This window comes from Ammospiza caudacuta, chromosome 3 (genome assembly GCF_027887145.1).
Source record: "Ammospiza caudacuta isolate bAmmCau1 chromosome 3, bAmmCau1.pri, whole genome shotgun sequence".
Taxonomy (NCBI): Eukaryota; Metazoa; Chordata; class Aves; order Passeriformes; family Passerellidae; genus Ammospiza; species Ammospiza caudacuta.
Window position 1 is genome coordinate 2,556,088 of NC_080595.1, and position 141,907 is coordinate 2,697,994.

At 48.7% G+C, this 141,907-nt stretch overlaps 1 protein-coding gene across 2 annotated transcripts; it reads left to right on the top strand.

Moving 5' to 3' along the window:
• Positions 1 to 18,205: 18,205 nt before the first annotated feature.
• BCL11A (BCL11 transcription factor A) lies at positions 18,206 to 80,282 on the top strand. 2 transcript variants are annotated; one of them, XM_058801450.1, is made up of 3 exons: positions 18,206 to 18,438; positions 24,046 to 24,375; positions 78,258 to 80,282. In XM_058801450.1, exons 1-3 carry the CDS (start codon positions 18,384 to 18,386, stop codon positions 80,261 to 80,263), a joined length of 2,391 nt encoding a protein of 796 aa, XP_058657433.1. In that variant the 5' UTR covers positions 18,206 to 18,383; the 3' UTR covers positions 80,264 to 80,282. The 2 variants fall into 2 exon arrangements, with proteins under 2 accessions (XP_058657433.1, XP_058657434.1); XM_058801451.1 differs by lacking the exons at positions 18,206 to 18,438; positions 24,046 to 24,375 and adding an exon at positions 39,758 to 39,912.
• Positions 80,283 to 141,907: the final 61,625 nt, after the last annotated feature.

Here is a 141,907-nt window from a genome sequence, read left to right on the forward strand (position 1 = left end):
TAAAAAGAGGGCAGCGATGCATTAAAGATGCATTATTTGGGGGTCTATGGATATAATTTAGGCTTCACAACAAGGTCAGACTGATTTAATTCTCTCTGCAAAGGTCAGTCCAAGGCCTGGCTGTACTAACCCCCGTGCTCTCCATCTGTCTGCACTCCAAGCCAGACACTTTGAATAGGTGATTGTGTGCTCATGACTGGATGGGAACACATTGAAATTACCTCCAGGTCCGGCCCTCCTCGGAGCCGGCGCTGACCCTGCAGGAGCTGGCACCTCCGGAACTTTGCACTCGGCTGCAGCTTTGAAGTGTGCAGGGGAACATCTGATATTGGTGTTTTCCTAATGCTCTAAGTGCCCACGAGTGCTCGCCCCCATAAATGCCTCGCTGCAGTGCCATAAATGCTTTATGCAGGTTTATTCTGTGACCCTTGAAACGTGAGCTCTCCTCAGCACCGGCAAAAGTGTGATAATACAGAGTGAAAAACCCCAAACCACTCCACTGCTCACTTTCTCCAAAATGAGGAAAAATGAAGAAACTGGTGTTTGTGGACATCTTTATTTAATAGTCCAGGTTTTTAAAAAATCTTCCTCCATAAGCAAGGGATTCTTTAAAAATAATTGACAGGACAAAATAAATATGCCATGTCCCGGTATCTGTTAGTCATTTTCTTGCTGCTTTTTTCACTTGATGCTAAACGTTTCTGAATTCTCTTTTCATTTTAAGTAGGAAACAGGTTGATTAATCTGAATGCAGCAACTAGAGAAAATGAGGCCAGTGAATGATTTGAGTTTTCAATAGATATTTAGCTCACTGAAACAGTCACACACAGCAAACAGCACTTGCTTTCATGAAAGAAAAAAGAAGACATATAAGATTAGTGGAAGGTACACTTAATTTTTAAAAATGTGAGACATCTTATTTTTACATGTAGGGATATGAGAATATGAACAGATACTGGTTTTATTGTATGCCAAAGCATAAAGGTAAAATGATATAAAATAGCACAAAATAATTGATGTACTATGCTAACAACCAAACTAAACAAAAAAACCCTTCACACAGTGCTCCTTCTCAGGTACTGTAAATATTCCTTGGGTACAATACAATGTACATCTGGTTTCAGTGCTTATTTTACATTTGTGAAGTAGTCCATTTCAAAAGGGAAAAAATGGGTGAATCTGGTTGGGAAGCAACAAAATTAAAATCAGGAATTCAGACCTTAGGATTCAACTCTCCACAAAGTAGCTCATCCTGTGTTGCTCAAGCCTGTGTACAGTAAAATCACCTAAAAAGAGAACTGCAAGAACAATAATACAGATCATAACAGAGTGAATTAAAGGCAGATTTTCAGATTTCTGCCTGTCTTCCTTAGGTTAAATAATGTCCCTGGTAAACAAATTCTGATCTAAAATGATAAAGACTTTTTGTTCCAGGTATCTTACGAAACCTCTTGCTCTTGTGCACGATGTGTGCTGATGAATCAGAGATAGCATTTGGCTCTTGAGGCTGTTCCAGTGGCCCTGCTTTTCTAAGTTTGAAGAGGGCAGGGAGAGAATCTGTGCAGAGATCACACACAAACAAAACAAAACAACCACAAAAAAGTGGTAAATTATAGAATCTTTTTTGAGTTTTTTTTTTAAGAACATGTGATGCCTGACCCCATGGCCCCATGCACACACACCCGTTTCTGGCGGCCAGCTCACCTTTTCATTAGGTCCAAGGGTTGCAGGAACACCTTTTGTGCTGGAAGGTGTGCAGGTGTGCTTGGATTAGCCACGGGGAATGACTGGAGAGTGAGTGGCAGAGGAAGTGACCCTCCTGTGACATAAACTCAGCCCCTGTGGGTGCTGTCTCCTGCTCTCTGAGGGAGCTGGGCTCTCAGCCTGGGTTCTCTTCACTGAGTGGGTATTTTATAGTAGCTGCTCTTTGTGGTATTGTATTAGGAGTACTGAGGTATTCATTACAGCAACTGTTTGCTTTGAAATGCTTTGTGGGTGAGCTTTTATTGCTCAGGAATGGCGCCAGATGGACAGTCCCGAGGAGCAAAGTCCTCACGCTATCTGCAGATCATGGCACAAGCAGTGCCACACTCACTCCTTCCTCCTCTGCCTTCCTCCACCAGCAGCCTGACAGTTCAGCAGGACAAGGGCACTCCAGAGAAACCAGCACCACGGTCACCTCTTGAGGGGACAGATTTGAGACACATTGGTGTAACTCCATAGGGCCTTTCCCAGAGGGTGCCGGGGATTTGGCTGTTCACAGCCTCTCAAAGCATTCCTTCTGGGACAATTTTTGAAGCCACACTGAACAGGCTTTACAATATTTCTATCTCCAGCACCTGGAGCTGTGATTTACCTCTTTGAATTGGTTTTATCCCCTCAGTCAGGGAAGGGACACAATTTCCAATAGGGATTGAACTGGTAATGTCCATCCTTGTGTCAATAATGGAAGCCATTCACACAGAACAAAATAACCTGTTGTGCCTGGAAGTCCCTGTCCTTTGTTTGCATCTCATTTGGGGCACTGCTTATCACTTTCCACCCTAAAATCTCTCTGGCTTCTTGCTTTCCTGAAAAACTGAGCCCAGGGTGGGCTGAAAAAGCTACCAGCCATGTCAGCTCTCTGGAGATGTGCTCATCTACCTGGCTGGCTGTTTTCCAAAACCCTTTGCAGGATCTGGATCTTAGGCTAGGATGGCTTAGACTTACAGTGGAAACCCTGGCAAACCTGAAACATGACAGTATTGACAACTCCCACCCCAGGGTGGTGTTCTGCTGTGGCAGGGGAAGGAGACTCAAAGCACAGCTCTGCTTCTCGAGCTCTGCTGATGTTCTGCACACTCAAGAAGAGAGCAAAAAGCAAATCTGGATGTCTCATAAAAACATAGATTTTGTTCCTTGTAGCAGTGAGTGCTGATCTGACCTCGCACTGCACTCTCAGGGGCTGCAGGGGTTTAAGGTTTCGGGCTCTCCTGGTCTCCAAGCACACATTTTGCTCTCTGAAACAGAAAAATCCCGTGCCACAAAAATGGGAGCTGCTCTTTGATTGTGCCTTGTCGTGGTTTTCCACGTGTGAGACACGACATGCTGTCAGGCCACCGTATTCAAACTTCCCCTAATATATTTCATTTTTATTAGCGGCAGAGGACAGGTGACTGGAATCCTAATCCTGGGGGTGATGTGTGTGTGAGGTGTAGCACACCTAGGCGTGTGCTGTGGTGCAGCTATTGCAAGCAGCTCACACGCTTTGCATTTCAATCTCGAGGCTTTTGCTGTGCCCAGCTCTTCTTGGGGCATTTGGTGGAAATTAAATTGTGAGGGCTGCAGGCCACTTTACACCATTGTATTTCCCTTTCCTGTTAAGTTTTGGATTCCTCTTTTCCCTTACTGCGTATTTCTGCTCCTGCCAAGTTCCAAGGGAGCAGAAAAGCTGCTCCTTGGATTATTATTATTAAGTGATGCTTTCGACAAGCCAGGCTTTCAGAGAGAAGAAAGCACCAGGCAGGCAGGTGAAGACAATTTCTGCATTGCAGAGTTACTGTCTTACATGTGCTCCTCCTTTGGGATGGAACTTAACAATTCGCAGCTCTCTTGTCCTCATGCTCCTTGGGAAAGTCACTCCAAGCCAAGACCTTCCGGCCTGCCTCCCTTTGGCTGGAGTGGCTCAGGCCTCAGGCTGGCCCTGTATCAGGGCAGAGGCATCAAACTTTTAATCCCTAAATTTAAAAATGCCTTCTTAACTAACAGGGGGAAAAAAATACCTTGGGACATGTGCAGGGAGTGAAAAGAAACAGCGTGTAACAGTGTGGACAAAGTCCTGACCTGAAGCACAAAGAACTGCACCAACGCCTTCGGTGCAGCTACAAGTTTATAGTGTTCTGGAGTGTTGTTTATGTTACTATAAAAAAAGGTGAGAAAATATATTCAGTTACTTTCTGTTTCTCCCCATTGAGCAGATGGCAATTCATAGCTCAAACTGTTTTTTAAGCCATTTCGCATTTTACTAATAAGTACAATATGCTTTTCAACAACAAGCCGTGCTCAGGCGCTTCTGCAGAGGTTATGTGGGTGCTCAGGTAGCTCAGAAATCAGAGACTTCAGGAATCCTGTTGCATTGTAGGGGCAAAAATTTTCCAGTCACGTCTCACTGTGGTGGAAAACACAAACTGAAACCTCTCCTACTTCTTGTTTTAAATTATTTCTAATTTTGCAGGCCACAAATAATAAAAATAGTGCGCTCACCTGAACCGCCTTGGTCTGAGATTGTTTGTACCAACTATGTTCTTGTAGAACAAGCCCCACTTTTTAAGGAGCTGAATAGTCTTTGCATTTTAGGTGTATAATAATAGGTAGAGATGGCCATCGGGAAAGGTGAGAAAACACTGAGCAGTTCTGTTCCAGGAAGTTTTGGTGCTTTAGAATGAAAGCTGTTAATATTGCACACACTGGAAAATTCTCACCATTACATCTGTGGTTTTCTCAAAACCTGTTAAATTATATGCGTGCAGGAATAAGGAAGAGTGAGTTTTATTATTAATTGACACTCATTTTTAGCTGGCATGTGGTGGCAGGTCCTCCAAAGAAACCCGAGGCACGGATTAGAGCTGAAAGTTTTGGAAATGTTCTAAATCTTTGTAGTATTGCAGAGAGGAAGTGTAATATTAAACTGACAAATTGAATATATATTTTTTTTTCAATGTAATTCACAGTTTCTTCCTATTATTTTTTACTACCCGTGGAGATAAAGCAAAACAAATTCCTCAAAACAGAGAGGAATACATTTCCAGATACCTTTTCCTATTAAGTAAGGCATCTCCCTCATACATATGTACTGTCAAATATCCATCCATTCCCTTTCCACACCGCGTCTCCAGCCAGAAGTGTTGGCTATGCAAATATTGCAGAACCGACTCTTAACATATGTGCTGTGCGCCTGGCTACAGCTACACGGGAAACTGTAGGTAATAATTAGAGTCTGCATACATTATCCCGCAATTATAATTTTACATAATCGGTTATGTAATCTCGGGGCTGGTATGCGGTGAGAAACTGGGGTTACGTCAGAATTCTTCGGAAGAAAAATAAAATTACTGATCGTAAGTGCGAGGAAGAGGAGCAGGGGGAGGAGGGATGGAGCAGCTCGGAGCATCCCGGAGCGGCGAGAGCCACGCTGGCTCTGCTGGGAGGGACTCAGGAGCGAGCAGGGCATCCCGGCGGCTCCGGGGGCACCGGGAGAGCGGCGAGAGAACGGAGCAGGAGTGGGAAGGTGACGAAGTGGCGGGCGCTGGTTTACAGCGGGGCCCCGGCTCGTTCCCAGCTCCCGAAGCGCTCCGGAGAGCAGCGCGATGCGGGGCTGGAGCCGAGCCCGCCCGCCCCTTCCTTCCCGTCCGCCAGCCCGTCCGAGCCGCTGCCGCCGCCCCGAGGGGCCGGGGGAGAGCGGGCAAAGCCCCCGGAAAGAAATAAAGTACCCCGCGCACGCAGGGAAAACAACGGAGTGGTAATAAATAAACCACCGAGCGAATCGGATGAAATTGCCAGGCGTTCGCTCCCGATAAACAGCAAGCTTTGTAATATCCAGGTGTTGGGGAAAGCTGTTGTCTTATAGTTTATAAATCCCTGCTGGTGGGAGGGAGGGTGAGAATCTTTGGAGGTGAATGAAATATCAAATCACGAGGCTGTATGTAGATTTATGATTGCATAAGAGGTTCGATCATTTCCATATATTGAAATGTGCTGTCCTTTCCACGACTGCCCAGCCCTTGGAGGGAGAGAGAGACGCTCGATTCCGCCTTGATCAATGCTGACTGTGAAGCAAGGAGGAGGAGAAGGGGGGGACCAGGCTGGCACCAGATGGAGCAGGGTCTAGGGAAAGGTCAAGGTTAGCTCAGGCTGCTATTGAATCGGTTGCAGCCTCACAGATAGATCTCTGCCTCCGAGGCACCCACTGGGGCTTCTCAGAATCAAATCTAATAGAAAAGGCAGTCACAGAATGAAATCGCTTCATCTGAATGCTAAAATTGTTATTAGGCTACATTAGAGAGATACCGGGCACATGATTACCAAAAAAGGAAGCATGCCTAGCAGTTTGCGACTGAAATAAAAGCTGTGAATATGTTGATACCATCGTGGATGTGCAAAGATAATAGATAACAGGAGAGCAGGGCAGGGAGAGACGCGTGTGTGTAACGAACAGATTAACATATTGATGCGGATGGATGTGTCCCTATGAAATTGCCGGGCTGGGTCTGTCCGTGCGCGGGCAGGAACGCGCGCATTCCCGCCTGTCCTGCCCTGGCCGTGCTCCTCGCACTCCCAGGACATTTGTTCATTGCTTGGGACAGCAGCTACGAGAAGTGGGAGAGCTTTGGTGGCAGCTCCTCGCAGGACCCACCCTCAGCTCGTGCTGCAGTGTTGCCGTCACTTTGATTTTTGATTTTAACTCCTCCTGCAGGCACAGGGTTCAAACTTTGTTTGAGGCCGCTCATTTTCTGGCTCATCTCAGGCAAAACTCCCAGGTAATGCCATTAGGTCCACACACGTGCAGCTCCGCCATCCCGGACACGGGAGCACGACATGAGCACACACATTCGTGTTTGGAGCAGTGGTGCTGGCAGCTGGCTTCCAGAGATCAAAGGGGGGCTGTTCCCACTTACCAGCCCCGCCACGTTACCAATTCCTTAACCTACAGCACAGCCATGTCTTAAGGAAGGATTTGGTCTTGTAAAATAAATGCTGGCTACACTAGATTAAACATGATGACTGCACTCTAAGGGTTAATAAATTTAGAATTAACAGATCATCCCAGCTTGATACAGCTACTATAGATGATTTAATATGCAGCCTAAGCAGGTTGACAGTCAGCTCACAGATGCAGATAAGATCAAACAGTCTCTTGATTCAATAGATTGAATGGCTGTACTGAGTGTCTGGAAGGTGAGCGACAGTACGTATATGGCAGGGGTTCTGGTAAAGAAGGGCTTCGATTCCCCACTGCTGTGCACTGCACTGGTTTTCCTTTTCTAGCAGTCAACCTTTTTCAGCAATCAAACCTGGAGTTAACATGAAAAAAAATGTCTCAAATATAGTTCAGGAGAGTTATTTGAAGTTTTCAGTAATGAAAAGCTCCACGCTTTCATGGTAATCACCATTACTATCGCCAGTCTGCACTTCAGATTCCTTTTTCACGAACAAGGCCATCGCCACCCACTCCATCCCACGGGGAGTCTCGGCTGTCCACAGGCTCTGTCCGTCTGTCCACATCAGTCCCCTTCCCTGGCAGACCTGAATCCACAGGAAGGAGCTATTTTGGAGGCCAAACAAGGACACCTTGCCCCAGACAGCTGCTGGGACTTAGTGAGTGCAGCCTTATCCTCATTCGCCGTCCAGAGGCTTTGGCTGCAGGAAACCTCGGTGGATGCAGAGTGACAAAGACAATTCCCCCGGAATGGAGCTTCTTTCTCAGCTCTTTTGCTTTTCTGGCTTAAAAGTTAATGTCTGTAGTAACTCTTCTGTGGTTTATGTTTTCCTTTTTTGCTCTCCTGTCCTATTTAAACGGGAATGTAAAACAGTCCTCACGGAGGCTGGTGAGCAATGGGATGACAGAGTGGTCTCTAACAATTTTATTATTTGATCAAGAGTAAAAGCTCCACCTGAACCATTAGATTTTACAATATGAATATGTTTCCAGGCAATTTTAAAAACGCATATTATGCATTCAATAGACAGTCACAGGTCTGAATTGTGTCTTATTGTATTATATGGGGCCACCACCATACTGATAGGGATATTTGTGCTAGAGTTACTGCACATCTGAATGCTTATAAATTAGCTGTATGGTTTACTTTGGTGGGGTTTTAAAAATACTCCCATGGTTTTGATGAATGCCCTGCAGAAGGCTGGTGTGATGAGCAGTGCTGCTTTGAATCCGCCAGCAGAGCAAACCCAGAACCCACCTGAGATCTGTTTCTTTGTGATTTTTAAAAACGGGCTCATGTACTTTTGCAAAGTGAATTATAGTTTCATTTTAGTTTAGAAACCAGTGGCTTCCTTCCCACCCCTAAGTTGGAAAAGAGAGGACCTGGATGTGCGCTTTGGATGCGGACCCACATGGGAGCATCCACAGATTTTCCTGAGCAAGTCTGCCGTGCCACTCAGGGCCGTGGGGCTGGGGATGCCGTGTGGGGCTGGGGATTCCATGAGGTTTGGGATGCCGTGGGGTTTGGGATGCCGTGTGGGGCTGGGGATTCCATGAGGTTTGGGATGCCGTGGGGTTTGGGATGCTGTGTGGTGCTGGGGATGCTGTGTGGTGCTGGGGATGCCGTGGGGTTTGGGATGCTGTGGGGCTGGGGATGCCGTGGGGTTTGGGATGCCGTGGGGCTGGGGATGCCGTGTGGGGCTGGGGATTCCATGAGGTTTGGGATGCCGTGGGGTTTGGGATGCCGTGGGGTTTGGGATGCCGTGTGGGGTTTGGGATGCCGTGGGGTTTGGGATGCCGTGGGGTTTGGGATGCCGTATGGGGCTGGGGATGCCGTGGGGTTTGGGATGCCGTGGGGTTGGGGATGCCGTGGGGCTGGGGATGCCGTGGGGCTGGGGATGCCGTGGGGTTTGGGATGCCGTGGGGTTTGGGATGCCGTGGGGTTGGGGATGCCGTGTGGGGCTGGGGATTCCATGAGGTTTGGGATGCCGTGGGGTTTGGGATGCCGTGGGGTTGGGGATGCCGTGGGGTTTGGGATGCCGTGGGGTTGGGGATGCCGTGTGGGGCTGGGGATGCCGTGGGGTTTGGGATGCCGTGGGGTTGGGGATGCCGTGTGGGGCTGGGGATGCCGTGGGGTTTGGGATGCCGTGGGGTTGGGGATGCCGTGTGGGGCTGGGGATGCCGTGGGGTTTGGGATGCCGTGGGGTTGGGGATGCCGTGTGGGGCTGGGGATGCCGTGGGGTTTAGGATGCCACGGGGTTTAGGATGCCGGTGCTGCCCCCGGTGCCCCCGCGGCGGCGGCGGAGCCGCTTCCCGAGGCGGAACCAGCGGATCCAGGGATCTGGCAGCAATCTGCATATTGATGGAGCCTCCTGCCGCTCTCCCTGATTGCTTCGCAGGAAGGAAAGGTGACAGGAAAATACCGAGCCCCCTCTCCAAAGTGGCGAAGAGGCTTCTACGTGCACGGGCTCTTTGATGGAAGAGTAAAGCCTGGTAAAGCCCGTGGCGGGGAATTTGTTTGCCAAACTGATTTTTGTCTTAGGATTTGAAAGCAGTTGTGTGTTTCTTTTCTGTTATTTTAAGTTCTGAGGCTGAAAATGTGAGGTCCGTGCTAGAGAAGAGCAGTAGTCACTTCAGGGAAAAGTAATTAGCCTCGTCATATTCGCTGAATGCGTGAGTCTAAGGAGGAGGCAATCCTTGGAGATTGGGAAAGGCATTGAACAGACACTTTAAAAGTACAGTGCCATGGTACAGGTATTTTTGAGTCCCTCTCATAAGCAATGTACAGTATGCCATTGAATGTAAGAGCTAATAGAGATTAGTTTCACTTTTATTGGCTCTGAGTGCAGTGGCTGCCTAGGACACACCTATTGTGAGGCACTTGCCTGGCACACACCTCTTGTGAGGCACTTGCCTGGGACACACACATTGTGTGGCACTTTTGGCCTTCCTCGTGGGAATGGCCATGGCTGTGTCCTTGTATGTCCCTAAGTGTTCAGATCCCTTCATTTCTGGGCGGCGCCAAGCAGGGTGCCAGGAGCCCCCAGCCCATCTCAGCCCCGTGCTGAGGGGATGCTCGGCACTGTTCAGCAGGAGATGCCCGTGGATCCCATCTGCTCTGTGCCATTGCTCCAGCCACACCTGGACCAAGCTTCTCCCCACAGCCCGGGGCTCTGTATGGCCTGGGTTTACCCGGTGGATAGCCATGGCACCCAAATGTCTGAGGGAGGTGTGTGTGTCAGCACAGACAGAGCATGGAGCTCTCTCTCCTTGTGTTTACATCTACTTGTCTCTCTCTCTCTCTGCCGGCTCTCAGATGCTGTGAAACTAAATAGGATAGGGCAAATTACAGTCTAAATTGTGAATACATTAATTTCAGTATGGTAATATCAAACATTGTACTTATTTCTGATTTCTGTATTTAATTTCCCCCGCTTTTTTAAATGCTGGGGAATAGTTGCTCAGTGAACAATAGCATTAGTACAATAACTCCCCCCAACCCCAGCATTCATACCTAATGCACATCAGCTTTCTATGTAATGCCATACAATATACTTGCACGTTATTTTAATTGAGTGAAATCTCATTCACACTGGTGGGAGAAGGCATTCTTTTCACTGCAGCCAGGATTCACACTGCACTGACAGAATTATGCGTGCTGACAATAACAAATGGTGGCAAAACTATCCAAACTGCTCAAAGAAGTGGGCTCTTATCACAGGTTATTCACCACCACTCCTGCTCCCCCTCGGTGCTGGGTCTTTCTGTGCAGCTTTGGGCTGTATAATAATTTATTCTTCTGACTACACAGAGTTGCATTAAAATATTATTGTAAGCATTTTAACAATTAAGCTGAAATTTTGCGTAGAATAAATATGGCAAAGGAGAAAACCCACGGCAAAGTTGTCCTTATTTTTAAGCACAGAGAAAGGACTCTGCTCTCTCAACTATTAATTATTTTTCATCCAGAAAAGATCCTCACACAAACTATGTCATGTTCTGCAAAGCAGGCACATTTCTTCTTGGCTGGAGCTAAAAGCTAAACCTAAATGTCACCTGAAATAGTAATATAAAATGAATATAGAGAATGATGATTGTGTATGTTACATTTCAGTTCAATGCATTCTGTGTGACTAAAAGTTGAAGCTCTAAAAAGCACTGTGAGTTATTTACAGAAGATGTTAAGGCACCAATCTAACAGCATGCTTGAGTACATGCTTACTTTGAGCATGTAAGTACAGCTGATGTGCCCAAAGATAAATATGTGCTTAAGAATTTTGCAGTACCCAAGGCCAAGTAGATTCCTCTGGCAGGGGCTATATCAAGCAGAGTTAGGGGAGGAAAATCCTTTTTTATTGCACTGTCCTTTCTACTGTCCCTCACACCAAGTGTGCTAGGAAGGAGGGACTGTGTTCAGCAGCAGATAAGTAAACAACTAAATCTTTCTTCATCTTGTGTAGCAAAATTAATTTCTCAATAGAAATAATTTCTTTTTGATTGCTGATGTCGGGTTTCTCAGATTAGTGAGTTATTTTTGTTATTCTACTTTTGAAAACTGGTTTGAGGTATAGCTGGATTTATTTTTGAAGACAAAATGTTTGCCTTTCCCTGCTGCCACATGCAGAGTAGGGCTTTCCAGATTTCCTCATCGGGAGAGTTTGATCCCCTTGGATCTAAGCTTGCACAGAAGTGCACTTAGCAGCTCAAGTCAGAACAGGAATTGAAGAAGCTGTTTGTGTCAATGGCCTGCCTTCCTACTGCTCACAGGCTTGGACACAGTGACCTAGCTTGGGATCTCAGCAGCGTCTCAAAAGGACCAACCTGAGCCTGAGAGGAACACAGGTGGGGGATTTGGATGTGTGGGACATCTTGCCCAGGAGCACCTGGCTTCTCACAGAGCTCTGACACAGCCCTGCAGTGTGACAGCCCCAGGCTGCAGCCAGGCTGGGTCAAAACTCTTCCTGAAACAATGGAGATGCTGCTCTTGAGTTCAGGTGTCCCTGCTCCTTAACTCTGTGGGGAAGGGGCATGGAAACTCTGAGATCCAGCTCTGGGAGAGCAATCCACCCACAGCTCATGGCTCTTCTTTCTGGCCCTGGGCTGGGCTTTGTTTGCTGTAGGGTCAAGGAAGATCTCGAGTCTGCATCTAAACTAAACATGCACTCTTTGTCTTAGTGTGATTTGAGGCGATAAAAACTGACTTTTGCAAGTTTAAAGCTAGGGAAAAGTAGGGGGCATTTATCAGCCAAATCCTTTGTAACACAAACCAATATTTAAACTCGGGCTCAATATGCAAAGCTTGAGTGGCTCATCCCTTTCTAAGTGATGCCAGCACACAGGCAGGATTCATTTCCACACATTTCTGGGGGAAAGATAAAGCCCAGGAAGATTAAAAGATTCCAAGAAACTGTTAGCAAAGATATTTATTTATGTTCTCTTTATCTTACACATTTAGGACCCTCTTTGGAGATGACTAAGGTGTCATTTCTTATTCCTGGCCTCTTCCCAGTGTGTAGGAACAGGCAGGTGGGTCAGGGTGGCAGGTGTGCCCTGTGAAATCCTCAGGGTAGCTGAGATTTACCTGGGGTATCCATACATATTCCATTGAGTAGGGAGCTTCACAAGAGCTAGAAGTACCAAATTCATACCCTAGATGTCAGTAAAAGAAAAAAACATTAAAACCCATTAAAAAATCATTTTATGAAGGTCTGTGAATCAAGCAATGGGTTAGCCAATTATTCATAAGATAATTCCCTATATGGACTGACAGTTGGAGTCCCAAGTTTCAGCTCAATCAAATTTACATAGCCCAAGTTATAACCTCTTCAAGATGGGGATTGTAGCAGGAGCACTGACAGACCAGAACTACTGTGCCTCTCCAGTAACAAAAGCTCAGCCACCTCACCCGTGCCGTGGCTGCTGGGGCTGCAATAATTAAGACTGTATGGATTTGCATTATAGGTCAGGTTCTGGGAGGTTTTAAATGCACATAGTTTAATCACGTTGGCCTGAAATGTAGCATAGAAACGCTCAGGGCAGGTCACATGTTTACTTATAAAAAGACACATAAATATTAAACCTAGAATATGACAACTAAGTAAGTAGTGCAAACTAAACCCATATAGGCTGAAATCAAACATTTGATTGAAAGTGAGATTTTTAGTAATACCTTCCTCTGCCTGCCCCCACGCAAGCAAAACTCTGTGTGCTTCAAGGGAGGGTTTTTGCCACTTCAAAGTCAGTTCCCTGAGCACTTGGTGCCATTTATTTCACAGTGATCCCCAGAAAGCGCAGTCAAGGTTCAGGGCTCCATCATGCTAGGTGCTGTGCAAGCAGAGGCAGGCTGAAATCCCAGGCCTTGCTGAACAACCCATGGAAAAAAAGTCTCCCCAAGTTGAGGGTTTTATTCCAGGTCCTGCCTAGGGCGAGCCGATAACGAAATCTTTCTGTCACCTGGCGCTCAGATGTCTGTGATCCTGCACGGACTCGCTGCTCTGCGTGCTGTGCCTGCTAGTAAGAGCTTGCAAAATCAGAGTTTATTTTGAGCCTTTATTAAAAAGGGGAAAGAGAGAAAAAAAAAAAAAAAGAAAAAGGAGAGGAGAAAAGGAGGCAAAGCAGCGCGCCCAAGTTTCTCCTGCGGGAATACCAATGCACGCACTATTTCTAGAACGTGCAAGTGCTCTCTCTGCTCATCCAGGGGAGTCGGGCTGGTGTGATAAGAGTTCCACCCACGGTGCCTCTGCCCGGTGGAGGCTATCGAGGCGGTGTGGGAAAGCACCCGTGCGATCTGCCGCCCTTACATAACGCAGCCCCGCGCCGGGAGCCGCCACAGCTCTGCAATTGCGCTTGGTCCTAATGTTCTGTGGTGTTGGCAAGTGAGACTCCTGCTCCGAGCGAGTGAGTGACAGCTGGAGCTTCGAAGCAGGAACATTTGCCCACCAAAGTTGCTGAACTCAGGCACTGCCAAGTCTGTCACTGAGGCAGCAGACAGGCAGGGACAGCAGAACGTGGCATGAGCTGTGCCACGCTCTTTTGCACCTTCAGCTCCCAGCCCTGGGAGCCTGCCTGTGACATGGAGGAAGGCTACACTTCTCAGTGTTGGTTTTATGTCCCTTCCTACAGAATTGTCCCTCCCAACCTCTAAGAATCTCAGGTGCTTGGATGTAGGGAGGACCACGGTGTTTCTCAGGCAGAGAGCTGAGGTATGAGGAAAGGGATGGATACATTTTGGCAGATTTAAATCTTTGATTCTTACAGCGTGAATGTTCTCACCTGGGCACTGTGTCCTGCTGCTGCAGGTTCCAGCCCACCCCCGCTCTCAGCTGCTCCAGGGCAGAGCTGGTGTCTCAGGGCTCTGGTTCACGTGGGACAGCGTGGGGCGGGACGGGCACTCAGCTAGTGAGACAGACCCTTCTCTAAGGATAGCTTCCCCTTGGAGGCAGCCTGAGACCCACCGTGGCTCTGATTTCAGCGTGTACCTCAGAACTTGCTGAGGTGTAGGGCCACATTTCCCCAGCTGACTTTGCTCTGGGGCTGGGAGCCCGCAGCCAAGGAGCAGCCGATGCCATGGCCAGGGTGACAGCAGCTCCCAACGCTGCAGCACCATGCGAGGCATGCCCTGCTTGGACAAAGGGTGTGCAGGGCAGGAGGTGACACAGGTTTGTGTCAGCGCACAGAACACCATCACTGGGTCATCTCTTGTGCTGGCCTGGGTTTGCTTCACCTGCCCTCCCAATCTGCCAGGGTTTCTAGGTGTTAACAGCCAGCACTTGGGCATTTCTCTCTGTGTTCACCAGCCACTTGCAGTGGGTTCGATAGCACAGCCCAGCCAGGGGAGAGCGAGCAGGAGGTGCAGACAGGGCTGGGGATGCTCGGTGTGTCAGGGGGGTGCTGGGGGGTGGAAGCAGCGATGCAGGAGGTGCAGACAGGGCTGGGGATGCTCGGTGTGTCAGGGGAGTGCTGGGGGTGGAAGCAGCGATGCAGGAGGTGCAGACAGGGCTGGGGATGCTCGGTGTGTCAGGGGGGTGCTGGGGGTGGAAGCAGCGATGCAGGAGGTGCAGACAGGGCTGGGGATGCTCGGTGTGTCAGGGGGGTGCTGGGGGTGGAAGCAGCGATGCAGGAGGTGCAGACAGGGCTGGGGATGCTCGGTGTGTCAGGGGGGTGCTGGGGGTGGAAGCAGCGATGCAGGAGGCGCAGCCTGTGGGTTGCAGCGATGGGATGCATCGCCCTTGCTCCACAGCTCTCCAGCCCCGGCTGTGCCCCCGGGGCCGGCCCCGCTGCCATCCCCAGCCTCTCCGGAGCCTCCCAGCCCCTTCCCGCGGTGTCCGAGCCCAGGGCACCGGCGGGGTGCCGTGTCCGGGGGATGCTCAGCCCGCATCCCTCCCCGCAGCGCCCGGCGCAGGCTGTAGCAAGCTCCCTGGCTAGAGCTGTTTGTTGACCACATTCACGTTCAGAGCCCTGAAGCTAAAAGCACTTTACACCATAAAATAAAAGCACTGTCTTTTTTTCTAAAAGGTTACGTCTGGAGGCCACGCTGCTCATACTTCATACAGAAAACTACTGAAAGGGCTATGAAATCCTCTATGATTTACACTCCCTCTCAGTGCATTAGGATATAGATCTACTCGACTCTAAAAATACTGTGGAGTTTCTAACCGACGTGAATATATGTGCATTATTGCAGAAAGTCTGTTAGAAAACTTGTCAACACATTATAAAGCATAAACCAGGACTTGGCCATTAAATACAGAGATCAGAGACAAAATGTATACGGCAGGAAGTACCGGGAAAAGTCCCTCCATTCAAAAAAAAGTCTATTAGCTAAAAGTTTACACACACTATACACCAAAAGGTTTAGAGCGAGACCGTGGACCGCAATTACAAGGCATAAATGGAATCAGTAGGGGCTTTACGGTCCCCAGAGCAGTTAACTGGGCTGCCAGAAAATAATTTTAATATTGTCATAATTTATTACTCACCGAAAGCCACATCAAGGATTGTAAATACAGTCACTTTGTGTCCACGGCTGCTCGTTAAACAGCCTCGTTCCCTTCCCCTAAAAATACAATGAAATAAAAACCCACCTGCATTATTAATCTGCGGTCATGCCGTGTTAAAAATGTCTTCTCACTCCTTTTCTTTCTTGAGATTTGTTATCTCCCTCCAATCACATGACAATGCGAAGCGCTGTGGGGTGGGGTGGGGGGGTACAAGAACGAGGGGGAGCCAGCACTTTTGCGATCAAATGCTAATATTAATAATTATCCAGCCAGGATGAAATATTATTTTTAAGGCAGCGAGTTTCCATTTAAATCGAGGCATTTTTACGGCGCTGGAATTAAGGGCATGCTGATGGTAAGAACATCCTCGCTGCCATTCATGAAAGCATCTGTAAAATTAGCTCCTGACTGTAGGTTTTGAGATGCGATCTGGGAAGTCACCTCTGGAATCTCAAACACGGCACGATAATGAAACAGATTTAGTTGTCACCAAGTGCTTAATTTGCTATGATTTTTAGAAAAGAAAATCAATGAACGATGCCTGTGATTGGGAATAAGCACAGGTAGGTGTTCTGATGCAGGTTGGCTTTGGAGAGCGTAATGAATTGTAATTCAGAGGAGCGTTAACTGCGAACCGCAGAACCTTTCAGGGGTAATAAAGTCATTACTTTTTACATTGCAGCCACCTTCAAAAGCTTTATACGTGCCATTAGATATAAATCAAGCCCCATATATATATCTACATCTCCGGTTCAGGCACACGCGCCCGTGTGCACGCCTGGCAGGGACATGTGCACGCCTGGCACGGCCAGCCCTGCCTGCGAGCGGCGTGAGCGCGGAGCGGCCGCTGGTGCCACCTGCGCCGGGTCCCGCAGCGCTGCCCGGGCGCATCCCCGCGCGGGCGGACACCGGAGGGGAGCGGGGGCCGAGCGGCGGCGGGCGGGGCCGGGGGCGGCTGGCGGGAAGCTGAAACCATCGCTCGGCGGAGCGGCTCGGCCCCGGCAGCTCCGCCAACAGGTCCCGCCGAGCCCCGGCCCCGCTGCCCTAATGCCGAGTGTCCCTAAGGGCGGCGGGCAGCTCCTCGTCCCCCCGGGCTCCGCTCGGGCTGTCCGCCGCCGTGCCGAGCACGCTGCGCCCCTCGCAGTCCCTTGGCAGCCGCACTTTGCTCCGCACACCCGCTCGCCTCCAGAGCTTATTTCTACCGCAACCTGACCCCTCCCGGCGCCGGCAGCGTCCGCCCCGCTCCGGGTCCTTTCGGCGAAGTTGCAGCCGCTGCCGCCGCCGCATCCTCCCAACTCCAGCCACTTCTCGGTGCCTGCCGTCGCCTCGCCTCCCCCCTTCTCCCGCCCTCCCCCGTTGCCAGCCCGCTGCCCGCGCCGCCCCGCCGCCGGCAGCCCCGCGTTTCGCTTTCGTTCGGAGCCTGCGGCTGCGGGCAGGGCTCGGAGGGGGGCTCCGGGGCTGCCAGCCCGCGGCAAAGCCGCGAGGTCCCGCCGCCCTCCGCCCCCCCCGCGCCCGGCTCCCGCGGCTTCTCCTCCCCTGCCCGCCAAACTCCGCTCGCCGCTCCCCCGCCCGCCCCGGGGCAAGGGCCGCCGCTCGCCGCCGAAGTTTCCCCCGGCCCGGCCCGGCCCGAGCCCCCGCCGCCCCCCGGCTCCCCGCGGGGCCGCCGCCGCCGCCGTCCCCCGGGGCCGGGCCGCAGCTCCCGGGAGGAGGGGACTCGGCGGCTTCGAGGAGGATGGGGGGGGGCGAGCGGGGAAGCCGGGAGCCGGATGCCCCCCCCCCCCCCGCTTGCTTTTTGGGTGGTCTCCGGTCCTACCTGGCTTCCCCCAGCTCCCCCACCTCCTCGGCACAGCCCGCGGCCAGCCTGCCCCGCAGCCCTCTCTGCCCGGCTCTGCCTTCACCGATGTGTTTGCTTTTCCAGCGGGGGTGTGCGTGCGAGAGCTGCCGCTGCCTGCCTGCCTGCCTGCTCGCTTTCTCCCGCTCCTTTTCCTCCCTTCCCTCTCCCCGTGTGCGTGTTCAATTTCCCCCCCTCGCCCCTCTCCGGGGTCCCCTGTCGCTCCCGCGGCTCGGCGGCCACTCGCGGCCGCCGCCCCCTCCGCCCCCGGCCCCCCGGCTCCATTGGGCAGCGTGCGCCGGGCGGCCGGTGCGCCCCCCCCGCCGCGCCCCCTCCCCTCTCCCCCCTGCGATCACTGTCCATTGGCTTGTCCTGCTCTCTTTTTCATGTCCAGCCCCTGATGAGTGTCCATTGGTGTTGCCTTCGCCTTCCCTCCTCCCCTCTCCCCGGCTTGCCCTGCCCATGTTTTGTATGTCTCTGTCCATCCAGGCTCCTGACGTTCAAGTTCGCAGGGACGTCACGTCCGCACTTGAACTTGCAGCTCAGGGGGGCTTTTGCCATTTTTTTCATCTCTCTCTCTCCTTCTCTCTCTCTCCCTCTCTCTCTCTCCCTCTCCCTCTCTCTCTTTTTTTTTCCTTGCACAAAAAAAAAAAAAAAAAAAAAAAAAAAAAAAAAAAAAAAGCCATGACTGCTATCCCACAATTCATCTTCCCTGCGCCATCTTTGTATTATTTCTAATTTATTTTGGATGTCAAAAGACATTGATGAAGATATTTTCTCTGGAGTCTCCTTCCTCTCTAACCCGTCTCTCCCGATGTGAACCGAGCGACTCACAAGCCACCGAAGCCACCAACCCACCATGTCGCGCCGCAAGCAAGGCAAACCCCAGCACTTAAGCAAACGGGAATTTTCACGTAAGTAACCCGGAGAGCAATTTATTTAATTTCCTCTTCACGGATTTAATTTTTAATTCGAGGGAGAGCAGGGGAAAAAAAAAATTAAAAGTGAGCGGGAGTGAGCGAGTCGGGGAAAAAATGAACTCAGCGCCGGCTCGGGATTCTCGGCATTCCGGGTAATTTCTCCCTCTCTAATTTAATCACCTTGATGACTTTTCTTCTCTTTCTGCCCGTGCCCCTCGCCCTCCGGCGCGCACTCCGCTGCCCCGCTCCGCGCTCGCCTCTCGCCTCCCGCTCTCCGCGCTCTTTGGCGGCAAGAGCGGCAGCTCTCGCCCGGCACCGGGAGAGGCGCGGGCGAGGTGCAGGGCTGCCGGGGGCACAGCCGGCCGAAAGTGGGAAGAAATTCCTGCGGGAACGGCGGGCTGCACGCCGGACACGGCGGCGGCGGGGCGGGCGGGATGCGCGGGCGAGCGGAGCGCGGAGAAAGTCCGGCGGCCGGAGCCCCCCGCGCTGCCGGCGGGCTCGCCCCCTCGCCCCGCGGCGCCCTCCGGGGGGGCCGCAGCCGAGCCCGGCCGGGCCGCCTCCCTTTTGTTTCCGCCGCGGGGCGCGGGGTGGCCGTCCCGCCGCTCCCCGCCGCCCCGGGCCGGCGCCGTGCGGGGCTCCGCCGCCCCGACCTCGCCCCGCGCCCGCCCCGCCGCCGCTCCGGCTGGGGCTGGGGCGGGGGACGGCACCGGGCGGCCAGGGAGCCGAGCCGAGCCCCGCCGCGCCGGCTGGGATTCCCTCCTCGCCCTCGCCTCGCGTTCTCCCGCTCGCTTACTATTTTTTGGAAGATTTTCAAAAAAAAAAAAAAAAAGTGGAAGTGGATTTTGATTGGGAAAAATCTCGTGTCTGAATGTTTACAAGCACCGCGTGTGCGGGGAGCCTCCTGCCAACAAACACAGGCGAGAGCGAGCCCGGGCTGAGCACACACGCGCGCTCACACACACGCACACACACACACTCAACACACACAGACACACACACTCGCACCCTCACACCCGCGAACGGCCCTTCCTCGCCGCCGCATTTCAACCCCAAACCAAATCCGCTCTCCCCGGGAGAGAAAAAACAAACCCCGAGCCCCACCACACCGTTCGCAACAAAAACTCTCCGGCTCCCTCCGTCCGTCCCTCCCTCCAGCCGCCACCACACACACCAGGGCTAGATGCAAGATAAGCGGGAGCGCTCTTTGCACAACAAAAGGCAACTCGAGCTGGAAAGGTTTGGGGCGAGGGGGGTGGGAAGGAAGGGAGAAAAAAAAAATCCTCTTTTCCTCGGGGTGAGCCTGGGGGAAGGGGAAATGCTGCATGCTTTTCCTCACTCCTTTTCCCCCTTTTCTTTATTTCTTCCTTTCTCTCTCTCCCATTACTCCCGGCGGGTTTTGTTCCCTCCCAGGGATGGCAGAAAACCCAGGGCCGTTTCTTCCTGCTAGCCATCCCCAGCTCCCTCGGCCCTTCGCAAAGCCCCCCAAACTTTGCGCCGCGATTTCTCTTCCCCCAGGGCCGCCCAGACACTGCGGCTCGCACATGGAGCGAGGGAAGCGGCGCTGCCTCTTTGCAGGCGGCCGCGAGCAGGGCCGGCCGCCGGCTCTGCCTGCCCAAAGTTTGCCCTGAAACGCGGGGTGTGTCGGGGGCTCAGCCCCTCCCCCGCCGTCTCTTTCCACCGATACTTTTCGGGGAGCCTTTTTAAAATTTTTTTTTGTTCTTCATTGCCTGGCTAGGGATGGGGTGCAGCATCTCTGGCATATGGGGATGGGGCCCCCCCAGAAATGGGGGGTGCACGGGGGTGCTATTCCCGGGCGGCCGTGGGAGTGGGTGCGGGGAACGGGGATGGCGGCGGGAGCGGAGCAGGGCTGGGGGCTCCGGCCGGGCCCCGGGGCAGCGGCGGCGGGCGGGATGCCCCGGCGGCTCCCGGCCGAGCAGCGCGGAGCGCGCCCACGTGCGGGCCGGCAGCGGAGCCGGGCCGGGCCCGGGGTCCCCGCGGGCAGAGCCGGGCCGGCCGTGGGGAGGGGGCGTGGGTGGGCCGGGGGCCGGCGGGGAAAGGGAGGCCGGGCCGGGGGAGCGGCGCGCCGGGGATGCGGCGGCGGGGCCGGGGCCGGGGCGGCGGAGGCGGCGGGCGGGATCCGTGCCCGCTTCGGTCGCTAGGAGGCACAGCGAGATCAAACAACCGGGCAGCCCCGCGAACTTGAACCTGGCCGGCTCCTCTGCTGCCGCCCGGCCGGCGGGAGGGGGAGGGCGCCCAGCTCCCTCCCCTCCACCCCCCCACGCCCCCTCCCTCTTCTTCTTTGTTCTTAATTTTGCGCGGAGTTTGCTTGCTCCGGGAGGCGGCGGGGGATGCTCGCCTTCCCCCTGCCCGGGTTTCCCCTCCCTCCCCGTAACGTGTTGGCGGCTCCCATTGTACCCCCAAGTCCCCCTTTCCTCGCACCGCACGATCCGAGCACGCAAACTTGGGATTAAAGAACCCTTCTCCATCCTTCCCACGGTGCGGTGCGGGAAAATGCCCCGGCAGCGCATCCCGCATTGCCCCGCGGGCATTTCCCCTCACCGCGCTGTGGCACCCCCCTGCCCGCCCCATCACCCCAGTACCTCCTTTCTCCCGGCACTCCAAAATCCATCCCTCCTTTGCCGGTGCGCTTGTTTTGGTGGCTGGGAACAGGGGGAAAAAGGGGGGAGTAGGAGGGCGAAGGGGGAAAGCTGAAAAGACATGTTGGTGGAGGGGCAATTTGCATGAAAAATAGAGACGGATGATTAGGGACCCAGGCAGGGAATTTTGATTGCCCCAGAATTAAAAGATGCATCCTGCAAATCGGAGGCAAGACCAGGTGAAATGTATTCTGGTGTTTTCTTTGTAATCCCGGTATTTTATATTATGTTCTAAAAGTAGCAGTAATAATAAAAAACATATTTTTTTGCTGGCTCTGCCTCCATCAGGAGCCAAATGTTTTGCAGCTAACACAGTGCCAGCCGTATTTCATACATTAGTATATAATTCTTGTTAATTAGCAATAATTTACGTTAAGAGCATAGAAAATGTTGAGGTTACAGGTTTTATATCTGTACATTTGATCATCTTGTTATTTTCAAGAACTTTGCCTCCTATAAAATTAATTAGGTGAAATGTGGAGGTGTAATCAGCAACCTCTGAATTACCACTTCATTTCCTGGTTTTGATTGTAAATCAGCCCAGTCCGTACAGACTTTTAGCAAAGTCTATTTTTGTTCCGTGCCACTTTTAACTGTCTGGTGTCGAAGCAGCGGGTTACCTTCCCCTGCTAAATAATAGTGACAGCGTCAGAAAGGAATCAGGCCGCGGGAAAACATTATAATTGAGTGATGATTATGCAGAGCTCCTCGCTCAGCCAGTTGCGAGGGGAGCACGGGTGGTTTTGTGTCTCTTTGCTGCGGAGGGTCGGTGAGCTCGAAGTTGGGCTCGCAAAAATACCTTTGTCTGCCGAGCTGCCGGCGGGATTAGTCTCCTGCCATAATTTACTCCCTGGGTCCGAAGGCAGGGAGCGGCTCGGGGAGGAAAAGCGCCGTGCCCGGCAATCCCGCGGAAACAGAGCCCGCTCCTCCTCACGGCTTCCCGAGAGGAGCAGCGTGAGGCGCACGCTGCGTGTGCCTCCTCTCCTGCCGCTCTGCAAGTTTAGCAGAAAGCCCCAGCGATTAAGACATTGTTTTTATTAATACGAATGTAACCTTCATATTCCTGTGGTTGACCTTACGTTAAATTAGAAGTAGTACTAGAGGCAAGAAATGGTGGGCTGGATCCCCGTGTCCTAGTTGGAGCTGAGGTACAGCGAGGTAGTGTGCTCTTTCAATATTATTTTACGCAGCACAACTGGGAGCTACTCCAGATCTTCCTCCTCAATATTCAGCCTAGGTAGGGTTGAAATAAATTTAACCTGAGTTCACTGGATTTTTGCACTTTATCAAAATCAGTTCCAATATTGTGCAGTCAAATTAAAATCTATTTTTTGATTCTCTGTGGCTTTAAGTTCATTAAATGTGAAATTGGCAGCCAGCTAAAGAAGGTCAGGCTGATTAACTGTTTAGGAGTTGTATTCCGTGTCTCCTGCGTTACCTGGCAGTGTTTTGGGGTGGGCTGTGTTTGTAGTACCCTCTCCTCCTGCTCGCTGCTGGTAGCGTGCGTGTTGTGTTGCGCAGACAGACGAACACCAACACGCTGCTGCTCGTATTTATTTTTTTCCCCCCCTCGTGAACGGCGATGGCGGTGGAGGCTGCACAGAGACTGCCAAGGTATTTTTCTGCAAATGTAATGTAAAAAAAAAAAAAGCCAACAGAAAAGAGAGTGAGTCTGCCTCGTTAAAGCATCCACTGACGATTCTGTGAGCAGAAATAGCCTCATAATGAAGCTTTTTGGAGCTCATTCAGAAAATTTGTCAACTTTGACAACATTAGGCAAGGTATTTTGAGTTTAAAGAAGGCGCTTCTCACTGTTGCGAGGAAATGTGGCAGTTGCTTGGCCAGGCTGAATTTTAGATGCTGAAGGCCATGGGTGCTAACATGTTCGAGATAATTTAGGTATTCCCTTATTTCAGGATTAGAAAACGCTAAATGACTGATCTCCTTATTTCCTTAAGTACTAAAAAATACCCCATCCAGCTAATATCTCTGAGTGGGCTGGGTGGTGAATTTGCTGTTTATTTGGATCCTGAGGAGTAGCTCAGAAGTGAGCGGTGCCTCCCCCCACCCCGCAGGCATTTCTGCTGCACTTGCTTTTTATCATTTCGGTTTTCTGCCACAGATACTTATTTATTTATTTGCCTGATACCCTCCCCCTTCCCCCACTGCCCCCCCACTTGGTGTATAACCACTGCCTGTAGGGATTTTTAAAATTGGAAGCCGCAGACGAGCCGATGGGGACAGTGACACGAATCCGCGCGTTTACGTGTGCACGTGTGTTCTGAGGGCTGGATGTGCCCTGCGTGTGGGTGCCTGGGCGTGTGTGCCCATGCAGGCTGGCTCTCCCCCTTCTCTTTCACACACATGCACACGTTACCTGCACGGCCTGTACAGGGAGTGTGCTGTGTCTGTGTGTGTGTTGAAACACCTTCTGTCTGCGCTGTATTTCTGAATTTTAGAAACTGGGTCTTGTCTGGCTGGTGGAAGATACACACCCATGTGTGTGAGAGTGTGTGCAGTGCTTTTAGCCTTGAATTCATGTACATAAATAATACATCCAGCAATAAAACACCACATTCCCTTCTTGTCGTAGTACCACAGGAGTTTCCCAGTGCGTTCTCTTAGCCTATCCATTTGATTTTAGCACCGAATCGTTCAAGGAGTCAGAAATGTGCCCTCGTGTAGGAGCACTGAGACAGTTGCGGTGCTCTCCCTCTGAGTTGTGCGTGCTAGGGCTGCTCCTGCAGAATCTCTTCCCTGTGACTGTTGAATCCCTGTCCCCGGTGCCGTGCTGTGTTGCCTGGTTTGGCTGGGGGGAGCGGGCGGGCTCCATCCAGAGCGGGGTGTAATATTCATGAAGAGGGGCCTCGGCGCGTTCCTCCCCCCGCGCCCGCTGCCTTTCCCGACAGCTCTAACCGTTCTCCTTTTGTTTCCCAAACTGCAGCCGAACCTCTTGAAGCCATTCTCACTGATGACGAACCTGAACATGGCACATTGGGAGCTCCGGAAGGGGACCACGACCTCCTCACTTGTGGCCAGTGTCAGATGAACTTTCCGTTGGGGGACATTCTTATTTTTATTGAGCACAAACGGAAACAATGCAATGGCAGTCTCTGCCTAGAGAAGGCTGTGGATAAGCCACCTTCACCCTCACCAAGTGAGCTGAAAAAAGCATCCAATCCCGTGGAGGTTGGCATCCAGGTTACGCCAGAGGATGACGATTGTTTATCAACGTCATCTAGAGGAATTTGCCCTAAACAGGAACATATAGCAGGTAAATTAAAGCAAGGGGAAGCGTTTGCGAGTGTATTTCCGTGTCAGTCGCACCGTAGCGCGTTGGCAGTGTGTGCTGTGAGGGCCGGGTGCCCGTGCCCTCCCTGCTGGGTTAGCGGCGTGTCCCGGTGCCCGCGCGGCGGCGGGAGCAACAGGCACGTGCCGTGCCAGCCGGTGTTCCTGCCGCATTGTTCCAGCCACTCCGGTGATTTGCCTGCATTGTAGTCACCGTCTCCCACTGCCTGCCCGCGGGAGGAGGGTTCCGAGGCTGCTTTTTGAGTCTTGGGCAAAGTCAGGGGTGAAAGAGTTAACCGAGCATCCGCCAGCCTTGGTTCCATATTGGCTGTCAGCGTATGGACTGTAATTAAACACAGCCCCATGGCAAAGTGACACCACCGACCTTGACTTTAAGATGCCATTTTCGACTGGCCAGGCCAGAGTAGAGAGGGCAGTTGCTGAAGCGCACAGACATGCTTATTCGAAAAGTTTAAGGGCATGTTGGAAATTTCAAAAGGTTGGTTTGACAGGAAAGGCTGCTCTCTGCAGCCTGCCTCCTCAGCCAAATGATAAATGCTTCGCTGTGCTCTCTCTTGTCTCTGATGTGGTTTTGACAGATGTATCTTGATTTTGTTTGCGGTTTACACAACCACATGTCAGCCGTACAAATGTCCAAGGCAGAGTTCTGTTTTGTGCAACAAACAATATGAAATGTAATTTAAAAAAAGAAAAAAAGGTAAATAATTCTATTTCATAGCATAATTTTTTTTCCGTTTTATAAAATCAGAAAGCCATTGGCCATGCAGATACTTTCATAAATGAGGTTAAAAAAATAAAAGTGTAGCATGTGAAAGAAAATCCCAGAGCTCTGGGAGTGTAACAAGGCACGCTCTGCTTTTAAAACCCTACTAGTAAACAAAAGTACTGCCCATTTGCAGCAAGCGTTTCAGATCCCTTCAAGCCACGCCAACGCTGCCAGTCGAAAAAGGCGAGACCGCAGCCTATCAACCCCAATGAGTGCCTGGACCAGCTGCAAACTCCCCCTCCAGTGATGGTGGGGATGTGGCACTGCCTGTGCCTCTCTTCGGGGAGCCCACAGGACCGCTTGGGGCTGTCGGAGGCGCAGTACATCATCACATGATGTGCTGGAGCTTGTCTGGGGCTCCCTTTGGCCACAAAGTTAAACCATAATAGGGCAGCAGGCGCTGGGAGGTTCAGCAGGATCCTCCCGCAGCCTTGCCTGGCCTCCAAGACGGCCGCCAAACTGTGCTGGGGAGCTGCAGCTCTGGAGGTTTTGTGGTGGCAGCAGATCCTGCCGGTGCATGGGTGTCTGTCTGCGCACGTGTCTGTGTGCAGAGCCATGTGCGTGCACACGCAGACGTCATGTGAACAAGTGTGTGCTGTTTCTGCAGAGTAATCGGTCTTCCCCTGAAACGTGAATATCTCTACATGTAAGAGGAAACACAGCTACTGCTAAGCTGTGTTTTGAGTGAGACTTGAAACCCCCTCCCAGTAATTCCCCATATTGCACTTCCCAGACACGGATACTAAAGGTGAGGTTTCTTTCCCGGAGTGGTGGAGGGCAGTGCCCATTTCCATGTGCTGCCTGCGATCTGACGGAAGGCGAGCAGAAGTGTAGGGTGTGATTAATGAAGCAGGAGCCTGGCGGAAGGGATTTGTAGTCTTCCAAGCTCTGGAGCCATACTAAATCACCAAATATGGAGGAGCGGTGGTATGATGTAACGCTGTATTTACGTACGGCGCCGCTCCGCTCAAAAGACAAAACACAGTATCTGTCAAGCAAGAATTAAACATGCTGTCGTCCCCGTGGTCCCAGCTCGGTCCCTGGGCTGGAGGGATGGCCATGCTGAGGAGTTCTGCAGAGGGGAACCTCCTGTGCTGAGGGTTTGCTCTGGCACTGGCTTGGTGCGGGAGGCTCAGCGAGCCAAGCGTGGCTTTGGCGTGGCGCGGGTGATGCCAAGCGAGGAGGATTTGGGCTGGCGTGCCGTCACGGGGCTGTTCAGTCAGAAAGGGCTGTGGTTTCACCTGGCTGTAAACGCTGCTCTGAGCACAGGCAGTGGCTGAGGAGGGGGCACAGTGGCAGGGCCTGATCCTGCTCCCTTGTACACGTAGGTGGGCTTGGACTGGGAGCAGGCTTGGCGCCGTGCAGGAGGGTTCCACGGAGCAAGCCGTGAGTGTGTCCGGAGTAGGGATGGAGTTGTGGCTGTCAGGACTCTTCTGCCCCAAGGTTTCTGGTGCTCAGCCATGCCTGTACAGATGGGATGTCCAACATCACAGGTTCTCTGCACCTCTCTGGCTGGGTTGGAGCTGAGCAATGCTGGGGTCCCTTGGTTCTTCCCGTTGGTTGGAAATGCAGCCTGGCTTTGGGAAAGGGAGAAGGTGCAGCAGGAGTTATGGGGTCTTGTGCTGTTCCTCCCCTTCTTGTTTTCATCTCCCTTTTCAGTTGGAGTTCAGCTCCCTTGTGTCACAAAGAAGTGTGGTGACAGCTGGAGTGACCCATTGCTTGTAGCTAGTAGTTTGAGGACTCCGGCAGTAAAATTTCCAGTGAAGGTCTTGGAGCCTGAACTGTGAAGTTCAGGCTTCAGGAAGGCCCCTGCAAAGAACCTCAAACTCTTCCAATTCAGCTATTTATATCTGATTTCTGTGCAAGAATGCAAAATGCAAGATTTGAGTGTGTAATTAAGGGAAAAAAAAAGATAGAGCCTGCCTTTGGAAAAATACACAGAAGTTGGGGAAGTGATTCTTTCTGCTAAGAGACCATAAAATACATATTCTGTAGCAATATAAAAATGTTCCCAATTAGTTTTGAGGATGGAAGAAGTGTTCCAAGTTAGGCCTGGATGCAGAGGTGCTATGGGTGAGCTCTGAGTGCAGTTTTTTCCCTGCCTGCAGTTTTCTGGTCAGTAAGTTGGGGTGTTACAGTAAAAGAGAACCGTAAGTAAAGGTTAAAGATCTACGTAACAGCAAGGAGGCAGCGACTCATTCAGATGCAGGGAGAAATGTCTGTTTTAACTGTCCTTAAGCTGCTCTTTATCTTGCCATTTTCCAGCGACAGGGATGAGGACAGGAGCTTGTGTGTGTGTGTGTGCAACCTGTGCAGCAGCTGTGGGATCCATTCAGGTGCAGGCATGTGTCCATACCTGGCTCCTCCATGTGGGTGTCTGCCTGTGCTCAGCTCTGCCTTGCTATAAAAATTTGAGTGATGCTGATCCAGCGCCGGAGCTGAAATGCCATAAATTTAACTGAAAATTAATAGGATGTGTTGTGTGGGTCCAACGAGGCAGCTTTCATCAATATGTATGTCAAAGCCTCACCACCAGATACCGGCAGCCCGTGATTTGCAGTGAGGGCGACGGCAGGGCTTTAGTTATCCGCTCTCGTATTTTACAATAGGGGGAAATATTAACTGAAGTATCTGGAGATCAGTGGATGTAAAATCGCTGCTCACTTATTGAAAAGGCTGAGGAAATATTTATCGCCCGCCCGTGTCAGGTTTTGGCGGTTTGTTTGCTGGATGTGTGAATCCGAGGGAATTAATGAAAGGTTGGGGCTGGGGTGAAGGAGGATCCTAAATGTTACTTGGATGCAGTTGGGGGAACACTTTGGAGTCTGTATGATGCCGAGCGTGGATCCGTGGATGCTCTATTTACTGTACAAAGAGGGGGGAGGAGGGGAGGTCATTTTTACTGCTCGAATCCGATATTCTCAAGCTGCTTGTGACATTCAAATTAAACACGTGGGAAAATAATGTAAGAAATCCCTCTGTCTGCTGCACTTGGGGGAAGGTGAACGTCATTTGGTACTAAATTTGAGACTGAGTATTGTTTGATTATTACAGTCTTGGGAAGTAATGTCTTTAAGCAGAATTTTTTTGGAGCTGTTGTTAGTAGTTGCCATTGTAACTCTGTAGGTTGTGATTGTCGATTCCTTGTTTTGTTTTGTTCTGGAGACAAAAAAATACTGCTGTCTGCACTGAATAGTTGGCATTGTATCTGGACAATAAGATGAAAGCTTAAAAATAGAGAGGGGGGGAAAGAAGGAATATGGGAAGATTTTGAAGTCAAATTCTATCTGCTTTCCCCATACAAAGAAAGAGAGAGAGCAGGCTGGGTGAAATATTGCAGACAGGAAAAAATAGTGAGGGTGCTACCCAAAGGCTCCCGCTCCCGAGGTTTGGAGCGCTGCGTACAAGCTGTATTTGTAAATAAGACAGAGAAAGGTTGTGAACCGGCAGCTTGGCTGTTTTGTCAAAGTACAATGTCAGAGAAACTCTTTCTAAGACAAATTGTAAATAGAAGTGTCACGATGATTGCATGATTGAGCTCTAGAAGTGTCTTGCAATTGTTGGCATTGTCAGAAGACTTTTGAAAGCTTAATTAAAGGCGGTGGCCTGTGCGGCTGTGAAATTTACTTCTCGGGGGGGAAAAATGTAAAAAATGTAGGGGATCAAAAAGTTGCTGTAATGCTGCTTGTTCAGGGATACAGAGAAGAGTCAATAGTTTCCCTGCTTTCCCCGTTGCCTTTTATAAATAACGTTTTTTGAAGAAGCAAGCACGTGACACCAGTATCATCCTTTGTACGAGGTAAAGATTGTGTTAGTTTTCCTATTCCCTGCTGTTCCAGACAGTTAATGTAAAAATGGCTCTTTATTGGAAACACAAATATGAGTTCACTCGAAGCACAGAAGCAGGGTAGAAAGTTTTCCTCTGCCTTCCAGGGGAGCATCACAGTGTTGTGGTGCCCTGAATATTTCTGCTGGGCTTTTTTGTTTCCTGCAAACCAGATCTTCTGAGAGGATGAGAAACATATTTTGTGTTCATTCTCTCCTATTGCATGAGACACTGAATTGTGGAGCTGTCCATGAGCAGAGGCATCACTGTATCCAAAATGATGCTGGTGGTTCAAGAGGCAGCCTGGCACACGTTAAGCTCCATGTAGATCTTGAAAGGTGCACGTTGGCACCACGTGCTGAAAGCTTTGGAAATCATGCGCGTAATAAACACAAGGCTCTGCACCGACAGTCCCGGCAACGAGTGCTGGGCCACGGAAACTGAGGCAGGGAGTGAATTAAACACCTTCTAATTAGCCCAATGGGAGAAGGGAAGTCTTCCCTAAACATTCCCATAATTTGGTAATGCCTCTATTAAAGAGGAGGAGGCCTATTAGCATCACCCCGTTTTGTATATGCAGCCCTCAGCCCACAAGCTCGCTCCTGTTTCATTCAAATAATAAAAACAATTAAAGAGGCTTGTGAGGCACTGTCAGGCAACGGGAGCCTCCAGTTGTTTGCCTGTGTGCATCCTCATTTGGACAAAATTTTTTTTGGACAAAATTCCCTTCAGGCTTCGGTCTGTTTTTATACCCACTAGTACCAGCTTTGTGCAGTAAAAGGCATTTAGCATCAAGCTGGACATGGCCTGGCACAGTGCCACTTGTGTTTTGTTGTGTATTTTTTTTAGCTAATCGCTGCGGATCTCTCGTTACCTTTCTGCTTGTTGTGATTTTGTTCGGGTCACGGTGCTGCTGGGGATGTTGTGAGTCCAAGGAAGTTGTCTTGTCCCGGTGGCAGGCATTTGAACGCAGCTTCCATCCGGGAGCGCTTGGCTTTATGTGTCAGCTACTGGGGTACTGCACAAGTCCGTAAAACACATCAAGTCTGTGTATTTCAGCGTGTTAAGTCTTATGTATTTGTATGTTCATACTGGTAGCATGGTCCTAAAATTAACCATTGGGTGGATTTTTTTGTAGTTTTTCCCTTGGGCTAATGAACATAACTTTGTCTCTCTGTGTACATAGACAGCAGCTCCAGCCTGACGCCTGGTGACGTCGGGCATAGCAGGTTTGGGCCCACGTAGGTAGACACCAGTGCATGGACTGCTGTGATTTATGGCATACTTTTAAGAACAACAGGCACATTAATGGACCCACAAACCACCCAAGCGGTTGGGATGATCTGATAATGAAGTTCCATGAAACACAGTTTGCTCTGGAGGGGGCCCCATCTTGGGTGTGCTTTGCTCCGCCAGATGTGTCTCAAACTCTTGCAGGAACTGCACTGGTGGCTGTGGACCCTTATGGATGAGCAGACCAAGTGCTCACATTATTCAGACCTTCCCGTGTTGGTGCCAAACGCATTTTAAAGCCCATAAACATCCTCCCCGTCTCTCTAATCGGGTTTAGTATGCAGCGCATCCCGCACGGGGTTCAGCCAGTTTGTTTTCCAACCTTTATTGGCCAGCTGCACTCGCTGTGCATCTTTAAAATATTTCAGCGAGGTTTTTTTTTTTGCTCTTCCATCGCCGAGGCTGGTAACTTGGTGTCTCATTCCTCATTCGGAGGTGGCATTGCCTGGGGTTGACGAGGGAAAGGTTTGCGGTGTGGGGTGTGGCGAGGTCAGCCCCGATCCCAGCAGGGAATTTGTGTTCTTCATTTGCCTTTACAATCGGAGCACAGCTACTGTACCTTGGAGCAGCTCTCAGGTGTGAGCTCAGATGGGCGCATGTAAATGTCCTGTCAGATGCAACACAGGAATATTAATGTTTCCTCAGCACCACGCTATAATAAAGCTGTACACAGCCAGCTTAATATGCAGCCGGGCTGGGGGATTGTATAAAACTTCGATAGCCCAGTGTGAGTGACAGCGGTGGAAAAAAAAATTCAATATGCCACAGTTTGCATTCTTGTTTGCCTTTGATCTAAAGCAAAATGAAAACATCCTCTCCTCTCCCTCCTTGTTCTGAATAGGTGTCCTTCCTCTGCAAAATTGGATAGTAAGTAAGAAAAGAAGACAAAGTACGGGGCACGGTGCTGAATTATTTGAAGCACATTAACTTCAGCCCGCTGGGGGATGTAATTTTTTCAAGTATTAGCAAACATTTATTTTTTATTCTCGGGATTGTTGGCATTGCTTTTCATTCTTTTTTTAGCATCTGGGTCTGGTTGAAACAAAGAAAACAGAGCCACCACAAACAGGGGCTGGAGCCCCTTTTGCCCTCTGGCTTGGGCACGGCTCAGGCTGTGCACCCTCCTTGCAGAGGTTTCATTTGCATCTTCTTGTGTGTTTGAATCTTCAGCTCCATCCGAAGGTGTCTGCTTTTCTGTGCGGTTGTGTTCGAGGATTTTTAATAATGTGCTCATTTAACTGAATCAACAGCTGTCAGGAGCGGTTGTAGTAAATCCACAAAATGCACAAAGAAAAATACATACGTTCCCTGAAACAAAACACTTGAAACAAATTGGCTGCCAAAAAAAGCTGCTGAATTCTGGGTTTGCAGACAGTGCACCAAAGTGTTTCTTCTCTCTGCTTTCCCCGGAGACCTCTCCCCGCTTGCCTGCTGCAATTCTACTGGAACTTTTTACCTGAACAGGTTGCTTTTAAGGAAAAAATCCTATCACTTCCCCATCTGGCAGGTACAGAACTCAGCTACAGCTCGGATTTTTTGTGTTTCACACTAAATAGCTGAGACACCAAGAGTGTGGGGCAGGAGCAAAAGCCAAATAACTGCATTGCCGGCAAGGCAGGAGTATCCCTGGGAAATAGCTGGCAGGAGAAGCTGTTCCTTCCTCCCTGCCCTTCCAGGTAGGCGTTGTCAGGGTGCTGCAGAGGGTGCAGGGTTCCCCTGCTGTGGCTGTGCTGGTGGAGGGAGACGTGGGGAGCTTTGGTCAGTCAGAGCCCAGGGCTTTCTGCTTCCACCCTCCCCTGCTTTGCCTAAATGCCGCACAATTACACCTACAATTTGATCTTAGCTGCAGATAGAAAAACCTCTGCCTAAATAAACAATGGAATTACTGCTGAGCAACAAAGGCTCAAAGAAGAGCCCTGCCTTTAGTGGTGTTATTATTGTTGTTGTGGATAATAATATTATTATTACTATTGTTATTATTGCTGCTATTACTACAGCTATTACCTCTTTAAAATTATGCATCACAGTTCCTCGTTCCTTTAGGAAGTGAGGAGTTTAATTTTGCATTAATTTCTTGCTTAATTGATTTATCAGGTAGGGAAATAGAAAATGCAAAAATACAAATGTGTTGTGTTGTAACCCCCCCAATATTCGCAACAATTAATTTGTCACCCAGCATTACTTTGCTTCAGCGTCACAGCTGGGGTTTTTTTTCAGATATTGAATGAATCATCTGGGTTTTGTTGCATTTTAGCTACTGAGTTTGTTCTTTGTGGAGTAAGAGAATAGATGAGCAGAACTGTGGTTCTTCGGGCAGGGCATGGTGAGCGCACGGAGCATTTACTGAGTGAGGGTGGCCGTGTTTCTCTGCTACTGGTGCTGATTTTCATGTTTAGGGAAGACTTGTTGTGCAATGAGAAACACTAGTCCAGAAGCCTTGTTCTCTTTGAGGAGCTGGAACACAGTGGGATGCATTTGGAAAAAGAGATAGAGGCTGTATTATTTTGTAATAAACTATAAACTGTCCTATGTTAAATTTGTGTTACGTTAGAAAAAATCAATAAGGAAAAATTAAATTCTGATAAAGATACTCTTGGATCTTAGAAAATAACTGCTGTCCTTTTAACTAAAACATTTGAGGAGCTTCAAAGAGTATGTATTTCTTCTGATCTTAGAGCTGTGTGACTGGTAGCAGGGAAAAAAAAATCTTATTCTACATACAAGTGGATTGCTTAACAAGTCAGCACAGACACATACTTGTTTGTACCATAGAGATAAAAATTCCTGTATAAAAATAATTCAGTTGCTGACAGCAGGCATTGTGCTGGGGCTGCCTCTTTTGTGTTGGCCGGGGGTCAGGGACCACGGCTCCCACTTTCTGCCGGGGGGGAGGCTGTCACCATCGCTTGCTGGAGCCTGGAAATAAGTTAATTGCTTTATTTTAGGGAATGCTCAGAGCCCAGCAGTGTGGTTTTTATGTCTCTGGAAATAGCGAAAAAAGTGAGGGGGAAAAATCTCCTAATGGGGGACATGGCTTGAAGGCAGTTTGGGAGACCGTGGCCTTCAACAGCTCGGCGGCCCGGCAGTAGTTTCTAAACTTTTGTTTTGAATCTAATTCTGATTTATGCTGTCACATCCCATACTGGCCTTCCCTGGACTCTTTTTGTGTGAAGTAATGTTGGTGTTGGGGGGGAATTGCTGAAAACTGGGGACTCGTGGCCCATCCAGATGTTTGCTGTTGCACGGCGCTGGGTCCTGTTGTGCCCAATAAATGTAAAAAAAGCGAGGCATTATTAGCACAGCTCCGGGCATCATCTGGTTTGCTCTGCAGGGCTGCAGGTAGCGTAAGCCACGAGGTCGGGGAAGGCTGGTGAGGTGGGAATAGGAATTATTTGACCATTCACCCGCCCTTCCAATAGGAATTGTTTGACCATTCACCCGCCCTTCCAAGCCGGGGTGCCGGGAGGCAGCCAGCGCTTCCCCCGCTGCCCAGCTCCTCGTGGGCTGGCTGGCAGCGGTGTGTGCCCTGCTCTGTGCCCTGTGGCACGGCTGGATCAGGCTGAGAGCAGAGCCAGGCTGGGAGCGGTGAGCGGTGCCCCCGCAGGCTCCGCGGGCTCGGCGGCCGCAGCCCCGCTCCGGAGCTCCGCGGCTTTGCCGTGCCGCGCTCCGGTGCCGAGCTCTCTGCATCCCTCCCTGTAAACGCAGCCCGTCCCTAAAATTAATGCTGCTGCACTTTGATGAAAATAATGTTTTTATAACACGTTTGCTGTTTACATGGAAGATGTGACTTGAGGGGAAAAAGGCTTTTTTGGAGGGTGGTGGAAATCTTGTTAATCTGCTCTCGGAGAGCGGCACACAATACTGCCTATGAGCAAGTCTGTGCTGCTTTTGATAAATTACCATGTTTAGAGATAGGTTTGGCTCTTAAGGGCTTAGTTTTCTGAACAAAGTCCATAACAATGTTTTCTGCCTCTGTTTGTCTCCAGCCCCTTTGGCTTGACTCGGAGCCCTGTGTTTAGTTGAAGCTCCGTCTGGAAGATATAACAATTTTGCATTAAAAAAATAAGGAAATCACAGGAAGAAAAACCCTTTTGCTTTTTGGATGAATCTTACTGATAATTTGCTAAAGCTCATTTGAATTTTAAGCACTTCTTTAATCTTCAAAGGCTAAATTGCTTTATGAATATGCATGGTGTGGGCAGACTTTAGTTCATTACCTAGTTGTAAATTCTAATGACCATTAGGTCCTTGCAGTAATTGCGAATTGTTTTGCATTTTTGATTGGCCTATTAACATGTGCATTCGGCACACATCAGGCCAGCCTGTCAGGCTGCTGAAGGAGAAAAAAAAGGTGAAAATTGTTTTATAGCACCAAGATTCTTAGATTTTCAATCTTGGAAAATTGATGATGTAAAAAAATTAAAGCGGTGTTTTTTCTTCTCAAGATTGAAAGTTCACCAAGAGATTTGACATATTTAATTTACATGATGACTTTGCACTCCTTCATTAATGCAATTTGCATATGAAGCTGTTGTTAATCACTTTTGATCATGTTTTGTGTATTAGCTGCCTCAGTGGCTCTTCTCCCTCAGATGCTCCAGTAGAAAGCAGCAAAATGATGCATCCTCTTGCCAAGTTTCCTTTAGTGAATTGAGGAATTAGGAGTCTAACCTTGAGTAATTAAATATGTTCTATCAGTTCTCTTTTAATGTTAAGTACACTTGGTTGGAAGTGTAGAAGGAAATTGTTCCCATTTGGGGGAGACATTCCTTTAAAAAATAATCCTACATGTGTAGATAGAAAAGAATTATTTTCCCTGCTCTGGAGATGCCAGGGCCGGAGGGAGAGGTGACAGCAGGGCAGGATGTGGCGGTGTCTGGTCCCCTCTGTGCATGACCAGTGGTGAAAGCAGCGCCCCAGGGCCCATCCTGGGGCTGCAGTGCTGCTGGCACTGGGGTGGTGGCCCTGCCTTTGGGGACACGGGGCTGCAGAGCTGCTGCTGGCACTGGGGTGGTGGCCCTGCCTTTGGGGACACTGCACAAAGGGCAGGGAGTGCCCTGTTTGTGGCACCAAATCCTGCTGCTGGCGCTGCTCCTCTCCCACTCCAGCCTCCCAGTTGCCTCATCACAAGGAAGGGTCTTTTTCTGCTGCCTGTCCGGGCAAGGTGTTAATCATGCAGCCCTGGCAGGGGAAACTGGGAGCAGCCTGGCTGGGAGCCTGCTCAGCTCTCATAACCTGGCTGGGCATCCGTGCCCAGGCAGTGCCAGAGCCCGTCTGCCATCCCTCCTGCCTGGCTGGGGCTTGGCCTGGTCCCTGCCCCCTGTCCCTGTCCCTGTCCCTGTCCCTCAGGCTGGCAGCCCCTCCATTCCTGGCTGTGGGATCGGGCCCTTGCCGGTGCTTCATCCCTTCGGCTGTCCAGCCTTGGTAATGATGCTCAGCTTTGGTTGGAGAGTTTGTCACTGGGTAGGGAGATGAATCGGAGGGGTGAAACAGATACCCTGATTAAAGGAACTGCTTAATGAAAGAAAATAAACGGAGAGGGAAAAGGACCGTTCTGGAAGGAACAGAAGTATAATTTTAACCTCAGAGGAGACCTGCTGCTGCCCTCCATGACTTCCACCCATACCACGCTAAAAGCGTGGTGCAGTTCAAAGTTGTTAATATTCAGCTGGGAAACAGTATCCAGAACACAAATAAATTATTAAGTGCATGAACTTTTTCGGCAGTAAGATGAACTGATGGGGTCCATCTGCGAGATCCAGGGGCTTTTTATTTGTGTGTGTTGAACGATTCTGCCCTCTCCGACTTCATAGCCTTTGGTCCCTGGCCAAGTGCATGCATAATTGATTCCACACGCGCTATCATTTTCTTGATGTAATTGCTTTAGTAAGATATGTTGAAATCTAATGGATAATTTACTATATGAAAATGGCAAAAAAGTAAACGTTCGTGTTTTGCGCGGAGAGGAGAGCGCCCAGGTGACCTTCGTGGTCACCCACATGAAACCCACGTGGACCATCTGCCACGGGCAAAGATGGAGGTAAATTGCTGCAGGAGTTCAGAGCAAACTCTGGAATTAATCGGAGTTTTACAACACAGGTGAAAGCAAAACAGTGGCGTTGTTTGGAAACTTTTTTTTTTTTCTGGAGTGATGACTTATTTGCTGTTCTGATTGCCAAAATGAGAACTCAGGAAAAAGTTCTCTGCAGAAGGCAAGGGGGTAGTATTTTTAAAAATCAGTGTGTCCTGGACTTGCTGTCCAGTGCTACAGAAGGTCCTAGCACTGGTGTCTTGCTTGGCAAAAAGATCTACTCTTCTGGCTGCTTAAATTATGCACCAAATTAAAATCAATGCATCAGTTGGGCTGGGTATATTTTTAGGGATTTCGGAAGTGTAAAAATATCAAATCCACCTATAATTCCATCCCCATCCAAAGGAAAATATTCCACTTGAAAATTTGACATCACATTGGTCTTTAAGAAATTATTTGTTAATCTTACTTCCTTTCACACTTGCTTCCCAGTCCTGAAATATTTTATATTCCTTTCCACAATTTTTTAAAATACACTTTTGAGGTGGTGTAGACACAAAAACATTTTCTCATTTGCTTTCCCCCCCCCCCCCCCGCCACGATGTTTTCAATGTACTAAAAGAGGAAAAAAATATCCAAGGCAAACCCACATAACTGTAGCAAAACTGTTTCTGAGCAAGTCATAATAATGAACAACACATGATCTGAAATGTGATCAGCAAACATATACTTATGCCAAGGAATTTTTGCCATTCACATAGCAAGGTTCTGTAAATCAGTAAACCGCGGCAGAGGAGCCCCCAGCAGGGCGAGGGGAGGAGCAGAGCAGGAGCAGGATGGGCTGCCCTGCAGAGCTGCCTTGGTACGGAGCAGGGAATGGGAACAAGTTTTCTCTCTTCCACCTCGTCTGCCTCTCACGCACCAGTTTAAAGAGGGAAAGTGCAGCCTGAGCTGTCCTCAAAAGCAAAAGCAGACAAATAAGTAGCAGAGAAATGAAATTTTATCACAACGTGTTTTATGGGATTTTTTTTTTTCTCCTTCCCCCACCTTCCCATCTTACACAGAACCAAAATGTAAATTACTTTCTGGTCCTAATTGGATTTAATTATTTCTTTAGGAGGGGATGGGTGGGAGGGGGTGGGAATGGCACACAGCTGTCCTACCAAAACAAAGGAGGCAGAAAGCCCTCACTTTCCCCCATGTTGGCTAATGAGCGGTGCCGAGGATCCTGGTGCTGGCGAGCAAATGGAGCGCTCTGTAACCTGGGCAAGGAAGGGGTAAGCGCTGTTGGAGCCGGGAGCATTCGGAGCAGGCCAGCCTAGCTGTTGGGAAGTGCACTTCAGTGGTGATTTGTGGTTTCCTATTAATTTCTGTAAGTGCCCTGTGTTTTAGAGCACCCAGCCCGGGTGCTCCCAGCCCTTCCCTTCACCCAGGCCTCAGCCCTGTGGTGAGGGCCACCCTCGGTGTTGGGCTGTGAGTCTCCTCGGCCCGCTCACCTGGGAGCTGCAGCTCCCTGTGGCACTGCAGGCGGGGACCGGGAGGGGATTTGGGTGCCCTGCGCTTGGTGGGGTGTTCTCTGTGCCCCCCAGCTGGGCTCTGGGCGAGCCCATGCTGCCACACTGCGCCCGTGGATCTCCAAGAGCTTTGCAAGCTTTAATGAATGTGACCACTAACGTGATTTATAGCGCGATTCATTATTGGTATTGGAGGGACTGTATTCTTATTTTGTCATTTGCTGTTAAAATTAATACACTCCATGCTGGCTATAAAAGTGTATTTGCATTTAATTGCAAGTCAGAATGAATTAGTGGATATGATTTAAACCTGAACTCACTCCCTAAAAAGAAATCTTCGGTGGGGAAGGAAAAATCAAGCTCTGTGCTGGATTTCTTTGGTGGACATGGGGATGGAGACAGGAGTCGGGGAGAGGAGGGGGCAGGCGGGGGCTTGCTTCTTTTTTGTTTTTTAATTCTTGAGGTTGCTTTCAGCAAAAAATGCCTTTGCCAGGAGGGGCTTAGGCAAAGTGGTCAAGCACATCTGCTCCTGGGAAGGTAGGGAAGAAAAGAGGTTACTAGTAATAGGGCAGCAGCACAAAGGGAAAATTGTACACTGGAAGCATTAGTCTCCTCGGCGGTGGTGTGGCCAGACTGGTTTAGCAGACAGGATGATAGATTGCTTTGTCAAGGGTCCCAGGGTGTGCCCTGAACTTGAAGCACTTTGTTTATCTTGAATAGAAAGGGAAAAGCACAGACATAATCGATGTCTAGTTTTTTAGGAGGGAGGAAGAGGTAGAGGAGGGAGCGAGGGGGTGGTGGCGGGGGGGGGAGGCCCTGGCTGTGGCTCTCCATTAACAGATGAACTTGGCTGAAGTCCAGAGTTTGATGAGAGAGTGTCACAGCTCCGGGGCCGGCCAGCCTTTTCAATAATTTTCTTTTTTTTTTTAATACCTGCTGACTGCACATCAAATGCTCCCAGGTCTTTTGGCTAAAGGCAAGAAGAGGGAGAGGGGAGGGGGGGAAAGACACAGCTCCATTTTTTCCCTCTGAACCAGTTGAGACCAGTCCCTTGGCCACGAACGCAGGTTCTATCATCTTTCCTGGCTCGCTGTTGGGAAAAAGAAGAGTTGTCGCTGTGCCAGTAACCTGAGGGCCCAGGACAGGAAAAAAAAAATAGGGGGTTGCTGTTCTGAGGCAAACTAAGCTATAGTGCGTGCGTCTGAGAGATTTCAGAGATAGCAGGAGTTAAATTGGGGGGTGAGAAGCATCTGCCTGGCTGGGGAGAGCAGACCCTGGGGGCAGACCCAGTGCAGGTCCACAGCTTGTGCATGACAGCAACCTTTTCATGGTGGCTCCCACCCATTCAAATTACTATGGGAAACACAATCAAATTGATCCCCTAGTGCAGAGCTGTGCTGGGTGTGAGGGTGGCTGCGCTTCCAGCCTTTATGGAGCCCTCACAGAACATTGCTGGGCCGTGCCCGACGTCGAGGTGCTTAGTCAGGAGGTGAGAATATAGACAAAATGCCTTGGTGGTGAGAATAAAGACAAAATCTGAGACCTTTACTGGGTTCCCGTTGTTTTTACTTAAAGTTCCTTGCTTTGCAAGAGGTGGATGTGGTGGGCATGTAGTACATGAGGCTGTAGGGATGCTCCAGGTTGGAGCTTCTTCCCAAGGATTCCTGGCTGGGGGTCTAGGTGGCCCCAGAGTGCCTGTGACTTGGAAACACAATCTGAATTTGTGGCTGTTTTGGGTGTTTTCATTTTTTTGTTGTTTCTGATTATGCCGTTTCTGACAGTTGTTCAGCTACGTACCAGTCTTGGCAGGAGGCTGAGCCTGTAACATCCTGACATTTTTGCTTTTTAACAGGCCAGTCTCATCGTGCTGGAACAAACAGCAGCTTAACTGCGTTTCACTCTGGCTGATTTGAATAACGTGTACTCTGGTCAAACAAGAAACTCCTCAAAGGAAGAGCTCGGCGCCTTGTTTCCCGTCATGCTGATGGACGGTGGATTTCAAAGTGCTCGGGAAGGGCATAGCTGGGAAACTCCCCCCGCTGCAAAGGGCAGCGTTTTCAGAGGTGTGAAGGGTAGGTCGGAGTGGGTTGGGTCACCTGCCTGTCCTCTGTCCCTTCGATGTGTTCCCAGCACCATGCCTTGCTGGGAATGACGAGATTTGCTTGGCACTAGAGGCTTTGTCATGTAGCTGTCCCTCTTGGAAAGTGGGCATGTGTAGGGATGGCCTCTGTTAGTTAAAGCTTTGGCTGACCACTTTCTTCCATGTGAGAATCCAAGCCCTAGTTTTCGAGGAGGCTGGGAATGTCAAAGACTGCCATGGTTCCAGCCTTGTCTCCTCTCATTCCCCTTCAGTTCTTAGCTAGCAGCTGGTGATGTGCGGTGCACTGAGCTCTGCTCGTGGGAGGAAGGTACAAAGGCTGGGAAGAGGCTGTGGGATACGGCTCCAGTGCCACGGCTCTGGGTCTGCAAATCTCCTTCCTTACGCTGGTTCTTCCCTCGCTCCTCGTGTCTTGTGTCAGACTGTAACTGGTTTGATGGTGAGCTTCCCAGCGACTTGGCACCCCTGTGTTTTTTCCCAGGATTTTGCCTATGCACATGCCCAGCTCCTGTGTGTGTAATGCCTGCACAGGACTCCCTGTTATCTGCTGATCGAGGTGTTTACCTCTGCTGCAGCATCCATTACTGGGGACCTGGTGTTAATGAGCACACCCTGGCACTGCCAGGGCGAGAGGGGCAAGTGCTGAGGCACAGGGCAGGTGGCTCGCTCAGGGTAAGGCCTGAGAGCTGCAGTACAGCAGGAATGAGAGCCCAGCCTCACTGCTCTTCCTCCCTGCCCGTGGCTGAGCAAAGCTGGGAAGAGAAAAAGGATGTGGTTGCATCTCCAAACCGACCTGCTCTTTACCAAGACCTTGGTTAGGAGTCCCCACCTTGCTTTATCTCTGTCCCCAGGCAGATGCAGCCGTGTGGTCTGGGGGGCACGTGCTTGGCTGTGGCCATGCAGTGCCACCATCCCCTGGGTGACATTCACCTGCACATCTGTGAGGAGGCAGCGGGACCTGCAGGGGCTCCCTGTGTTTGGAGCAAAGGTGGGCTGTATGTCCAGGAGACGTGGTGGTGACCTCTGGGTCAAGTACCCGTGTGTGGAGAGCCCGGGATAGATTTTGTACAGTGGGAGGAACAATGGGGCTGTAACAGAGCTGCGCCGAAGAGGCTCCGGCCGAGCAGCCGCTGCGTGAGGAGCGGTGTAGTGTTTCTGCTTCAAACCGATTGAAGCACCGACTCCAAATCAGTGCTGTGGGCTGGGGTAATTCACATTTCCTCGGTACGGGATGAGCGCGAGCGGGCCGGGCGTGGTGCGGAATCAGATGCATCAGGGGTCAGCTCTTTATTTGTTCCATCACGACTTTTGCTCAGTTGTCGTGTAATTTATGGCTGCTTTCACGTTGTCAAACATTTTCATTGCGGCTGCTTCCTAACGCGCTCCTGACACAAACACGGCTGCCTAAAAGACACTGTATTGTTTCATAATCTGAGAGGAGGACTATAAAACATCAAATTACACTATCTTCAGGCTAATCTAAATGCACTACAGATTGAAATCAGAGCTCATTTGTCCCTGATGCAAATTATTAAGTTCTAATTATAAATATCCATTTAATTACCCCATACATTTTTATTCTGCAGACCTTCTCAGCAATTCTGTCTGAGATACAGTAGATGTATAGGAGAAAATCTGCAGTAATTAATGTGCATTTCCTAAATAATAAAGAACAAACACGAGCCACTTTGTTCGTGGATGACATATCCGCACACACATTTTTAGCTATCTGTGTCACGGCGGCAGACGCTGAATGCTAATTCAAAAATAAATGGAAAAGACAAAAATTAAAAGTTTGGGGGTTTATTTCCCTCCTTTTCCTTCCTGCTGTGGAAAGAGCTGGGTCTTTCAGTGCCTTGTGCCCTCCTGGGGGAGGGAGGAAGGTGGCTCTGGGAAGCACAGCATCGTGCCCTGGCCTCTGTCTCATGGAGGTGCTCATCCTGAAGCTGCCTTGTACTGGAAGCCCCAGAAATCCAGAAGCATCTTGCAGCTAAACAAACTGAGGGAGCCTCTCTCTGCTGCTCCAGCCTGTCCAAATTCTCATTTTTGTGCCCAGCAGCAGCTGGGTAGGTTATAGAAGCTCCTCTTGGGCAGCAGCAGGGATGTTTGTGATCCCCTCCCTGCTTCTGTGCACTTGCAAAACCCAAGGGCAGAGACAGACACAGAGAAAGTGTTTGTGGGGGCATATCCTGCTCAGAGTTACCCCAGGGGTAAATCACTAAGGCCTTCCCTACAGCCAGGAGAGTCACTGGGTAGGCACAGCAGTGTGAAGGAGCTTGGGCTCAACCCCTTGTGGTTATTTATGCTCACATTAACAGAGGGCTTTGTCTACCAGCCACTGGAGTCCAGGATAAAAACTTGGAGAAGGTGGCAGAGTCGAGCCTGAATACAAGTGGTGCCTGTCAGAAGTCACCAGAGGAGCACACATGTGTGAGTGTGTGTGCCCAAAAACATATATGGGATGGGAGTCTGACTGCATGGCAGCTAATGTGAGCAGTGCCACAGGCTGCATTCCATTGCACTCCCTGTTTATACCCATATTTGCATCTGCTCTCTGGGTGATAGAGGAGGCTTTCTGGAAAGGATACTCGTGTGCTATCAGTAATTACAAACAGAAATTAGCTTTGAATTTTCTCAGACATATATTCCACTAAAGCTCCATTCATCTAATCAGTTAAAAAGATGAGGGGCTGCAGCAGTGTCCTTAATTCCCAAATAACTTTGTCCTTATTTATTACAATAGTTTTATCTCAAACTTTGTCCTAGAGTCACAGGGCTCTAAGAAGAAAATTGTAAAAGTGTTGGTAGGAGCCTTAGGACCTTTATATAAAGAAACCTAACAGAATCCAAGCCTGATTTCTTAAATACAAAAATAATTACCTTGGCTTTTCTAGCAGCAGTATATTTTTTTGAAAGATCAGCCTGTCTTTTTTTGTTGTTGTTTTCTTTTCTTTTTTTTTCCCCCCACAGTCACATTTACTGTACTGCTTTGAAACATGTTTTTTATTATGATTCCTCTGCAGCACAGTCACTGTACAGATAATACTGCTTGAGATTTTACATCTTGCCATCTCTATTATGCAGAAACTTAAACTGCAGCCTAACCTGGCAGTCGGATGGTGAGAGAGCCATGCTGCAGGCTTGTGAGTGCTTTAATTCCCACGTGATCTGCTTTTACCTGAGCAGCTGAATGTATATCTCTGCTCATGGTGTTATTGTCTGGAGCAGAAAGTAAACTACTTGTCCCACACTAGCTTTTCACAGCTTGGTAGTATTTACCTGTAGTTATTATTTTTATTCTTCTTCTTATTATTATTATTACATCCTGCAAGTGCATTGGGGGTTATATGGCTGATGTCTGGTGGGGTGCTCTGTCTGGGGCTCCCTGATGGGGTCACCCATGTCAGGGTGTGATGTATGGTTTATGTTTACTGTGGCATGCTTGCTTTGTGAGTGAGGCTGTGGCAGTGGGGCAGGTGATGAATGAAGATACTCCACGGTTTCATGCTCGTCCCTGTGATTCCAAGCCTCCAATACAATAAAGATCCTTTTGTGACACAGAGGGATTTATGTGCCTGTAGTAGACTTGGAGCTAAACTTGAGGGTGTAATAGTCCAGTGCTTTGTGGTGTTTTTGGTTAAGTTTTGGTTTATCTGTGACCTGGATAAACACTTGGAATTTGTTGTGAAAACCTTGGATATGGGTGAATCATCCAGTTAAATAATTTGCCTGGCTGAAATACTGGTCTGTTTTTCATCTTTGGGCCTCCACGAGTCAGCTGGGTGAAATTCATTGCCAAAACACAAATGGCCAGAGAGAATCACAGAATGGTTTGGGTTGGAAGGGACTTCAAAACTCATCTGGTTCCACGCCCCTGCCACTGGCAGGGTCACCTTCCACTAGACCAGGTTGCTCAGAGCCTGATTCAACTCGGCCTTGAAAACTTCCAGGGATGGTGAATGTGCATGTGCTGTCAGGGACCCCAGTGATTAATGCCTCCAGAGGCTTCCTTACCTTCCATGATGCAAGTAAAGCATTAATTCTCTTACAAGTCAGGTTTGCCTTTACACCTGGGCTGTAAGACTGGAGTCAGGGCACAGGAAGGATGGCTTTCACCCTTGGGGCAGCTGGCTTGTCACTATGGCAGAAGGATGCTTGGAGCTTCCCACTGTTCTCTCCCATAGGTCTCACTTTCCCTTTTTCCCCCCACTGTGCATCCACTTAAATGGACAACTGTGGTCTGTATGCAGGTTCTTCTTAGTTATTTTATCTCCTGAAAGACTCCAACAAGCTTTTACCCACCGAGGCTATAGAGAAAACGGGCAGGCAATTTTTGTTTCAATTTAGGCGTCTCTCCGGAGCGCTAGTTCCAGAGACTGATCAATAGGTTTTATTGTAGACCTCACTGTCTCTAAAAGCACCGTGACCTTATCCTGTCTAAAAATAGCATTTGCTCTTGCTGCCTGCAGAACCTTGACCTGTGACAACCCATTTGGAGCATAACTGACACGTGCAGTCAGCTGTGCATCCAAGACCCTTGCACGCCCCGGGAGAAAGCTCCCCGTGCTCCTTGTAGCCCTTGTTGAGAAGAAGAAGAGAGGGAGGGGTGTGGGGGCGGATGAGGTGTCCTACTCCCTCAGGAATCCCAAAGTGGATGTGGGTTGGTCTTTTCCAGGTCCTGAGCGAGCCCTGCTCCAGCTTGTGGGCAGTGGGAAGTGAGCATCTCTGAGTATGCACCCTCCTCTTTTGGGAAGAGCCTCGCATGCAAACCCAAATACGCATCCACACCAGCACCTTGTGCCACATACCTGGAAAAGTTCCTGAGTGCTGCTCTGGAAAACATACTCTGCTTTGTTTCTAAGCTGCTCTCCTTAAATTTGGACAAAAGAAGGTCCCCTGAGTTGCACAGTTTCCTGGTCAATGGGTGTGTTCACGACAGTTCTCAAGGGCAGAGTGAGGGGGGAGCGCTCAGCATGGGTTTTGGTGACCTCTTGATGCAGCTTAGGGGCTTGAAGTGGCCTCCAGGTACTTCCTGCCTATGGCAGTGTCAGGCAGAGAGGAGCCCTGTTGCACACCTGCATCCTTCACCAGAAAGGGCTTTTGTTTGGTGTTTTCCCTGCAAGTGGAGGGATGTGGGAGAAGAGGAGCCTGCAGGGACCCTGGCACCCGTCCACTGCCCAGCAAGGGTTAACCATCCTCCCCGGTGAGCAGGTCTGGTGCAGAGCCCCTGGGAGATGAAAAGGGAAGAGCTATGCTTACAAAAGGTGCCATTCTGTTCTCCCCTCTGACAAAAGCCAGGAATGTTGTTGCCTCTGAGCTGGAAAGAGAGGTCAGGGTGGTGTTAGTGCAGCTGATCACAGGAGAGCAGGGTGGGCCCGGGACTGGCCAGCCCGGGCCGTTCCCAGGCGTGGGTTCCTCTGCTCACACAAAATGGCCGCTCCCGCTCCCCTCATGGCAGCCTATTATTAGCCCGTGTCACCCGCTTATCTGAGAGTGGCGCTTTTAGCTGCCATCTAAGTGCTTGACACTTGGGTTTACAGCAGATTAAATTAATTTTTAGGCTGGTTTGGCTTTACTGGGTGTAGACAAAGGGAGCAGCTGCTGTGGAAATGTAATCTGGCAGTGGTGAGAGTGGACAGGCCTAGCTGGTCTTCTCCTCTGCCTGCGCTTGGAGGGTCTCAACGTGCAGGGGACACGTTTTGGTACCTAAAACACCATCCCTTGGAGCATGGACACCTGAATTCCCAGCTCAGAGCTGGGCCATGTCCCTATTAGTCAAAGCATGTTGAGATGGAGAGCGTTTGGATTTGACCAGCTGGCAAGCACAGGCACCAAACTGGTGCTCATCTTGTGTCTGTCCAAATGCTGTAGTACAGAGCTCATGATAAATATTATTTACTTATTGATGAGTCTGTTGGTGCAATCCATTCCTTTTGCTCCTGGGCATGTTTTTGTCTTACTCATTTCTGGCTAAAAAGCAGCAGGCCTTCGAGAAGATTCTGCACAAGTTTTTTCTGCCCTAAAAGCAGATCAGGTCAAGAAATTAGTCAGAGATGGAACTGACTTAATCACCAGTTGTTGCTGTGGGTGAGTGGCACAAGGGACGGTCATTTCAAGTGGAGGTGGTGGGGGGAAAGGAGTTTAAAACAGGGTCAGTGTCAGAGACTGAGTTTTTCTGAACCAGCTCTGAATGGAAAAGTCTGGTCGAAGCCCTCTCCCAGAGGTCTTCAACTGCTGCTTGAAGGGCATTCTTAGACATTGGATCTAATACCACTCTGTCTTTAAAGTTAGATTGAGAGGGATCAAAGACGCCTCTCAAGATCAAGACACAGCTGGCCCTGCTCCAAAACTGCTTCCTCAATAACTTTCCTCAAGAAGAGAAGGGTAGCGGCAGGCCAGGAGTCACCAAAGTTGTTTGTGTCAGGAGGCATTTTTCTCTTTAGCTGTCTGATGAGGTTCTGGGGCAGCTGGTGCCTTGTTTTCCTGACGTGAGGCATCACACCAGTCATCACCCCAAAAACCTGAGGGGGTGGGATTGGTGGGGCAGGGCAGCAAGGTTAGCCCGGAGCTGGGGTGAGCAGCCGCTCCACAAAGAAATAGCAGATGTTAAAAAAAGTAATGGCTGGATTAAAACTCAGCCTCTGTCTTCGATTCATTGGTGCCTTTTCTTATGGCTTTGGGGTCAATGACTGGCATAAGCAAGTTCAGTTTTCCCTGTGGTAGCTCAGCATTGCCTGGTGTGCAGCTCTGGCAGGCTGGCCTGCTTTCCCTTGAATCCTCATCACCCTTCTTCCCATATATTTGCCTCCTGGCATGGGAGAGTCTCTGTGGCTGTGGTTTGTGTGCAGGGTGCATTTCAGGGGAGCATGCACAGGTGCTCTATGGGTGTCGCTATGCAAGGAGGTGTGGGCTCAGAGGCTCCAGAGGTTTTCACGGGTAAAGGGCAAAGCACAAACACCTCTGGGGTTTCTCTGCCCAGCCTGGCTTTTGGCTTTGATCCATACCAGACTGATAATCACATTACACTGGCCACCTTCCAAAATGAGCTTGGGGGCAGTGGCAGGAGAAGGTGCAGAGCTGTGGTGAGGGTGCTGTGCAAGCCTTGGTGTGGGAGGCTGCTTGCCCCTTGCAGCCCTTGGCATGTTAAAACCTCCTTGAGCAGCCCAGGGGTACATTCAGCGAGTCCAGCCAAGTTTTGGTCCTGCTGCTTTCCCTCATTCCCTGGGGGCTTTGGGAGAGTCACAAATAATTCAGTTTGGGGTGGTGCATGGTGAGGATTCTGTCTTGATTTCAGCATGTAGTGGTGTGTTCTCCTGAAAAATGAGAGCCTTTTTTGGGCAGGTAAAATATTTGCTGGAAAGCGTGACTGGGTGAATTTAGGTACAGCTTTGGCTGGCAAAAAAAAATAAATTGGAAACTTTTGGTCATTTAACCAAATCTAAAACTTTTTTTTCTTTTATTTAATTTCCATTCTGTTTTCCCCTCTGAATTTTCTGTTTGGAAATGAAATGGAAAATCTGGTTTACATCTTGCACTTATTAGGAAAATGGAGCTCCTGTGAAGGGGATTAAGTTTAACTTACCAATGACTGCACTACAATTTTACAGCCTCCCCTGAAAGAGAGTTGCCTGCTTATCTTGTCTTATTTAGAGTTTTGTTCAGTGTTGTGGCAAAGTGAAGGTTTCATATGGGTTTCTGGGCACATCTAGAGGTACACCTCACCTAAATGCTTCGCCGGTAAAAGTTTTGCAACAAGTAGATAACGTGTTTTAACCATCCCAGCAGAGCAGCCAGCGGGTAGCATTGCTTTGAAATGTGTGTTGTTGGGATGGAGAGCCCTCCTTGTCCGTGGTATTTCGGGAGTTAGGAGGTGGATTTTGTGGAGTGCTGACTGTGCTGCTTTCCATCTTGATGGGGGTGTCCATCCTGATGGGTGTTGGCCTTGGCCCTAGGGAAGGTGGTGGCTGCTGCTCTTGCTAAGAAGCTCTTGGAAACCTGGTTTTCCATTCCATAACTCTCAAATTTAAATTTGTTGTTGGGGCTGCAGTATGTCAACCCAGTCAAATTCAAATCATGCTTGCATAATTCACACCTCACGTCTGATGGGAGAAAAAGTGTTTCCTTAAATTAACAAAAGCCTGTAATTATTTTCTTCTACATGTTGAAAATCGGAGAGAGAGGCATCTCCTTGAATTTTATTCTTTCTCTAATTTGTTTTTGCTGTTGTTTCAGAATAATTTAGTCATATATTTATTAGGAACTGGCAGCATCTGCTAATTTTCAGAGCCATCACAATGATGGCAACATAAAAACTTGAGGCCAGAAGTGGGGCCAACACCTTATTTGCAAGCAGTCACATTTATTTTGGTGCTAAGGCTGCTCTGTTAGCAGAGGAATATGGTGTTCAGCATAATAAAGAGTATGAAAATTTGGCCCTGAGCAATCGCTTCTGCTGCTTTGGGGTCAGATTGCGGAGCCTTTACTCATCATGGTAAGTATTTATTAACCTTTGGAGAACAATGGCTGTAATGAGATTACCTGGGTAAGTGCTTACCCAGTGGGGAAGGAAGTTCTGGAGCCTGGGCCCAGTGGTATTTTAAGAGAGATAAGGATAAGGAGGGCTCTTTGCTCTGCAGGTCGCTTTCCTACCTGTGCCTGGCAGGGCTGGAGGGCAGCCCGGACTGGCCAGGAGTTAATGCCTTTTGAAGTGCTGGTTTCACTCTGGCTTGTCTTTCCCGGATTAGCTGTGCTGAGAGGGAGAAAAAGCAGAAAAAAGTCAGTGTTTGAGTGACGTGGACAAAGTAATTGACTATCAGTATCAGGAATTACTGCACAACCATGCAGGGGACAAGTCAGAACATACCTTGACAAAACCCTTGCAACAAAGGGCTGCTCAAACACACCCTTCAGTCTCGGGAGCTGTAAATTGAGCTTCAATTCCAGGAAAATACTTTTGGGCTTTATGTATGTTTTTGTATCTGTGCTTGCAGCGCTTCAGTGCTACTCAGGAGGTGACTGAAGTCCCCAAAAAGAAGCAGCAAGCACCGTGCTCAGCCGAGCACCAAGATCAGTTGTTCATGTTGGTTTGTGGCAAAGTGGCTTTAGTCTTCACAAATCACACGGGATTTCTCTGATTCCCACCTCATTTTTCCATCTGGCTCAGTGCACTTCTGAAAAAAATTTGGGGAGGCGAGACAGCTCCTCAGTCACGTTTCAGTTGCTGTTTCTCTTACAAGGGAGAAACAAGAGGGGGTACCTTGTGCCCTGCTGTGAGAGTGTGATGATCGCTCCCTGAGCGGCTCCACACCCATTTCTTCCTACAGCTTAGAGACACATTTTTGGCACTGGACACGGTAAGCGTTCCAACATGTTTTAATCTGCGGCTCTCACATCTTTAAAGGTCTGCTGTCGTGGCTCTGGGTGCGTGCACGTATTTCAAGGTATCTGAGTAGTGCAAAATGTGGGTAAAATACCGTGACATGAATTTAATCTGTTGGTAGGAGTTTGCTCTGTGTTTGTTCTGCCTGTCCTGTGGTGACACTTGATGTCCTCAGCTTTTTGCCTGTGACTTTAGATGATTCTTCTGGATTTCCTGGTGTCTGGCAAAAGGCTAGTGACAACGCACTGTTGATACTTTCTGCATTTATTCCTAAATGCTGAAACCTGTTGACTGCTTTTGCTGGGCATGCAAAGTGAAAAGGCTTGGATTGTTCATTTTCTACCCAGCCTGCACCTAGGTGTTGAAACACAGTGCCAAAATCGTGGAATTTTGTTGAATTGGGTTTTTGATCAGACTCCAGATTCTGATTTAATTCTTTCCCCATTTGCCCAAAATGCAGACTGTGCCAGTTGATTTTCCCCCTTCTTTTCTGAATGGCATTGCTGGAGTCTGAACACAACCAGCCTTGTGATTTCTCAGATGTTTTTTCTTAGAGGCAGAGCCGTAGGAGCAAATGTCTGGGGAGGACCTTCCAGGTCACTGGGTACAGTCTGTGGCCTTCGACATCCAGAGGTGCTGAAATGGCCTCGTTTTTTGTTCGACTCCAACACGCTGAGATGAGAACAGTGCCCGGGGTGGAGGGAAGAGGAGATGGATGATCCCTCTCTTGTTGTGGGAAGATTCAGCAGTTGCCCTTGGTCCTTTCACCTCGGCGGGGCCATGCGAGGGTTACAGCATTTGAGACGTTTCCCAAAGTGTCAGTGTTCAGAGCACCATTAGGAAAAGATGAGATGAATGACCAAAATGTAGGGGCAAAACAAATTAGGCAGTTCAAAAGCTGCAAACAAGTCATTTGTGGGGAATAACGAAGGCTTGCGGTTGGGAGGCCGTCCCTTCTCCAGCCCATTGCCACTGTGTTTATAAATCAGGGCAACAGAACAGGAGCCCTGTTAGGCCTGGGTGACATTAAGGGTGCATTTAGCTACAGAGTGCTGTAAAATCAAATGGATGCTCGAGCTGTGCTGCGGCTTGCCTGGAGCCTTTGGGACTGGGTCAGGCCTTGCTCGCGTATCGCATTTCCCGTTCCTCAGAGAGGGACTCTTTGGCTCCATAGGTCCAAACCAGGTTTTTCCCCATTTGTGGCTCTCCTATTCTGCCTCTTGAGACGTATCTCCAGCAATTCCTAATATCCACCGACCTCTGCTCCCTCAGGGATAGACCCAACACGTCCCCTTCAGGCAGTGGTGCCTCCTGTGCCCTGTAACTCCATCTGTAGGGCCCCTGGACATGCTGAAACTCTCCTGGTTATGCTTGCACACACCAGAAAACCTAACTGGCTGGTGTAGGTGCTCCTAAGTGAGCAGTATTATATTACCCCACATAAATGTCACATTAATGGAGCATTATAACCAAAAGATGCTCGTAGATCACTCTAAACCATTTTAGGCATCTGTTCTGCTTCTGTCATCTGCTCCTCACCCATTTGTTTGTGTTTGGGATGGGAAGGACGCTGCCAGGAGAGCCTGGAGGGGACCTGGGGGGAAGTGAGGGTGGGCTGGAATGATGAGCAAGCCCACCTTGTGTCTGGAAGCTGCTCTGGGGTGAAGCCCAGCTCCACCAGACTGTTGGCCATGCTGGAAGAGGCGTCACGAGCTGGGACTTGGCTTTGCAGGGGTGTTGATAGAAAGTGCTGACTTATCTGAGCTGGCTCAACGCCTCCTGAAAGTCCGGTGCAGGCACGGGGAGCCCACGGTGCCTCGTCTGTGACGGCTTTCTAGATCACACCATGCAACACAGCCCAACAAAGGGCTTTTAAATCCTAGTCAAGAAGACAGACAATAGAAGGTCAGAGTTTAAAAGAGAAAGTGTGCCTCAGACTGATGTAATTCCCCTTCTCCCCCCTTTTCTTAGTGTGAATCCTTTGATATTTGAGCAGGGAAATCCTCTTTATCGGGAAACTCCACCTCCTCTTATCTCATACTCCCTCGAAAATACTATCTGCTCTCCTGCCTTTCAGCCTCCCAGCCCAGTTTGTCCTGGAAGCCTCCCTGTGTGGGCAGCACTGCCCTCCCATCCCTCTTGCCAGGTGTGCACAGCAAGGCTTGGGGCTCCACACTGGGATTTGCTGTAACTGAACACCCTCTGGGTAATGATTCCTGTGGGCATCCATGCTTGCCCGTCCTCGTCAGGATCCTGGAGCGTACGGGGTCTGCAGATGAGGCAACCTCAACCTGTTGTGACACTGCCCTCGCAGCAATCATCTGGCAGGGCTTAGGTGGGGAAGCCTGCCCATGTTTACCCTTCAGCCCAGCAAATAAAGGTCTCCCTCACCTCCTTGTACTGTGGAGCAAGTTTTCTCAAAAAAGATAGAAAACTGGCCATCTCAAATCAGGCCGCAGATCTGGTGTGCTCTTCCTGGCCTGTACAGAGAGGGAGCCCTTGGAAGCCGCAGAAGACACAAAGCAGGCAGGGAATTTCCTATTCCCTGCTGTGCTGTCTTGTCTTCCCTCTCCAGCATTGTGGGTTGGGCTGGAGCATCCCCAGCTCTTCCCTCAAGGTTGTGCCCATCCCTTCTGGTTACTTGCGTGTATTTTGCCTGAACTGGGGCTTGGGAGGTTGCATTATATTGCTGATTGCATCAGATAAGTTGTGTTTCTTCACCTCGCAGTGGCCTCCAGTAAGTCTTGTTAGGACTCTTAATTTGCTCTAACAAACAATTGCAAAGCTGGGGAAAGGAAACGTCCCTGTGTGTGCACTCAAAACCACTGGGGATCTCAGCAGGGCTGCCACAGCTCTGGGGACCACAGAGCTTCTGTCCCTCTCCAGCCCCGTGGAAAATCAGATTGTGGCTCTGACCTGAGCTGTTGGTAATCAGAGGACCAGGCTCTCCTTTCACTCCAGCAGATTTTCACCTGCTGTGGGTGTCGGTAGGTGTATTTTCAATGTGTGTTCACCTGAGGCAGACAAAGGTGTGCAGCACATCTTTGTGTGTGGAGGACCTGTCCTGATGTCCAGTGGTGTCAGTGACTGCTGGGGTGATGATAACTGAGGAGTTTTGTTCTTTCCACATGCAGAAGAGTCAGTGAATCACCTGTAGTCACCCTTGAGGTGTAAATCAGGTGGGACCTGCCAGGCCAGTTTACACCAGCAACTGTTCTAATCCCGAAGATTCATCCCTAAAATCATGCAGGATTGGCCACTTAATTTTTTCTCTGTAAGACATTAAAAATGACTTTTCCAGTACATTGGATTTCAGTATTCACATTGCTCTCTCCCCTCCCATTGGCCCTAAACCACACCAGGGGTAGGAGGAGAATTCACAGGACTTCTCAGCAACGTTTTACAATCTTCCCAGTCAACTGTGCTCCTGCATTTCCAACTTCTTACAGTCTGGAAAAGAGCTTGGCTGCAAGAAAACTGTGTCCATGAAATGGTGCAGAGTGGAGGGAAATGATGTCAGTGACTGTGCAGTTGATGTAGATTGTAATTCTTGCAGCCTTCAGTTCCAGCCCAGATTAGCACTCCCTTAGCTTAAAATAACAAAAAGGGAACTGTCAAAATCAGAGCAAAAATGTTGGCGTGATGAAACATGTTAACAGGTAGCCATTAGCACTTTATGTCTGCATGAATAGTGGCTGTAAGTGTTTTTTATTGGTAACAAAGCAGGGAGGATGGGCAGAAAATGGCATTTTTCAAAACTGGTTTGTTGCTTTAATTGCAGTTTTTTATTGTCATTACTTTGTGCTCATGGTATGCTCTGGGCTGGGGAGGTGGCCTTGGGACACAGCTGGGTTTCAGTTTTTTTGCCAGAGAAAGAGGAAAGGACCAGAAAGTCTGGACAGGACCTGTTGTTATTCTAATTTTGCTCTTACTATGTGTTTGAGACACCCAGCTCTGGAGGAAGAGTGAGGGGATAGATAGCTGTGGTGTGGAGTGAAACAGGAGTGTAACTTTGAGGGCTGGTCAGTCCAGGTGTGTGGGATATTCCTGCTGCTGGATCGTGGAAAAGTCACCACACTAAGAGCAGCTCTGGGCTCTGCTGGTGCTTTTGCTGGGTCACATTTGACTGATCCTTCATGGTCATTCCTGGGCGCCAGCATCCGGATGTTGCTTAGGGGAATGGTAGACATTTATGGGAAGAACTAAAACAACGACAACAACAACAACAAAAAGAAAAGGAAGAAAACAGGGAAAAAAAAAAAAAAAAAGAGGGTCACCAGAAACCAGAAATATTTGCCCCAGAAATCCTTTTGGGTTTTTTCATAGTGTTGAGGACTGTGGAGGAGAGGTCATTGGCTCCATCCCACCCAGCAGCAGCATGTGCTAAATGTGATGGCTGGAAGTGATTTAAGCTGTTTGGTCTTCCTGACTCGCCCTTGAGACCCATCACAGCCATTCTTGTCTCCCTCTTTGACCATCCCAGTTGGTGTTGTCTTGACAAACATGAGTTGCCTCCTCTTGTTTATCTGTACAGGAGTTTTTGGGGAGACAGCCTGATGGCAGTCGGTGTCCTAGGTTGGTTCTCCATGGATGAGCTTAGTAGTTGCTCAACTACTTCTGCTGTTGATTCTGGGTTTGTTGTGAGGTTTTGCCCATGTGGGCTTGGGTTCTGCTATGGGGAGAGTCAGTGGTGCCCTCTGTGTAGCCTGAAAGCTTGAAAATCTCGGCCCTGGGTGTGAAATGTGCCTTTTGAGTATCAGCACTTCCTTCCTTCTTCCTTCCAGGAGAAAACAGAATAGTGCTGGCAGTTGTAGCACAGTGCCTTGTTCTTTTCTTACGGGAGCTCTGGATTAATGGCAAAAACATGGTCTGGACGCTGCTGTGCAGCCTTCAGAAAATCTGTTTGTTTGTTTTTCCCCCTCGGCTGCGGTGCGGCGGGCGCGAGGGCGCTCCCACCTTTCTGCCATATGTTCTTGGGTTCTTGCAAGGCAGTAGCAGGGTTTGCACCTGGACAGCTGAAGGCCATGGGTGGCTCTGTGGGACCCGCACTGCCCTCCCTCCCTCCCACGCAGGCTAAAACGCTGTTTCCCTCCCGCTGAACCTTACAAGGTTTTCCTCCATATGCACTTCAGTAGGTTTTCACTTTTTTGTCTTGAGTCCAAGCAGCTTTAATCAACATAAACGCTTGCGGTGGGTATAGGTTGCTGCATTTAATAAAGAGTGAGCTCCCCCCCCAGCTTTTTCTTTCTTCTCTTCTTTCTTTTCATCCCTTATTTTGCATTCTGCCGCGTGCGATGAGCATTTAATCCCTGCCCTTCTGTCTGTTGAGATATTATGTTTTTTTAATAGTGCTTGTTTATGACTAAGGTCAAAGACAGTATTTCAGAACAAAAATTAGAGTTAGTTCATAATTGAGTACATATGTATGTTACTGTTTATTTTTATAGTTTGCTAATTTATTTTTAAACAGCTCGGTTGAGCCAACATGTTTATAGGTCTGTTTATCACATGTCTTGCCAGTCGGAGTGCTAAAAGACACATGCTTTTCAATAGCACAGATCCGAAGTGAAATTAGATAATACCGCCAGGTAGCAATTTAATTACATTAATTGAATGTTTAGGTTGAAATGTAGTTTTGTAAAGGCTATAATGGAATACATTTATAAGTGTCTGCATATAAATCTTGGCATTTAAAATGTTATTCAAGCCTGCTGGCAGGGAAATGAAACTCCATTGAGTGTTTTTGAGGGAGAAGTGGGGTATTTCACTATGAGTACTGTGCTTGCCATTGCTTGGGATTTGGGCCCCATCCTGGCTGTTGGGAACCTCTGCGGGTGCCCCTTTCTGTGGGGAGTTACCTGGTTAGGAGGATGCCTGGGCTGATCCAGGGTGATGGGATCAGGATACTCCATCCCCTCTGAGTCCTGATGGGGAGATGAAGGAGTGAGTGCCAATGGAGAGATGAGGGGTGAGCCCTGTGTTAGCCACTGTGGCTGGAGAAGGTGTTTGTCCAGCCGAAACCCTGTGGTCGTGCACGGAGCAAGTTCCCAAGCTTGCCAGCTGCTGTGCTGGATTGTACCTGTGGGTTCTGGCCGTGGGCTGCCTTCCCTGTGCAGGGAGCTGCAGAGAAGCCCTGGAAAGGCAGCTCAGGGGAGGCTCCATTGAAGAGCTGAAGCTGTGAATGAGCCCCGCTCTCCAGCCCGGATGAGGATTTAATCCTCAGCGTAAACATGTACAAATAATGCATTGTCAGGAGAGGGAAAGGGAAAATTCCTTCGGTTTGACGGTGCCCAAGAATAGCAGTGGTTGGGAGGGGATGGGAGGAACTGCTCTGGCACTCTTTGGTGACACCATTGCTTTTTGCACCCATTTCCAAGCAAAATGGTGAAATCATGGCATTTCTAGTGGGAGTGGGGCTGGGCTTTTTGCACGTCTCTTCTAGGGTCTTGAGAGCTGACCGAGGTTTCAAAAGCAAAAAGTAATCTAAATAAGAAGGAGCAGGAGGTCATAGGTGGATTTTTATCAGGGTTCAGGAGTAGATAAGGGGTAACCAGAGGAAAGTCACAGCTGGTGCAGCATTCATGGTGGGTGATTTCCTTTTGGGTGCCTGCATGCCAGGAGAGATGGAGGAGGAAGAGAGGGGATATGCAAGGCCTAAACACCTGGGCAGTGGGAAGTGTTTGGAATTATGCTGGTGGCAAGCAGGCCTCTGGCATTTCTCAGGCTCTTGTGTCCCATACAAGCCAGGAAAAATGCTTCAGGCTCAGCACAGGGATCTTTCCATCTGGTTTGTGCACACACTTGTGTGTGGGAGCTTGAAGCCTCTCCTCCCTGGGTTGGGATGGTCAACTGAGGTGTTTTCCCCTTGGTCTTCAAGGGTTGACATGTGCTTTCAGCCCCTTGCCAAAGCATGAGTAACATTGAAATGTGAGTTCCTCAAGTTGAGGTGCCTCCGGTGAATCTGGCAATTCTTGCAGTCGTGGCTGGTGTTTTGGCAAAAGCTCCAGTTTCTTCTCCATTTTTTGGATCAAAGGAGGATTCCCTGTATGTCTTGATGGACCCTCGTGGGTCAGGTTCTGCTGAAAAAACACAGCACAGAGCTATTGCTGGACAGGCTTTGGTGCACGTACTGAAATATTTAACTGTGTTAATAGCATTTGCTTTCTTTCCTCTTTTCTTTCCCCACCAGGCTATTAAGTGAAGATTCTTTGAGGGCCTGATCTGCACTTGAATATGGGGTGGCTATTTGTCCCCTCTTTTGGTAACTTGTGACTAAATGTCTTAAAAAGCTCTTACCAATGGGGTTTTCTCATCTCCTCTCCTTTTAGCTGAAAATAAGTGACTGATTTCTATATTTTCATCTTACAAAGGCTCATCTCTGGCTTAAGAGCAACTAGGTCTTAGTTTGTGCTGCAAAAAAAAATGCATACTCCACATCAGAGGACTTTCAATGAAAGTCACAACATAAAACTGAAGTTAGAGTGGCCTCCACCAGGTGATTACTGTAATTCTGAGTGCTTATTGCTGGGCTCAAGGTTTCTGAATGCTTGGGAATGATTCCAGCTTGTTTGGGCTTGGGAACAAAACCTCTCCGTGATGCTGCAGCCAGGGTGGAAGGGATCCAGGGAAGCAGCACAGCACCATCCCCATGCTGAAGGCTTGTTTTAATGACTAAAGCTAACAGAGCATCCCATGGCATTGCAGTGGGAGTGTTTGCAGGCTCAGTTCAAAATGCTTATTTAAAAATAATCAGTCATGGCCTAAAAGCTGCCTTGTTTTAGGAAGGAGACCAAGATGTCAGACTGCTGTATTAAGGATGCTGAAGTGGTACCTGTTTTAGGATCAGATTGTAGTCTTTTTGGATTGGAGGGCATCTTTCTCAGCCCTGATTCTGCTGCTATCCTTGCAAACAAAACCAGAGTTGGTTTTGTCTCAGTTTTTGTCTCAGGTGTCAGAGTTGGTGTGGTAGAGAACAGCTGCAAACACTCTTTTGGGGTTTTATGTAGCCCAGGCTTTGAGACTTGAGCACAGGAGTTGATAAAGTAGCTCTGCTGATGGTTTTTGTTACATTTGCAGTGGGACCTGTGTTTTTAAGATCTTTTTTCCCCGAGTCTTTGAGGGTAGGCCACTTAAAGGACTCACAGAGCTGTATTTTCTTTACAGTAATGAGGCATCATGACATACCAGTTGTGGGAAATCTGATAGACTTGGGAGACCCTAGGAGGGTGGAAAATTACTTAATTTACTTCGTGTGCAATAGTCTTAATTTTCAACTATTTGAACAACTGATTGCTGGGGCAATCATCAGATCTTCAGAGTTAAGATGTTTCCTGCTGGAGCCGAGCATTAGCTAAATCAGCGATGGCAAAACGGAGCGATCGCACGCGTCCATCGAGGGCAAAGAGGAGAAATTAAATCCCTGAACCCGAGCTCCAGTGCTTTATTCTTTTGTGGGCAGGGCGAGGCAGGTGAGGCTCACCTGCTCTGGTGGCTGGCTCCCAGGTGGGGAGCTGGGGCTGCCTGCCTGTGGCCGTGGCTCTGGTTGGCTCCGGCAGGAAGGAGCTGGGTCTGGTTTCCTTCTGAGCTCTCTGCTCAGTGATTCCCCTGCTATTTGCTCATTGTGAGTAAGAGCGATAAAATCTGCTGGTGGAATTACATTATGTCTTGGGTGCTTTCTTTCCAAATTAGTAGTAATCCTACGTGTCTTTGACCCATTTCACCGAGACAGAGGGCTGGATTCTGCTGCCTGTTTTCCCTGAGCAGCTGGTTGGAGCAAACAGACCTTGAGTTAAAGGGATTAGAAACCAGCCCTTCACTTGGGTGAGGTGTTGCAGTCCTTGTGCTGTGGAGAGTCCTTTCTTGAATGAGTTTTCCACACAAGCCTTGCATAGGTACCTGCTCATAAAGAGACTGATGGTTTAGCTCACAGGGATGGGAATAGCAGCAGCAGAAGTGCAGAGCGAGGCACCCACAGTGATGGGGCCCATTTTATTCACCCAGATTGAGCTTGTCCTGGAGCAAAAAGGACAGAGGACTTTTCATTTTGAAAACTCTGTGCCACTGAAAAAAAAGTATTTGAAATTGTTCAGAAAGGCAAATGGGCATGGATGTTCAGAGACCTTCGTCTGCCTTCCCGTGCCAGCAGAAAATGAAAAATTCAGTGTGAAAGTATTTTCTTATTAAAAGAGCCCCAAACTGGACTATAAAATGCAATACTAATTTCTGAAGGCTGAGAGCTGCATGAGTGAGAATATTTAATTACGGTGGCAAAGTACAAACATTTCCTAGCGAGCACTCATTGTATTAATAATAATGAATTAATTCCTTGGCTAAAACATACATCCCGCTCCTGTTCTTTTTTAGTGGGCTGGGAATCCGATCCCACTTTTTATTTTGCTGAAAACCGCCCAGCAAGTAGGGAGGGTAGGGGCTGGAGACTATTTATATAAACAGAGGCTTTATGTTCCGCTGTGGGGATGGCGATGCTGGGTTTTGGTTCAGCAGAGGCGGCGAGGACTTTAAGCCGATCAGCTGATGCAGGGGGCCCGAGTATCTGACTGCTCCAGCGATAAGTGTCTGTACAAATATTTATACAATCCCGATAGTCTTTTGGATTGCATTATTACAGCACAAAAAGCTGTCAGGTTTCCAGGCTTTCCGAGGCGCGCTTCTTACGAGGCTGCCGTTGGTTTTGCCAGCGGACACGGGCGAGCTGCGCTGCCTCCCGGAGCCGCTGGAGCTGCGCCACGGCCCCGACGGGAGCAGGGAAGGTGCTGAGCCCCTGAGCACCCGGCTGAGGGCCTGGCTCTGTCAGTTCAGGCTTAGCATGGAATTCATGCCATTCTGTGGCACAGGGTGGATTGAGACTGCGGGCTGAAGCAGCTCAGAGCAAAGGGTGATGAGTCGAGACTAAACCCTCCGTTTGAGAGAGGTATTTCCATGCCAGGCTGCAAACTCCCACCTTGTCCTGGAATGCTGCTCCTCCCCAGGGTCACTCACAGAGGGTCTGATCCCAAGTCTGCAGCTGGTGGTTGGAGGCTTTCTGTTGATGCAAATGTCACATCAGGCCCCATGTAGGAAAATGACAGTTGTCACCCAGAAGGAGAGGTTAAGAGGTTTTAGTAGCTAATGTGCAGATGTAGATGGATTTGGATAGATGTGGAGGAAAACTCACCTTGTGCCTTTTCCGCTGGAAATTAGTCCAAATATCCACATAGGTAGATATCCAGGCATTGCTGATGTTTTGATCGAGTTTTGCACTGGATTTGTGTTTTTTCTTAAAGCTTTCTTGGAGCCACGGCATTTCAGGATCCTACTGGCGCTCTGGAATAGAATTTGACAACGAGATTCAATTCCACTTCAGATCGGATATATGCAGGCAGGGTTCACACTGCTTGCTGCCATGAGGCCAAAGGGATTATTCCAGATCTACAAAAGCAACAAGAGTTTGAGTCAGTGGTAGGGAAAGCTGGAGGCTTCACCAAAGTGACAGGAATAAATTGAACGCTGTCAGTGGAGAGCAGTGGCTGTCCTGGAGCAGGGTTGAAATACATCAGTAGCTGCCCCAGCCCTGGCAGAGAAAGCCCTGTGTTTTCACATGCTGATAGTGATTGCCTGTCCTGTTCCACTTAATGGTAAGATTAGGAGTTAGGAAAATATTTGCAAGGTTGTGAAACCACAGTCTGGGGTTGCCGAGGGCCTCCTGGTGTCCTTCAGCATCACAGTTTGGGATAGCCTTGGTTTTTGGGGATGAGTGTGTGTCTTCTAACAGCTCTAAGTGTCTCTCCAGAGGTTTCAAAGGAGTGGGCTCTTTGCTTCCAGTGCAGCATTTGTTTGTTTTTAGGGCATGTTTTTCCCCAAGGAAAGAGTAGCAATCCCATGATCAAAGGCACAAAGCAAATTGCTGCGGAATTTCTGCTCGACAGTATTTGAATACAAAAAGAAGTAGTATATAATTTTAGTATATAATTTATAAATGAGTCATGTGTGCCTCAGCTCTGGCCTCCTGGAGCAGTGTCAGGTTCAGCAGCCTGTGTCAGCCCATCACCTGGGATGTGGTGCTGTGCAGGGAGAGCAGAGCCATGGTGCTGCTCCCTGCACATCCCTGGCTGTGGTGAGCCCCTCTGCTGCTGCAATGCTCTGGCTTGGATAGGTGAGCTGCATGCAGGGGAAGGACCAAGTGACTCGGGGAGGAAAAATTCACCTCCTGATGCTTGTGGTAAGGAATAAAGCCAGGTTTTCCATGGTGGCTGGTTGATTCACTGGAACTGCTGTGTGCCCCAGTGCTGCAGCATCACTTGGCCAGTATCAATGGGCAGGCCATGCCCAGCACAGCAATGTGGTTAGCCAGATAATAGGGGCATTAACCCTGGTTTTCTGCCCATGTTCTAAAAGGAGTAGCCCCATTCCTGAGCTTGTACCTGCAAACCTTGTGTCTGAGTGCTCTCACTTGGCTGCTGCGTTGCTGCTGGGCCCGGCTGCAGCGGGTGCAGTGGGGCACACCCCTCCTTCCATGCTGTTATTTGAGCTCTTGTGGGGCAGTGCTGTGCTCAGGGGGGCTTCATCAGGATAAGAACAATTAGGGCTGGTTTTCTGAAAGTAGTAGGCACTAAAAATGCCTGTTGGGCTTGGAAGGGCTGCATGTGTTTCCCTGGCAGCCTCTCCTTTAGTTTCCAGCAGAGATGTGCTCTGCCACTGCAGCATCCCAGCTTCAGAGGAGGCAGATGGAAACAGTAAGTGCTCAGGGCAATTTTAGGCAGCATTATTAATGTCACAACTCCAAAAAGGAGTCTGTGTAGTGTATGGCTCAGTGTATAGCTGGAGAGTCTGTTTGGTGTCTCACAGGCAGCATAGCTGGAGCAGGCAGGTTCTGTAGTGGTCACCTGTCCCCCTTGCTGTTTGCTCCAGTGCCAGTAGCTCTCTGGATGGACACAGTGGCATGGGGCATCCTCACCATGAGTCCAGAAGTGCCTGCAGGGACACGGAGCTTTGGAGGGCCTTTAGAAGCTTAGCTTTAGAGGAGATGGGAAAGTAAGTGCAGAATTGCTTCAAACAGCTTAAAAATGTGGGTTGTGTGGTGGAAGGGGCCCATGCACTGCAGCTGTTTGTGGCCTGATCTGATCCTGATCACCCCTGAGTCCTACTGAAGGGGGTAAGGAGCTGCATCAAGAGGATGGATGCCTTCCATGGCTCCTATTTTGGTGTCATCCAAGGCTGTGGAAGCTCAGTGGTGGCAGGATCTCTGTGAAGCTGAGAGCTTAAGCAGCAGCAAAGCTGGAAGGTAGGCAGGGTCCTGATGTGCACATCCTACTCCAAAAATGAGGGCCCAGCAGTTTGCCTCAGGGTTGGGGCTGTAAATTTGGCACTCTCTAAGCAGTACCAAGGTCAGCCCTCAGCTCTGTGGCTGGTCCCTGCAGACTGTCCCGCAGATGGCATCTTACAGCACCTGCACTTCTGCGGGGCAGAAATCAAAGCCGTGTGCAGCTGCCTGCAAACATCCAGGAACCGACCGAACGCTGTGAGCGGCCTCAGCACTGAATGGCAAACCTGCTTTAGAAGATGGCCTTCAATCACAGCAAAAGCGTTCCTTCTGCATGGGTGGGGACTGGAGTGCAGGTGCAGGGGAAGGGCTGGAGCTGCATCCATTGGTTTCTCAATCTCAGGGGTGGTCAGGTGTGTTCTGGTGACAGCTGGGTGACCAGCAGTCTGGAACGTGCCATTCAAGGGCTGATGATTACAACTTGGTGAGGATTTTTAACGTATCTCTCTTCACTCTGAGCATCTTCCAGCAGCGACACGTGTCCAGGTGGACAGACAGACAGACAGGTGGTGGGATGCTGCCCCACAAAAGCCCACGGGGAGCCCGCAGCAAAGCCCGCAGAGCCAGCTGCTGCCCCAGGCGTTGCCTCAGCGGGCAGATGTCGGCGTTGCTCAACGCCAGCAGGACCCCAGTGTCTGTTTATTAACGGATAAGATGGTCAGGCCTGCACGCGGCCCCCGCGCCGGCCTGTGCAACTCCTGTGGTTTCCAACCGTACTTATCAAGGGAGGGGGCAGCCTGCCCAGCCAGGGTGTTTCCTCTAATCAGCATTTTCACATGCCAGTGGCAGGCAGATGTGCAGGGGGCAAAGGCTCGGCCATCTCTCAACAGCTGCTCAGGGGAAGGAGTCACCTAAGGCAAGGCTGGGGAGATGAGAAGAAACAAGAGCAAGCCAATATTCCCCAGTGCAGGGTAACACAGGGGGAACTCACAGACACACCCTTGGCCATGAACTTTCACCGTCCCATCTGGAAGGAACCAACTCTTTGCAGCATTGCCTAGCAATAAGTTCAGTTCCAGAAACCCTTCTCCAAGTCCCCTTGGAGTGCTATTGTGTGCCCCGTGTCCCCGAGCCGCTGCGGGCAGCGCGAGAGTGTCGCGGGCTCAATTTAACGGCATCTCCCCTGCTTATCAGACTATATAATAAACATGGCTTTTAGGGGGGACTTCTTGGGGAGGGGTGCGAGGCAGGCGGTGAATGGAGAGGCCAGACACCATTGTCTGGCAAGAATGTGAGTCGCCCTGGGCTCGCCTTCCAAATTGTCCCAGCATCAATCCCCCCTCCTTTGCGGGATTTCCTTCTCCAGCCGGGGTTTTGTTTCGGAACAAGCGTTGGTCAAACAAGCTTTTGTTTGCGGTCAGTTGCTTGGCACACATACACCACTTCTGGTGGGGGACAATGAGGAAGCTGTTTCGGGGGCAGCTGCGGTGGGACTGAAAGGGAATACTGATGGAAAAAAGGGCGCGGGGAGGAAATGGCTGGGTGGAAATTAATTGGGAGGATCTTATGAAGTCTGGGTGCTCTGCGGCGGGGTCGGCAGAGTGGTGGGGAGTCCTTCGATCTTGCTGCTCCTGCTCGTGCTGCTTTGTGACTTCTTCCCCCCGGGGTACCCCGCCTCAGAGCAGAAAGTTGGACAAAATATTTGTGACTATGCATCTAAAAAGCTTTCTTTCAGGAAGAAGTAAACTTATTTACAGCAATAATAGAGTTTAAAGGAATTGTATAAGTGAGACCGACTTCTTTGTCAGCAAAAATTGCAGCAAAACTGTTCATAGATGACATTACTTAAATGACATTACGTACGTATGTCCTTTCTTTCACATTTCCTGTAATCCTGTTATGGCATTGTCCCATTACCTCAGGCACTGTCATCTTTAAATGCTGTCAGATCTTAACTGGGTGGCCAAGGACATCAGAAAGGGATCGAGGTGAAGCTGATGGCAATTTCAGACCTGTTGTGTATATGGCCATCTCCCAGCCTGCCCCCGGATGGGGTGTTTTCTGATAACATGTTCAGGTAAAGTGATGACTCAGGGACTTGCACATCTTCTGTGGAGCTGCTGCCCATCCCCACCACATCCAGCACCCTTTTTTGGGAAGTGCAGGGTGTCAGGCACAGACAGAGGTGGCAAGTATGAGCTGTGTGCTTGTTGGAAAGTGCTCCCATCCTCAGGAAAATGAGCACCCAGAAGTCAGTGGATGGAATGAGCAACTTCTACTCCCTCTACAGCCTTCATGGCATTAATGACCATTGCAAAGCACGTGGAGTTCCTTGGACTTAAATGCAACATCTTGCTGTTAATACTTTTAATATTATTGCTTACTGCTGAAAAATTACATTACGCCAATTTCTTTTACTCCAACCACGAATGGGCCTCTGTGGCTTTTCGGAAGTGCTCTGAGGTGTGGCAGCAGATGGGAGGATTGCTACTTCTGCTGCTCACCTGCTGAAATATTCAGTGCTCTTAAACCTGAGGAGCGGGGAGCGTTGGCGTGGGGGCAGTCAGTGCCTGTTTAAACTGGCAGCCCCTCTCACCAGGTTACAATAGTGGTGGTGATAGCTGCCAGCCCCGGGGCAGGAACTGTCATTTTGTTATCTCTGGGTGCAGTGCTGTGCTCTTGAGGGGTTCTGATCCCCCGTGGCGGCTGCTGGACCTGGCTGCAGTGCAAACAGCACCAGCCCTGAGCCTGGAGCTCTGGCTGCAGACAAGAGCCTGTGGTCAGCCATGCATGATGGATCTGGTTGTCCATCTTTGGCCCTGTGGGCTGGTTTTCCCAAAAAGCAGGGCTGCTCTGTGTGCTGGCAGCAAGGGAAGTGATGCCAGCATGTGGCTCCCATGTCCTGGCTGTGTGGATGCAGAGGTGCTGCTGGCAGGTCACAGTGTTCTCCTGTGCGCCTGAAAGTACAGCAGCCCCTGTGGGCTGCCTGTGGTAGCATCAGCAGATGGGTGATGGAGATCCCATCCTACTTGTGAAGAGGAAGAGGAGGACTCACAAATGAAGAGCAGGAGAGTGGCTCATTCAGCCACATTCATTTGGCCCAGCACAAGGTTAGACAGCACCTTTGGCTTTGTTTAGTCCCAGGGATGCTAAAGACCATGGCCTGGGTCCACAAATTTTTCTGCTGAAAAATAAGAGTGGAACAGTCCCTGGAATAAGGAAGGACATTATCATATGACCATGTAGCCTGCATGGGAGGTTGTTTGCTTGATCAGGTGAGGGTATGGGGCTTTTTTAAAGGCTGTATTGGTGTCTGAGTGCTGGCAGTTAAAACATTTAATTGTATTTTCCGGTAAGAAAATGCTTTTATTGCTGAAAACTAGGCTTCTCTGCAATCTGTTTTGGATGCTTAAAAACTCTGGCTTTCATTTGGTTCTTTACCGTCAATGCCATCTTAATGCACACTCCAAGGCCAGTCCCCAGGTCTCTGCTAGTCTGAGGCAAAAATGTCCATGCCAGGACTTCCCCCATGAGTGCAACTTCTCTGCCCCTTCTCCTGCAGGATATGCTGGAGCCATCTCATCCCTCCATGCCTCCCACAGGCCCAAGAAGGCTCTCCCTGGAAAGGTCTCAATCCAGTGCTTCTTAGCTGGACACCGTCTGTGAATTGTTGCCCATCTGGCTACAAAATTGATGGCTTTTTGGATGCTGCAGGACAATTTTTCTCTCCTTTCCAAATCTCTTAATAACTGAAGATTTGGGTGTGAAAGCACTAACTGCACACAGTTCACTGGGGCTTTTTTCAGTCATAGCTTGGATTTTTTCCCCCTATGGGCACAGGAACCATTTATAGCCGAGGTGGGCCGAGTTTGCAACTTATTAATCTCTCCCTTGCATGTGGGTTGAAAAGAGACACCATGCCTTTATCAAATGCCAGGCTAGCACAAAAGCCTATGCAAAATCATCATCAAATCCTATTAGAGGTGGAAAATATCTCTTAGATCATCTCATTCATTTCCCTGCCAATGCTAGACAGTTCCTGAGAGTTAATTTTCTAGCGTCTGCCGCCAACTCCCCGTGTGACTGCGGGTCTGTCATCTTGCCTTTGGGTTGTCACTGTAACTTCCACGCGTTTCTATGCATTTCCAAACAAGCCTTGTTTTGTTCAGTCATTGCCTGTGTTGCTGTTTGCCCTGCATGAGGTGTTGTCAGTGGTTTCCACTCTGGAGAGCATCACCAGACCTTGCATGTGGCTGGGAAAGGCGTCCCCATGGAACGGGGCATGCTGGGTGCTAAGGGAAGCTCGGGACGTGCCATCCCCTGGGCAGGGGCTCCATCCTCTGCAGCCACAGGCATTGGGGAAATGAAATCTCATAAAGGAGGTTTCTCTCCTGCAGTTGTGGATGGATGCAAGCAGATTGTCCCCCAAAAGCAATTCCCTTCTCCCAAACCCTGCTGGTGCCACCTTTGATAAACTCCCACCCTCAAGTTCTGGACTGGCTGTGACGTCCACTGTTGGGAGGAAAAATACTAATAATTCAACACTGGAGCTATTTATAGCATTAAGCAGATGCAGATTTCAGCAGGGCTTGTTTCAGAGAAGGAAATGACATCTAGGAGCAGGATAACCTTACTTGTAACTTCCCGGTAGCGCCGGCGGCCGTGATTGAATTCCCCGGCATGGCAAGGGTCTGGGCAGCCCTGCCAGCCCGGGAAAGGTCAGTCCGGCAGCTGTCACCCAGAAAGCATCAAAAGCACGGGCTGTCGATAGCGACCTGCATTTGCAGAAAATCTGAGGGCTTTCTAATTAACTGAGGATCTCTAAATTAGAGCCAAGCCACTCGACAAGCCCCCTCGTACGCCTTAAGTGTCAGGGCTCAGCTGATCGGCGCATCTAACAAGCGGCTGATTTTTAACAGTAGCTCTGAGACTCAATCAGCTCCTAATGGCTCCGTTTCAAAACGTTTCAGTGCATTTTTCATCTCTTACTCTGGAATTTATGCTCTTTGTTCCCTGCTCAAATATTCTGGCGCTCTTCCTTAATTTCAGGCTTCTGCCTTGCGACAGCTCCTCTCGCCTAACTAGGCAGCTCATTGCCTGCCTTTCCCCGCGTGCGAGTCTCTGCTGTGGCCACTCGCTCTGCTTTCTAATCAGTAAGTTTCAGAAATTCCCCCTCTCTCTCCCCCCTGACGTATAGGTAGTGCTGCAGGGTCTGGAATTTCCTAATTAGAAGGAAACCCGTGTTTAAGCAGGCCCGGTGTAATAGCAGCTGAAAAGTGGTTTTATTTCAGCTTTAAGATAGGGAGCCAGTTTGGAAATGCCCCTGGTTTTGACTTTCCCCTTGCTGCTGTTCTGTGGTGTCACAGATTTGGGTGGTGATGCTTCTGATTTACACCATAGACAATGAGATTGAGCCCTCCTTTCAGTTGCATTCACAGCAGAGTTAGGTTATGCACATTTAAACTGAGGGCTTCGAGCTGCTGGGAAAACGACTGGGGGATCTTTTCTGACACGTAACTCCTGCTGCTGGTAATGAGACCCGTTGATGCATCCTTGGCGAGGCAGCAGGATAAACTCCCACCTAAACAGTGATTGGGAACAGATAAATTCCGTTCAGGAAGGTACAGAGTTAATCAGCAACTCTTATAGACGCCTCCACGTGTGTTTATGTTCCAACGGCTTATCCATATCTTGGCAATTATTCATGTGAAATAGAATATAAATCCCACAGCCTAATTTTTCTTTGAAAAAATTTCCTCAGGTAATCAAATCCTGAAGTGCATCTTCTATTCCGGTGGTTTTATCAGTAAATCAAATTTTTATCATTTATCAGCAAAAGTTAGATTTAAGCATCTTCACTGTAATGTTTGAAAGATGAACATTTGTTTCAGCGGGTACTGTGCCAATCAATAATCTTCCAGCTTGACTCAGCTATCAATTATTGCTGCAATTATTTGTCTAGTTGGATATTTAAAATGTCATCAGAAAGAGATGATTACATATTCCAGAAAGCAAGGCACTGTATAATCAGATGAACTGAATTCAGTTAAATGTAGTGTGGTACTAACCTGTCCTTCAAAGCTGAATTCTGCAGCCACGACTGAAACAACAGCTTTCTGCATTATTGTAAGGAAACGGATCTTAACCTTGGAACGGCGCGTGTTATTGGGGTCGGGTAATACTCGGCGAGAGGAGACCTTGCAAGCCTGGAAATTGAATCAGCCTCACTGACATAAAAGAGGGAGGTGGGGTTGGTTGGGTTTTTTTTGTGTTTTTTGGCTTTCTTTTTTTTTTGTTGTTTTTTTTTTTTTGCCTTTTTTTTTGGAGGGGGGAGGGCTGGTTTTGTTGGATTTCATCTGCAAATCTATAAATAAGGAAATCCACTCTGTATCTGCCTTCCTGGGAGTTTCAGCTCCTGAGCTCGGAGCGCCAAATTTCTGCGTGCCCTTTTTGCATTCCTTGACTTGATGTATGTGTGGTAAATACTCTCTGTGCCCCGAGAATGCAATAAAGCTGTAGCAATTCTTGCAAGTCTTACATCCTTCCAAACTCCAGATATCTGGAGTATTATATCATTTTCAACTTCAAGGATATCTCAGCGATGGAGAGGAGACAGGATAAACTGGAGAAGACCCGACAACTTTACGACACCTTTTGGTCCTATTTGCAAAGCAGAGAGGGGAAAAAATATATATATAATTTATTGATTCTACTAATACTTGTTTGTGCAAGTTATGAAACTAAACGTTGTAGAATCTGGTTCAACACTTGCTGTGCTTGCAACTCCATGGTGACATTGAACTTGCTCAGGGACAGAATAAACCTTTGCCTTCCTGGCAGATGATTTGCAGATGGAGGTGTCATTTGGGGGAACCTGCAGTTCCCCTGACCCACTTTGTCAGGATGGTTTGCTGCTGGCTAAATATCATTCATTTGGAAGTGAGAGGAAAGCGAGCCAAAGGAGAAGGCTGGGAAATAGGAGAGTCTGAAGAGGATCTGTTTTGGGAAGGAGTTGGTGGAATAAAGCTTCCAGGGAGGTCCTCAGCCACTGACTTGGCTCAGGGCCGGGGATTGTCAGCTCCACCAACACCCTTCCCGAGGCATGGGTGGGAGCGGGGTGCTGTGGGCTGGGGAAGGGAACATTGGTGATGTCTGGCTCATGAGAAGGGCCAGGAGGGGCTATCAGGGACCACCACAATATCTCTTCAAGGTGATGGTGTAAATACACGTGGCTTTGCAGGGCCGGGTGCATGAAATAGAGACACTGAGATTGGAAAATCCAGCAAAAATACAGCGAGGCCATGGCTGATGAGGGGACTTGATGGCCCAGACTTGGTGGCAGCAGTGTCCCTGCTGGTGAGCAGCAGTGGGAAGGTGCCAGCCCCACTTTGTCCCTGGGATGGGGCTCAGCCGTTTGGAAGCACATTGCAGCTCTCCAGGAGTGCCCCGTGCAGCAGAGCTGCTGCAGCCTCCAGCAAGGTCCTGCAGCACTAATCAGGTCAGCAGGCATGAGCAGTGTTCCCAGGAAAGCAGTGTCCTGGTGTTGGCCTGGGAGTCTCTGTGTAAGAGATACTGAGTGCACGATGAGCATTGCAGAGCAGCATCCAGCGCTCACCCTCGCCTGTGCTGGGCGCTGGCTGCACCACTGAGCTGTGCCAAAACCAGTACAGACAGGGAGAAACACCCCACACCAACAGGGGTGACCCCAGATGTTGTGCTAGAGCATCTCCTTCCCCTCCTGGGCAAGAAACTTTGTGAAGTGTGCTCTGCCTTTCACTCGGATGCCGCCGGCCTGGGAGAAAGGGGAACAATTCATTGTATAGGTGTATGAGTGAATGAAATGATTTGGAAGCTCTTTGTAGCTGTATAATTACAACACTGCATTTAAAAAGTGAATTATTGACTTGATTGTCCCCAGCAGCCACTGGGTAAATGCATAATTATGGACTGTTGGAGCCAGGTACCGTTTGCTGGGTAATCAGGTGAGGCTGTGGAAAGGCTTTGATGCCCTTCTTGTGGCAGGGCTTAGACGAGGCTCAGTCCTTGGTGGGTCCAGGGGGACCTTCCAGCAGGGGACACACCTGGTGCCAGGTAAGTCCAGAGGAGCTGATACAGAGGGTGTCACTCCAGTGATGCCACTCCTGTTTAAATCTTTCACAATCCCTATGCTGGTGCGTGGAAGAGGCAGTCAGGGACAGGCATGTGGGGAAGACTGTGCATCACAGAAACACAGGATGGTTTGGGTTGAAGGGACCCTAAGGACTGTCCAGTTCCAAGCCCTCTGCCATGGGCAGAATCACTTTCCACTAGACCAGGTTGCTCAGTGCCTATCTAAGCAGGCCTTGAACGCTGCCAAGAATGGCACCTGGGATGTTGCTTACTTCACTAAGGGTGTTTTTAGAGATGTGTGGTGGTCTCAGTGGATAGATCCTCCTGCAGGGCTGAAAACACTGCGTAGTTCACCCTGTAGGTCCCAGCACTGGTGTTTGTTGTTACTGGAGCTGCTTCCCATGTGGTGCTGAGGTCTGCATTGCCTCTCTTTCTCCTCCCCATAGCATTAATGCATGGGGTGCACGTGTGCATGTGACCAGCTGGTCTTTGCTTGAGGGCTCTCTTCTAGAACTCCCTCAGAGCTGAATTTCAGGCACAGCATTGTTTTCCCGTGGCAGGTTTCTTCTGTTCCTCGCTAATCAAGGCGCGACAGATTTCCACCCCCCTTAGGTTTTAAAAAAGCACAAAATCAGTCGCAGGCTGATACCTTACTTGCCAAGTTGGAGCTGGAAGCAGGTTTTCTTGGTGGCCAAGTCATCATTGCCTTGAAAACGGTGACAGACGCTGAGGTCAGGCCACGGGACCCCAGCGCCCCATTGAGGCTCCGACAAGCCATGTGTTTTGTTGCTTGTTGCTAATGAGCAGCATTTTTTGGGGTGGGAATCTAAGTATGTGGACTTTGGTTCTGGTAAGAAGAATGAGTAATGTTGAGGCTACAACCAAACCCATGAAATACCCATTTCTTCTCCAGGCAGGAACTGGTCTCCCTGGTCCCACCCGCTCTTTCCTCAGGCCCAAAAAGCTTCTGCTTTATGGGAACTTGAGCAGTGCTGTAAAACACAAGGAAAGTTGGGCTTTGAGAGAAAATGGGGAATTCTTGGAGTTCCTAACTCCTGTCTAAATCTTTGACTGGCAAAGATTTGTTTGATTATTGCTGGGGCTGCTGTTTGATTATTGCTGGGGCTTGGGTTTCTTTTTGAAGTTTGAGGAGTCACGGCATTAATGTTTGGCCTGGGTCTTAAAGAGGTTTTTTGAAAGAAGGCGTAATGACAAATGGTGTTACTCATACTTGGTTTGGAAAGTGTTTTCCCAGTTTTATTAATATGGTTTCAGGAAGTCTGAATTTGCAGGCAGAATAATTATTTTCAGGAATATAAACAGCAATATTGATATATCAATATCAGTATTGAATACCAATTTCAGGAATACCTTTTATCAATGAGTTACAGTAAAGAAAATCTGGTAGAGATAGCAGATGGGGCATTGAGGGTCCTGCAAAGCAAAATTTCTCCTGGATTTTTTGACTATTTAATGACTAAGCTAGTCCCAAGACTCCACCAGGCCTTTGCATAAATGCGTGGACTCAGTTTGCAGAATTTTAATTTTCAAAGGCAGAACAGCCATGGTATTGCTTGTTTTACAAGCAGCACTACATCACTTCCTTCAGATTTTTTGGGGATATTTTCCTTTTTCAGTGTTTCTGAATCTGGCTCCTCTCATGATAAAGAGAAAAGGTTAGAGAGGTAGTACCCTGTTGTACACAACTGCAGCTCCTGCTGTTATTTAGTGTTATCCAGGTATTATGAGAGCAGCAGTGACAGTGCTGATGCTCCCAGTGCCAGCAGCTGCTTGGGACTGGTTAATGACAGACCAGGTTAATCATGGGCCTTTTGCAATCCAGAGGATCAGGAGGAGGAATTAGTGCAAGAAGGAAAAAATACGTTTGGACAGTTGTTACAGCTTCCCTTGTGAGCCGGTGCCACCAGGAAAAGGTGAGTCATGCCAGAGCAGCTCTTCCTTACTGAGGGAGAAGTGGCTGCTGCAGGAATGGAGCAGGACCCGCTTATCTCCCTTCCTCTGTCCCAACTGTTTCACCTCACTAGCTTGCAGTTGAAAGGAAACTCAGCAGTGTGGATTTCCAAATGAGAGAGAGAGGAGGGGAAAAAAAAAAGAAGAGATATTTGACAAGCCAGATGGAGAACTGAATCAAGTACAAGTGGTAACAATTAACTCAATTTTTTTTCTTTCCCCCCCTTTAAATACCATAACAACTCCGAATTTATCAGTCCAAAAATCAAGCAGTCAGTTGACATTAAAGCTGAATAAAGAAGTTCCTGGGCTTGGCTCGGGCTGTTCCTCCCACGATTGTTTGGTGGCGAGCAGAAGAGAGGGGGATGCTTTAACTTCTGTCCTTGCTGTTGGATAGAGGAAGGTGTTCATGTGCCCTGTGGGTGCAGGTAGCCTTGGCTTTGCAGGTGTCTTGAGAAGGTCAGGGAGAACACAGGAGCAGAGCCACCAGGGAGGGATGCTGTGGAGAACAGGGGCTGGGCCAGGCAGCCAGGGCCACATCCAGGTCTGTGAGATTTCTCTGGCACGGGGATTTCTCTGAGGGAGCAAATCTGCCGCTGTGAATGGAATCCTTGCACCCACCTTGCACCCACCATTGCACCCACTGCTGATGGTTTGTTTGGGAAAACACTGGGAAAACTGGGGTGCCTCTAATGCTGTGTGTTTGTGTGCAGCTCCTGCAGTGCCCTGGGGTAGAACACACCTTGTGTTTAATATCCTGCTCCTAAAGCAGGGGCTCCTTCCCCACACAGCATCCTGTGCCATGGGCCTGGTTAGGTGCACCAAGGGATGCTGTGTCCAGCGAGCAGCTTTCCTGGATCTAGCCCTGACTTTTGAGAAACTAAGGAAGCTCTTCCAAAGCACATTGGCACACACATGCAGATTATTCCATTACTCACTTGGCAGTGCCTGAACTTGCATGCCTAGCTCCAGAAAGGCTTTTTTCATTTTTTTTTTTTTCCCTCTCAGCAGTGGCATCTAGCTGACAGCTTCTCCTCCCAGCTGGTCTTCTCCCCAGCATCTTGTCTGGCTTTGCTGCTGGTGGCTGTGGGGATGGCTGTGGTTCTTGCTCTGAGCCAGCTCTATTGTGCCTGGAGGTGTTGGCTTGCTCAGGCTCGGACTCTCGGAGCGTGCCGGGTGTATCTGTGAGCATAGCACAGAAGCACCAGCTTTTCCTTAATATAAAAAAAGCCCCTTAATGCTGAAAGCAGCCATCTCTTCATATTTTACTGAGTAATTGTGCCAACTGCCCTTAAAGGCACTCAAATGCCAATATCCATCCCGCTCATTTGTTAACATTTTGCGGATCAGAAGCTAAATCTGTCACTCGTGTGTCACTGGTTAAGTCACTTCTTCTGGGGGCATGGCAGGCAAGAGCTGTTCTGCTGCCTTTTTTGGTTTTTTTTGAGCCAATAACTTGAGAAACACTGGACATTTGTGCTGTAGTGAAATGCTGTGCCTCATCACTGGTCTTTTGCCATGTGGGATGTAGAGAAGGAATAAAAACGTAATGGTGGTTGATGCTTCAGTGAGTGAGGCCAGTCAGGTGTCATCTTGGCCCCAGTTCTGTATTTGGGTCATGGTATCCCCATGTAATTCTCCTACAGGGGTAATTTCCAAAGTAGGAAGAAAATGAGCAGTAAAATTGATGGGAGGAAAATGTACACACAAAAATGCGAATGGTAATTGGAAGCTATTTGTAAAGAGTTGATGAGCTGTCCAGGAAGGAGAGGGCAACTTTGGCCCCAGTCCAAAACCCACTTCACTCGCTTCAGTGGTGAGATGAGAACAGCAATTAGATATTAGAAAAATCAATATACAACAATTAAAAAAAATGGAAAATGGATAGGAATCAATGGCAGTGAGAAACCATGGCAGATAGAGAATGGGTCGGGAGAGCTGGAGAGGCTGAGGAAAACTTGTGCCTGGCACCAGTGGGGAGAGGAGAGAGGGAGCTTCTCAGGATCCTGGAGAAGAAGGAAGGGATAAATGGAAGAAGCAGTAAGGTAGAAATTTTTGATAAATATTTCTGCTGTAGACCTGGAGAGTGGCTGTGTTACGTTTCTGTATCATAATGTGGGTGATGGTATTTTTTCCTAGCTTATTGGTAGCCATGGAGGATATGAGCAGAAATAACAAATTTCTCCTTCAAGGAGAGAAGTATTTTCAAATAAAAAGGCCCTGAAAAGTTGCACCCAAGGAACCCTGAAAAGTAAACCTGTGATGCTGGTTTTAAGAAAGTTTATGAACTGGGAAAATGCTGTCAAGAGCTGGTCAGGGTAAGGTGGGAGAGTTGGCAACACTTTGCTTATCTCTTCTGGGCAAAATAACAGAAGAACCAACATAAGATTCAATTGATAAAGAATTAAAGGATAGAAATATAATTTGTGCCACTCCGCCTAGATTTATGGAATATGGATCTTGTCAAATAAAACCTGATTTCATTCTTCTAGATGACAACTTTGGTTGATAAATGTGGATGAAATAGACTGCACTGTGACATTGCTTATGGGAAGACAGAGCAGAGCACTGGGTGGTTCTGCTGGCACAGGTGATGCAGAGCTGGCCAACAGATTGGGGGATGCGGGGCTTTAGCTGGGGAGCTCAGCACATGCTGGTGGGGGTCTCAGTGGTGCTTAGTGCTTTGCTGGTGATTAGAAATGAATATGCAGCTCTGGTTGATTGGCTTTGTGGGTAAAACAAAGGCAGGTGCAGAGCAAGAAGGATAGGTTCCTGGGCTGGTCTGGAAACTGTCAGGAAGGATGTGTTGAGAAGGCACCAGGTCCAGCCTCGTGTGGCCCTGGGCTGGAAGGTGGAATCAGGGCTGTGCTTACAGAGCTGGGTGCAGTACCCTGGAAGGTATCAGCCGTGTGGGAAGCTGAGAGGGAAATCAGGTCCTGCCCAGCATGATGCCAGGATGATGAGGGCTAGGCTGGTCCTTGGGTAGTGGAGGGGTGGCTCAGGACAGATAAGCATCTGGATTTTGAAGTGTGCCTCAATTTCACAAAGAACACCGTGGTGTGTGTGAGGAGGCCATTGTGTACCAAGAGCTTTTCAGTGTTTCAACCACAAAGCCCCTCAAAATACAAAGAGAACAGTAGAGGTTAGAGCTAGAGAAGTTCAGGTGGATCCCAGTACCCGTCTGTGACTGTGGTGGGAAGCAGTGGGTGCTCTCCCTGTCTGCTGAGCTGGTTTGAGTAGATCTCACTGGAGTTTTGTGCTCTGCCCTGTGCTTTGCAGGGCTGGAGGCAGTTGTGCTTTACTGAAAGAACCTCTGTTGGTCACAGTGACATGCACTGCAGGGAGGGTCAGAGGGTGAGAGCTGGGGGTCCCTTTCAGCCTCAAATTCCTGAATTGAGAGGTAGCCAAGGATGTGAGCTCCAGCCCTGCTGCTGGTGGCCAAGGGCTGGTTCAGCAGTGACTCCTGACTGCTGGAAATCCGCTGAAAGCCCCAGTGGCATCACAATGGATGACAAACCCCATCACATTGTCCAGGTGGATGATGAGGCACAAAGAGCTCTGTCCTTGGCCAGCAGCAGCTTCTGCATCTCCTGGCTGTGAGACCCGCCTCCCTTGCCCATGGTCATGCCCAGATGTGTTAGCTGGGAAGGCTCTGGGGACACAGGGCCTGGCCCACACAGTAAGGAGACATCAGTGCACATGGCCTTTGGGTCTGACTCTTGAGGGGACCCAAATGGTGTCCCAAAAAGCCCATGGTGGTGGTGGGATGGCAGCAAGGGAGGGCGAGTCCCTTCCCAGCCCGGGGATTGCCGCGGCGGTCTAAGGACCTGTCTTGTTGCTGTGGATTAGTGCCATAATTTTTGCAGTTTGGCAAGGCTGCATCAGACTGGAACGTATCTCTAGGTGGTGATATGGTCAGTCAATAGCCTTCATAATTAATCAAGCACTAATAGACAAATTAGAAATCATGTCTCTTCAGAGCAGGAGGTGGGGACAAATGGCTGGTGGATTTTAACTGTTTCGCTCCATTGTTTTTTTTGCCTCCCTTGAAAATGGTGGGTTATTTAGGGAAGTTTTGTACATAAACATGATTTAAAATGTAAATTATTATCTTGATTACCAAACACGGACAGTGAATTGAAAACTTGTTTTTCAGGCAAGCACATGAAGAATAATCTTACATTTTACACTCCACTAAGTCAATGTAGCCCTAATTTTGCCACACAGGAAATCAATTCCAGTCTTTATAACAGTCGAAGATGTTATGAACAAAGTAATTTTGCAAATTATGGCAAGTAACACATTTATTGATGACTGTAGCTTAGGAATTTAGAATTTGTGAGCACTGTAATATAATAAGGCTGCACTGGCAGGAGCTGAGTGAAATACAGATTATACGGTGAAACTGTAATGCATCATTTGCTATTAGTGGACTGGTAATAATTACCAGTTTCAAAGCAGCTTTTTCCATGTAATCTTTAGTCTCAGTCGTAACAGCCCTTCTCATTGACATTATGATTACACGAGCTGCCCTTATGATCTAGAATATCTAGTTGATGGGAATACTAAAATGTGGTAGCAAACGCTCTATGTTGTATCCTCATTATAAGATAAAATGCTATTTTCTCTGACCTGATCTATAAGGTAGAGAGGCAAGGTAGTGTTTCGTTGTTAGCTCCCACCGTGGTGTTAAAAACATCCACTTCAATATGATGAAGCAAGATGATTTTTTTTCCTCCCCCCCAAGCTCACAAATGAGCACAGGAATGTGAAAGTCCAATTGAATTTCACTCTAATTTCAGCAGATTTAAGTATTTATCTGTGCTCACATGCCTGGCACATACTAAACACAACAGTGCATTTTATTCCAATGCAGGCTTCAGAGTGAAACATTAAATATTATTCCAAGGGCTTTTAAAGTGATTAAAGTGTTAAATGCCTGCTGTAGATGATTGAGGCTCTTTGCTTGCCTGATTCAGCTTCTCAGGCCAAACGTGGAATAGCGGCAGAGCCAGGAGGCAGGGAGGGAAGCTGGCATTGTACAGCCAGCCAATGCTGGATCTCAGGATCACGGAATGGTTTGGGTTGAAAGGGACCTTAAAGATGCCTGGTTCTGTCCTGTATCTCCAGAAAATGCCCACATGACATTTTCCTCCCGTCCTCCCCGTGAGATGGGAAAAAAGATGGGAGCACATAAAGTGATGTTCCCTTTCCTAATTCACCTTATTTGCTTTTTTAAAATCTTCCTTTTCTTTGTATTAGGCAAATAGGGGAAACCTAATGAGGGCAACTGTCAGTGCAGCCTGTTTACCCAAGAGAGATGCCTAAAGAGCAGATGCCTTGGGATGTAAATGTTGAGTCAGGGCAGGAATATGTGGTGAAGGCCAGTACCGCCCCAAGTGCTGATGCCCTTGGAAGGCTCCTGGTTTATCTCCCAGCTAACCTCAACGTTATTTTTATTTTTTAAAATATCACTAAACAACAGCTTTGTGAGAAGTGCTGAACAAGGCTGGAAATGAATTTATATCCTTCTCTTAGCTCCAGCTTCGGTTTACCGGCATTTAGCAAAAAGCATCCATATGGGGGTGGAAGTGAATTATTTGCAAAATCCCAGTAATCAATAAAGGCACCCTCACCTTTGCCATATCTCACGCCACTCTTCCCTCATGGGCGGCCCTCAAAAAGTTATTCATCCCCCTTGTTTTGCCGTATATTAGAAGGGGCTACTTTCTGCTGTCATTATTAGCCGGCTCTTTGTTTAGTTATTTATTAGTTGGTTGCTCTTTTATAATGTCCGTGTTATCTCCAAAAATAAATTATCATGAAATAGAGTTAGCTCACTACTTGCCAAAGTGGCATTTACCATCCTCAGCTTCTTTTCAGCGCGAGAGAAATAATGCGGCTCCGGCAGGGCGCTCGGCCAGGCCTCCTGGCCGGCCTCCAGCTCTTTCCCTGGCGGAGCTGCCGCTCTCTCTGTCTTCTCCTGTCCCTGTCCTGTGCTCGATTTTTTTTTTCCTCCCCCTTCCCTTTTTATTTTTATTTCTTTCCTTGCCCCAGAGGTGAATCTCTGCTAAGGAGCAGAAGTTGATTCTTAATTTTGTACACATTGTTAGCCTCGAAATAAGGAGGAGACTAAAAACGTGCTGATGCCCAGCTTGCTGGCAGTTGTGATGCTTTGAACTGATCAGTGTGGAGTGCTTTTCAGAAAGGAATTACTTTATTTTGTATTTATTTATATATTTATTTACATATTTATTTATGAGTACTCTAAGTGCCTACAGCCTCAGTCAACTGAGTTGGAGCTGGCGTTGATTGACTTTACCATCTCTCGCTTTTCTTGGCCTGTTTTATTCTACGGGTGCCCAGCATGGTTCAGTTTTGAACCCAGAGCTGGGCGTGGTGGGAGGAGGTGGATGTGCTTGCTGTGGGTGCCCCTCACCTCTTCCTATTCATGTCCCCTGCCTGTCCCTGGGCTGGGACGTCCCTTGCCCGGCTCCCAGCTGATCGTCCCAGAGGAGGAGAGGAGGTTAGGCGGGGAGGCGAGCGCTCGCCCGCCGCTGGACGGCTGGAGATTGACGCTGCTTGTTGTGTTATTTTGCAGGTAAAGATGAGCCCAGCAGCTACACGTGTACGACTTGTAAACAGCCTTTCAACAGCGCCTGGTTCCTCTTGCAGCACGCACAGAACACACACGGCTTACGGATCTACCTAGAAAGCGAGCACGGCAGCCCCCTGACGCCACGGGTTGGTATCCCAACAGGACTAGGTGCAGAGTGCCCTTCCCAGCCACCTCTCCACGGGATTCACATTGCAGACAATAACCCTTTTAACCTGCTCAGAATACCCGGCTCGGTCTCGAGGGAGGCGTCGGGGCTGGGAGAAGGGCGTTTCCCACCCACGCCACCCCTCTTTAGCCCTCCCCCGAGGCACCATTTGGATCCGCATCGCATTGAGCGCCTGGGTGCGGAAGAAATGGCTCTGGCCACCCATCACCCTAGTGCCTTTGACAGGGTGCTGCGACTGAACCCCATGGCGATGGAGCCCCCCGCTATGGATTTCTCCCGGAGGCTGCGGGAGCTGGCCGGCAACACCTCCAGCCCACCCTTGTCCCCGAGCCGGCCCAGCCCTATGCAAAGGTTGCTGCAGCCCTTCCAGCCCGGCAGCAAGCCCCCGTTCCTGGCCACGCCACCCCTCCCTCCTCTGCAGTCTGCTCCTCCTCCCTCCCAGCCCCCCATGAAGTCCAAGTCCTGCGAGTTCTGTGGGAAGACCTTCAAGTTTCAGAGCAACCTGGTGGTGCACCGCCGGAGCCACACGGGGGAGAAGCCCTACAAGTGCAACCTCTGCGACCACGCCTGCACGCAGGCCAGCAAGCTGAAGCGCCACATGAAGACCCACATGCACAAGTCCTCCCCCATGACGGTGAAGTCGGACGACGGGCTCTCCACCGCCAGCTCCCCTGAGCCGGGCACCAGCGACCTGGTGGGCAGCGCCAGCAGCGCCCTCAAGTCCGTGGTGGCCAAGTTCAAGAGCGAGAACGACCCCAACATGATCCCTGAGAATGGGGATGAGGAAGAGGAGGAGGAGGAGGAGGAAGAGGAGGAGGAGGAGGAGGAAGAGGAGGAGGACTTGAACGAGAGCGACAGGCCGGACTATGGCTTCGGGATGAGCCTGGAGGCGGCCCGTCACCACGAGAACAACTCACGGGCTGGCGAGGAGGGCCGGGCGATGCCGGACGTCATGCAGGGCATGGTCTTGAGCTCCATGCAGCACTTCAGCGAGGCCTTCCACCAGGTCCTGGGGGAGAAACACAAGCGGGGCCACCTCCCCGAGCCCGAGGTGCACAGGGACACTTGCGACGAAGACTCGGTGGCCGGCGAGTCCGACCGCATCGACGAGGGGGCCGTCAACGGCCGGGGCTGCTCCCCGGGGGAGTCTGCCTCGGGAGGCCTGTCCAAAAAGCTGCTGCTGGGTAGCCCCAGCTCCCTGAGCCCCTTCTCCAAACGCATCAAGCTGGAGAAGGAGTTCGACCTGCCGGCCGCCGCCATGCCCAACACCGAGAACGTTTACTCCCAGTGGCTGGCGGGCTACGCTGCCTCCCGGCAGCTGAAGGACCCCTTCCTCAGCTTCGGCGACTCCCGACAATCGCCCTTCGCCTCCTCCTCCGAGCACTCCTCGGAGAACGGCAGCCTGCGCTTCTCCACGCCGCCGGGCGAGCTGGACGGAGGGATCTCAGGCCGCAGCGGCACGGGAAGCGGAGGGAGCACCCCCCATATTAGTGGCCCGGGCCCTGGCAGGCCCAGCTCAAAAGAGGGCAGACGCAGCGACACTTGTGAGTACTGTGGGAAGGTCTTCAAGAACTGTAGTAATCTCACCGTCCACAGACGGAGCCACACGGGCGAGAGGCCGTATAAGTGTGAGCTTTGCAACTACGCCTGCGCCCAGAGTAGCAAGCTCACCCGGCACATGAAAACACACGGGCAGGTGGGAAAGGACGTTTACAAATGCGAGATTTGTAAGATGCCTTTTAGCGTGTACAGTACCCTGGAGAAACACATGAAAAAATGGCACAGTGATCGAGTCTTGAATAACGAGATAAAAACTGAATAGAGGTATATTCGTACCCCCCACCCCCATCCACACCGCCCCCCCACCCCACCCCCCGCCCCGCATCCCCGTAGAGATTTTCTAGTCCCTTGTGATGGAAGTCATGGAAGCTAAGGATATTTGGAAAGTGCTTGTCACCAGCACACCCTGTTTATTTTCTTTTTGTTCTCACCGTTTGAATGCATGATCTGTATCGGGGCAATACTATTGCATTTTACGCAAACTTTGAGCCTTTCTCTTGTGCAATAATTTACATGTTGTGTATGTTGGGGTTTTTTTTTTTTGGGTTGTTTTTTTATTTTGGTTGGTTTTATTTTTTTAATTTCTTTTTCTTTTTAAATTTTTGGATTAGACAGCATGTACGGTATGTTATGGCTGTTTTTAAATTGTCCCTGATTAGTTGCTGAGCAAACACGTCGCTGTTTCCAATTCCGTTCGGGAAAAAAAAAAAAGGAAAAGAAAAAAAAAAGAGGAAAAGAGGAAAAAAGAGGAGAGGAGAAGGAGGAGGAGAAAAAAAAAAAAAACAAAAAAAAGAAAAGTGAAACAAAACCAAACCCGAGAGCAAACAAAACCGACCATGCTGCATACATCCTGTAATACATATCATGTACAGTTTTGTTTTGTGACGTGCAAAGGAAAGCTCGCTGTGGGTGACCCTCTGCGGACAGGACCGATAGCACCGAAGAAGCGTTGTGTTAGCCTAGATCGCTGTCTTAAACCAATAAACCCACGATTGGAGACAGAGTTCCCCTCGGGAACACTAAAAACGGCCTTTAATTGGGAATAACCGACCGCCACCAGTCAGGAAGAGGTAGATTTCTCTCTTAGCGTTTGATTTCAAACACACCCACCCACCCACAAAAATAATAATAATGATAATAATGATGATGATAATAGTAATAAGCAATCCGAGTGCCTTGGGTCAGCCACGGCCGATGGCAGTGGCTCCTTTCTGCTCGTCCTCCACGCGCAGCTCGTCGCCAGCTCGGCCGCGCTGGAGCCGCCTCGTGCCCCTCACGCCACCGGCCACCTAGGAACGAAGAGAGGGAAGAGGAAACTAAGGAAGAGAAAGACATGACCCGCTCAGTCCTAGTTAATCATCATTCTCCTCTGCCTTTTATTGTTATTATTAATTATTATTATTATTACTATTATTTTTTTAAAACTGATCGAACCAGTCTAAAACCCTGCTTGGCTCGTGGAGAGAGCTTAAAACGAGATGTAGAACCTGCCCCCCGCCCGCCCTGCCCCAAACTTTTATTCCCCCTCCCCGTCCATGATTAAATAGAATGTGAAACGCGCAGAGGCCCTTCAACACCATTAAACACACAATAAAGGAAATCCGTTTTATGAAGATATTTACTTTTAATAATATCTTTTATTGATTCTGGCACCAAAACAAATAAATCCGGAGCCACTTGGTTGTCAAGCTGACAATCAAATTATAAACTTTAAGACCTCGTGTATACCGTATAAAAAATAAAATAAAGACTGGCAATAATATTTTACCGAGTGTAACAGATAGAGGAGCAAAAAAATAAATAAATTGTGATTTATTAGCACAATGTGGTACTGTTTGCAATTTAAAACTAGAACAGGTGTATAAGCTAATATCGACACAGTGGTGATTAACTATGAACTCTTATAAGACTTGCCTTTAATGTGATGCTTTGGAAGAAGTAACAGGAAATTAAAAAAAAAAAAAGGAAGAAAAAAAGCAAAAGAGTAGCAGTATCTGTTTGTGCTCCCTAAAAGTTGTCCTTCATTTTTTTTTTTCCATCCTCTGTGTGCTATTTGTGTTGACGTGGAAGAGGATTCCTTGTTTTATTCCTAAGCTAGCGCCCGCCCCGGTTGGTGTTCAAATAGCACTTGACTCTGCCTGTGATGTCTGTATCTTTTCTTTAATCAAAGGTACAGAGGTTGAGTATAAAATAAGACTGCTCAGATAGGACAATTAAGTGCACTGTACAATTTTCCCAGTTTACAGGTCTATACTTTTAAGGGAAAAGTTGCAAGAAAGCCGAAAAGAAAAAAAAAAAAATTTAAAAAATGAAAATTCAACACACATTGATGAGCATAAAAAAAAAATAAAACAGACCCACAAAACCCCACAAACTTTGCCAGCCATTTACTTGACTAATGAGCTTATCTTCTCGGACGCGACATTACAGCGCTGTGAATGGAAACAGACTCTACACTCACATAAAATGAATGATTGCTTTCACTCCTACAGTGCAAGGATTTTTTTTTTTGTACAAAAAGAAAAGGATTTAAAAAAAAAAAAAACAAACACCACAAAACCTTTTTTTAAATATAAATGTTAAGAAAATTTTTTTAAGGAAGAAAAAGAAAAAAAAACCACAACACTTCATTATGTTTAGGGGGAAACTGTATTTTAGGGTTCATTGTCTTGGTGGTGTACAAGACTTGTTACTCATTTTAAAATGGTAGTGGAAATTCTATGCCTTGGATATACACAGCTCTTCAGGTTGTATAAAAACATGCATTGGGGAAAGGTTTTAAGATTATATAGTACTTAAATATAGGAAAATGCACACTCATGTTGATTCCTATGCTAAAACACATTTATGGTCTCTTTTTTCTGTATTTCTAGAATGGTATTTGAATTAAATGTTCATCTAGTGTAGGCACTATAGTATTTATATTGAAGCTTGTATTTTTAACTGTTGCTTGTTCTCTCAAAAGGTATCGATGTACCTTTTTTGGTAGTGGAAAAAAAAAAAAAACCACAGGCTGCCACAGTATATTTTTTTAATTTGGCAGGATAATATAGTGCAAATTATTTGTATGTTTCAAAAAAAAGAAAAAAGACAAAAAGACAAAAAAGGTGTGACATTGTACAGATCCGAGGCCATATAATGGCCCTTTGGGGGAAACCTGTTCCGATGTCACGCTGCTGGCCGTCACAGAGGGGTGTACATATCTTTTTTCGTTCTTTTTTCCTGCTGCCATACTGTATGCAGTACTGCAAGCTAATAACGTTGGTTTGTTATGTAGTGTGCTTTATGTCCCTTTCCTTCTATCACCCGACATTCCAGCATCTTAACTTCATATGCAGTAAAAGAAAGAAAAGAAAGAAAAGAAAAGAAAGAAAGAAAAAAAAAAGCTAAAAAAAAAAGGAAAAAAAAAAAAGAAAAGAAAAAACCGTTTTGCAGTTTTTTTCATTGCCAAAAACTAAATGGTGCTTTATATTTAGATTGGAAAGAATTTCATATGCAAAGCATATTAAAGAGAAAGCCCGCTTGAGTCAATACTTTTTTGTAAATGGCAATGCAGAATATTTTGTTATTGGCCTTTTCTATTCCTGTAATGAAAGCTGTTTGTCGTAACTTGAAATTTTATCTTTTACTATGGGAGTCACTATTTATTATTGCTTATGTGCTCTGTTCAAAACAGAGGCACTTAATTTGATCTTTTATTTTTCTTTGGGGTTTTTTTTTTGGGGGGGGGAGTTTTTTTAAAATTTTTTTTAATTTTTTTTTTTTTTTTTTTTTTATTATTTGGATGACCAAAGGTCATTACAACCTGGCTTTTTATTGTATTTGTTTCTGGTCTTTGTTAAGTTCTATTGGAAAAACCACTGTCTGTGTTTTTTTGGCAGTTGTCTGCATTATCCTGTTCATACACCCATTTTGTCCCTTTATTGAAAAAATAAAAAAAAAACCTTAAAGTACACAGTGTCAGCTTCTGGTGTCCTCATTTGGCACACGCTGCAGGTGGCTCCAGCAGCAGGCTCTAGGGGAAGGTCCCGTCCCGCGCAGGGGCCTTTGGGGGGCCCGCTCCAGCGCCCAGCTTGGCCTTGCCTAGATCAGCCCCTCTGCCCAGGAAGGGATTTTTGGGCTAAGGAGGGCACTGTCCACCAGTGGAAGGTGTTTGCAGTCTGGACCTGTCGCTTTGGGATTTTCCCCCCCTAGATCAGCAGTGACTGTGAGCCCTCGCCGCGATAGCCCTGTGGCACCCCGGCCTTCACCCGCCCTGCAGCAGGGACCTCCCTCCCTCCCCGTGGGGCAGATCTGTGCCACAAGAGGTGAGCAAACCACAGCTCTGCAGCCCCCGGGGCTCCCCTGTCCCCTGATGCTTTTGGGGACCGGGTGAAGTCACCCCTGGCACCTGTGGGCTGATTTCTTTGGGGGGCCGAGGTCTCTGGGGTCGCACCAAGCCCAGCCCAAAGCTCCCAGCCCAGAGCTCCCTGCTTTTCTCCCCGGGCTTTGATTTTTTTCTTGGCTTTTTGGTGGGAATTGCAGGTTTCTGTGCATTGTCTCTAAAAGTCCCCCCTGTCCCCCCTTAGGGGTCTGTATATGTTGTCAGTTTGACAAATACTGCATGTTGCAGCATCTCTTTACTTTATTAAAGCACATACCGCTGTGATATTGTCTCTTGCTGTTCCTAGTGTAATGGATTTAATACTATTTTTTTCTTTTCCTTTTTTTTTGATTTCTGTAAAACCTTCCAGTTGTTCTGTTGTCTTCTTGTGATGGCATCATTTGTTGCCTGTATTTTGCCCGGCGCCTTCTGAAGGGGGAGGTTTGGAATTTTAAAAAAAGACAGAAATACCTATCTAAAGAAGAAAAATATATTCTTTTTCTAAGAGAGTTTTGAAAAGAATGTAGTAAGGAATGTTTTAGTCCTGGAAGAGGAGGAGGGAAGGCTTTGTTGTCTGGGCTATTGGGATGAGAGTGCGGGAGAGCTGGAAAGGTGCCGGCAGTGCCCCCCGAGCTGCTGTCCCCTTCAGCAGGGTGGTGCCCACTGGCTGGGGCTGCAGTGTGCCAGAGGGATCCCTGGCAGAGGGGAGGCACAGTCCCAGCCCTGCATGGGGAGCTCGAGGTGGCAGGCATGGACACGGGCTGTTCCCTGCAGGGGCAGTGCCCGCGGGGATGTGCTTTGCAGCTGCCTTGGTGACACATCTTTTGATGCTGTGCCAGGAAATACCTGTACAGAGTCCGGTCTCTCCCTCTCTGTCCCTGTTTTTATGGCTGGTTGTTGTGAGGCCACGGTGGAGGTGTTTCCTAGAGGACTGAGGTTAGCTGTGCCCGGGGTCGAGCATAGCCTGGGTGTGTTACGGAGCGGGTGCTGTACCCTGGGTTTGTCTTATGGTGATTGTTGTCCCACTGCCTTTCCCTGCACTGTGTTTTACTTTTGAAATAATCTCATATGGAAGCACATTGGCGGGCATCTGCATGTGTCCATAGGCAGGCATCGCTAGGCAGACCTGTGCTGCTACAGTGGAAAGCAAACTGTTGACTTCTCTGTGGAGCATGTGATTCCCAGGTTTCCCAGAGCTGAATTTTCCGGGTTTCCCAGAGAGGAAGGAGCCCGGTGGGTGCTGTGTGGTGCACAGGGCAGGGGCCTGTGTGCAGGAAGAAGCAGCTCCCGCTGTAGGAGGAGTTGTCTGAGCAGAGGCTGGTGAGGGCATAGCTCGCTAGTGGCAATGGCCTGGCGCCCCGCACCAAAGCAGGAGTGCATGGATGTGGTGTTTTCCTGCCGGGGCAGTAAGTCAGGGGTGTGATGAACCCACTGGAGTTTGTTGGGTTGGGGTGTGGATGTGCCAGGCCCCACCACGAGCTCTCGAGCTGCTTTGGCATCCCGTGCACGCATGATCTGAGCTGCCCGGAACCTTCCCTGTTTCTGTGCAAAAAGGTGTCTCTAGGAATGAGTGATAGTTGGGCAACAGCATCTATCATTAAAATCTCAAGCTCTGTTTGGAGGGGGACCATGGGTTTATGGCATAGACCCTTTAGTGTCTAATCTCCTCCAAATGGAATGATTTTTGTAATGAAGGCGCTGAAACAGTATCCAGAATTTAGGCTACAGATGTTTCATATTACTATGTTTCCAAGGGCTGAGATAATACAGGAATAAGCGATACCATGTCTTTGCTTGACATTCAGGAGGCTGCGGCGTATCTGATGAGATGCAGTTTTGGGGTTTATCTAAGCACGGAGTTTGTACCCAACAGAAAAATGATACCAGCTGCTCTCTTAGATCCCTCCTTCTCTTTTTCCCTCCAATAAAGGTTGAAACCCACTTCTGGCGGATGCATGGACAAATTGTAGTATTGACTAGCAGAGAGTGATACTGCCCGGAGGGCTCTTTGCCAGAGCTGCTGAAGAGATGCTGCTCCTCGAGCCCAGATGCTCGGCTGCTGCTTTCCAACGAGCCACAGGGATGCAGGAGGGGCAGGAGGCATGGGGGAAAGAACCCCAAGGTTTTGTGCCCCTCAGCAGGACTTAAGCTTTGCATTGGTGGCGTGCTAGTGGCTGGGATGGCTGTGCTGCTCTTGGCTGCCTTGGAAGTCCCAGCCAGCTTTAACATTAGCCTGGAAACTTGGGCTCAGACAGGAGCAGCAGCAATCCCTCCCTGGAGGGAAACCAGGCACGGTGCTCCTGACTTCAGAGGAGACATTCCAGTTAATACCCACTGAAGAGCTGGCCTAGGAAGGACCTGGTTACTAAGTTCTGATGGCAGCTCACGTGTAGGAGCCCTTAAACCTCTCTTTTAAGTATGAATGAAGTAAATTCCACGGAAAGCAGCTCCCCATTGGGTGGCCGAGGTGGATTTTGAGGAGTGTGTTGATGATGTGCTGGCCTTGCCTCGGTGTAGCCCTCGGCCTGTCGTGTGGGTAGGGCAGTGCTGGGTGACCAGCCTGGAGCTGGGAATGGCTGCTGGGAATGTTTGCTTTCCAGTGCCCCTGCCGTGCTTTGCTGGGTGTGGGCTGGGCAGTGCAGCTGGAGCTTTGCTGCCGTGTGATATCCACGTGCTGGGAGCTGGGAAAAGCCCTCGGTGATCCACTCGCCGTGTGCCGTGTTACCAGTCCCAATGGCTTCAGCAGGGCCTTCAGCACCTGGGGGAAGCCCACGAGGGTTTGGGAAGGACTAGGAGGAGGTTTGCAAGACAGGCTGGCTTGGTCCCTGCCCAGTATAGCCCGGAGGTTTTTCCTCCTAAACGATCCCTGTGGTGCCGAGGATGCCGGATGCGGGAGCGTGGCCTGAGAGAGGAAGGGCTCCGTGCTGCCGTGTCCCTCTGTGGCAGCTGGGTGCCCCAGATGTTAGAGACAGAAAAGGGACAGACAGAAGTAGGGTGAGGGGATGACTCGCACCGTGGGCCATGTCACAGCTGTTCTCTCCTCTGTCCCATGTTCTCTGTAGGTTCGGCGTACCCCCCCAGCTGGCGCGGCGCCCAGGGAGCCCCGGATGTCTGGCAGTTTTCGGATGGAAGTTCCAGAGCACTTAAATTCTGAGAGGAGGTGAAGCTGGGGCGAGCGGCCGGCGGCGTCTGGGCGTGCGGAGGTGCCTCTGTCCTGTGGCTCATCCATCCCTCCACCCATCCCGGGAGAGCCTGAGGAGTCACCCGCCGACAGCAGCTCCCCGGGCTCCTCCTGCCTGCAAGACTATCGTATTTATATTTTGTAATAGAGTACAACACTTCTTTGGGGCTGGGGTTTTTGGTTTTTTGGGGGTTTCTTTTTGTTCATTGGGGTTTTTTTTTTCATTTTCTAAAAACAAACAAACTAAAAAAACCCCACCCACCAAGGTCAAGGGCTTAATGATGGCTCCGACTGGCTCCTTTCCCCATGGAAAAGACTGTCTTGCTCTCGTGGACAACTCAGCCTCTTGGTTATCCCCGCAACGTGCCATTCCTCGGGAGGCACATCTGATGTGATGAATTAAAAATAAAGCAAAACACAGTGTAGGTCTGTGGGTGGGTGGGAAATTGCCATAATAAATGTTGGAGCTTTAGGTTTTGTTTGCTCTGTCTTTAATTTTTAATGCTAACAAGGGCCAGACGGCTGGTGTGACTCTGTGTTCCCGTACCGGCTGCTGCAGAAGAGCGAGTGCTGGGTTTTCACTGGTGATGGTGCTGGCACTGGGGGCTGCCTGGCCCTGGTGGACAGGACAGACCTTTCCCATAGAGCTAGGCCAGGAGTTGGGCTTAGGGCTGGGCACTCTGAGTGCTGCTGAGCCACCTCTGGCTTTTGATGGTGCTGAAGGGGGGGTTTCCTTGGTGAATTCCAGCTGCGGTGTTGCATGGGCTCTGTGGTGTCTGCTCGAGGAGAAGTGAGGCCAGCACAGGTTTGGGAGGGGTGACAGCCGTGCTGAGAGAGCAGGGATGCAGAGCTGCCCTGAGCTGGGGCAGCTGCTGCTGCCAGGTTGTTGTCCCGGTGTTTCCCAGGCTTTGCGTCCCTTGCTCGGCACTGAGCAGCACCAAGGAGTGTCCTGGGTAGGGCCAGGCTCTGTGCTGAGCAGAAGATGGGTTATGTGAGGGCTTTGTGCTGGCTCTGATGAGACTGACAGGCTGTAGCTGCTGATGCCCGTGCTGGCTGGTGGGAATGGGCCTTGTTTGCTGAAAGGAGCAGCGAGTGGAGAGGCTGGCTGGGATCAGCGGGGTGGAGCCGTGGGGAAAGGGCCAGAGGATTGCTTGGCTTTGTGCATTAACTCAGCCCCACTCCTGTTCTGTTCAGCCCTTGCTTACAGTGTGAGTGAGACCCTCACTTGGGGTGACTCTGCTGGTGGAACAGCCCTAGGGAAAACGATGTTGCCTTTCCATGGACAGTGTTGCTCTTTTGTTTGTTGTTTAAAACCCCGGGCTGTGATTTCCTCCTGGTGCCCTGGGCACAGCACAAGCACAGACACTTCAGTACCTTAAAATCTGCCTGGGGTGGGCAGCAGGAGCATCTCTGAGGGATGCCACACTGGCAGCCTGGAGCACTTGGAATGGACACCAAGGGAGCTATTGCTGCTTCTCCTGAGGTGATCTGGTCCTTGAAGGCAAACCACCCAAAAGTCTACGCACAGCCTCAGCTCTTTTTTACCATGAGGGGATGTTTTTAAAGTTTCTTCCTAACCCAGCCTGTGCTGCCACCTCTGTGTCTGCTCCTAAGGGGGTTTTGAGCCTTGGAAGGGTGAGTCCTGTTGGATTAAGCACCCGATTGATTGTGGGTGCACAGTGGTGGAGGGTCAGACACTGCTCCTGCCTGCCCTGCCTCTCTGCTGCAGGCAGTGTGTCAGATCAGGGCTGTGCAGTCACTGGCTGCCAGGGGAATGCTCTGCCCGTTCCTCTGGGCTGCTGGGCAGGGCTCACCTGGTCTGTACCCACAGCAATCCTGGCCAGGGCTCTGGGGAGCTGCTCTGTGAGGGGCTCCAGTGAGCTGGCTCCTTCTGGGGGTGTCTGACCCTTGCTCCGTGTGAGCACAGGCCAGACTCAGTTTGTGGGTGTCTCCTGGGCCAGCTGGTTGTGCTTTTGCTGCTCTGCCTGGTGGAACAAGTGATGGGATCTGCCTCCTCTGGCTGTGGCTTGTGTCTCCTTCAGCAGGCAGCGTGAGGGCAAGGGCTTCTCCCAGAAATAACAAAGTGAGGATGGCTGAGAGTGTTCTGCCAAGCACAGAAGTGACACCTGAAATGCTGAAGATGTAGCCAAACAGTCTTTAAAATGTCTATTTTTAATACAGTTGTTAAAAACTCTCCCCCAGCTCTTAGGGCTTTGAAACATCTTCAGAATTCGTGTTGCCTTAACGGGTGCCATGTCTGTGCTGAGAGCCCCCTGTGAGCCATGGGGTTCCTGCCCCTGCTCCTGCCCCTGCTGTGGCTCCTGCAGAGCCCCAGGACAGCCTCAGCACCGGGGCTGGTGGAGATCCCAAAGGGTCTCCACTGCCCTGGGAGACCTGGGGGGCTGTGTGTTTAATTCAGGGTGTCATCAGGGCCCTCCTTTTGTCTGAGCAGGGCTTGCCTGACTCCCCTTGCTGTGTCTGGGCTTGGGATCACCACCATAATGAGTTTCTGTCAATTAACAGGAGTCCAAGGTTTCCTGAGGAGAGGGCTGGGAAGTTGTTAGAGGGGCAATATTCCCAGGGATTTTGTATTTTGGCATATCCTCCAGGTGCTGGTCTGCACATCCAAATTGGAAATAAGGTGTGGGTGGCCTTTATTAAGAAAACAAAGCTCATAAAGTTTTGGGGGCTTAATAAAGAAAAGATGAATGTTCTTCCCAGTCCTGGGGGATGAGATGAACAAGATTCCTGGGAATCACCTGGCTTAACATTGAGGGTTTGGGTTTAAAAAGCTGCTTTCAGGCTTGGAGATGATGTGCCTATGCTGTGTTTGATTTCTAAGCACACTTTTCCTGACACTAAAATGCAGCAAAGGTCAAGCCTTATGTGAAGTCTAGCTTAAATTTTGCTTTCAAAATAACGTATGTTTTGGATTCGTGATGCATCTGGGCTGTGGACTTTTATGAGATGCAAGACCTCTCCCCAGAAGGGATCTGAAAACAGATTTTGTGAGTGAGTTTCCAAGCAAAACTGCCAAGCTCCTTGTGGTTTTTTCCAGCTTTGTGTTGGGTCCCACTGAGTGTGTTCCAGCAGCACTGTGGTGTCGGTGGGTGACAGCACAGCTGAGGGCTCTGGGGGAAGGTGCAGGGAAGCTCCATCCTCCTTGGGGTATTTTAGCATCTTTAGCCTTTCCTTTGGGTTTGCATCTCCTTTCCTGTGTGTGTTTGAGCAGTCTGGGTGCTGGTGAGGCCTGGGGGGAGCCTTTACCTGTGGATTTTTGGCAGTGGGGGGGGCAGGGCCTGCTGAGCAGCACTGCTGTCCCAGGGCTCCCTGCTCTGCTGGGGTTCCACCTGACCCCACTGAAAAGTCTCACTGGGGAGTGAGCTGGACCACCCCAGCCCCCAAAAACAGGAGTGGTGCCTCATTTCCTTCTGCTCTGCTTCTCCTCACACCCAGCTCTCCCATTCCAGGCTCCATCATTCCGTTGTGTGTTGTATCTGCTGCAGGTCAAACGTTGCCCCTCCATCCCAGCTCTCTCCCCCCAGAAATCATCCTCTTAGGATTCCTCTTCTGCAGGAGTCCCAACAATCAGCTATTCCCAAGGCAAGGTGGAGTTGCAGGGGGCAGAACAGGGACAGAATGAAACCCCCAAACCCCCAACACGGCCCTTCCTCCTTAACCTCCCTGGATAGAGTTACACATCTGGTGGAGGCTCGCTGGTTGTTGCCATGATTTTATTGCATCTTTAGCAGTGATGAGGTTCAGATGGCAGGACCAGGGGGCCCCAGTTCCATTTCTCCTGCTGGCCTCCCGCAGTGAGTGTGGTGCAATCCCGCGAGCGCCGGCTCCGAGGGCGGGAGCAGGGGAAATCCTGGCCCTGGGCATGGCAGCAGGTGGGTGGAGGTGCCTGTGCTGGGTGAGCACCACATTCTGCACGGAGGGGACGATGGGCAGGTGGTTTCTCCTGACAAAACCCATTTGGTGCATTCCCACCTTTGGTGCATTCCCACCTTTCCTGTGCTCGGGGTGTGTGCGCCGCTTCCCGAGCTCGGTCCATCCCTGGTGGCTCTTCCCTGGCCCTTTCCATGACCCTCTGGGCTCCCAGTGGTGATGTACAGAAGCTCCCTCCAATGTCTGCATGTGTCTAAGGGCTATTCAGGACTCCCTGGCGGGCCCCCGTGGGCGGGATTTGTGCATGCAAAATGAAGGTTGTGTTTGGCTTCTCATACTCGGGTCTATATTCCATATTGTGTTGACCAAGAATAACACCTCAGCCCCTGTGCTGAAGAATGTGATGGACTGATGGCTTTCAGAAACGTACTGTAAATCAAGGAGGCTAATAAATACTTGCTATTGATAAAACGGGGCTACTGCCTTTCAAGTTATTTGCACGTTTTGCAGCATCCTGGTTTAAATGGCACGGAGAAGGTGGCACCTTTGGGCCTCTCCTCCTCCCCCAGCACTCTGTGCCTCACCTGAACCCCCAAAGGCTTGGGCAGGAGCTTTTCCTCAGTGAGGAGATTTGGATGGAGCAGCCCATGCCCACGGAGCTGATGGGGGTGACCCCAGGGGTGCAGGGTCCCCTTGGCACAGGGTGGCCTCTGGCAGCCCTTGCTCCATGGCTTGTGTCCATGAAATCCCCCACTGGTGGGCATCCCCAAAACCCCCCTGTGCCCCTAATTCCACTACGGATAAAACTTATTTTTCATGTTCTCCTTCCAACAGACCTTCTCCTTGCTCCCTGCCTGGCACGCTCCCCTGGGCTTTGGCTTTTCCATGTGGAGGCTTTGGGGAGGAACATCCCTTTGGGAGCTGCTCTGCACCTGGCTGCTCCAGTTGGCTTTTTTTTTTTTTTGTTGTTTTTTGTTGCCTGAAATCCCCCTTTAGCTGTTTTCCTCACTTTTTTCCCTCTCTACCCTGCACCTTCTGCAGCTGTAGTGATTAAAGGGGAGGGGAAAAAGGAAAAAAATAAAAAGCTTATTTAAAGCAGAGCCTGGCAATATAAAACAAGGTGTGGAGGTGATGAATGATCCCGGGGTACATTAAAGCAGGGGCTGGCACTTTCGTGTTCCAGCGCTCCCGGAGCTGTTTGGGAATGCCGAGCATCCGCCCCGGGGCAGGATTCGGGCAAGTTCAAAAACGTCCCCTGGGATTCGGGCAGGTCCTGGCTGCTTTCCCTCTCCCCCAGACCTGGGTGCTGCTGCTCAGAGGCGGGGCTGGGAGGCCACGGAAGGACAGAAGGACAGAAGGACAGATCCCCCTGGCCCTGCTCCGGCTCCTGGGGCAACGGAGCAGAGGATGGATGGATGGATGGATGGATGGATGGATGGATGGATGGATGGATGATGGATGGATGGATGAATGGATGGATGGATGGATGGATGATGGATGGATGGATGAATGGATGGATGGATGGATGGATGGATGGATGGATGGATGGGCACCCCTGCAAGGTGCAGGGGTGGGGAAAGCCTCCCTGGCTTCCAAATGCTTTTTGGAAATGCATTCCCATCACTGCAGTCAGCAGAGAGGGAGGAAAAGAGCAGAGCTCATTGCATGCGAGGAGCGAGGGCAGGTGCAGGGAAATTATGCATTTTTCCAGACTGGCTTATTCCCTTCTGTGTATTAAACATTATTTTAATATTCGAGTGACAATGTTTCATAATTAAGCCAAGTGTAAGAGCTGGAGCACGCTGGAGAGCTGGGCTGGGTGTGGGGAGGTGAGGAAGGCTCCCAGCCCCTGCCCAGGATTAACCCAGGCTGCAGCATCCCCTCTGGAACCCCAACACACCCCTTGCCTGGGCAAGGAAAACCTTTCACTCATAAAGGTTGTAATGTTAATACAGAAGAAAAGCCTTTTAAAAAATTACATTAGTTCACAGCCATCTATTGAACTCATGAGGGGAAATCTAGCCCCTGAGAGATAGAAACTAAAGAGCTGAGCCATAAACCAGTACGATAACATCCTTATTATAAGATGCAAATTAAGGGGCCCAATTCACTTTAAAAAAGCATTATGAGTATTTAATTTTTCTAGTGGGAATCTCTGAAGTTGGCCTGTGTGTGTTTTTTTGTGCTGTGTACTTAAAATAAAAAAGGAGAAAGTCAGCGAGGGCATGAAGGAGAGCTGAGGGTGCTGAGGATGCTGAGGGTGTGGGAGGAAGGAGCTGGTGCTGAGGGGGGCAGCAGGAGATGTGTTCACTCTGGGTTGGATGGGGAGCTCCTGGTGCAGGCCTGCAGCACTGCAGTGGGGTTTCAGTGGGGTAAAACAGGGTCTGCTCACTCTGGGTTGGATGGGGAGCTCCTGGTGCAGGCCTGCAGCACTGCAGTGGGGTTTCAGTGGGGTAAAAAGGGTCAGGGCCTGCCCTGGGTGTGTTTCAGGGCTCCATCTCCAGAGCAGCGGGCTGGCTCTCTGCGCAGCTCTGACCCTTTTTCTGTGTTCTGGGGTTTCTCTGCCTGCCCTGGGCCTGGCACCTCCTCCTGGGCTGCCAGGACGCTGCCACCAGCGCTGCTGTCACAGAAAACTCTCGGTGCCAGAGGGACCTCGAGGCTTCGGGTGCTTTGCTTGCGGCACTTTTCACAATGGGAGTGATTTGAGGCTTAACCCTATCTGCCTAGCTGGGTTTTCCTAGCTATTTCTTGCTTCCTGGAGCTTTTAAAAGTTATTTTATTTTTTTCCCTCCCCTCTGAGGTTGGAAGATGGTGCAATTGCTGCCCTTGGCCCTGTCCTTGCTGTTTGTCACATGCTGGAGGTTAAAGCCTCGTGCAAGGTGGGGACAGCTGGGACAAATAAAAAAGAGATACACCAAGTACTCCATCCAGCTTTAGAGTTGGAATGTCAGGAAAAGCACAGAAAATGTGGTACCCTCACTTCACACCCTCCAAGACAAAAGAGCTGGTTCAGCCCCCAGAGCCATCCGGAGCCTGGAATTGTCCTTCCAAATGTAGAAAATAAAACAAGGAGCCCTGCCCTGGAGGATTGCTTTTCAGAGGGGCATTGACTGCTCTCCTATATAATGTGCAGAGGTCACAGGCTGAGCAAAACAGAGAGACCAGGTAAATGCATTCATTTGAAACCTGGGGATTTTATATATTTTGTGGCACTGTAGAGCATCTCTCCAGTTCTGGATGTGAAACTGGGATGGGATGGGGGCTCTGCAGCTTGACTTTGGGTCAGGCTCTGCTCCCCCACCTCAGCTGCTGCCTGGGGCTCAGGCCATGGAATAACCGGGTTCTCAATGTGCTGGGGAAAGCCCTGGTCTGCAGCTGGTCCCCAGCAGCTGAGCCTGCACAGGGTCTCTGCTGTGCTCGGAAACTTCTCATCCCAAGGCTGCCTCCTTGTCCCTCCTTCCGACAACCAAATACCTCTCTCCAAAGCCCTGTTTGCAAGGAGTATTGCTGCTTTTTAAAGCAGCACTGGTGCCCCCAGCCAGCAAGGACCATAAAGCAGTGCTGGGCAATGCCTGTGGCAGGCACTGGGCCCCGAGTAAAAGGCTCCTTGCTTTGAGGGATTTTTTTTTTTAAGAAAGAAAATAAATCCTGTGTACCTTTTCTTTTGTTTAAGAATCATAAATTCAGCAGCTAACAGGGCTAGTGGTCCATGTGGGCAGCAGCATGGGGCCATAGGTTAGTTAGCCTGGGAATATTTATGGGGCTTTGCTGGCCAGGCACGCTGAGGGGGCTCAGGTATTAAACACCCATTAAAAACCCCCTAAAAACAACACCACACCAACCTTTCCTGATGGAGCAGGGCATAGCACGATCCACAGACCTACAGAAAGAGCTGTTTCAGGGGTGCTTTCCCCCCACCTCCTCCTGAATCTGCACAGGAGCACCTGGAGCAGCCAAAAAATCACCTGGACCAGACTTTCACTTGTGGCTTCCAAAGCGAACTTTGTGGGAAGTCAAAGGATAAATATCCCAACAATATAATAAATATATATAGATATATTATATCAATATATAGCATATATTTATTATATATAGAATATAGTATATATGTTATATAAAATAAATATTAATTAATATATTATATCAATATAATAAATTATATAAACATATAAAACATATTCATTATATGTAATAAATATATATATAATATATAATATATAATATATAATATATAATATATAATATATAATATATAATATATAAAATGTTATTTATTATTTATTATTTATTATTTATTATTTATTCTATAACTCGATATGCTATATCAATATACTAAAATATAGCAATATATTCTATATATTTATTATATATAATAAATATGTTATATATATTATATAAAATAAATATATCAATATGCTATATCAATACACTAAAATATAGCAATATCTTCTATATATTTACTATATATAATAAATATATTATATATGATATAAAATAAATATATCAATATACTATATCAATATAATAAATTATATCAACATATTTTATATTATACATAATGAATATATTATATATTATATAAATAATAAATATATATCAATATACTAAATTTTATCAATATATAATATATATTTATTATGTATAATACATATATTATATAAAATAAATATATATCAATATAGTATATCAATATTCTAAATTATATCAATATATAATATATATTATTATATATAATACATATATTATATATATAATATAAAATAAACATATCTCAATATATCAACAATAAATATCCAACAATACAAAGCCCGTGGACAAACCCCAAGGGTGATAACTTGCCACAACCATTTCCAGCTCGCGTTGCACCCCCTGAACCCCCCTTTCCTGTCTTTGGGAGCAGCAGCCCCATAAATCCTGGGCCCGCGGTGCTTTATCGGGAGTCCCCGGCTGTCCCCGCGGACCGCGGCGGGCCCAACATCTGCAGGGAGGGAAATCCTCCCCGTCCCGCCCGCGGCTGCGGTTCTGCAGCCCGGGCTGAGAAATGGGGAAGGATGTCCCTGCCTGGGGCTGGCACTGACTCAGGGCAGGGAGCAGCCGCGTTCCTGCACCCCCGAGCCGCTGCCTTGTCACTCGAATATTAAAATAATGTTCAATACACAGGTAAGGGGCGGGATGCCGAGAGCAGAGCTGGGGATGCGCTGGGAAGGGATTGGGAAACCTCCCTGGGGGGTTAAAGGCAGCTCTGTGCCCGTGTGTGGCCCTTGGGAAGAGCATTCCACACCACACAGCACCTTGGTTTATTAAAAAAAAATAAAAACAACAAAAAACTCCTTTAGTGTCCCTTTGTGCTTGTGTTTCGTCCCCTTAGGAAAGCCTCTGGCTTTTGGGAGCAGATGATGTGTTTGTGTCTCACTGAGGTTTGCACCACCTTTCAAGGCCCAGGGACCCGTGGAAAGCTGAATTCTCCCAGGAGCTGGGAATGCTCTGGGAATGCTCTGCAGAGCTGCAGGAGGTTCATCCAGGATGGAGTGATGCCCAGTATCCCTCAGGAAGGCTCCTGTGTGGCTGGACTGGATGTTCCATGGGGCTGGATGCAGCTGGAACGCTGTGTGTGATGGGTGGCAGGGGATGGGGAGCAGGGAAACAGGAATTGCTGATTTGCAGCAGCACAGGTGCTGCCTGTACCTGGGTGCAGGGGCTGCCTGCAGTCCCTGCAGTGGGTCTGGGGGCTCCTGGTACACCCAGCCACAGCCAGAACCCCCCCAGGTATGGTTTTTGTCTGGTTTCTTGGTTTGGGCTGTTTTTAAGGCTGTGGCAGAGGTGCTGCTTGGTGCCAGAAGTCTTTCCAGAGGTGATTCTCTCCACAGCTCCCTGACACCTTTCCTCCACCACTCTGCAGCCTCAGGTGCATCTCTAACTCCTCCATTTTGGGGGTCTTTTTGTTTTACACCTCTTTCCTTTCCTCTGACATGTCCAAATCATCTCATCCCCTCCTCAGCGCTGACACAAAAATGCAGCTGAGAAAACACTGAAGCTGCTTCAACAACTGCTGTGCTCAGAAGTAAAGCAAACCAGAAAGTTTAGGTTACTACACTGAGAGCTTCCTCTTTAAACCAGCTTGGGGCAGGGGAAGAAGTGAGAGTCCTTGGTAATTAGATTCTCTCCCTCATCCTAATTGCATTAACAACAAGGCAGCTCCAAAGTCTGTTTCTTTTTAAGTTTTCCTGAATTTATCCTTTGTCTGAGAAGCTTGGAACAGAGGGCTGCAGTAAATATGATTAACCTACAGTCAGTGCTGAGGGATTTTGGCTGTGCCCTGTGGATGCTCAGCCTGTGGATGTGGAGAACCACTGGGCTCTGGGAAAGCAGCTCCTGCCAAATCAGGGAGTGGAGCAGCCAGAGGGGTGAGCTGCTCCCTCCTGGCCAAGGAGGTTTTGTCTGAAGGGATAATTTGGTGGGAAAAAGCTACCTTTTTCTCCCCATCTCTTTCCAGGGCTGCTAAAAGACCCTGGAGTTTTAGTTTGGCAATGCCTTGTCAATAACTTCTACAATTCCAGAGTGCCAAATTTAAACTCTGACTAAATCATATATATATATATATTGTGTATTTTCTCTTTTAGAAGAAGAGAGGATGTTTAGTTAATGTATAATTAGGTGCTGTGTCTGTGGGCTGCACAGAGCATGGAGGGAAATGCATGGGCAGGAAGATGAAGGAAAAGCCTCCCATACCAATGTGGGATGTCCCCTGTCCCTTATCTGGGGTCAGGACAGGTCTTGTTCAATTACAGGTGAGCACTGAGGGCATCCTGGTGACCTTGCACTGGAATTCTGTGCTGTTGGGAGCTGGTGGCTGCACAGGAGGTGGGCAGTGATGAACCTCGGGACTCCTGTGAGCTCCTGACACACCACAGCCCCCCATTCATTAGGGAAAAACAGTGCTGATGGTTCAAAAATATTAATTGTTGGAGATCTCTGTAAATTCTGGATTGAAGGAGTCTGACCTCCCTACTGTTTAACTCAAGCAAAGCTTTTCTGCAGGAGTCTCTGCTGGGTATGAAGACAAGGAACGGTGTGCTGATAATGCAGTGACCTTCAGCAGGAAAAGAGAGCTCATGTCCCCAAATCACAACCACTCCTGGGTGACATTAACTGGGAAACCTGTGGGGAAGGGGCACTGCAGCAGGCTGTCCCCATCAGGAGCACATCAGGGGTCCTGGAGCTGTGATGGGGACAAGCCAAGGGTGACACCATGGGACTGCACTGTCCCATGGGGGCTGAGCTGGGAGGGCAGGGCTGGCTGTAGGCCATGGGCTCCTCTGACAGCTCCAGGAGCCACCCAGGGAGCTGGAGAGGAGCAGCTGAGGAACGGGCACAGAGAGGATGGGAGAGACAAGGTCACATCTTGCAGACCCTGTCCCACCAACCATTGTGTGCTCAGAGAGTCCTGGGGCTGCCCTGCCTGGCCAGGGATGTCCATGTGTTCATGTTCATGTGTTAATGACTCCCAGCTGTGTCTGCCCATCACTGATTGCCCTCAGGTGGGCCCTGCCCCTCTCCAGGTGTTCCTCGTTACCCTGATTGCAGCCCCTCACAAAAGCAGGGCCAACAGCCGAGTTTGGGCTCCATTTTGGTGCTGCCTGGCTGTCCTGAGGGATCCCTGCAGCTCACAAAGGCATAGCTAACAGCGAGTTTGGGTTTTTTTGGTGCTGTCTGAATGTCCTGTGTGGGGTGAGCTCTGTCACCCCCTCTGCTCTGCCCTGCTTGCACCCCAACTGCCTTTGCTTCATGGACTGGGCCTGGGAGGCCTGTGCTCCTCCTTTGCAATTTGTCAGCCTCACAAAAGGACATTTTTGGGCCTCACAAAAGGACATTTTTGGGCTCAAACTCCCTCTGGGATTGTGTGAGGTTGGTGCTTAGAATTGCTAGCTACTGTCAGTGTCCAGCAGGCTCTGGCTGTGGCGAAGGAAAGCTGCACTGCTATGGGAGAAAGGAGAGGAGGATGTGCTCACAGAGGACAGAGACTTTTGTGAGGTGTTTCCAGCTGGATTTTGCTCATGCACTGTGCTGAGAGTTCATCTTTGGGACCACTTGGGTTTTTCCTGCTGGGAGGGACAGGGAGCTGCTCTCCACGAGGCAGGTAAGTGGCTCCTGTACTTGCTGCTCTTTAAAGAAGGTTTATGCATTGTCACTCCTGTCCTTGGGTTCCAGTCTCTGCAGATGGCTGTTCTGTATCTCTGGAGGCTCTCCCTGCACCCATGCAGTGGCACCTGCTCTATCACAGCTCCTCTCCCACCTCTGCCAGAGGGGAGAGCTCCCTGTGGGCTGGGCAGGAGCTTTTTGGAAAGCCTCCCTCTGTTCTGAGAGCTCAGCTGAGCCCTTCAGCTGGGCAAGAGAAATATTTTGGGTGTTGTGAATGTGTGGGGCTGCTCTGAAGGCAGCTCTGGAGCTGCAGGAATGCTCTGTGCTGGCCTGCTCATTGTGAGAACTTGTGTTGCTCTCTTTTTCTGGGCAGAAATACATTTTTTTTCTTTCTTTCTTGTACCTGAAATTCCTGTTTTTGGGAAAGGCTGTACTTCAATGTTGCAGTGGGCAGAATATTTTAAAGCTTTGTTAAGTTTGAAGTTTATTGCTGGTTGTTAAGTGTTGATAAACTGAAAAAGAAATCACCAAACCATATCGGTTGGAGACATCAGTGCCTGTTGTAAGTGCTGAGGGAGGGAATGCTCATCCTGCAGAGACTCCAGGTGAACTTGGTGGTGTTACCTCACAGGAATTTGAGGGAATCCAGAATAGATTCCTTGATAATAATAGATAATACAGAAATTATTTTGGCCACTCCTTCCTCTGCCCATCCATTTGAGGCACCAGTCTTTGGCTTCTGAGCCACAGCAGCAGCCAGGGTAGGAAGATGAAGGTTTATCCATTAAAACATCATCCCTGACTCCTGCGGACCTGGACAGTCGTCGTTGGAGCAATTAAGGGCTGTGCCATTAGTCTGCTGCTTAATGAATATTGAAATAATGCTGCCTGGAAATGAAAAGGCATCTCCTTTTCTGCAGCACAAGCAGAGCAGGGGTGTTTCCCACTCAAAAGGGGTGGTCCCTAAGTGTTGGTGTCACCCCTCTGGAGCTGCAGTGATGCCCTGGTCTTGGAGCTGAAGGGAGAAGTGGGAATCTTGTAGCTGGTAATAGCCAGGCCATTGTTTTAAGGATAAAAATGTTTAATGTACAATAACGAGTCACATAATGAATGTCCAAATGAGTGATGTTTTCCTCAGTTTTGCATTCCCCGAGGAGTTGAAAGTATTGGTCACTTTGACACGGGAAGCAGTCAGGCAATTACACTGGTGTGCTCTGAAAAGAGGGGATTTTATTTCATAACCATTTCATAACAAGAAACTTGAGGAAAGGCCCAGAACACTCTGTGCTTCCTGGTCACTGCTTTAATTCAATTTGCCTCTGCTCCAGGTTAAAAAGGGATGTGGGTTTTGGGGCTGTCAAGCTAGTTTTGGGTTTTTGGAAGGGAGGAGCTGGGAAGGAGAGCAGGAAGTCATCTCTAAAGGGTTTCTTCTTTCCATAGAAAGGCAAATGAGAATTAATTAGTCCTGGTTACCCCTCGTAGCAAGGGGTGGTGGTGGCTGCTCTGGGTGGGACATGTGCTTGCCATGTGCCCATGGATGTGCAGGGCTGGGTGCTGGTCTGCTCTCACCCCACTGCAGCATCACCAAAACTCTCTGTGGCTTCAAGGGGTTTGCCCAGGAGCTTTCAGTACCCTCTTTTTTTCTTCTTTTTTTTTTTAAAGCTTTTTCATAAGTGAGTTAATGAGAGAAGTTGTACGAAATATTTTGAGACTTAAGACTCATTTTCTTCCCTGACTGAAATTTTGGGGAAAACTGTACCCTTGTCATTTTAGCTGAGCAGCACCACCTAAATATTCATCATGGTGCAGAAAGCAGTGAAACCTGGGTGATTTCAGTGAAACCTGGGTGATTTCAGTGATGCTGGAAAATCAGTGTCGCATGTGCCATGTGCAGGGAGAGGTCTCAGATGTTGCTTTAGGAAGCAAAGTTTTAGTGCTCAGAAAAAGAAAAAAATTCCAGTTTTTATCTATTTTACTGAAGGCTAGAATGAATTCTTATGTATATTTTATAAGAATATTTGTTTTGTGTTTAGCCCAGCATTAGGGACACTTTTTTCCCTAATAAGCTCACGCCGGCGCTCCTGTCACCGCAGCCCACAGGCCGTGTTTGGTGGGGATGAAAAATGAACATATTATTTCCCTATCAATAGCAGGCCAGGCTGATCAATGCCAGGCAGCACTGCCCCAGCGTGCTGGCAGGAGGGCTGCCCTGTCTGAGCAGGGCTGGGGCTTCATCTCTAATGTGGAGCTTTCAACCACGGGGCCGACAAAATGCCTCAGTGACAGCCAAGCCATTAATTACCATCATCTGAGCCTAATTCATTCATGCCTTTCCCTCTCATGCAGAGGGACAGGGAGGGCCGAGGGCACTTGGGGAAACACAGGCATGATTCCATGTTCGTTATGCGAGCGCTGTGTTGGTTGCAGTGGCTTTAATTGAATTGGCTTGCCAATAAAGCTGTTGTCATTCAGTAAGTGAATTTGTTGTACTACTCGCACCACAGCTGCTGCATACAACCAGGCGTTTCCTGAAGGCAAGCCAACCTTGTGCTACCCTGGCTGGAGGGTTTTTCTTGCTGCCTTCCCCCAAAACTCATCCATAGCACGTTCTAAAATGTCCTCAAGGTGTTGCTCCCCACCTGGCAGCAGCAGAGCATCACCTGAGCCCCTCTTGCAGGGGCGTGTTACCACTCGGTGTTATTTGAGTTGTAACTCATGAAGAGAAGCCTAAAAATTGCTTGATAGTAGTAAAACTTTGATTTCAGTACCAATGGAGGCAGCTGGTAATGGGGACCTGTTGCCCTCAGTGCTTGTATGAATCCCTGGAAATGGTTTTGGCAAAGGCTGTGGAGCCTATTTCCAGCCCAAAAAAGGGTGGCTGTGAGTGGGGTGCAGGTTATCCCTCGTGCTCTGGGGCTGGCTGGTCAGACCATGTGTTTTTCCAATTAACAGGCTCTGACCTCCGTTACCCTGGGCTGGTGCTGATAGAGCATCATTGTTCCTTGCAGGAAAAGTAAATACAGAATATGACAGACAATATATTTTGCTAGTCAGGAGCTTAGAGTGCCATTAAGAAGTCTGGCAATATTGATAAAATAAAGCAACATTAGGAGAGGCATTTATTATGGTGTATGTGGGCTGTTGGGCCAAAAAATACTCCAACTTTCTGCAGTTTATAAAACATTGGGGAAGGAGAGGGGGCGGACTGCCTGATTTATGGTGGCTGTAAGTGATGCTGAGATGAAGTAAAACATCCAGAGGCCTGAGAAAGTGTTACTTTCGTGTTTTAATGCCCGGTGTGAGTGTGCACACAGAGGTGCACGAGGCAGCTCAGGGGTGGCTGAGGACCAGCACAAACTCCCTGCACAAACACCTCGTCCTCCTCATGGGCACTGAGGTGCAGCCCCACATCTGAGCCACCTCTGCCCCTCTTCTCTGCTGGGTCAGAGCAAAACCCCAAATTCTTCACCCCCAACAAAGGGGGAACAAATCTGGATCTGTTTGTTGTGGCTGGATCCTAACTCCAATTGGGATTAATTACTTGGTGCTCTGCTGAGCTGGGGGAATTACCCTAAGAGGGAAGTTTTCTTCAGTTTTTTGTTTAATTTTGTTTTATTTTTATTTTGTCTTTTAACAACAACCTCATAAAGCCTCACACTGAAATCCAAATTAATTCCATCGGATTTATGCTTACTGTAGATTATTTTTAGCACATCCAAAAAAAGGGCAGGTCAGGCTTTTCCCACCCTCTGCTGAAACTGGATCACGCTCACCTGTGTGCAGGAGCTGAAATAATATTTTGAGTGTTGATCTCACTTGAGGTAAATTCTAAATTTGAAGAGAGAAGCTGGATGTTAGATGGTGAAACTTAGTACATGAATGCCTGTTTAGACAGCCCATAAAAACCCTAAATTTTGCCCCATATAGGCCCACGTTATTTGAGTTGTAACTCATGAAGAGAAGCCTAAAAATTGCTTGATAATAGTAAAACTTTGATTTCAGTAGCAATGGAGGCAACTGGTAATGGGGGCCTGCTGCCCTCAGTGCTGGGAGCCTGCTTGTACAAATCCATGGAAATGGTTTTGGCAAAGGCTGTGGTGCTTACTTCCAGCCCAGGAAAAGCCACTTTTCCTGGTGCAGTGGGAAGAGAAATATATCAAGGATAAAGCTTGAGGACCTTCAGGTAGTTGGCCTGCCTCCTCGTTGTGGGGCACCAACTCCAGGAGTAGAAATATTCTGGGAATGTCCCACTGAGGCCTGTAAGACCATGGCCTTCTTCCTCCTCTCTGTTTCTTAGGATTTTTCCTAGAAATCAGGACCTACAACTCTAGGAAATAACCATGTGGTCAACAGAGAGCCCTCAGCCATCATGTCTGGAATTAGCAACACAATCTGGAGTTGTGGGGTGGTTCGGGTGTGTCAGAGGGCAAAGCCTGGGGTTTTGGGGTTGGGATCCACAGCAGCAGCCCCTCCTGATGGTTTAGGGCGATGCTGGGTTCCGGCAGGTCTGTCTGGCAAATCTTCCTGCTGCACCAAACCTCGTGGATTTGGTGTTTGTGGCATGGGACAGCCCCTTGTGTTGGAGCTTCAGGGAGCCACGAGGGTGGGGAAATGTTCATTGGGAGCCCAAAGCTGTGCTTGGGGTTACTCCAAGTAACCCAGTTTGCTGTGAACACTCCCTGGGAGGCTGTGTCAGTCAATTATAGACTCAGGGTGGCCAACAGCCTCTTCTGCTATCATCCCTTCCCACCACTCCCCAAGCCTCTGCCAGAGAGGACAAGCCCAGTGGCAGCAAGCACACATCAGCCTCGGGATGCCATGGCAGGGAGCCAAGACAAAAGTTCTGCATAGCTTCATCTTGTCTTTTCTTGGGTATAATATTAATGTATGTGGAATGCAACTGTGCTACTATTAAAAAAAAAAAAGCTGACAAGGGCTTCTGTATGTCTGTATCCCCCATGCTATCAGAAATAAATTTTCATTAGTAGGAGCCATGTACTTCTCAATTAGTATCTAATCAAGTAGGCCCTTCTTTATTTAGAAGGTTTATATTTTTCTTAATTCTTCTGTGCCCACCACATTCACAGTATAAGAAAATTGTGCAGGCATGCTGGCCTTTCTTTAGAATGAGATTTCTGTACAGAAAAAAACAAAGCCTAATTTTTTCAGAGATTGGGTTAATGATTGGGAGAGCAATGACTTGGAGAAGGAGGACTTGAGTGAAAGGAAACTGCTCGTGAAACCAGACCCTAGAAATGCCATAAATTTAGGTTTGTAGCAGGCCAATGCTTATTTTTCTTTCTCTATGCCAAGCACTGCTTTTGCCTTTAGACCGAGTAGGGTTGCAAAAGAAAAAAGTCCATCTGGAAGAATCTTGGGAAGGGAAGAGGAATTTGGTGAATGTTCAGATCACAAAACCTGGTTACAGCTATCTGAATGGTTCTCATTGAAGCAACTTTCTCAGACTTGTGGAGTGGTTTGGATTGGAAAGGACCTTAAAGACCATCCAGTTCCAGCCCCCCTGACATTCAGCTCTTTGACAACACAAGCTTGAAAGCCTCCTGTGCCAAGTTTGCTTCAAAGTAATCTATGCAAAAAAAGCGCACAATCTGTGTGTGTGAGAGAGCTCTGGAGATGGGGGAAAAAACCCAGGGAATTCCTTTAAGGCTTGTGAACACCCAGTCTGTAAAATTTAACTCGTGTCTCGCTCAGCCTGTGATGCAGGCACTGGTGAGGCCGGTGCCACCCGGCCTTCCTTCGTGTCTCTGCGGGCCACAGGAGGGCCTGGATCCTCTGCACCCAGCCCTGAGCTGGCTGGCAGGGCTGTAATTACCTGTGTGGGTGGCAGAATGGCCCAGGGCTCCCCGTTTGCATTTTGTGCAACCAGAACGAACCCTCCTTGCTGGGCTAAGGTGGCAAATAAAACTCGAGCAGGGCCGCGCTGGGTGTTGGTGGGGAGTTGTGTAATAGCATGAGAATGGGTTTTATGGCAGTGTATCACTTGCTGAGACTGCAGGGCTGGTGCAAATCACGCGTTGGGAGAAGGCTTTTGTGCAGCTCCATGGCTTTTATGGGAAGTTTATGGCTTGCCCAGCAATTGGGTGCTGTGTGAAAGGCGTGAGGCTGCGGGGCCACGTTGGCAGCGCGGCCGTGTCGCAATGCACACAGAGATGCATGCAGAGGCACCCACATTTGGGGCTGTGGAGAGAGATCCCAGCCCTGCCTGCATGCCTGGCCTTCCCCAGGGCTGCTCTGACCCAAACCCTGCCTCTGCCCTGGGTCTATATCTCCTTTGCCTTTCTACACCTCCTGCACCTGGACTTGCGCTTTTAGCACCATGTTAGATGTGTGCACCCCGGCTTTGTGCTAAATCACACACCCTCTGTGTCCAGGATGAGCTCCTGAGCCTTCTTGCTCACCTTGGGGTGTTGCTTCAAGCCTTCTTGGGGTGAGAAGGTTTGGCTATGTCAGGGGTCCCGAGTGTTGCAACTCTGCTTGTGTTGCAAGGGAGGAGCTGGGGTTAGACCTTCCCTGAGCTGGCTGTGCCACCCAAAATGCAGCCTGAGCTTCAGTGGTCCAAAGCTTTGGCTCTGAAGGGTGAAGCTGAAAGCCAGGTACAGGTGGGAGGGGATCAGGTGAGACTCTACTCCCTGCTAGGTCCATGTTCTTTGCAGCAGCTCCGTGGATTTGATCGGATTTGGTTTCAAGTCTCAGTGTGCACAGTTTTATCTGCTGTCCTTGGGTTGTCTCTCAAGGGCAACTCCCCTTTTTCCTGGGCAGTGCAAGGAGCCTCTCCCTGTGTGTCAGCAGGCAGAAATTATCAGAGATTGCTCTGTGCATGGCAGAAGACCCTGAGTTCCACAGCTGGAACTGGGAGGACATCTGGCATTCACCCCAGGGGTGATCTGAGCCTGGTGTCCCCGCAGCTCAGTTTGGGACAGCCCCTTTTGGAGTGGATGTTTGCCTTTCTCCAGGTCTTTTTGGGGGGACTTGTAGGTCTGGTGGGAGCCTTCTCATGGCTGTGCCTTGTGGCAGTAGCTCTCTGTTTGTATTTGTATAAAGATTGTGCACTGAGGTCAAAACCCCCACGATGCTGAGGAAAACCTTTCTGTTGGCTTTATTGGCTGTTGCTCCACCTCTGCAATGAAATCAGAAGTCAGAACCTGCAAAAATGTGCAAGTGAGATGCAGAGAGTCTTAAATTAGCTCTAAAAGAAAGGAGGGGAGAAAATAACAGCCCCAAACACAATAAAATGTGGCACAGGTGCCTTTCTGAAACTTTCTCTTCTGTTCATTTCAAAGTACTGTTTGAATGGTGCTTCAGTATTACTGGGCTTCTCATAGAGGCAACACTTGCTCTGAACAGTCAATTTCCAGCTGATCCACTTTAATTTGTTTGTGCTCACCAGGAATGGAGCATATCCACTTTGAAGCAGCTGTCCTGAGAGAAATTCACAACAATGATGAGAGATACTCTGGAGCTGAGACCAAGACAGATCACTGTGCTTTACTGCAAACCTCTGCACGAGCTGGGTGTTGCCTTTCCCAGTCCAGCAGCTGGAATTCCTAACACAGTTTCTTGGCTAGAACTAGGTTGGTGTGCAGTGGAAGCTGCTGAAGTTGAGAGAGATGCTCTGGGTTTATTGTGAAATTACCAAAATCCAGCCATAGGCCTGAGAAGGTTCCTCAGGACAGAGAGATTGTAGACAATTGTTGTCCTGCTGCTGTGGGGGAGAGCAGAGCACGAGAGGGTAGGAATGGGAATTGGGAATTGCTCCATGGTCCTCCCTGGAGCCTGAGCATCCCAAATCCAGCAGAACTGACACTGTCTCCCTGCTCCCTCCCATGGCTGCAGGGCTGAGCAAGTGTGGACAAACCCAGCCTGGAGCTGCTGCCAAGCTTCTCCAGCTCTTCCCACCGCTCTGCCCCAGTGCTCAGGAGATAAGGTTCCTCCTGCCCTGCTTTCCAAAGGGATTTGGGATTGCAAAACGTGCCACGTTGTTGACTGGAAGTTGTTACCATCTGCTGGCTGTTTCCATGGTCTGGCACTAATGATCTCATTCAGGTTCCTAGGGGATGGCTGTGCCCTCTCACTTTCTTCCTCACAATCACAGTCATCATCACTGTGTTGGGCACTAACTGGAATTCTCAGTTACAAGTGGCTGTGGATGCACTTTGCACAAGAAACGGGGCAATAGGAGGGAAAAATGCCTTTCCAGCAGCTGGGTGATGTTTTCTGTGCAGAAAGGATTTGGGGTGTTTGGCCATGCTGTACAAGCCTTAAACACTCTCTCAAGGGGGAATCAAAGGATATGAGCTACAGTAGGTGAAGTAAGAGGAATAAAAACACACTGTTATCCCTTTGCATGATTTCCTAACCCTCCCACCAGGCAATAGGTGCCTGCTCCAAAGTGCCCTGTCTTGTAAATGCATGCCCAGAAAATGCAGCTAAAAAAAAAAAAAATCTAGTGCATATTTAGAGTTGGGATCAGGTTGGAAGCATTTGTGGTTCTCACTGGTTTGATGATATTTGAAATGTTATTCAAAATCATGCAAAGCTGGGCTCTGCACTGGGAGCCGTGGAGGTGGAGATTGGTGCTGCAGGGGATGTTCCCAGGGAAGGGGGGGGCTGGAAGTTATGTGGGATAGTAAATGCAGCTCAGAGCCTGACAAGTGTCATGGTCCTCTGCCTCAGAAGTGACCTTTCAGTGCTGCTCTGATACCCCTTGTCCTGCTTTTCCTTTCTGGTCCCTGTCACAGCGTCACCTATTCACAAGCCCTCAGTTTTAGTGGAGATGCCTCCTACTCGTTTGGAGGTGTCCAAAGGACTTGTTTTCTGAAAGCCAAAGCACATTCTGAGTGCAGAGGTTACCAAAGCTTGTTTGAGCATCCCTGGAGACCTCAGCTTAGAGTGGTTTGGGGTCAGCCCCTTTTGCTGTGCCCTGCCTGAGGCTGGAGCAGCCTGGCTTGGGTTTCCCCAATGGCAGTGCCCTGTGGTGATTGCAGGTGGTTTCTCACTGAGAGTGTGGTTCCCCTATCACCCTCCTTATCTCAGCCCTCTGCCTGGCTTCAGGCTGCCCTGAAATCTGTGAGGAGCTGTGGTGGGAGCTTGGTTTGGGCTCAGGTCAGCAAGGAGCAATGTCTCAGCCTGTTGGTAGCTGGATATTGATGTGTGCTTCCATTGCTACCTGAAATACAGTTATACCTGAGTAAAGACTTGCTGAGGGGGGGAAGATTGAAGGCATTCTTTTGTTCAGTTGTGCAGCAGGTTGGGGAGTTTAGAGGCCAAAAGGAAGGTGGGCTCCCTGCTCATGATGGACCACATGCTCTGCTGGCACCCTGGCTCCATCCATCAGGAGCCTTGGGCACAGATGTGAGTGTGGAGCAGCAGCACTGCATCACCTGCCATCCCCACGGCTGGGGTGAAAGGGGAAGCTATTTACATAAATTATTGGAGAGCAGTAAATATTATTTCATGATATCACATCGAGATTAACTTAATCAAACCTGGTATTAAGAGGAAGGATGATTTGCTTTTAGCCGAAGATACAATTAAAGGAGGTGCTTGAGGGTAAAGGAGAGTGCCTACTTAGGAAGATGTTTATCACACAATGGGTGATAATGGGTTGGGAAGCTCATAACCGAGATCTTAACTCCTTTGTGGATTTTGTAGCTACCACTCTCCTAATTTTAGCAGCTGTTGCAGTCTCAGGAAGGAGGATGTGAATGAAATGTTGTGGGGTTTTCTTGTGGGCTTTGGCTGGAAGGGAGAGATACCTTAATATTTTAAATGCCTGTTTCTCATTTCAAAGGTTTCTGGGAGATTGTCTTGGCAAATATTGTCCAAACTAAAGGCAAAACATTGAACTTTTCCCAGGTGGGCTGGGAATCTGCCTGGCCTCAGCTGTGCTGTGGGTCAAGGCTGTGCTTTGGGTATCCTGCAGTCTGTAGAGGGTTAAAGCCATTGCAACCTCCCCTTCTCAGTGCTGCTTTTCTCTTGGTGAGTGAATAAAGCAATGGAATCGTAGAATATCCTGGGCTGGAATGTTATTTGTTTCCTAGATTCATCTTCTAGAACCCTGGAAGGCACTGCCTTGAGTTTCCACACGTGTCCGTAGGATATGAGTCATGTGTGGCCCTTTCCAGTGGTTTAATGGAAGCTCAGTGTGTGTTAGCTGTCTGAGAGAACAGATCCCATGTGGGTTTGTTGCCTCCAGAGCTGGCTGCAAGGGTGTTGCTCTTACACAACTTCTTAAACAATATTTTTTTTGCATGATTTTTACAGAAAAGCCAAAGCTTACCCATCTGGGCAGCCCCTATGTGAATCCCTTCTCCCTTTATTTTTGAGGAAGGCTGAGCTTTCCCTCAGTCTCATATTTTTCAATCAAAACCCAAATTATTGGTTGAGGGGATGGGAGCTTGAATTGGAGAGTCTTGGACAAGCCTGAACTGTGTCTCCTCTTTGTGTGGAGTGCATCCTCCTCAATCCCACAGCTCCAACAGCAGCTGCAGAGCTGGGAAAGGCACAAGATGTACTCAGTGCATTCCAGGATTAGACCCATTGTTTGAGTAATGACACTCAATCTCACAAGCCCATCTTCATTTCTGTTTTCCATGCACTCTTCCCACATGAAAGGTGTAGGGGATTTCTTTTTCCCTCAGCTTTCCCCTGTCCTTGCATTCCTGGTGCTTTCACAACACCCCCTGTGCAGGGTTGTGTGGCTGCCATCCCTGAGCTCTCGGAGAGCAGAATTTGGCCAAGGGTAGTAGCAAACTACTAAAAAAATCCCCAAAAAACTGCATCTTAATGACTTCATGTTTATTTAGCTGAAGTGATGCATACCTGGTTCCTCAGCAGCCACCTGTGGGATGCTCAGCCCTTGTCAATGCATCCATCCATCCCTGCTTCCAGTGCCTGAGCAACACAAGCATCTGCTGCCACTCCACCAGTGATGCTCTGCTGACCATTTCTAACAGCTCCACCTGCTCATGTGTGCAAAGGCAGGTTTGAAATGCCTGGCCATGGGGAGAACAGCCCCAGCACTTCTCTGCAGCCACAGCTTTTCGTGCCGTGGATCACAGACTTCAGAGAACTGCAGAATGGTTTGGGTTGGACGGGATTTTAAAGATCATCCAGTTCAATCTTCCTGTTTATTGACAACAACATCTCTTTTTGAGGGCTGGTCACCTCTTAGATATTGCACATTTCAGCTTGACTTTGCCAGCTCTAAAAGCTGTGGGATTTAATTTTAAAAGATAACAATAGTTGCTCATTTCCTTTTCCCAGCCTTAATTGTGAAGGTGTCTGTAGGTAGAGCTGTTAAATCTTCCTGTGATGATATTGAAGCAGCTTTGATACTGAGGAGATGGGGTTGGAACTGAGACTTGCGGTGTCCCTGCCAGGGGCTGGGCTGCACTCTGCCCTGGGGACAGTCTGGATCTCAGAGGGGCTGGGCCCCTGTTTTGGGAGATCCTTCCCTGCTCTGACAGACTCTGAGGGGCTGGGCCCCTGTTTTGGGAAGTCTGTCTCTGCTCTGATACACTCTGAGGGGCTGGGCCCCTGTTTTGGGAAGTCTGTCTCTGCTCTGATACACTCTGAGGGGCTGGGCCCCTGTTTTGGGAGATCCTTCCCTGCTCTGACAGACTCTGTACATCTGCCTTGGTGCTTGGATATCCCTGCTCCATCTGGCAAGCTGTTCCAGGTTCCACTGGTGCTTTAATGCTACACCAACACTGGTTTTGTGTTTCTGGATCAGCCCCTACTCCCATAATTGTCTGATTTGGTGCTCTATGCCCTCTGTTCCCAGCAAGTCAACCTGCTGTGGAAAGGAACTTTTCCATGTGCTGCTGCTTCTTTCCTACTGTGGGAGACCTTTTCTCTCTCAGCTGTGTGTGCATTCTGCCCAAAACTGCAGCTCCTGGAGTTGCCCCTTTCTGGCTGAGGGGGAAGTGGGGTCACAGCCACATTTTCCTTACCAAGCTGAATTTTATTCTCTCCAGAATTTGGTTTTATTTGCTTGGACAACTTCTGCCCGTGGCAGGAGAGGTGGGATTTGGGCTCAGACTATGGTGAACCACGTGGCTTGATCACAGCATTGGAGATGGAATTAATTATTGCAAACCCTGATAGTCTTGCTTAGATTATATTCCCTTTCCATCAGGAGCAGCCTTGGCAGTAGCTTTAGCTGTGGTCAAAACCTGATTTGTCATGGAAGCACGAAATGAGGCAGTCAGTTTTTCCTTTGCATCTCAGTGCTTTTGGGCCCAGGAGCATCTCAGTGACTATTTTAAGGAAAAGATTTTTGGTGAGATGTTTTTTGGAGGTCTTACAGGTAAGACCTTAGAGACTTTAACTGCTGCTGTGCGTAGTCAGCCCAGGTTAACCCAAACCTGGGGCTGTGTGTGCAGAGCCCTCGGGAGCCAGGGAGGAAACTCCTCCTTGGGGATGGCTGAGGAGGCAGGTGTGGGAATGAAATTAAATGGGTGCTGCTGGTGCAATATTACTCAATATTTCTGCTTTGGAATCTCATTTGTAGAGATCTCAGCCAGTGAGATAAATGTGGGCATGCTGAGGTCTCACTGGGGGAAAGTCAGGCAGTTCAAACCTTGTCTCCGGCTCAGCTCAGCCCACCTTACATGGGTGAGGCTTTGGTTGGAGACTTGGGCTTAATTCCTGCCTCTTTGTGACATCTGGAAGTTTTAATCTGGAGTTTTAACCCACAGATAGAGCTCCATCCATGAGAGGATTGTGCAGATAAACTCATTAATGTTTGCAGAATACTTAGGAGCCACTTAAGCATATCAATAAGTTTAGAGTGTTATTGCTGCGTGGACTTTGATTAAATCCCTTGGTGTCAGATCTCCTAAACATTTTCATCAAAAGCCTGTGCTTTTTAAAAAGAGTTTATTTTTTTAAATTTGTTTTGTTTATTGAATGTTGATTTCAATTCCAAGTTTGGAGAATCTGAGGCAGTCCTGGAGCTGCTTGGAAATGTTCAAAGCTTTTCCAGCCTTATTTCTTTAGTCAGTAATATTGCAGTGAATTGGAAGCTTGAGCTGTAGAGAGTTTTAGCAAATCTTAATTCTGCCTGTCAGAGCTCCTGGTGGGGTCAGATCCAGCCTCCTCCCCACAGGGATGTGGGAATGATCTGATGGGTGTTTCAAGGCAGGAGTTGGGCAATCCCACGTGGAAATGCTGCAAGTGGGAAGTGCTTGCCTGATGCTCAGGACAGATGAACGTTGAGCATTTGATGTAATCCTAGACCTCAGGCATGAAACTCAGCTTGACCTTTCCTGTGGGGAGCTTTTGTGCAGTCCTAGTGGACATTTAGCAATGGGAGAGGAAGCGCAGGAAGGATATCGGTTCAGCCATGTGTCAGAGCAGAGACAGCCAGAGGAAGGGCTGAGACCTGTGTGGGGACCCTGCTTCAAACAGGAGCTGGGGGCTCAGGGGAATGATGCTCTGGCTGGAGGGCACCAGGTCAATCCCAGCTTGTGGAAGTAGTGACCAAAAACTGTAATTAATGGATGAAGTTCTCTCTGTCCCCGCTGAGCATCCCTCTGCTGTGCCTCTCCCCCGGGCCTGATCACGGGCAATAAAACTTTTTGCCACAAGTGGTCCCTTTTGGCAGATTAATGAAGGGTTTAATGGCTCTGCCGGGGGTGGTAAGAGGTTTGTCCTAGCCCTAGAAGCCAGCTCTCAGGGAAGGTTGTTCTGCCTTTAGAAAATGTGGGTTTGGAGCTGCAAACTGGGGTGTGCACGGGCGGATCACAGCTAACACAGCAAAGCCAGGATGGCAGGGTGAGGGTGGCATTGTCCCTGATGCAGCCACAGTTCTCACCCTGTTTCTCAGGTCTCTTCTCCCTGTGTTTCCTCAGCAAAGCCAGGGCACAGAGCTGCTGTGAGTGCCAGGGGCTGAGCTGGGTCAGGGATGTGGACCTTGGGATTGAACAGATTTGCACTGCAGATTTGTTCTCCTGCCAGAAACCAGAACTCCTGGCTCTGGGCTCATTTGCTTCAGACTTGCATTAACTTTGGAGTTTGGCTCTGGCACCGAGCTCACAAAATGCACCAACAGTGTGACATTAATTCTCTTTCAGCAGCGTAAGAAGCGTGTCTGAAAATAGATGCCAATTTAAGAATAATATTTCAGGGCTTGCTCGGTGCCAAATCAGACCTTTGGCCATTTATAGTATCTGTCTTTCTGGCAGAGATTGGCTTCTGATGCTTCACATCAAGATCTGGTGTTCAGTCAAGTAGGGCATGAGGAAATGTATTGCTGAAAAGGATGGAAAAGATGGGAAACAAAAAAAGACCCCAAAAGATCCCCCAGACAAGAATTCTCCCCCATCCAGCAGAGCAACGGAGCATTGGAGATGTTCTTGCAGATCTTTGCCAGTGAATATTGTAAGTTTGTGTGTGGAGACTTGTGAACCAGGAGCAGCTCAATTTGCAAGGAAAACCTTAAGTTTCAGTAATTTATAACAGGACTTGTTATAACTTCAAGCCAATTTAGCAGCTGCCTGTGATGTGTTTTGGGAGGCTGGATTCAGAGTGAGACCCTACATCAGCTTTTCTTTTTTTCCCCGTGGTTTTTTTTTCCCCGTTTTTTTCCCCCTTTTTTTTTTTTTCCTTTTTTCCCCCCTTTTTTCCCAAGATTTGCTGTTCCACCTGGCATTTCTGTGGCCTGAGCAATGAGCTGATCTCCTCTCCCTGCACTCATGTTTAGGCAGGTGGACACATCCCCTTGCATGAATCACCCAGTGCAAGCAGATCCCAGGATGCTCAGGGTCTCCAAAGGGACATCCCTTTCTTGGCATGTGGAAAGATGTCCTTGAAGGTTTGTTTCAAAAAGCACTTAAAAAAAAAAAAATTAAATTACTGCAGCACGTGATACTTTACATTATTGTTGTGCTGGACAAAAACAACAGCATGAAAGAGTGTGAAAATCTTTAGGCGGGATCTCTGGACAAAAGGGTGGATTTGGAACAAAGGCAACTTGCAAATGTTAATTTTTGTTATGTGTGTTAATTTTTGTTATGTTATGAGGGTGAGGAGCTGTTACTGGCCCTGCTGGGGAGAAGGGAAACTGAGGAACAGAGCAGTGAGGTGATGAATCCAAAACCTTGAGCTGCTGCCTAAAGCTAAGGCTGAGTTGTTTTGGTAACTGGCCCAGTCTGGGAAAACAACCCAGGCGGGAACTGCTCGTGAAGACCAACCTGTGCCAGCAAAACCTGCATTTCTGTGAAATGCAATCGGGGTGGGGCTGATGTGCATGGAGGCCCAAGCAGAGCATCCCTTCCGTGCTGGGGAGCCCCAGAGCAGCTGCAGCCCTGACAAGGCTCCTGGGGCTGTGGGATGGCAGCACGAGAGAGCAGGACCCAGCAGTTCCTGTTTCTTAGCATGGGGCCACAACCGAGATGAGGCAGGCACTCTCCCTTCCCAAATTTTCTTTCTAAATTCAGGTTGGAGTCACGTGGGAATTTCTAAATTTTTTTTTTAATTTTTTCAAACCAGCAACAGAAAGGGATATCAGGCAAATAATTATTATGGGGGTTTATGGATTTCCTTGGAGTTGTTTGCCCAAGAAAGGGAAAGCTGGGTCATGTGGGTCGCTGGTGAGGGTGCAGGGAGCTGGCTTGTTGTTAAAAGCAGTATTGACCTGTGCAGAGGGGACTTTCAGGTGCTGTTTCATTCTGAATCAAATGCTACTGAAACTGTGAAGTTCTGGGCTCACAACCATGGGAACTGGCGTGGCTCTTCTTCCAGGAGATTCCCACTCGGGCATGCTGACTGAATTTTGGGGATTTTAAAGGAAAAACCCTTTTAACCTGATGCCCCTTCTGTAATTTGTGCAGTTGGGTGCATTTTATGGGATGAAGTTGGTTTAATCCTTTCCCCTGCAACCATTGTGGGCAGATTTAGGGGGGTGGGAAATGTGGGGAGGTTTTGTGTCAGGAAGCACCTTTAGCACCTTTGCTGTTCCAAATAGCTCCACTTTGCTCTTTCTGGGGCTTTGGGCTGGCTCTGGACATTGGTTTGTCCTCAGGAGCTCTGGGATGCTCAGGCACCCTGAGTGATGCTCTCTGCGAGGTTTGGGTGGTTCTGAGACATCCCAGGAGAGAAAACTTCCACTCCTGCTTTGGGACAATCCTTGTCTGAGGCCACCAGGTGCTAAAAGGTCTCCTCAATAGGTGAAACAGCATTCTTATGGACCTTTCCTGAGCTTGGAAACATCCTGGGAATCAGGAACAGGCTTTTCAGGAGGTGGAATGATGCCCTAATTCTTGTGGCAAACCAAGTGAAGCTAAATTAAAAACCAAACCAAAACAACAACAATAACCCACAAACCCCCTCAGACAAAACCAAACAGAACAGCTGAAAAACCTACCAAAAACCCTTCTACCTTGCTGGCAAATAGGTCCTCATTGCTCTTTCTCTCACCTACAATTTTTTGAGGTCCATTTTGAGGCTGAAAAGCCAATTTTGGGGATGCTGCCACAAAGCTTCTGTTGTTTTTCCTGCACATTTGGGCACCCCTTGTATTTTGCTCTGAATTTTACTGCTGCATTAACCCCTTCCAAAGGTGTGTGTAGGGTGGCAGAGAATTTGGGTTTAAGGCACCCTCCAAAATCCTGTGCCAGGGCAAGTCCTGCAGGAATGGTGGTCCTGAGTCTCCCCTCTCCACTCCTGGGAGGAGAATTGGGAAGCAGGAGCAGATAACTCATTATTATTATTATTCCTGACCCTCAGCAGCATCTTGATGTCAGTGAGATGAGAGGTGGGATCCATTTTTATTTATATATACACCAAAAAAACCACTCTATAAACCCTTTTAAAAAACACCTATTTATAAGATGACCAAACCCTGTGTGCTTAGTGACCTTTGAAAATAACTTTTTTTTAATTTTTTTTTTTAGTTGAAACCCAGCCCCTGGGTTCATCTGTGTCAGAGTTTCACTTCTACCTCCTCTGTCTCATTTCCCCTTTACCTCCCCCCTTGGTGCTGTTCCTGGGCACCCCAGTGAGGGTCTGGCTGGGCTGATGCCAGCCTGATGGAATTTTGGAAGTTGTCACTTCTGAGGGCAATGCAGAGCAGCTCCTCACCCTTTACAATTCTCCCCTTGGTAAAGTGAAACCCAACAGACAAAGGGATCAAAGTATTTATACAAATATTGGTGCTGGCCATGCAAAATAATTTAGATTTTACTTGCCATACTTGAAAGAAATATTTTGTTGTTTGTTTTGGGGTGTTGTGATGAGCTGTGTTGTGTTGGGATGTTTTCACTGTTGTGCATTTATATTTTATGGACTTTTTAAGCAAAAAAAAAAAAAGTATTGTGTTTTGGATAGGTTGAAAAAATATTATTATGGAGCAAAATGGAAATCCAAAGCACTGTGTGCTTTGCTTCCTAGGTGAAGTTCACTGGATGGGCTTTTATTTTTTATTTTTCCCGTTCTTGTGGAAATTAATTTGGCATCTTCATTAAAACCAGCTCACCTATTAACACAGAGTTTCAAAATTTTTCTTTTTATGAGTAAAAATATTTATCATGAGGGGTGTATGTGTGAAATAGGAATTATTTTACTTTCAATGCATTTGCATAAGGAAATATAATACAGATATGTCTGGGAGGGAAAAAAAGCTTTCTGGTTTTAATCACTGTATGTCTCATTGTGATATATGATTGCAGAACTTGGTTAAAAAAAACCCCAACAAAAACTGTTTAATAGTATCATTTTGTATTTTTTCTATAGCTTTAATTGTATGTTTGTAATAATGCATTGCATAGAGATGAGTTAAAACAAAAAGCTCCCATCAGCAGCCCAAAACCTCTGAGCAAGGCACCAAAGCAGAGCCAGCATCCAAACAAAATCAGAGGGGAAAAAACCACATGGGAAGGTAAACCCTATGGCAGGGAGGAAAAACAAAAGTGATTAGTTAAAGTCCTGCCTCGCCACTGTTTGCCTTGCAAAGAGGGAGGCTGATTTAAAGGAGGGAGGGGAGGGGGGAGAGAAAAAAGGTGGATTAATGTGAACTTTAATACTGAAGCACTGTGTGTTTACTGCTGGTGACCACAAGACATAAATCTTGCGAGCACAATGTACAATACGAGGCAGCCCCCAGGTTTTTTTTTTCCTCTCTCTCCCTCCTTTTTTTTTTTTTTTTTTTTTTTTTTTCTTCTCCAGCCTCAATTTGTGTGCAAGTGTGTGTTAAGTGCCGTTGAAAAATAGTGACCTTTAATAAAGGATCGTATCCTGAGACTATTTTCCCAGACACACAGTGACCTTTCAAACCAGACTGGGGTGAGGGGGTGTGGGCTCTGGACTTTGAACCGGCCAGTTCCCGCTGCGTGCCTCTGTTTGCCAGGCTACTTTTTATTGTGTGGCCGGGGAGCGCTGCCTATGCAAAGCAGGCTGAGCTGCCAGCCTCACCCTTTGCAAATCAATTTGTCTGCACCCGAGTGAAAGATGCTGCTGCTGTGGCGGGGACAGACTGCGGCGCTTTGTGCCACCGGCGCTTGGGACACTCCCTGAGAGACACCCCCAAACACCCTCCCCAAAAAAAAATCATGTGCCTCTCTATTTCTTACTTTATTTATATTTTTAAAATTTATTTTCTCCCCCTGAAATCCTAGAGGGGGGAAAAAAATGTGGTTTCTCTCCCAAGACATCCCCCAAAAGCGCAGGGATGGTGTTAGGAGACCTCTCCAACTTTCCATCCTGCTTGGAGAGGGTGAATCCCAGCCCATCACGCATGCAGAGTCCTCTGCATAAATGCAAACAGTTCCTAAGGGTTAATGTTATTGATTTCCCTGGGCTCTGCATTAATCAGTACCTAAAAATGCCAGGAAAAGACAGAGAAGCGCAATTACTTCAGGTCCTCTGGATTTCAGCTTCTCCAGGTGGCCCCTCCCAAAGAAATGGCAGCCCCGTGGTTTTTGTGTAGCTGGATCGATTCCTGCACGAGCCATTCATCACTGCACAGCCCCCAGAGGTGGGAGCAAAGGACAGGGGTCCCTCCTTGGGGATGTCACCAGGACCCACGGGGATGTCACCAGGCCTCTCCTCCCTTCTGTCCTTGTCTTGCAGAGCCAACCAGTGACATTGATAGTTGGGCTCCTTTGGCTTCTCTATTGGTCCTCTAATTCGCTTTGCGCTTTGTTTCTGTGTGTGTTTTGTGAGAGCAGCTCCAAGGTGTCAGGTGTGCTCCCAAAAGTTTTATCTTCTCAAGCTCTGTGTTTTGGTCCTCCCTGGATGATTTTTGGTCCTGGTTTGCCTTGTTGGACTCCATGTGGAGTCACAGCCAGGCAGCCAAGAGTCATCCTTGCTCAGTCTGGGTTTTGAAATCAGGCTTTGGTTTCTTTATTTATTTATTAGTTGATTTGGAATATTTTATTTTATTCTAATTTTATTGTCATTCTTATTTCCCTTAGCATTTGGGGAGTGGTGAGGGAGCTGACTGCTACAGCCAAGGGTCCAAGGCCATGAGTGTGTGGGGAATGGAGCCACAGCATTCCCCCACAATTCCAGCTCCTACAGGAGCTCCTATTCTCTGGAAGGTGGAGCAGCTCCATCCTTATGCAGTGGGGAGAACCCATCCCACCCTCATGGAGCTCTGGCAGGGCTGTGAAGGCCCTTCCTGGAGAGGGGAGAGGAGCAGGGACCTGAATTACTTACATTTAGAGAGGCCACAAACACAAAAGAGGAGGAAAGAATTTACTGGAGTCAGGATGGGAAGTTATTATGGTCTGGATAGAGATTTTGGCAGCAGTGGGGTCGAGGTGAGGATGGGCTCTGTCAGAGAACCAGAGGTGGTGACAGGTGGATTTATGGGAGGCAGGAGGGAAAGAAAGCTGGAGTGCCAAGGATGGCTCCAAGGTTCCAGGCCTTGTGAGAAGGGTGGAGTCAAGGAGAACACCCAACAGGGTGTTGGCATGGGACATTTTATGTTTCTTTTCAGTAATTATCAATAATACAGGTGGAGGGAAAGGCCATTTTGCTGCAGTAATGAGGTGGAGGCAGTTTACAAGCAGTGTAATGGCCTGTGGAGGACTGGGTGTGTCCCAGGAGGAATTACTGAGATGGACAGAGTTTGATACTTCATCTAGGCTATATAAAGTGTCTACTATGAAGTTTTTAGCAGGTGAGCAGGAGGTGGGAGGCAGTGAGCCCCCAACACCTCCCTGGTGTGTGTTTGCTGGGCAGGGCCATCCCTGCTCCTGGGCCGCCTTGGCTGTGGCTGAGGCTCTGCCAGGCCTCTCCTGCTGTCCCTTTATCCTGCCTGTGCTGGGAGCCTTTGGGGTGGCTCTGGGCTTCTGAGCTCCTGCTCCAAGGCCTTATTCATAGTGAGAATTCATACTTTATTCATAGTGAGTTTATTCATAGCCCTCTGTCTCGTTAGGCCTGTGATTCAAGGCATACACAGGGCTGTGAAAGGGGGCTGAGCGAGGGGCTGTGTGCTCAGAATGCTAATGGCAGCTGCTTTATTTTGGTGTCCTTCCCAAAGGGAGCAGGGTGGATCAGCGTGCCCAGGTCTCGTGTGGGAGTGGGCCATGCATGAATGGCAGCTTTGATCCAGGCCAGTCTAGGGAGCCACCACAAACTCTGCCTCTGGGCACACAGTGCCTTGCTAGAGTTGGGATTAATTTTTTTTTTTGTCCTTTTTGCAGTGAAAAATGTTTCCATGAGTGAGGGAAGAAATTAATTTGTTAAAATTTTATGTGTAAACCACTGGCTTTTGGGGTTAAATGAAAAACCTGAGAGCAAAGCTGAGAGTTTTTTTTGTCTTCAACCTTCCCTTCTCTCTCTTGTGTGAGGGACTTGCTTCTCCTGTGAAGCACTCTAATTCTCTTTACCAAACACCCTAATTCTCTTTACCTGTGTGAGTAACATGAATCAGCACTGGTGGAACACCCAGATATGCTCACAAACCTCTCCAATCTCACCTGCACGTGAGCAAACGCTTTAATTCTTGTTTAAAACCAAGCCTTTGTGTCTACCTGGACTTCTTTCTGGCCACTGAAGAGCAGCTTCTGTGCCCTCACCCCCAGGCCTGGCAGGAATGTGGATGGAAGAGGCTGGGGTGGTGATGCCAGGAGATGCCCTCACTGCAGGCACTGGGGAGCTGCTGCTCCCAGGCTTCTGCATCTCCTGCACTCTCTCAGCCAGGGATAGTTTTGGTGTAATCACAATTATTTTTTCCAGCTTCAGTAAATGAAGCTTTATTTGGGTTAGTGGAATAAAGGTGGCTTTCTGGCAGAGGGGGTTTGGAGGAGCTGGAAAAGCTTTGGAGGCAGGGAAGGGTCTCTGGTCTGGCTGCTGAGCTGGGACAGGTGTCTGAGGAAAAATGCTTTTAATAGCTAGAAGGTCTAATTTCTCTGGCTAAACTGAATGTATCAGAGAAAGCTGGTGGAAAGTGGTGATGAGAACACGTGATGGTCAAAAATAAGAAAGTTGTGCCCTTTTCTTTTGAGAACTTGCTCAAGAGCATCTCATCCCTGTGAATATTTGGACATAACCTTCAGTGCCACTGAGATCCCTTGAAAGCTTTGCCTTGTTCTTAGGGTAGGACACTTTAAAAAAAATTTCAAACTAGTCTGTAACAGTACCATTCTTTTCATATGTTCACCTGGACATCTTCCTTTTTCTTCATCCTTTTACCTGTCTTGAACAGGTTTCTTGGCTTCCTGACATTTCTGGAAAGCCCCCCCTCTTTGTATGTGTAGGCAAACACAAAAGTTCCTGGGTATATCAATTTACATGGTTCAATATAAGCCGCACAGTATTTTTCCAGAGTCTGCTTTTTTTTCCCCTTTTAATTTAGATTAAGTCAGCTGTGGATGGGTGGGGAGGCTACATGTTTATCTAAATAATTACAGTTCCTTTTTATAAGCATCAAAAATCGTTAGAACTAAACTTCTAGGATAATTTTGAGCACCCTCAAAAAGAGCATTATATATATTTTTTTTTAGTTCTGGGAGGATTTGAAGCAACTTTGCTTAGATGAAGGTGGCAGGGGAAGTGGAACTAGAAGATCTTTTAAGGTGTCTTTCAACCAAACCCATCCTAGGATTCTTGGGTTGGTACTTCAGGGTATCTGCTGAAAAATTAGTTGAATTTACCCTCAGGAAGGGGAGTTTTAATGGTTCTCATCATGTTAGTGATGGGTGCTGGGGATGGAAACTCTCTGTGTTTTCGCCTGGCTGGGGATGCTCGGAGCCCCTCGCGCTCTCTGCTCGGGCCCCATGGACCTGAGTGTCCCCCCAGGGCCACAGGGGTGAGAAACAGCAGCATTTGCACCCTGAAACTTCCCCTGTGCACACTTGGCTGCCTCTGCAGGTGTGTCCCCCAGCTGTGAAATGGCCTCGAATGCTCCCCAGGCTGGGTGAGCGCGGCGTGGGCAGTGGGGCAGAGCAAAGGGGCTGAGTGACCCTGCCCTTCCTCCCCTGTCCCCTCAGCGACCTTTCCCCCTCCTCCTCCTCCTCCTTGCCATGGCAGCAGATCTCTCTGCAAGCCCAGTCAGGTCTCCTGCCTCTCTGAGCCCAGTGAAATCTCTGTTTCCTAAATGCTTTTAAATCATATTTCCCCCCCAAGCCCAAAGCCAGGAGGAGAGGTTGGACACCTCACTTCAAACTCTGGGTAAATCTATTAAATGTGTGCTGTGTGAAACTCAGTCTGCTTTTTTCCTTTAAAAGAAAAAGTTGCCTAAATGCCCCTTTTCTTCCCAGCTCAGTCCTGGGGGAACACAAGGAGTTAACGCTGGTATTTATAGCAGCAAGCCCAGCTAATAACCACTGCAGGGCTGGGAGGGTGCTGGGGAGGTTATCAGCAAACACGGGGCTGAAAAAAAAGTTGGGTTTTGGAGAATTAAAGAGCTCTGGTCCCCCTTCCCTGGCAGCCCCAAGTGTGGGACTGCTGGGGCTGTTGGTGCAGAAATGAAAGGTATTACAGGAGAGTCATTGTGTTACCGGGCTGGGGAAATGGCTCTGCCTGCCTCTCTCCTTTTTTGTGTGTTTTTTCTCTCTCTCTTAAACTTCCTGGTCGGTCAGGCCAGGGCTGACAAAGGGGAACCATTCGTGTCCAGACACATTGCAGACTTCTGGCAAAATAGCCCAGGCTCACGAAAATTTACACATTTCCTGGCGCCTGGCCAGGCGGTGCTTGTGGGGCTTGGCATGGCTTTTCCTTCAGTTAAAAAAATGGCTTTTTCCCTCCTCTTTTTTTTCTTTACCCCCCCCTCCCTCTTTCTTCAGCGGGCCAGGAGATGGAAAGCTCCTGTGTGCTGGGTCAGGACAGCGGAAAAAGTCAAAGTTTAGGCATGGGGAGCAGTTCTCTGATTTAACAGTGTGTGTAGCTTTCTCATCCTTGATCCCAGTGGACACAACCTGCCTGGCTCCCTCCCTCCTTTGGCCAGAATAATGCAGATAACCTCTGCTGAGCACCTTTTTTGGGTGGCCTCAAGTGCTTGGATAGGCAGGAAGGATGTGCATGGGTGGTATCTCAGCCTAAAAATAAGAATTTGGGGAGAAAAATGGGTGAGTTCTTGCAGTAGAAGCTCCTTGCCTGGCTGTGGGCTCCTGGCTGGCTCTGACAGCCTGTCTGGGTTTCTCTGGGGGGGATGGAGAGCAGGCTCCTGCCGGTCAGCAAGCCCTGTGTCACTTCCTTCCCTCCACCAGCCTCACTCTTTCCACAGAGCAGACTCTCAAATGAACGTTTTCGGTTCATTAAAGGTGGTTTTGGAGACACATGTAGTCCTGTGAGAGGAAAAAGCAAACCAAACAAGCAGGGAACCCCTATGTGGTGCAGGCTAAAAAGGAGGGGTGGGAGAAGCCCTCTCCACTTGGGGAGAAGATTGATGTTCAAACATTCCTATGACTTTTGGGCAGCTCTCCCCAGCTGCACCTCTTTGTCCCAGCATGGCTCATCCTCCTTGCAGGCTCCTCCAAGGCATGTTCTCCTCTCAATCATAAGGAAATGAGGATGTGCATCCTCCTGGACTGGGCTGGGACATCACAGCCCCTCCCTGACATGCAGGAACCTCGGGCAGGGAGGGCACAGCGAGGTGTGAGCCTGTGAGGAACCCATCCAAAGCAGGGGGAGGAGGGGAACCCTTGGATTGTTGTGGGGTTGGGGTGGCGGGGGTCTGGTAATTCATGGTACTCAGAACAGAAAGGGGAACCTCGGGTTTTGGTTAAAATTTCAAAGCAAAGAAGTGGTCCTGGCCCTTGGCTTCTGAACATATATCCTTTTTTTTTTCCCCTAAAGCTTTGAAGCACTGAAGGGTTTTGGCATGGCAGATGACTTCTCTGCTTTTCCTTGTTGCAGATCTCTGACACTTTTGGGTAACTTATGAGCATATTTACATTTTGAGTCCTGGTGCTCCCATCCCAAAGGATCCTGCCCAAGCTGGGCCAGCTGTGTCTGTGCAATCCCTACCCTGCCAGGCCTGGGGCTCTGGGTCTGCTCGGGTGGCAGAGGGAAATTGCAGAGCCCAGGCTTGGCTGCAGGCTCCCCTGCAGCAGCAGGGTGAAGGAAAAGAGTTTGGGATTTCAGGAGCAGAGCCAGGACTGGCTGTCCTGGCTGGGAGCAGAGGGTGGTGCCTGCAGCCAGGGCAGCAGAGGACACCTCGTGTGGGTGGCAGGTAATGCCCTGGAATCCAGGCAGCATTTGAGACCGTGTCTCTTGTGAAACACAGCCCAGGATCCTTCATGTGCACTCTGACTCTGCCAGCTGTGCTGGGGCTGGAGATTTCCTTTTCTGAGAGCACCTGGAGCCTGGACCTACTGTTGTTGTCAAGGGCAGAGGGTGCTTGTTTCCATCCCTGTGCCCTCACAAGTCAGTTTGCTGAGGAATGGATCCTGGGCTTTGACCACTTTAATCTGACCTGAGATCAGAAAGTGATTTTTATGGGGGCAGGGGTTTCAGGCTGGTAAAGCTTTTTGAATGTGTGTGTTTGACTTTGATTCACCTGCTCTGGGTGGCAGGGCAGGGAGATACAGCCTGCTGCTGATTTGCTCCGTGTAATCGCCTGAGTGATAAGTTCTGTCACTAAATCCCAATTTCTTCCAGGCAAGAGCCCTGTTGTACACAGGCACTTGCAGCAGTGAGCACAGTGGCTCTGCAGCTGTACCATAGATCATTTCACTGCTTGGTTCTGTTTGCTCAGAGCTGCTCTGGCTCTGCAGTGCCTCACTCATGAGCAAGGTTTGTTCGCCTTGGGGGCAGCTGAGTCCTGCACTCCTGGGGGCATTTGGGTGCAGCTGAGGGAGCTACCTGTGCAAATAAGGACCCAGAAAGTGAAGCTTTTCTGGGATTGCATCCTCGGGGGAGGACAAACCCTTTGGGCTTTGGGTGGTGATGGAGGTGCTCTCTGACTCCTCCCTGCCTGCTGAGGGAGCAGGGATGGGGATGCTGGTGCCAGCCAGGTGCCCCCTCCACTTCCCAACACACCCTCAGGCAGCAAACAAACAGCTGGGAAGGAAAACCCACAGAGGGAGCTGCTCTCTCAGATTTGGGTGGACAAAGGAGGGGAAGTTAAAACTTAGAACAAGATGAGACTATTTTAAGAGTTTGTTTTTTCAGCTTGCAACCTTGTTTTTTTTTCCTACATATGTGTGCAGGGACCCGTGAAGACACAAATGCAGGCTTCTCCCCCCTCTTGTCCTGAGGGATTCTGGATGTTCACACATCCAGGGATGGCCAGAGCAGGTGGATCATGGCAGGCAGCACAGGGCAAAGCTGTGCTCTAGAGCACTCCTGTGCCCTGCTGGGGCTCTGTTGGCATTTTCTTAATATCTATTCAATAGTGGGGAAAACTTCTTCACTGGGAGGGTGTTCAGGTGTTGGAATAGGCTGCCCAGGGAACATGGAAAGGTTTAAAAGGTGTGTGTGTGGCAGTGCTGGGTTCATGGTTGGACTGGGGCATCTTCTTCAGCCCTAATGAGTCTAGGACCTGCTTTGCCCATAAGAAGGGCTCCATGGTTTGCCATAAACCTGTCCTAGGAGAGAGGTGGCTGTTGGTACCTGAGAGAGGTCTCAGGCAGCTCATCTTCCTGCAGGCTTTGAGTTCTTGCTGGCACCAGGCAGGTCAGAGTTGCAGAGTGCTGTGAGAGGAGTCTCTGGTGGCACTGGAGGCCTGAGGCTGACAGGGGAAACCATCGAGGTTCCTTTGGGTTGCCTGTGTCCATCTCAGCCTGAAGGGAGGAGGGAAAGTTCTCTTTTAAGGGAAAAGCACAAGTGGAGAAGGAAAGGTGGCAGAGGTGCGCCCAGGAGCACCATGTTTGCAGGAGCATCCTCTGTAGGAACAATTGCTGCATGAGCAGCTGCTGGTGGTGATTTTCATGGGGACCACCATGGGAACCACCCTGTGCTGTGCCCCCAAACTGGGGCTCACTGGTGCAGCTGTTGAAGGACACTATCAGGACCAGCTCTGCTCATTGTTTTCTAATTTGGTGTCTTGGGCTTCAAGATTTTCTGTGTTTTTTGGAAGTCTGTTTGGTAAAACACAGCAAGGCAACTTTATTTGGCGAGTTGGAAGTTTCCCAGGGCAGGAGTGGGGATGGAGGCGTGTGCTGTGGGGGCTGAATTGAAATGCTGGAAAAATTGACATTGTGTTTGGGTAGGTCTGGGTGCTATTGGTGATGCCTTCTCCTCCCAAGGCTCTCTGAGCCTGTGCTGAGCAAGGCTGAGCTCTGGATTTTACGAGGAAGGTGTTTGTCCCCCAAGTGCAAATGTCTAATTAGACCTGACACAGCGGAGGCATTTCCCTGACATTTATGTCACCGTCTTTCAAACCCTCTGCAGCACACAGGCTGGTGGGAGGCACCACAAACAATGTCAGAAACAGCATAAAATTCTCCATTAGCCACGACCCCCAGAAAAGAAAAAACAACAAACCAACACCCAACCCTCACACTACTTTTATTAGGCACACTAAAAGTGAAAGCAGAAGGGTGGGGCTGGGTTTGTTGGTCTCTGCTTGTAGAAAGACATAAAATGGCTCATTTAAATTCTTAAGGGCTGCATAGGAGGCAGGAGACACAATGGGGATCTCGGAGAAGAAGGGCCATCAGCTGAACAAGCTAATGGTGGTGGCAATCAAAGGGGAGCTCTGCAGAGGAGGTGCTTCAGATGAGGAGGCTCCAGCTCAGCACAGGAAATCTTTATTAAGTTATAAATTAAAAAAAGCAGGAAAGGGACATGTAGGAAAAGGGAAAGACAGGTCCAAGATGTTCCTAAACAGTTGATGCTCCAAGTGTGTGTAGTGGCTGCTCCTGCACAGGAAACTCATCAGGGTTGGTGTTGTTGAGGGTAATTCCCAAGTCCTGCTCTGCTGAGCTCCGTCATCCCTGGTGTGCATGAGAACCACACTCTGTGTGGATTCCAGCAGTTTTGGGGCAGCTTCCAGCAGTTTTTCCCTGGAGGTTCATCTCTCCAGGAAAGGGATGCAGCAGGAGCTGCTGGGGATGAGGAGCAGCCTGCAGGAACAGGGTCAGGCCCTGGGTGCTGCTGGGATCTGCCATGAAGGCACAAGCTGTCGGGTACTATCCTGAGAAAAAATGGTCCAGAGAGGCTTAAAGATAGAGAAATCAAAAAATCCCCAAGTAAACCCTGAGTGGTTGTGGGTGTGTTGTCATCAAAGCCCTGCACGAGCATTAACTGAGATTCACAGCAGTGCTACGTGGTGGGGCAGCAATGTTGTCATTTTTACAGGTAAACACTTTTCTACAGATAATGCTGATTAATTTATCTGTAAAAAGGTGTTTTTTTCTTGTTAGTGTTGCAAAAGTGAAATTCAGCATAATTTATGATAAATACAAAGCTAAGTTAAAAGAACAGGGGGGAACAGAACCTGCAAAGTCAAAACCAAGCAGTGCTAACCCACAGAATGGGGAACAGGAGGTAGCAAAAAGAGAAAAAAACCTAAAACAACTCAGAAGCAGAAATGTCTCAAGGTTTAGGATTGTGTTTGATTTTAACCAAAATTAATCCATATTGAATTTCTCCTTGGTTTGATGCAAGTGGCTTTGGTTAAAGTTACACTGTGGAGAAATTTGGCCTCAAGGAAAACTGAGGACAATTTAAGGAGGGGTGACTGGAGCTCAGAAGCATCTGCTGGTGGAGATTGGTGCTAGAAACCAAGGCTGGGCTGGACAGGGCTTGGAGCAGCCTGTGGAAAGTATCCCTGTTTATGACAAGGAGTCTGGAACAAGATGATCCTTGAGGTGCCCTCCGACCCAAACCATCCATGATCCCATGAAATTCCTGCTGGGAGGGCAGGAATGCTGCTGAGCCTCAGGTCAGTCAAAGGGTTTTGGTTTTGTAACTCCAGTTTTAAATCATCCATTGCTCTCATTCCACACAAGAAAAGCCTTGGAATTAAAATCCTGCCCGGTTGGAACAGTTACTGTCAGGAAAGTGTTTGACCTGGTGCAAACTCAGCTTCAATTTCTGGTGTTGCTTTTTCAGAGCTCTCCTCCAAATAAATTAATAAAAGCTTCAAATCAGTGTCAGTTTTAGAGGTGTGAGCACAGCCCTACCTGCGAGCAGGGGGTAAATGTGGAATGACAGCAATTTTTTGGTGGTTTAATTTTAAATCCTTTGGAATCAAACTACTGGGAGGAACCTGATGGAAAGTATGACAGAGACTTAAATGAAGGGTAACAGCACAAATTCAATATGGTTATAATGGGCATTTTCCCTCATTGCAGATTCTGGCTGTGATCTGTTGCCTCTGCTTTCATTTTCTTCTTCAGCCCTCAGAGTTTTGTTACCTTATCAAACTGGGAGGTTCAGGAGGAACAGAACCTGTGATGTACTTAAAACAAAACCAGCCCAAAACCCCAAACATTTTTTAATAGTGTTATTGTTCGTGAGTGAATTGTTAAGGGAATTGCAATGTCTGCTTTCTCCATATCACCTTCTGCAGGGAATGGCTGCCAGATCCCAGTGCTTCTGGGGCCTGAAAATTCCACACTCAGTTTCTCGCTTTGCTTGAGTATGCAGCAAGATCTGCCAAAATTCAGAAAACAATTTGCTGTTTCAAAAAAGCCCCAAGTTTCTCCAAGTTAAGTGCTAGTGCATCATCAATAAATTAAATTTTGCTGAGTCTCAAATTGAATTCAAATTATCAAACTGGGTGTTTGAAGACTTGCTTTAACTTGCAAGTATAAACTCTTGCAATACCAGCAATTTAATGCAACTTCTTTTGTCTGTTTCTCAGAAGCTTTTGGGAAACCTCCTTCCCTTTTCACATGAAATTATTTTTTATGACTTCCTGAGAGTGTTCAGGTGACACAGAGTCTAAAAATTATGAGCAAGCCTCTCCTGAAGCTCCTTCCTCCCTTTTGCCTTCCTCCTCTGTGGTTTTGTTGGTAAATAAGCGTCACTAAGGTTCCTGGGAAAACAGATACACAAATATTGCTTCAACCAATAGCACAGAATTGGTGCTTTAATTTACAATTGTGCCTTCCAGACTTGGTTTTAATCACAGTGAGGGAAGCTCTGTGTCCTATTAATGGCAAGGAATGGTCCATCTAGGAGAGCCCTGTATTATTTCCAGGGGGGGAAGCCCCAGGGTTGTCACCCACAGGTGCTTCTGGAAGCTCACAATTGAAATGCAGGGGAAGGATAGGGGTGAAGACTTGGATTTTAAAGTATTTCTTCTGCATGATTTTTTTTTTTTTTTTTTTTTGGTACTAGTTAAGGAAAAATGTGCAATATCTCAAGTAAGGATCACACTTTGGAGCCTGGCAGGGGTGGCTCTGTGCCCTTGCCTCCAGTGAATGGGATCCTCCTGCAGCATCTCACATTTTGGGTGCATGAACCCAACCTGGTACATGAGCAATGAGGATGTAAAAAGGCAGAGATCAGGGGAAAAATAGCTCTGGAGAGACAAGGAGTTTAGCCCTGGAGAGACAAGGAGTTTAATTCTTGGGCCATTCTGGGTTGGATGCTGAGCCGGGTGATCAAATCTGTTTTCTCTAGTGGGCCTTGCTGGGGGGGTGTTGAAGCTAATTCCATTAAAAAACCATGGGCCTTTCCCTGTTTTAAGTACTTGTTCTCTCTCCTTTATTGTCTCATTTCCAGCTCCTCTACCTGGCCTGGTTTTGCTCCAAATGTCTCCATTCACTTTAATTAAGCTGTTTCTTGGCAGTCTCTTTAAGCAGAGAGGCTTTAAGGAAGGAGAGCATCTCTGTGCAATAAACGAGAGCAGGGCTGGGTGGGCAGAGTTAGGAATGGTTTTGCCAGGAGAAAAGGACAGAAAGGCTGGCATTCCCTTGGTGGCAGCTCACGTTTGGGTGTTCACAGCACAGTGTGCTGTCTGTCCTTCTGGGGCATCTCCGAACAGCAAAAATCACCTGCTGCCACCGACCCATGGGTCAGTTATCAGAATTAATTTGTTTTCTGTGGTGCTGCTTGGCTGTAGCTTGAGAAAAAAGTGATGGAAGTGGAGAGAGAGGAAAGAGTCCATCTGGGGGGATGGCACAGGGAAAGCTGTGGGATTGGGGCAGGGTTGTGTGAGCCTGGAGCCTGCTGTGCCGGTGCTGAAGGGCACCAGCTCCGAGGTGGCAGAGTCAGTTTCCTTGCCAGTCGTAAAGATGCAATTATCACCCCGTGTCTGACCGAGGCAGACTGTAAAAGGAGACTCAATGTGAGTATTTACTGTGTTTTTCTCCCTCCTGCTTTAAAAGGAGGGCCGGGTTTGAGTTATGGTAATAGCGGCGCTCAGGGTTTAGGACTCGCCTCCCTGAAATTTTCAGGACCACTAATTTGTGGTTACTCCAGTGCTGGAATGGACTCGGTGGTGCTGGCCTTTAGACTGGCAATGCAGTAAAAGTTTAAAGCTGCAACTGCTTGGGAGCCAAAGAAAGAGAGAAGATTGAAACCTAAAGGTTAGCGTGAAATGCACTTTACTGTTATCTATGAGAACAAATGAGTTAAAAAAATTTCAAATACCAGAATACCCTACAGGGAGGAGATATAACTATTAAAGGGCTGTTATAGCTGCAATAAATGTAGGAACAATAAAAATAAATTGATGAAGTAAATGTCAGCGCTGTTCCCCTGAGCTGCCCCCACACCTTTGTCCAAAAGTAGAACATCTCCAATTACAGAGGGTGGAATCAGCCTTCAATGACAATATGACAAGGACAGAACATAGAGCAGTGGCACAGGGAACACAATTATGCACAGCCTTGAAAAATTGTATCATAGCACAATGTATGGAAGAAATCAATTAATGATGCAGGGCCTCCACTTCTGTCTAATAATCCTGTGAGGGGAGGAGGAACGTCCCCCCCTCACCTTGGGAAAGGAGAAGGGGACAACAGCGGTGCAGAAGGATGACCCATGAGTGTGAAACTCTGTATAATACCATGGGTCAGCATTTCCATGCTCTCTGGTGTGTGGATATATCTCTTTGCCCATTATTATTTTTAAAAATCCTCACTTTTGGGAAAGTATTTAACAGAAACCCCCTTTGGTGGCTAAATAGCCCATTGGAAACCAAAAAAAAAAAAAAAAAAGATTTCTTTGGTGGAAAGGTGGAAAGGCCAGAGATGAGAAAAGGTGACAGCTCAAATCCAAAGCCAGGAGCTGAAAGGAAAATTAAAATTTTGAGGAGTAAACAGTGTGGATGGTAGAAGACAATTTATCTTGTGCAATTTACAACAGGTGCTAAACATTACGAAAACCAGAGCTATTAAGCAATCAAATTAAGCTATAATTAACAGAAGAAAACTGCACAGGAATTCTAATTAATACATATCTGAGCACATCCGTGGTCCCCTCCACAGCTCAGCTTTCCAAAGCCCTGCCATTACCCAGGATCAGCCCAGGGTCAGTGCTCGGAGGGGTGTGGGACACTCTGGGATCACCAGAGGCACTCCCCAACAGCTGCACTCCGGGATGCTGGCTCGGAGGGGGATGATTTAATTTGGGATGTGCTGTTCCCAGCCTCTAGAAAGACTCATCTTTTGTTTGAAGGCCTGAGAGAAGCCCATAATGAGCTGGGTTCATCCTTCTGTGTGTGTTTGCCCTCTGTGGTGGTATTTCTGAGCAAGCCCTGTTTCCCAAGGTGCTGCTGGGGAAGGATTGCTGACAGCAGCGTTCCTGGGTGGGGATTCTGAGCTGGGATGGCCACAGTTCTGCCAGGGACGTGAACTCTTGCTTTGCCAAGGGCCTGAAACAGTCCTGAACTGGATCAAATATGCATCATGGGTGACAAATATCTCTGAGATGGCTGGGACAAGTTTGCCCAGCTTTGGTTAAAAGCAGAGCTCAGCTCCCTTATCTCTATGCCTCCCAAACAGAGATAACAGTGCTTCCCTACCTTATAGAAGAGTTGGGAACATCAGGTGGTTTAATGCCTGTGTGCCACTTTCAAGTGCTATCATTACAGTACCACGGCCCATCTCAGGGAGGATTTGTTATTTTTTACAAAATTAATTGTAAATCCAATAGAAAATAATTCAGCCTCTGAAATTCTGGTGAGATAATTATTGTGAAGGCAGAATTATTGTAGCTCCTTTCAAATGATTCACTACTTATAATTATTACTTTCTAATTCTATGCAAATATCATTTAAAGCCCCTGTAACCTTCTCATGGGTTGGTTGAATTTACCCCCTCAAACATGGTGCTGACTCCTTCAGTTCCCCTGTTACATTCCTCAGGTGGATTGTTGCTTTCCCTGGAAAAGATGTTTTCCCATCTTTCACCGGTGGTTCTGCAGATTTTCTTGCTCAGGGTTGCAGGTCCCACTCCTTGTTGTTGGTTGACTTGTTGTGTGTCTTGCATGATTTGATAATTTTTCACTTTTTGTGTCAGTCTGTGCATTATCAGTTCCAAAAATACCTGCTCCAAGATTGCCTCACCTCTTCCATGCCCAGCTTTTTGGCTGGAAATCACTGGGAAAAATGTGAAGCCTGAGGCTGGGGCCACTCCAGGTGGGTTTGGAGTCAGGTTGGGATGAGTGAACCCGACCATCTCACCCTCTCCTGCCAAGCCAGGGACTGGAGGAGGAGCTTTCCTCCACTGTTTTCCATGCAAATGGCAATGACTCTGCCTGGAAAGATGTGTTCTAATTGTGCTCTGAATAATTTTGAGACCTGCTCACTCTCCCTGGCTCCCTGCCAAGCTGGAGCACAAACAGCCCCTGCCCTACCCTTGGGAGCATTCCTCCCTGGGCATCACTGCCTCTTCCCAGAGCTGTGCCCGAGGAGCTGGATACAAGGTCAGGCTTGGATTGGTGGCACCAGCAACCAAAATCCTCCAGGGCTTGTGGGGATGCTCCAGCCAAGGTGCTGAAATGAAACATTTCTGCTTGGCATTGTGCTTGTGCCTTCTCAAATCCTGCTCTCCTTCAGCGGGTCCCTCTGCCATGGGATGCTCCACAGGGACTGGGGGTTTGTGTGTGTTTAAAATCCCCTCAGGCTCTGGGAGCATCACTCCTGGAAGTGGCTGCCAGTGCCTTGCCCTTGTGTGCACGGCTGTCCTGAATCTGAGTGTGTGCGTGCCTGTCTGCGAGATCAGGACCTCGGTTATTAGTAACAATTAACAATTAATTAATTATTCCCATCAGGTAGATATGCAAACCTCTGGCTTGTTCCTGGACATCTAGCATGGCAAATTAAACAGCGCAGTGTGAGCTTTTAAAGGGAATATCCTTCCCTTTCCTTGGGTGGCGTTTCACGTGTCAGAGTTTATTCTGTAATTTTGTGGCAAACTCCCTCTTTTTCGCTCGTCTTTCCTTTATTCAAATTTCTGTTGGCTAAATTGTGGGGGTTTTGGTGCCTGTTGGGGAGTGTGGTTAATGGCACGGATGAGAGAGGGGAAAGGCAAGGCAGCTGTGGGAGGAAGGGCTGGTGCTGGTGGCAGGGGACAGAGCCCAGCCCGGGGCAGGGTGACACCAGGGCAGGGGACAACGCCACCCCAGTGCCCAAACCCAGTGCCTGGAGGAGATGCACAATTCCCACCACACAGGGGGGAAAAAGGACACCCGGCACAGGCAGGAATTCAAGCAATTAATCCTTTACTTAAAGAATAATAAGCAGCCAGATTTTTACATACCAAAAGTGGGAACAAGGTAAAAGGGGTTAAAAACTAAAAAGCAAGGACAGCAGACACCAATTAACACAATGCTAATTGACAATTTCCCCAAGCCTCCATGAAACATGACAGACCTATTTCCCCAATTACTAATTAAATCAAACCACACACACAATACTAATTTTCCCAACTTTGGGAGCTCAGTAGACAAATAAAATGTGAAACTAACTTACACGTGTTGTCAAGGTGCAGGGAGATTAGGGAACTTTAAGGGAAAAGGGATGAAGTTTTGCTCTGGGTATAGTATTTGTATTTCTGGCTGTTTTGGGGAGTTGGATGAGGGATGTTAATTGAGGCAGGTTTGTGGTGGGGTCCTGCCTGCTGGATGTGATTGACACCCCGAGAGAGGGTGAGGACACAAGGATGGTCAGGTTTGCTGCTTAATGAGAGGCTTCCTGAAAAACAGCCCAGAAGGGGCTGCTTGGGCATCCTGGGATGCCTTGCAGGTATTCAGAAGAGGAGTTGTGATTTGGAGAAAGTTTGCAGTTGTGATTTGGAGAAGGTTTTATCTGGGGCTGGGGGAGAGGAGAGGTGGTGACAGCAGCTCCTGCCAGGCTGTGTTGTGATGGAGACAAGTGTGCTGCCCCATTCCTGGAGATGTTCAAGGCAAGGCTGGGGGGCATTTGAGCAACTGGTCCAGTGCAAAATGTCCCTGCCCATGACAGGAGGTTTGGAACTCGATGATCTCCCAGGACCCCTCCCAAGCCAAACCGTTCCACGATTCCGCGCTGCTCTCCCCGTGGGAAGGTTCTGGGAGAGGCTGGAGGTGCACTTGTGGCTGGACTGTTCTTGCCCCTGTGGGCTGGGCAGGAGGAGCAGAAGGACAGCTCAAAGTCCTCCAGCTGGCTGTGCTTTATCAGAGTGTGTGCTTTGCCCCCTCCCTCGGCACAGAATGAGGATGGGATAGGTTAATGCCGATAATTAAAGAGAGTTTAAAACCAAGCAGGAGACTGAACCCAGTGTGTGGGTGGCTGGAATGGTTGTTTGATGTGAAAGTCAATGACTGAATTATTCAGAGAGAGTGATTTCCAAATGATAATTTTACATTTCCCATAACTGATTTTGATTTATTCCGGCAGCAACCGATAGCCCAGCAGGAGCTGGGAGAGGTTCTTGGCTCTGCTGCTTCCTTTTCCCTCTTCTTTGGAGCACACCTGCTTGGTGACTGACCTTTGTGCACCCATCACTGCTGGGGCTTGGATTTTTCCAAAGGAGAAAGGCAAGGAAGGCATTTGTTTTAAGGAAATTGGCCTGTTGCTCTCATCCTTGGTGAGACCTCTCATACAGAACATCCCTCTTTTATGGTAATTCCTTCAATTCCTTAGGGGGCACATAGCTGCTCCAGGGAGGTGTGGGATAGGCCTATCCTGGTGTGTATGGGCCAGTGGGATTTGTAGGATGCTGAAGGGATTTTTGGATGCTGCTGGCACTGGTCCCTCATGGGCCAGGTGGGAGCTGAGGTTGTTCCAGAGGAGGCTTCTTCTCTCTCCTCGTGGTCATTAATTCTGTCTGGGGCCAGGGAGATCTCCCCTAATGGAAGCTGCAGAGAGATGGGTTTGCTGTATGGCAAAGCTTCACTTTTGGTGAATCAGCAATTTCTGATGAAAAATCTTTTGTCTGAAAATTCCCAAGAAGCCGCGGCTGTGACCTCGGAGCGCTGCGTTTCCTGGGAGCGCATTACTGGGATTTATGGTGCTCTCCCATGGTTTATTGTTCCACTGCAGGCAGAGCTGCTGGATGAGGTTTGACTATCCTTCTGGGCAGGGAAGCAAATCAGCAGTGTGGGACTGTCCAAACTTGCATGATTTAACACCAATCCCTGCTGTGGTGTGGCTGTGGGCCCACACTGAGGGGTTTCTGCCCACTCTGAGGCTGCTCAGGGTTGGGTACATCTCACCTTCTATGGGCCCAGCTCCTCCTTTAGCTGTTCTGGTGAGTGGTCCTGAAGAAATATTCGCATTTAATAGGTCTTTAATGAGGAAAATAAGTGGTGACTGCAGCATGAGTTTGTGGTGCTTCCTGAAGGCTGCAGGCATGGAGAGGATGGTTATGCCATGCACCTGCCAAGGGTACCTTAGTACTTACTTTTGCAAAGTAAAGCACAAAAGTAAAGCACAAAAATCCCTTGCAAAGCATGAGATGAATAAAATAAAATAATATTCCCATTTTATAGCTGTAGGCCCAGCACATTGGCACTGCAGTGTTTGCTCAAGGCTGCAGGAAAACAAACCCTGAGCTTGGAACTGGAGTGAAATCTGCAGGATAACTTCAGCAGCGGGGCATGAATTTCCTCTGCACTGTGAGCATCCATGCTCACCTCCTCGAGGAGCACAGCAGAAGGAATGTGGGACCAGAAGGGCTCCAAAAGGCTGGCCAGGAAAGAGGGAAGGATATTATACAAGGCATAATTTATGAGCAGGGAGGACATCACTGGTGTGCATTGTCAGGCTGTAGGTGATGCCTTCCCTATGTGGAAACTTCCATCCATTTTAATGGAGGTGGTGGTGAAGAGTTTTGGAAAATGCAAAAACACAGGGAAAACTCCATGATGGGTGGGGATTGCTCCTGCCCATGTCCAAGGTCTGCTTTAACTCAAGGTTCCTCCACACTTTGTGAGCTGTGTATTTACCAGCTGGGACACCCAGAGGTGGGGTGAGCTCCCCAGATTGCTGGGACAGGGACAGGACCACGAGCTCCATGCTCTGGGTGCCTGGAGTATGGCCCATCCAGGAGGCCAAGCTCCTCCCCATAATCATAGGGAAAAGTAATCAAATTACTGCCTTTCATGTCACATTAGTGAAAATGGATACTCGTATGATGCATATTAATATAACATGATGGGAAATTGCTAATACAATTAGACCATCACATTTTATTAGCACTGGAGTGACAACTCCCACTGAAGAGCAGCCACGGCTGGGAGGGAGCAGGAGCTGGGTGTGCAGCCACAGGGACAGGGCTGAACTCTCCAAAAAACCCCTTTGTTTTCTCTCCCCAGTCAGGGCTTGGCCATCTGGGTATGGGTGACAGCAGCCCTTTGTAAATATTCCCTGGATTCCCTGGGAAACGAGTCCTCATCTCAAAAGTTACCTGCCTCCCATGGATATTTTTTTTTCTTTCCATATGCATACACAGACATGTGAGAAAATCAGAATATACTACTCCCCTCTGCAAAGATGTCTAACTTTTTCTTGGTAGAGTCTACCTTTTTATATTTCTCTTCTTCATTCTTGATCTAGTTATAAAATGATCCTGTGCAGGTTTAGTGGGTTACAAATGTAAATATGCATTTATGCACATCACCCTGCCAGGGCAGTGGGGTTGGAATTAGATGGTCTTCAGGTCCCTTCCAACCCAAACCATTCTATGATTCCATCCCAATGCTCATCCCCAATCCAAGGGCCACCCTCTAAGTGGAGAAAAGCTTCTGTCTGAACTGGCAGCCTGTTGGGATGAGCAATCCTGTGGCATCCAGCAAAAGTGAGCTCCCACCAGGATGAGATGCTTTTCCCATTGTCCCTGTAATCCCAAAAAAACTGAGCTCCTGAGCAGGAGTGGCTTTGCTGAACAGTTTATTTTCCTGGCTGGATGCTCTGCCTTGGAAATACTATCTATCATAATGAAATTATCTCTAATCGTGGTATTATCTGTCATATCAAGAAGCATCCATGGATTTCCTATAGCAGGCAGGTGCAGGTTTTGAATACAATGCCCAGATTAATGATTGTGTCTTTGTCAACCTGGAGAAACAGGGAAGGACTTGGCACTCTGGAAAATTGTTATTATTGTGCCAGTACAGCAAGAGCAGGATGGCACCAGAGGGGCAAGCAAACAGCAGAGGAGGAGAAACACCTTTCCTGGAGGTTTAAGGCTTTGGGAAGTATTTAAAGGAAAGATTTTGTGGTTTGTCAGATTCAAATACAGCCCAAAAATCTACAGTGTGTTGTGCTTCTGCCTCTTCTTAGTAGTTTTTATGACACAGAGTGGTTTGTGTTTACAGCTGGTTGGCACCCCAGTAAAGAGAGTGTGTTTCTGCACACTCACATGGAGATGCTCTCCTGTGTGTGTTTTAAACACTTTCAGCTGAGGCATTTCATAAATGCGAGCTCTAACGTGGTAAAAAGGGTAAAGACTGATAATTTCCTGCTTGGTGAGGGACACTGAGGCTAAAGGGAAAGCTGGGCAGTGGAGGAGGGCAATGATTGCCTCAAGCTGGGAAAGCAATGGTGGGAACCTCAAGCCTAATTAAAAATGCATTATTTTTCTGGTGTAATACTCTGACTATTCCAGAAGAACTGTGCTTGTGGTTCTGCCCATTAAAATCAAATATTTATATTTTATATTTACTTCAAAGACTGCCAGTGAAAAGAAAGTGCTCTCTGAGTAGTTTAACGTGTGAACAGGTTGTGGGCCAAGCTGGGAGAATGAGTGTGCTGTTGTTAAGTGACACACAGACCACATGAATATTTACAGGTGCTTTTTGAAGTGTGAGGTGGCTTTCCCCAACCTTTGGCGTGTGTGGGGATCAAGAAGTTGCACATTGGAGGAGCATCACTTATTTTCTTGCTTTTTTTATTATGTGCCGGCTTTGGTGCAGAAAATGATGCCCAGATTGAGTGAAGTGCCTTAGGATTTGGGTGCCCTGGGCTGCTTTGGGTGTCACTCCCTAAGCAAAAGACAGGGACATGATTCAAACCCCTTCAGATATCTTTGATTGTTCCCATTATTTTGGAAATATTAATCTAACTCCAGGTGCAGAGGGGCCAACCCTGTCTCATTTGACTGTGTTGGACTTGTTCTGGACACAGCACCTTCCTCACCTCTTGTGTTTGGAGACATTTTTTGAGTTCTTGCTTTTCCCCAGGAAGTTTATAAAAACGAGATAAAGCCATTATCATCATCCCACTGATGTGGCTAATAACAACGCCTCACATTTCTCGACTTTGCAGTGCTTTACAAATATTAAATAATTAATCTGCACAAGAATTGGAAGAGAGAGACTCTGGCTGATACACTGGGGAGCAGAGGCAGAGAATCCAAAGGGTTTCTCCAGGCCAGGGAGGGAGAGGGAGCTGGGGACATGGATTTGCTCCATGTGGTGCCCATCTGGGGCCACTTGGCCACTCTGCCTGGATGGTGGCACTTGTCCTGGGGGATGGAGTGCCCTCACCTTGCCCCTCTGAGCAGGGAACCAGATCCATGGCATTCCCTCCTCCAGCCTCACCTGGAAAGCCTTTCCAAGGAGAGAAACACTTCATGGACTTTCTTGTCCATGGGGAGGATGCTGGGAATGGTGTAGCTTGTGATATGGATGAGGTTGGACCATGATTTGGCTTTGCTGAGGGAGGTTTGAACGGGCTGGATTTCCTGTGGGATATCCCAAAACATGAGGGGTGAAGGATTTGGGATCACAGCCTGGGAGCAGGCAAGACATGGGCTTTCCATGGAAATCCCATAATAAAGGTGAGATGTGTTTTACGGGAGAGAGGTGAGAAGGACATCCCAGCTCCCTGCCTGCCCTTGAATGGGCAGGGGACAACAGGGACTGGACCTGGGTTTCTCACAGCCCAGGGAGCATCCTCAATGCCTGGATTTTGGCTGTTCTGGGATGAGTTTTTACCTTGTTCCTTTGGGTCAGAAGCTTCATCCTAGTGATGGGAAACTTCTCCCTGTCAAAGTCATGTTGAAATGGATGTATTTAGCAAAGTGGATTTTGGATATTTTTTTGCACTTTGCTTTCTTTCTTTTTTTACCAAAAAGGAAAAAACCTAAACCAATCAGGTTTGCCCAATGTACTCTGATTTTGCCCTTTTCCTTAGCCCAAATGTGCTGCTGTGGATGGCTAGCACTGATCTGGCAGCGAGGCCCCATCTCGTCACTCCATTTGGCTTTTTCTTTTCTTCCCTCGTGGGCCCGGTGCTGGGCAACTAAAAATCACTTTGCCTTTCCCAGTCTTTATCTAACCTCCCCAAAGTGGGCCGAGCCAGCCTGGTATTTCCACACAATCCAAGCAGTGTTGTTTTCTTTTTTTTCCTTCATCACAGAGGGCAAATCCCAGAATAGAGCATAAATAAATAGATGATTTTGGAGGACTGTAGATCATTGAGCAGAATGCAGAAAAGGCTCCTTGTTTTGAAAGAGCAGCATGAGGCTCGGCAACAATGAGTCTTGAAGCCTGATGAAAATCTTGGATGCTTTGAGGCTCTGTGTGTTGGGTGAACTTTATTTATATTTGGCACGGACGAGCTCATGTGTGATGCCAGCGGCTGCCAGGGGATGTGGATGGAGCTGAATAAAGCTTCTCCCAGCCTGATACAGGGAAATGGTAAATCAGGCTGGAGGTGGTGATTTCTAAGCTTTGGTTGGGTTTTGAAGTCAGCCTGGTTTCCATAAGGGAAATCCCTTTTTTTCCTTTTTATTTTCACTTTTAGGAAGCAGACCCCCCCACCATAAAAAGAATGCAGACAGCACCTGTGTTGTTATTTCCATAACCCCCCTGCCCATGGCAGGGATTTTGGAATCAGAGGATTTAAAGGACCCTTCCAACCCAAACCAGTCTATGGAAAACTGCAATAACAATTCTCCATATATTTAATCTCTTCCTCTCCCAAAACTTACTCTGGTGTGCCTCTCTTTTGGGACATTTTAGTGCTACCAGCAGAGACCCTTCTTAAACGAAATGTAAAACACATCTCCTTTGCTGGAAAGAGGGAAATTTGTCAGCCCCGGAGAAGAGCAGCAGGAAGAAAATAACCTTAAAACTCCACTTCAAAAGTCAGTTGTGTGTGTAGATATCTATACCTATGTGGATATAGATATATCTATATAGATATGCCTATATAGATATATATCTCAGTTAACCTTTTCCTAATTGCTATTCAAAGCTGAAAACAATCTATATAGATATATATAATTTTTTTATAGATCAAAAATGCATATTTCCAGGGTAAACATTTTGGTGCTGCCTGAGGAGTGTGCAAATAGGGGAGAAGGTGGAGGGCAGCTCCTGTTTGCCACATAAGTTGGGAAATTTCACCTTTGCAAAGCCCTGTCTTGGAAAAGACTTTGCTGATTTCCTGTGATGGAACTTCCTCTTTCCCCCTCCAAATTCCCTACTTTGAATACAATGAAGTTGCTTTGAACTCTTTCAATTATTAAATAACTTTCAAGTGGAGAAATATTTGGGGGTTTTAACTCCGTTTTCGGCTCTTCCCCCCCCCCAACTTTGGTGTTTTTTTTTTTAAATTTTTTTTGCCTCCATTCTGTTTGCTAAACAGTAATTGCAGATCTTTCCTGCCACCTTTAAAACTCCCAGCTAATTATCCTGAAATAAATCTCTTTCAAGTCGGCATGCCAGCAGTTGCGGGATGCGAGCGGCGCTTTCAGCTCCCGGCTGGCTGTCACTCAGGCGGGCCCCAGCTGCAGCTCCGAATGATGAGTATTAGTCTCCCGCTGGGATGATTCTCCCAATCTCCCCACTTCCAACAGCATCTCCCAGGGCTGCACCACGCTCCTACCTGTTAGCCTAATCTGGGATTTTCTCTTGCTAACGCTGTTATTTTGAAAGGAGGAAGAGGATTCCTGGGAGAAAGGCACTCGGTTAACCTTTTCCTAATTGCCATTCAAAGCTGAAAGCGAGGGAGGGGGGGGAAAAATAAAAATAAAATCAGATGATGGGTGTCGCTGCACGGGAGGGTGGGCGTGCAGGTGAGGGCCCTCCTGCCTTCCTGGGGTCACTTCTTTGGCCAAAGTAGGGGATTTTGGGGTGGCTTCCCAATTTTGGGAGCTCATCCACCCTGGGGACTCGGTGGCTTTATTTGCAGTTGTGTCCCGCTCGCTGAGGAACGAGGTTGTGAGGTTGTAGGCAGAGCTAAATGGTCCATCATTAATTTATTATGTGCTAGCAGTAATAGCCAGGGCTATTTTTAAATGCCACTTAAGCTGGTGCTCACACACGGGTGTGTAATTTGACTACAGGACATGCATAAAATGACACATTGCAACGCACTCACAGATACGGCTTTAATGAAAGAACTATTAAACTATTAGTATTTAAAATTCTCAGGTTTGGTTTTTTTCCTTTCTCTCGCTGCTGTACATGGGCCTTTTATGGCTTAACAATTGCATTATTCCAGCACCAGCCTTGCTGTGGATGCATCTGGGTGATGTGATGGGATCGTGGTACCCGTTGCCTCTTGGGAGCTGCTGATGGGAAGTGAG

Bases quoted from the DNA above. Each gene is read 5' to 3' on its own strand.
- BCL11A (XM_058801450.1), top strand. From the start codon at position 18,384: ATGTCGCGCCGCAAGCAAGGCAAACCCCAGCACTTAAGCAAACGGGAA. The intron at 18,439-24,045 runs GTAAGTAACCCG...CCCAAACTGCAG, and splicing joins AAGCAAACGGGAATTTTCAC to CCGAACCTCTTGAAGCCATT. The intron at 24,376-78,257 runs GTAAATTAAAGC...GTTATTTTGCAG, and splicing joins TAAACAGGAACATATAGCAG to GTAAAGATGAGCCCAGCAGC.